General features: G+C 38.1%; 9 protein-coding genes across 18 annotated transcripts in view; 2 read left to right on the forward strand and 7 right to left on the reverse strand.

The window, feature by feature from the left end:
- Nucleotides 1–10,650: 10,650 nt before the first annotated feature.
- Nucleotides 10,651–12,829, reverse strand: LOC131358053 (transmembrane protein 271-like). Its single transcript, XM_058397546.1, has one exon. It carries the CDS (start codon nucleotides 12,144–12,146, stop codon nucleotides 11,337–11,339), a length of 810 nt encoding a protein of 269 aa, XP_058253529.1. The 5' UTR covers nucleotides 12,147–12,829; the 3' UTR covers nucleotides 10,651–11,336.
- Nucleotides 12,830–20,269: 7,440 nt separating this feature from the next.
- On the reverse strand, nucleotides 20,270–29,486 carry fnta (farnesyltransferase, CAAX box, alpha). Its single transcript, XM_058397942.1, has 9 exons — nucleotides 29,272–29,486; nucleotides 28,614–28,699; nucleotides 28,404–28,518; nucleotides 26,446–26,550; nucleotides 26,051–26,177; nucleotides 24,283–24,431; nucleotides 24,065–24,127; nucleotides 23,594–23,768; nucleotides 20,270–21,241 (listed from the first exon to the last, which is right to left on the reverse strand). The coding sequence occupies exons 1-9, from the start codon at nucleotides 29,403–29,405 to the stop codon at nucleotides 21,098–21,100; spliced, it is 1,098 nt and encodes a 365-aa protein (XP_058253925.1). The 5' UTR covers nucleotides 29,406–29,486; the 3' UTR covers nucleotides 20,270–21,097.
- A 275-nt stretch (nucleotides 29,487–29,761) lies between these two features.
- lrp2bp (LRP2 binding protein) lies at nucleotides 29,762–37,619 on the forward strand. Of its 6 annotated transcripts, none has more exons than XM_058397435.1 (8): nucleotides 29,762–30,174; nucleotides 31,320–31,420; nucleotides 31,647–31,760; nucleotides 32,945–33,078; nucleotides 33,180–33,285; nucleotides 34,260–34,483; nucleotides 35,448–35,613; nucleotides 36,226–37,619. In XM_058397435.1, the coding sequence occupies exons 1-8, from the start codon at nucleotides 30,048–30,050 to the stop codon at nucleotides 36,289–36,291; spliced, it is 1,038 nt and encodes a 345-aa protein (XP_058253418.1). In that variant the 5' UTR covers nucleotides 29,762–30,047; the 3' UTR covers nucleotides 36,292–37,619. The 6 variants fall into 6 exon arrangements, with proteins under 6 accessions (XP_058253418.1, XP_058253419.1, XP_058253420.1 ...); XM_058397436.1 differs by having other exon boundaries at nucleotides 31,323–31,420; XM_058397437.1 differs by having other exon boundaries at nucleotides 29,762–30,147.
- On the reverse strand, nucleotides 37,369–78,435 carry snx25 (sorting nexin 25). The gene is made up of 19 exons (XM_058397434.1): nucleotides 77,383–78,435; nucleotides 74,550–74,634; nucleotides 66,288–66,504; nucleotides 64,993–65,165; nucleotides 58,916–59,102; nucleotides 55,592–55,662; nucleotides 53,275–53,465; nucleotides 49,309–49,440; nucleotides 47,809–48,084; nucleotides 46,524–46,688; nucleotides 45,788–45,919; nucleotides 43,693–43,833; nucleotides 43,337–43,450; nucleotides 42,142–42,303; nucleotides 41,404–41,521; nucleotides 41,190–41,256; nucleotides 39,735–39,916; nucleotides 38,846–38,946; nucleotides 37,369–37,619 (listed from the first exon to the last, which is right to left on the reverse strand). Exons 1-19 carry the CDS (start codon nucleotides 77,695–77,697, stop codon nucleotides 37,554–37,556), a joined length of 2,895 nt encoding a protein of 964 aa, XP_058253417.1. The 5' UTR covers nucleotides 77,698–78,435; the 3' UTR covers nucleotides 37,369–37,553.
- Nucleotides 78,436–81,617: 3,182 nt separating this feature from the next.
- enpp6 (ectonucleotide pyrophosphatase/phosphodiesterase 6) lies at nucleotides 81,618–91,310 on the reverse strand. The gene is made up of 8 exons (XM_058396314.1): nucleotides 90,990–91,310; nucleotides 87,173–87,352; nucleotides 86,953–87,064; nucleotides 86,435–86,576; nucleotides 86,116–86,295; nucleotides 84,583–84,720; nucleotides 83,584–83,707; nucleotides 81,618–82,392 (listed from the first exon to the last, which is right to left on the reverse strand). Exons 1-8 carry the CDS (start codon nucleotides 91,225–91,227, stop codon nucleotides 82,181–82,183), a joined length of 1,326 nt encoding a protein of 441 aa, XP_058252297.1. The 5' UTR covers nucleotides 91,228–91,310; the 3' UTR covers nucleotides 81,618–82,180.
- A 5,803-nt stretch (nucleotides 91,311–97,113) lies between these two features.
- irf2b (interferon regulatory factor 2b) lies at nucleotides 97,114–108,450 on the reverse strand. Of its 4 annotated transcripts, none has more exons than XM_058397283.1 (9): nucleotides 108,246–108,450; nucleotides 106,104–106,196; nucleotides 105,128–105,227; nucleotides 104,762–104,938; nucleotides 104,555–104,589; nucleotides 104,264–104,375; nucleotides 103,012–103,158; nucleotides 101,618–101,661; nucleotides 97,114–99,636 (listed from the first exon to the last, which is right to left on the reverse strand). In XM_058397283.1, exons 2-9 carry the CDS (start codon nucleotides 106,188–106,190, stop codon nucleotides 99,313–99,315), a joined length of 1,026 nt encoding a protein of 341 aa, XP_058253266.1. In that variant the 5' UTR covers nucleotides 106,191–106,196; nucleotides 108,246–108,450; the 3' UTR covers nucleotides 97,114–99,312. The 4 variants fall into 4 exon arrangements, with proteins under 4 accessions (XP_058253266.1, XP_058253265.1, XP_058253264.1 ...); XM_058397282.1 differs by lacking the exon at nucleotides 108,246–108,450 and adding an exon at nucleotides 108,037–108,179; XM_058397281.1 differs by lacking the exon at nucleotides 108,246–108,450 and adding an exon at nucleotides 107,904–108,028.
- A 1,637-nt stretch (nucleotides 108,451–110,087) lies between these two features.
- Nucleotides 110,088–116,033, reverse strand: casp3b (caspase 3, apoptosis-related cysteine peptidase b). The gene is made up of 7 exons (XM_058397766.1): nucleotides 115,882–116,033; nucleotides 115,023–115,113; nucleotides 114,540–114,670; nucleotides 114,327–114,455; nucleotides 114,008–114,183; nucleotides 111,847–111,964; nucleotides 110,088–111,174 (listed from the first exon to the last, which is right to left on the reverse strand). Exons 2-7 carry the CDS (start codon nucleotides 115,094–115,096, stop codon nucleotides 110,945–110,947), a joined length of 858 nt encoding a protein of 285 aa, XP_058253749.1. The 5' UTR covers nucleotides 115,097–115,113; nucleotides 115,882–116,033; the 3' UTR covers nucleotides 110,088–110,944.
- Nucleotides 116,034–117,303: 1,270 nt separating this feature from the next.
- Nucleotides 117,304–128,717, reverse strand: cenpu (centromere protein U). The gene is made up of 12 exons (XM_058396198.1): nucleotides 128,398–128,717; nucleotides 125,776–125,878; nucleotides 125,410–125,662; nucleotides 125,238–125,298; nucleotides 124,983–125,096; nucleotides 124,071–124,188; nucleotides 120,666–120,765; nucleotides 120,456–120,534; nucleotides 120,266–120,313; nucleotides 120,066–120,127; nucleotides 119,759–119,915; nucleotides 117,304–119,484 (listed from the first exon to the last, which is right to left on the reverse strand). The coding sequence occupies exons 1-12, from the start codon at nucleotides 128,443–128,445 to the stop codon at nucleotides 119,347–119,349; spliced, it is 1,281 nt and encodes a 426-aa protein (XP_058252181.1). The 5' UTR covers nucleotides 128,446–128,717; the 3' UTR covers nucleotides 117,304–119,346.
- A 1,242-nt stretch (nucleotides 128,718–129,959) lies between these two features.
- Nucleotides 129,960–144,179, forward strand: part of slc25a51b (solute carrier family 25 member 51b) — an 18,976-nt gene continuing 4,756 nt past the window's right edge. The window contains exon 1 of one of the 2 annotated variants that reach the window (XM_058397539.1): nucleotides 129,960–130,087. The gene's annotated coding sequence lies outside the window, so the exon portion shown is untranslated. The remainder of the gene's footprint in view (nucleotides 130,088–144,179) is intronic. The other variant, XM_058397540.1, reaches the window with a different exon arrangement.

The raw sequence follows: 144,179 nt of genomic DNA on the forward strand, positions 1-144,179 counted from the left end.
ATACAGAGCTATCCATGAGCAGTATCATTGCATTACTCCATCATGGAAAATGTTGCCAGTGTTCTTGGGGTTTTTTTGGTTTTTGGGGTTTTTTTTAATCACAATATAATTTTTTGCTCATAAGCAAATGATCTGGCTGTGCTGGGAGAATGCAGATTTAAGACTTAGATGGTTGTAAGGTAAAGGTGCATATAAAGAGGAGTGTTTACAAAATGGCTGATAAGAGGTCAATCCAAACAGAGCCACCTAATCTGGACAAACCTTTTTCCAAACAGGTTTTCTTAGCCATGTCTTAAACCATTAATTTTATCGAGCACTACATGCAGCAGGAATAAACAGGTATCCCATTCAGAGTGCATTCAGGCACTGATGCTGGATGAGAAAGTCAGTTTCATCCCTAAGATTCAGGATTCTGTTCATGTTGAGCAAACTAGTGTTTATATCATGCACTACATATTTCTCTGGTTATTTCTACTAATACGAATTAAAAACATTTCTGATTATTGCACCTTGACAACAGCACATTTATACTATTGGAGATTTTCTTCACACATACCTTAGGAAGAAATCATACACTATTTTAATTAGTGTGTATAATGTATTTATTTATTTATTTTAACACACTTATTAACTGCTCACATGACTTATTTTCTTGCACATGAATATTTTTTTAAATAAATGAAGTCCATCAGAAATATTTGACTAATATATATCCTAAAGAAAAAAATGACAGATATAGATGTTACTAACCCAAAGAAATGTGTCAGGGATTTAATCAAAAAGGGATTTAAAAACCAATGTTGCTGATTATCCACAAGTCTAACAAAAGAGATTGTATTCTTTTGGGGAATAAGGTTATTTCAAGTGATGCACCAGAACGGTTTTCTGCTCAGTGTAATTGTCTCAAAGTCACTCTTCTATATGAAGTCATTTGCCTCAAGTCTTTATTGATGATGTTGTTGTTTACTGAGCAAGATTAATTCTATTAGGTGGTGATGGTGAGAATGCCTCAGAGGCACAGCTTCATTATGAGGCCACTTTATCACTTTATCTTAGGGTGTCGTTCCTGTTCAGTTGTATTTACAGACCAGATGTATTGGCACCCTTAACGAGAATTACAGAACATAAACATTATATACAATTATCTCATAATTTCCATTAAAAAACAATTGGAGAAACATCCTACCTTTCACTGACAAAAAAAATTGTCATAAGAACTTATTTATTAAACAATACACATATTTTATTGAAGATGCTTAAAAGTGTGAATAAGTATAAAGATAGATTCACAGGAGCGTTTTTGTATGGACGGGCAATTATTCAGCTTCCTTCACATGTAGCTGTATTGTCACAAACAAAAGGCGCGACAAGCAATTTATAATCTTATAGTCATATTTATTTTTCATGTCCCATCTGCATCTGAGATTCAGTAAGACAGTTTTTAGTTACTGCATCCTGTCATCATGCAGAAACATATGGAACTAGTGAAATGAATATCATTATCAGATTTTAAGCTATTTACTGTATATGGGCATTGTTTTTTATGGGTGGCATTTCTCTCCAAAACAATTTGTGGCATAGAATATTAATAGCCTACTAAAATATTTAAAATAAATTCAGACTGACAGCATTAAAAAAATATTTTAATAAATGTTCTCTGTCCCCATTGACCAAATATAACTGTTAAATAAATAAATAAATAAATATATAAATAAATAAATATTTTATGGATGGTTCTTACCCCCTCCACAAGTCAGGTAATGGGTATTAAAAAAATACATAATTCTGGACAGAATCAGGATAATATCAGTCATCTGGAAAACTATAGTGAGAATGAAAGTGAGGAAGAAAATGAAGAACTCAAAGCTCACTGTATCAGAATTTCACATTTTGATGGATTCTTTGGGCTGTCGAGTTTCAAAATTAGCTACATGCAACATCCATAACAGCAAGCTGATTGTAAGTGTCACACAAAAAGAAAGAAAGCTTTTACTGAAAGAAAATCTAAATAAAGATAAAAATAAGAACTTCTCTTAGAGAAAACTTCAATCGAACTACAATTGTAATATGTTGCTATGATTATAAGAGATCAAAACTGGGATGTTTAGTGAAAAATTAGCAGTGTATACATGAAAAAGTGTTATATTTATGATAGATCATTGATGATTTTAGGGCTGTTTTGTGGATGGTGGTTCATGTGATTAATTTCATTATGAATTCCACCGGGAATATTTTAACCCAAAAACCAGTAGCCTTTACCACAACTGGATCCTTCACCAAGGTAAACGCACCAAACATATACAGATCAACTCTGCACTGTTTGCAGGAACCTAAAATCAATGTTTAAGGATGGACATTTCTGCCTCGGGACTTGATCTCTTGTGGTCTTAAATGAAGAAGCAGTTCCGCACGAACAAACCTGAAAATGTAATAGAGCTTCAAATGTTCTGTGGTGTGGAATGTTTAAAAGTCCCTCTCCAGCCTTGCTAGACATTACAGGAGAAGGTACGAATCACTGTATTCTTTCCAGAGAAGGTATAGGGGTGCCAATAATTTTGAGACCTGTTTTTTTTTTTTTTTTTACAGAAATGTGAACAGGGAAAAGACATTTAACAACAACAAAATAACAAAATAAATATCATAACATAGCATAAAGAAAGAAAGAAAGAAAGAAAGAAAGAAAGAAAGAGTAGTCAGTCAAAGAGAGGTAGAGGGAAGAAGAAATAAGCTTTAGATTTGACATGCAGGAATTTCAAGGTTTCGTCCTTTGATGATTTGTGATGTTATGGTATTAGTCAGTTAACATTATAAAGCAGTAGCTTTGCTTCATCCACAGTAAATAAATCAATTATCTTCATTGTATGTACTTTTTCATTTTCATTGCAAAAGCATGACCATATTTCCTTCAAGACCGAAATGAGTCATGACACATTTTGTGGCGTAGCTGTAGCATCACATAAGCATCTGCATCACAAAGCTCAATAGATATGATATCATTGCGAATCCATGTCCAATTCCAAGTCAGCAATGCACATTTCACTATTTAAGTCTAGTGTTAGACGTATAAGCTTTCACTTTTTGTATGTTCTAAATATGTCATGTGAATTATCCCATCAGTATTTTGCATAAAAACGTCAGCATAACAGTGACACACTGTGACATAGAGTCACCTGCTAAGAAAAGTCTAGAGGTTAGAAATACAGAGCACTGTTACTGAGCTTATTCATATCCGACAGGGAATTGAATCTCCACTACTTTCTGACAAATGTTAATATACCAAGAATTGATATAGAAATCTCTTCTTGTTTTTTTCTTTCATTTCAGTAATCCCATAAGAAGGATTATAAATAGAAAATTCTTACATTATAAAGGAAAAGAAGTAAGGCAAGCAAATTCGCTCAAAATTCCAAAGTACTTCTGTCTATAGGACAGAAACGGCTGCTGGTAGCTAGTTTCCTAGCATGTCATCAGTCTACCAATAGATTTCATGGCTATGAGTCTGTAAACCGCTGAGAAGCCTGGAGCGTTAACACACATAGGAAACTCCACGTACAACTGTCCATCTTGTGAGTCTTACAGAAAACATGACCGGTCATGGTGTGCTTTATCCGCTGTGCACTTGATAGATGGAAATTCTCCATGATGCTGTTCTTCTTCTCGTCATTCTATTACAGTGACACTAATTACAGTGGATTTGCATAACTGCGGGCCCTGCCGTCAGAACCAGCTTCGGTCTGTATCTGTCACACAAGTCATCAGTACATGGTATGGGAGCTATTTCCTAAAAAACTGAAAGCTGTGCAAGCATTCACTGTGAAATAAGATGCTAGTTTTATATGCAGTGACATTTTCAGGAATCATATAATGCAATATAATGAGTGCTTAAAAGGTGGATTACGAATGTCTTATGAAAAATATACTATTTGCATACTTTATTATCCTTCTCTATAATGTTGTCAGTCCTGTACAGACCCTCACATCCATAATTATTGTCATCGCTCAGGGTTATAAAATAAACATTACAGAGATTCCAATTCTCCATTTTCTCTCAGCTACCCTCCAAACTTCCCTCCAACTGCCTACCTTAAATAATACCATTTTCTCTCATTAAAAAAAAAAATTGTGGCAAAAATATCAACACTCCAGAAGAACATTATGCAGAAAATAAATGCAAACCGACGTGCTTAAAAATATTTTTAAAAATTTCCTGTCTCCAGTCTGCTGCCTTTGACTAAGGATAAGGTTGCATACATGAAAAATCCTCAGTATTTAAAAACTGATATGAGAATGACACTCTGAGTCATCCACAGAGAGAAGTCTGAGGAGGTAAGAATATCAGTAAAATCAATTGAAGCTCTAGCACCGCTTTAACCTAAAATTTAAAGCTGTGCAAGCATTGGCTGTGAAATAAGCTAGTTTTAGATCCGGTGACATTTACTTTAACTGTATAATGCAATGAAATTATTCTGTGCTTTAAAGGTAGAGTAAGAATGCTTAGCAATATGCACAATATAAAATGTTATGAAAAATCATACACTGGTCTTTGTATACTGGATTTTGAGCTGAAGTAGTTAAGGCATCATGCTGATTATTAGAAACCAGAAAAAAAATGACACATTTAGATAAATAGTTGCTTTTAATCTGAGCAGATTGTGTTCAGTCTTAGTGATAGAAAAACTCTAATGAGGTCAGCCTGAGTGATTTTTGGCTGAAGTCTAAAGCACTGTCTCTGTATTTTAGCCGATTGACCATTTCAACCAGCGACCTACTTTACAATCAGGACTGTATGACAGAACTGTTAAATAAGCTATATTTGCTGTTTTATTTTACATATTTAACCTATACAGAGGGGCCCAAAATGTATACACATTTCAACTGGAATTGAATTATGGCAGCAATGTGTAGCATTATGTTTCCTCTAAAGATTGTGCGACCATTGATGGAGTTGTGAATGTCAGAAAAGAGCCCAAAAAAAATGCCGGAGACACACTTGACTTACGCAAAATCTTTTTGAAGTGGTATTGTAATTTTGAAAATGTGTGTGTTCAACGACAATGGCGACTTGTGTTTGGAACAAAACCACCAACATGACTAACAATTGCACGAATCTGTGAGAATGTTCATATAGAAGTTTGCCGACATTAATGTCTAGATGCTAATGGTGACCACTTTGAGCACCTAGTGTGATTGCATAATTCAAACATGACTTACAGCTACATGCATGTACTTTTCCTGTTGAAGTGTGTATATATTTTTTGGGCCCCTCTGTATATATTTCTGCAAATCAAACAGCGCATTATTATGACTTCAAAAGTTGATTCAACTCAACAGTCTGACTTCGGTACTACTGCTTGCCACTGTATAATGTTGGTGTCGACAACACCAGCCAAAAAGTACAGCAGATCCTCTTTCTGAGAAGGGCTTGCTGTCATCTCTAATGGTTTAGGAAGTCTACAGTGAACGAACAATCAATTCTTCCTCCACTGAAGATGCGTTTTGTCTTTAATGTCTGGGGCTTTTCCAGAAGCATCTTCTACCTGGCCACTCCACCAAGACAAATGGATCTGTACATAACGAGGAGCTTTTAGCAAAGATCAATTCGTGCTTTCCATCAATGTTGTGTCCATATTTTTAATGCCTGGGAAAGGATGTATCTTTGCCCAGAGGAGACAGAAGAGAAGAAGGACAACAAAGTGCATAGAGGCTGCATTGTGCGTTGTAAGCACTTAGTCATGATTGCTCATCAGGTCTCATGAATTAGTATCCGTCCTTAAAAGTGTAGGCAGCAGGCCCATGATCAGGTTACACTAGAAGCTCTTGTGTAATAGAATCAGTATAGTCAGTAAACGGCCAATAAAGTATAGATGTTCTTGTCAAAATGGTAGAAACCAAGGGCCATTATACCCTCAGGGACTTGAGAATATTCTTTATTACTTAATCATCTGATCAGCCATAAAAGAAAGCTTAATTGTTCCTGCCACACCAATTGATTTTTTCCCTGTCAGCATTATGAATGACATTAACAGGGTGATTACGAAGACTTGTCATTGTAAAATTGATCAATCTCTTACACATTACACCTTCTCCTCTCTCAGCCACTTTCACCATTTTCTCCCACCTAATTAAAGTTCTTTCAGATTTGTCACAATATAAAACTTTCCCATTAACTTTTAATTTATATTCCTCTCAGTTAATTTCTTTCAGCTAAAGTGTACGTTTCAGCTTGAAAAAGTGTTGTCCTCTTTATTTCTTTAAATCCTGAGAAAGAATTTAGCTAGCCCTGAGCTCATTCCTGCAGTCTTGTCAAAAGAAGGGCATCTTCAAATTAAGAAACCAGCCACAGAAAAATCTTCCTGAGGAGCAGCTTCAGGGTTTTATTATATTCTGGAGGACTGTGTTCCTCTCTCCCTCTGGCTTTTTGTTCGCTCTTCAGCTAATCTTCAATGCATGACCTGACACAAGATTTCTTTCATTCGTGTGCAACAACACACCTATGTGCTCACTATTTTTCACTCTCTAAGCAAATCTCTGAAGAATATTTTGCTTTGTTAGCCTCTGGTCCTTCAAATATCCTGGATCTATAATAAGAGTGGTGCATCCTCCTCATAAATCAAAGTTGAAAAATGAAATAGTCCAGATATACAAATTTAAACTAATTCAAAACACAGAAAGCCATTGCTTTGCTGTCCTGTAGTAATTTTACCCATTAGTTATTCCCATTTTTACAAGAATAAAAGCATATTCAGGAATACAAAACAATTTATCACAATAGAGATATCATTCTTACTGTATTTCCCCTGATAAAAAAAATATCACATGATCAAAGTATCTAAATTATAAATATATACATTTTTACAAACAATAAAGAGATCTAAAATATATTATTTGTTTGCATAAAAAAAAAAACATCCAAAGCACACATTAGGTTGTGCATAGCCATATATTTACATGCCATTTGTAACATGAAAACTGTTGTATTTAATATTTGGATATAAATAATATGCCATCGTAATATTATACCATTATTTAATTTAAAATCAGAACACAGCTGAAAGACAGATTAAAGAGAAAAACAACTGTCTTGGGACATAAACTGTGAATATCCACCAGAACAGTTTTTAATTCCCCGTGGCAGTGATTCCACAAGTCTGTGGATTTGTAGAAACCCTCTTTGGGAGGCTGTAGAAAGCCAACCTCTGTCCTCCATCCTCACCACCTACAGAGAAAAGACAGACAGCACCCTGACCAGCTGTCACACACCGTGTGGTATGTGAACTGCACAAGGGAACTGAATGAGTCTCTGACCTCAAAACCCAATAGCAGATTGTGAGAACAGCTGAAAAGGTCATTGGGGACTCTCTACCAAACAGCATTGCCTTGTTAATAACTACATCAGCAAAACCCCCAGCATTGCAAACAACCTCTCTCACCCATCTTATGGACTCTGACAGAAGGTACAGGAGCGTCAGTACCACCACCAGCAAACTTCCTTAACAGTTTCTTCCCTGAGGCAGTCAGATTACGTATGTAGCTGCGTGTACTGTACTGAGTTTCTGGAGAAATAACATTTTGTTCCAATGTATATAAGCTATATAGAGGAATGGCCATAAAAAAACAACTTGACCTACAGTTGAGACTGAACACAAGTGAGCAGTGGAGGGTTAAAAGCTTTGCTTAAGGGTCGGTGAAGCTGGGATTTAAACTCATGAAATTCTAATCAACTAGTCCGGTCACCCAGTGCCTTAACTACTGAGGTAGAACTGCCCAGCGTGGAGGAAATGAACACCATTCTTCTAAAGGATATTTCCTCCCTCCTTGCCTTTTGATTAGCTGTACAACTGTGCTGAGAATGATGACTGTGATGGTTAAATTTTCATTATTTCTTTATAACCACTGAGTGAATCATTGTGCTCTGTGTATTCAGTAGCGTCATCCTGGAAGAGAGCACTCGCATCAGGATAAAAATGTTTCATCATAGGATAAAAATAGTCATTCAGAAGAACTTTATATCCCTTTCACTCTACGAGACAAGTGGACCCTACCTATGCCAGCAAAATCCTACAGCCTAACAGAGACACCAGTTTTTCCATTAATTTGTCATGCGTCTGATGCTTTCCAAGCCCTCCTCACTGGAGCGGGACCACTGGAGAGAGACCAAACAAATGATAATGGAATGAAATGAAATGAAGCAAGGAAAAGCTTATTTATAGGATTTGGATGAGAAGAGTAATCACTTCATAAGGCCCAGCACTAAATCACCCACACCTAATTGAATTGCCGAGGAACACCAAAGTCATAAAACTAAATTGAGCAAACATGTTTCATTAAAGCTCTGATGGGAGCTAAATGAATTGAGTCTCTTAGAATAAAAACACTTCTCAGTGTTGCCTCTGATAAGGAACCCAATCACACTGAAAGGCAAAAACATTTTTTTTTCAACTGCTGCTTGTTTTAGGTCTTTCATTTGATGACGCTGTGTAGTTCTAAAGATCCTGAATTGTGTTACGTATTTAAGGATTCTTCCACATTGTACCATTTTCCCCATAAACCACACTCACTGCAGCACCCACTAATGGATACCATCTATTCCTTAGTTCCTTTCAAGCATTTCTCACTTCCTGCTCCTCCCAAGCTCTCTCTCTCTCTCTCTCTCTCTCTCTTTTTCTTTCTCTCTTTCTCTCTCTCCCTCTCATTCTCACCATCTCTCCAATGTTTCTCTGTGTCAGGTGACAGAATGCAGTAATCACAGTAGTAGAGTCCAGACCTTGGACCACATCCAGAACTGTCTGTATCACACCGAGCTCCACAGCAGAAAACCCCTCTGTCTGCCCCGGATTACAATCACACCTCTACAGTCGAACAAATAATGTGTCTCTTACCACTCTGAGAGGTAAATGCTGGAAAGAAATATGTTTAAGGGATTTGCCCACTTAATAATAAAGCATTTCATCATGCACCAGAATATAGTGACTGAAACAATTATGTATCTCTTTGACAATATACAAGAAATTATACAAAATATAGTTTAAGTACCAGCTTGTCACATACTGCAAACACATTACTGTGTCACTCTTTGTTTATGAATTTATATATGCTTTGTAACAGATGCCTGATCTCTGATGACACAGCAGATGCTTCTAGAATTTAACGTGGACTCTTGTACTGCAAATATGCAAATGAAGAGCCTGGCAAATTCATCTCAGGGTTTGACAGAGACATATTTAGGGCAATTAGCCACTTCCTACAATTGGTGAGGTTATTTGACTCATTAAAATTATAATGAATTCAACTGAGTGATTTGCATGCTAGGACTAACAAAGTAATCTCTTTGACATTTATTAAGCTGCTCAAAGCATGACCTCGAACCCTTATATGACTATTACAGTGCAAAATATGTCACTGCATCTTCTTCCATATGTCTGTCTGTGTGAGATATATAGACAGAGCCTTCACAGTTCACTGCCTGCTTTTTCTTAAACAAATAAGTGTTCAATTCTGCATTAAACAACATTAACCTTAGTATTTAATTATAGGAGAAAAACAGCCCTAGGCATATACATGCCAGTAATAAAATCAAACAGGCCTTGTAAATTTCTGTCCTGCTCACTTCAATAATAGATAAGAGAAAATAGGAAGGAAATTAGGCAGAATGCAAACTGCACTAAATTTTGTTCACATCAATTAGCTAAATTAAACCATTTTTAAAACATGGCATAAATGATTAGAAAGTCAACAAGACATTCTTCTCCTTCAGTTGCAGGGATTTTGGCACGTTCCTAAATCACTGTAGCTTGTACATGTGGCTTGTAACGTTTTCTTACAGCTGTCGAACCAGCAGTTTAAAATGCATGACAGTTATCCACCCTGTGTAGGTGCATGACAATTTACACATATAAAATAGAGTGGGTGCAATCATAGATTACACTGACTGATTATTCACCAAGACTTTTGTGCAAAAATGTTTTCAAAGATTCTTACAAAACATCTGGGACGTAGCTGTCAGAAGTTTGTGCTATTTGACCTTCACACACTAAGCTAACCTTTTACTTTCATTAGGTAACTATTGGCACTAGAGGCCAAATGCCACACTATAATGCCTTTCCCAGGCAAAATTTACATGATAATGTGTCACTAAACTATATGATGAATCGTATTTGAAGCTACTATCACAACGCCACGATGAGGACAGCCAGTGAAGTGTAATCCATCATACTTTGCTAAGCATTATGCATGGAAAGTTCAAGATTGATCTGTGATGACTTGAGCACAATCTTACCCCATTTCCGTTTAGCAACGCTAATTTATAAACTTTTTTATTTGACCATCATTTTTGCTTATATAATAACAGGTAATCTATTTGTTCTTGCTGCAGCTGCTAATAGATTTTATTCATCCTTGAACTATCAGTTCCAGTAGGAAAATGTGAATCACTATTAAGTGCACTTCTAAGGTGTTGCAGAATATTAAAAGTGATGCAGTGTTATTGTTTTTCATCCCTCCTGTTCCTCACAAGCTCATCAGCACGCTTTTATGGCAGCTGTTTATATAACAAATAAAGGCTTGAAAGCTTGGTGATTTTGCATTTCAGTGTTTACAGAGAGAAGCACAACACCACAGGTGTATAATAACATTATTCTATTTTAGTACTGCTGCAGCTTTCATTAGCCGTAATGTAGGCTGTAATTGCATCAAAGAATTGCATGGTGTTTTTCACTGTGCTCTGTGTCTCCAGTCTGCTTAGATACAAAAAAAGAAACCCAGGTGCATTTCAACGACCTGTTTGCTGCTAGCCTAATTACCTGTTGACAAAGTAGGCCAAAGAACCGCAGAGGAGCACAGGCTACCATCTTTACATGATTAATTTGTGAAATAAAAAAAAAAAGAGTTGTGCTTATTTTGACTTGATGTACGTTGCATGAAATATTTACGTCATAGAAATGTGAATACACTTTTTTTATTCATGAGCCAAACGGAGGTAATATGACAATAAAACAACGGAGTGACATCAACCAACTTACATGGGCATAAGATGTTGTGTACAATCAGAGGTTCAAAACAAACGCCTTGTTAAAAAGTCACCAGGCCTTTATATTTATAATCTGAATATATATATCTTACCATTTTAGTTCAGTTTTCCTACAGGCAGTTCACTGAGTGTAGCATGTACTTACTTGCCCACTTCCCATGAAAAAAGGGAGCAATGCGTTAACACATTCAGCTTATTATTTAGCCGAGAAAGGAGAGACGCGGGCGCGCGTGCGTCTCATGTCCAGGGCCAAATCGCCAGTGATTGTCACTGCAGATTAGAGATGTGGTTTTGCAACTTTCTCTCTGTTTTAACACTCTAACGCTTTGATCCTCCTTTCTCCCGGGAATATGTCCTCGTAGGCCGGCGGTGAGTCGTTAGCGGGCGGGTAGGAGAAACCGTACACGTGGTGGAGCTCGTTTTGGACAGGCGCGTAGCCCGGTAGTTCGATAGACGGATGGCCGCTTTTCCGTGCCTCGGCACCGTCCTCACGCGCCTGGGAACCGCACACCGCTAGGCTGATATAGGAAACCGACCGGAAGTCGTGGGCCACTGTGAGCTCGCGCTCCTCGGCAAGCAAGACCTCGCGCGCGCTGCGCCTGTGCGCTCGGCGCCTCCGGTAAAACTGCGCCGCCTGGTAGCGCTTGATGACCACCAGGTTTACAAGCCCAATGAGGCACTCGAGCGCGTTAAGCACGGTGGACGCCACCAGGCCGCGCTGGTAATCCTTGAGGCGCCCGCAAGCCGCAGGTACATCCACTGTGTCCAGACAGTAGCGCGAGTACTTCCGCTCCACGAGTGACACGGCATCACCGTCCACTACTGCGCCCGAGAACGCTGTGAGCACGCCGAGTAGAAACACAAGAAGCCCGAAGAGGAAAAAATTGCGACATCCAGCTTTGCCCCTGCAGCAGAGCAAAGCCATGGCCAGCAGTGCCTGTCCAAGTCCAAGCAGGATTCCCGAGTAAAACGCACCAGCAGCCGCGCTCAGTTGGAAGTGCGCCTTCACTTTGGCTCCCAGAGAGAGACACTCGAACCCGACCACTGCCGCGCTCACGGCGCACGCGAAGAGCAGGCTGCTGGAGACCACGGCGCACGCTCCTTTGCCACTCAACTTCATTATAATCCTCCTCTGCCTCGTCCGGCCCGTCTCCCTCCTTCATCCTCCTTGGTCCTCTTCGCCAGCTCTTCTTGAAGTGCCCTCACACTGGGACATGACTCGCCGATGGCTGCTCGCAGAACGGAGGATGTGCGGAGCCACGTGCCGTGCCGCCGTTTGCCACCGCTTCCCCAACGGATGAATAATTGATGGGCAGGGCGCGCTCCTTCTGCGGTAACAGCCGCCCAAATCCAGCTTAAAGGTAGCGATTACCTTCATGACCTTCTCCCGCCATCCACTTCCGCAGGGCTTAGTCGTGAAGACCGAGAGGAAAGACTCTCCCTCCCGCTCTTACAGCCCTCCAGCGCGCGCCGCCGTGAGCGAGCGCACATCAGTGAGACTAGCTTTCAGTCTGAGCTTTGAACTCGCTCCACTCCGACTGGCTGCAAACTCGAGAATGCGACACATAGTGATGCTTTCTTTCACTGCTTCCCCATTCTCAAACAGAATCTAGCTACAGCTTCTATTATATTCAGATGGCTTTCTCACTATAAGTCGCTTTAAGTAAAATAATGCTTTCAGTAGGAAAAGGGGTTCAGGAACAGTGATTTGGGCTATTATAGAGAAAGAAAGTGATGTAAAGTTCTGCTACGATCGTGTTAACACTTGCAAGGATGGCAACTGAAGATAAAGTCTATATCAGTGTATATGCATTATAAGACCACGTCGGGGTTTCGCAGAGCAGTATGAGCTGTCCATGGTACTAAAACACTGCCTAGTGTTTTTCAGGCGGAGCTGAGATTGGCTTTTTAGGGAGTGGCTAATGTTACTTCTGTTCTTCTGATATGATAACTACGTTCCCAGGCCTTTTGAAATATAAGCCCTGAGGTTCTGTGTGACTTTGTAATGATCAGCAATATTTTATGAACCAAAGCCTTCCGTATGCAACCCTTATTGGGCAGATTCGTTTTTAACAGCTCTCCAAAAAGACCAAAAAAATGCCATACCGGAAAATGAATGTCTTAAATGTTTCATATTTTATAATCCAGTGTCAAATGTCAAAATGTGTGCAATGGCAAAGAGTTTAATATCAGAACAGACAGAACAAGCATATTCACTTAGTTACTTTATAAAGTACATCTACAATGTGTGTGTGTGTGTGTGTGTGTGCGCGCGCAATTATGAGCAGCATCGATAGGACTGTCTGACAATTTTGACCTTGTAAAGACACTTGGCTGGACCCCACGAAGAAAAAAATATTATTAGACATAGCATTGAGCTGCATTAATAAATATGTAAATGGGGGTCCTTACAAGGACAGTAAGACAAACATGCATGTTTAAAAAAATCACACACAAAGTCTCAAATTAAAATGAGGATAATTCCTACAAGCCTTTCTGCTGTAGTGCAAGATTGTTTATATTCCTTCTGATGAACTGTTTTTATTTATCAACCCAATACATTCTCATTAAAACAGTTTAAATTATACAGAGAAGCTCTAATTTCAGCTATAGCAACCAACAATTATTCCCATGAGGGAGCTAATCACAGCAATTAAGCCAAGCTGCAGGTGTCAGCATGTCTCTGGCTTTCTTAGGTTCAGGCTTCTTAACATGCAGTAAATGTACACCGCTACAAAAGTGTTCCAACTACAGTCTTATACACACTTAAAAGATGGCACTCTTCAGGGTAATTATAGTACAGGTCTGTTTTGTTGGCACAATTACTTTTTGTCTAATGTTACAGGAAAACTCCAGAGTAAACACAATCATTACAGTTGCAAGCTGTTTTTCGTCCCACAAGAGAAGAAGCAGGGAACCAGCTGAGTGTAAACTAGGCCTTTGGTACTAACTGGAAGTGAATCATATTCAGTGAATCATCTCAGATAACTATGAGCACATACAGACAAAAAGTACACAGTGCTTTTATAATTAAATTGATGATAAATTGCTTTACAATCCACTTTTCTGAGAGTATCATCAGTGCTCGCATAATACTGACCAACTCCATTGTTGCTCTCAGTAAAAAGGATTTTTTTTTTGCCATATTGTCCAGACTTAAATTAAGTTCAGCAAAGTTTCTTAAACATGTGCCTAAACAACTGATCACCCACTATTGTGTATTTTATAAGGATTATCTCTGCAGTTACATTTACATCTAAGGGACTGTGCAACATTTTTACAAAATAATATATATGAAAATATCATCTTGGCAGACGGTTCGATCGCCCTGAGAAGACGGCAATCTTAGAACAAAGAGGCAGGTTTAACAGTTCATGCAGCAGTTGGAGTTTTGTAAGTTTGATTACAAAATACTAATACTGATACTAATAAGCCATTCAGGACAGATGTGGTAAACTATTCATAAAAATTTTGAAACAAGGTGAGCGTATAGCAAAACATCTTATTGGCAGAACAAATGGTGAGTGACAGCTTCAAAATCATCTTTGGATGCTTTAGAGAGCAGGATGAACCAATTGAAGAGTAACTTGGTCCTATAATGTCATCATATGGTGTATCAGGAGTGAGCGTTTAGCTTGATTAATAGACCCAGATTGCTGTGCCAACCGGCAGGTAAGCTTATGGTCATAATTGTGAAAGCAGATACTCTCACATAACTGTAAATAAAATAGTCTATAATGCAGCAGTAGGACAACCAAACACACACCAAGCAGTGCTGAAAAAGCTCAATTAAAAGATTTAATTATCTGACTATAAACCATATGACCCAACGATTGTGGACATCTGACCATTACACCCATATGTGCTGGTTTAAAATCCCATTTTACTCTTGTCCTGTACTCTTCTAGAAATGTTTTCCACTAGTTTTAAAGATTTTTTCAGATATGTGCTTAAACACATTAGTGAGGTCAGGTAGAAATGTTGGGTGAGGAGGCCAGGAGTGCAGACTGAGATCCAGTTCATTCCAGAGATGTTCAGTGAGGTTAGTGTCAGGGCTCTCTGCAGGATATTCAAAGATCTTCCACTCCCACCTTTGCAAACCATGTTTTAATGGACTTTGCTGTGTGCTTAGGGGCATTGCCATGCTGGACTATGTTTAGCACTCTTAGTTCCAGTGAAGAGAAACTTTAATGTTACAGTATATCAAAGCATTCTATTCAATTGTGTGCTTCAAAGTTTGTGGCAACAGTTTGAGGAAGACCCCTATATGGATTTAATGATCAGGTGTCCATTAACATTTGAGCATATGGTGTATCATTTTCTATTTTTATTATCTAATAAGTGGTGGAAGCATTTGTGAAAAGGAAACCTCCTACTGTACAATGCTACTAACCCTTTGTAAGGATTCCCCTGGGGCACGAGGCAAAGAACATTCAAAAGTGCTGGATTGAGCCCTTTTCCCTAAGAGTGTTGAGTGCTGACATTCTCTGACATTCATGCAGTAGTCTTGAGGTCTCTGGAGGAAATGTAGTAGATCTGATAACCAAGAGAGGGAAAGAGAGAGAGAGAGAGAGAGAGACAGGATTTTAAAGCATTTCTCTATTTAGAGCTTTTTATGTGCTGCAATCTTAAGTAAAACATCTCACTATGCAGAGTTATTAACTATCCAAAGAGAACCAGAAAATGTTTTGTGAATTTGTTAGTTTTCAGTAACCACTTTATCCTTCTAGGTTCTAATGGATATGGAGTTTACCCACACTATTTTACTCCTAAAAGTAATTGATCTTAGCCAATCTACCTACTAGCAGGAATCCAGACAACCCAGAGGAAATCCACATGAACACTGGGAGAACAGCCACAGAAACTCCACACACACATTAACCTTAGCTCAATGCTAATTACTGCATGAACACTCCTCATATTCCTGCAGCTGTAAATAAAATATCTCCTCACAGGAGAAACAATTATTTGATTCCATTATTCTATTTCTTTGATTGAATATGTGGACTACTAAAATCCAATCCAACCCATTTGGTGGTCTGTTTGAAAAGCTCCCTCACATATATATTGACATTATGTATTACAATCCCCTCTAAAGGTACTGGAATGGCAAGGGTAATACTTTTGCTATACACTGAAAATATTTGGGTCTGGGTTTCCTCCTCAGGAAGTAAAATGCTGGTCAGTTTGTTTAAGGTCTGGTGATTGACTTGGCCAGTCTAAAACCTTCCACTTTTTCCCAGCAGGATGAACTGCTGTGTGTTTTAAGTCATTGTCTTGCTGCATGGTGAAGTCTTAACAATGCTGCCTGTTAAGAAATTTCTCTGTAAATTGGCAGACAGAATGTTTTTGTAGACTTTGTAGGACCTTTGTGTCTCATCTCTGTATTTCTTTGCAAATTCCAATCTGGCCTTCTGATTCTTACTGCTGATGACTAGTTTGCATTTTGTGCTAAATTTCTGCTATCAAATCTTTCCTCGAAAAGTGGATTGTGAGACCTTCATCCCGGCCCTGCGGAGGTTGTTAGTAATGTCACTGACAGGTATTTTTGGGGCTTTCTTCACAGCTCTCAATACTTCTGTCTGTAACTGCTGTTGTTTCCCTTGGCCAACCTGTTTCAGTGTCTGCCTCTTAGTACACCAGTGGTTTCTTTCTTTTTCAGGACAATCCAAATTGCTGTATTGGCTATGCCCAAGGTTCTGATCGATTCTTCCTCTTTTCTCAGCTTCAAAGGGGTAGGACTGTGTATATGTAGAAGAGAAAACCTAAACAGTGCCACAGATCAAATTGGGGCCATAGCCATACTGAAGAGTTTGCTATTATTGTTCAAGAATCACCGGTGGCTGTTGACAAAGAGATAAAAGAGTAAGAAAGTGAGGTTGCTATTTGCAGAACCACACACACACACATACACACAAACACACACACACACACAAATAAAGCGTCAGGTTGCTATGGTCGGAAATGTTAGAGAAGAGAAGGCAGAGAGAGACTATCATGTTCTCTTGAGTGCATACATATCCGTGTATGACAGCTACAGCTGCTCTGAACGATTCCTGGGAGAATCACACAGGAAGCCAGAGAAGCACATTAGCTTGCTTACTTTTCCTTTGTTCTCAAAATTAGAATTTGCAAGGAGGATAGACATTCATGTGGTAATGATATTACAATAACAAATGCAGCACTTGACATGCAGGTGACGTATTTCATAGCCATAAAATCATTACATTGTCCAAATAGAGGAAAAATAGAGCATATAAAAAGCTCCTTTTCCTTATTAAATTACAATTCTCTCCTGAATAATATACAAAAAAAAAAATCAATTACAGATTTAAACGCAGGAATCTCAGAGAGGTAGATCAGAATGCAGTCTAACTTGAAAAATTAAATAACAAGAAAGATTCTGTTTTCTAATGTATCAAAATGCACTGTTATATATTTCCACAGCACCTGATAGGGGTATATAGCATGCCTACTTATCCCAATCTGACTGCTCCTTATTTTTTATTTCCTTGCTTCTAAGTACGTATTTACGTACAGACTCATGGACACATGCCTGACTGACCGTCACATTAGAATAAGGAATAAAACACTACAACTTGAAATACAGCTGAGAAGCAGAAACGTGCAGGATTTAATAAGGTTTTGAAATGAGCATGAGTAAACTCATTGGTATTCCTTCCTTGTGCTAGAAAACAGATAAGAGTTTACCTGTCCAGCGTCATGAAGAGCTACATTTGTCTCACACACACACACACACACACACGCACACAGACACGCACAGAAAGATAATCAGAGCCTAGAGACACAAGGGTGGCATAGCAACCATTGTTTCAAATATCAAAAGTTGTGAAATGCACTTAATACATTAACACAGACATTCTTCAGTAATTTAAAACTTACCCATCATCACCCACGCATAGATGATTGTGCTCTAGGTTAATTTTAAACCACGAAAGACCTCTGTGACTTGTCACGTTGTAGTTTGTGTTGGGTGATTGAGTTCTTGGCACACTCTGAAATTAATAATGGATTGGTATCACTTAGAGACAGAACATCAGAAATCATTTCTTACAGACCTCCTCTGATGAGTTTCTACCTCATTTACTTTCATGTACCTGGCATTTCCCTTGACGGCTATAAAAAGCTTACTAAGATCTTCCTCTCTCGTTTTCTGCATATAAAAACTGGTCACAGGTTCTTTATTTTTGGAAGCTGATTGAGAATTGTGAGGTCTATGAATCCAGATATGAGTTGAAAAACCAAACACCTCATAATAGTTGAATTTGCACAGCTCTGTTAATGACAGATCTAGTCACAAAGCAGCGTTATGAAAATCTAGATAAAGGTTTAGAACTCTATTGAGAAACTCAGAGGTGGAGGTAGGAAGGAAGGAAGGAAGGAAAACATCTCTAAGATGATATGCTTGAGAGGAACCAGAGTCTAAAGGAAACCCATCCTCTTCTGGGTGATGCCTGATGCCTGGGATTATAAATCTTTACTATTCTACAACTCTATAATATAAACCCAAATAATATTAAGTATGTTCAGTAAGTGGGAATGATAGTAAGGAATAAGAAAAGGACAATTTACAATTCATGACAGCATCAGTTCTTTTGTACAAATCTGCAATGTCCAGGTTTATTATCTGCAATTAATCTATACACTGAATTCCTGGGCATACCCTGTACCTGGGTAAATCTTAGGGGCATCCAGGTGCAACCACCCACCCCATCAGAAGTGTGGATGTCAAGCACGAGAATGGTTCAGGCAGGTCCTTGGGGTGATGTGTAATTGGCTAGGTCTTAAGGGCACCAGAAGGTGTGGTTATTCAGGGTACCAGTCACTAAAGGTAATCATAGGGTGTTAGGCAAACATAGGTTTCCTAATGCAGTTATCCATGAAGAACTAATGATGCAGTCAGAGGTAACTAAGGGTAAAAGATGAGGTGTGTAAAAGGGTGAAGATGATGCTACAGTATTCTCTGGCTATATCCCAGTAGTGATTATGGTTATGATGACTGAATTGCTCTAAAAACAGTATCTATATAATACTGTACATGTAATCATGTAATGATGAAGCAGGCCTAGAGAATCAGCTTCACATGATGAAACTGGCATCAGTTACACACCAGTGTACAGTCAGCTCAGTGAGGTTGTGAGTTAACTGAATCAGCTACTCCAAGCTTACAGACAATGTTTTAAGACCAGAGCTTGCAGGAAAGATTGGTTAAAGGAACAAATACCTGTGACTGTGGAAGATGGAGCAAACAAAATCAGTAGCCCACATCCATTATACTGGATTCCTGGGGTATCACACTACTAATGGAGCAGTCAGTACCGAAGGGACAAGGCTTGCAATTACTCACCAGCTCTGGACACAGCCCCTGAAGTATTGGCCAACATCACTTCTCTTCCCTGCCTGCTTCTAAAACAGAGGGCCCTGGTGAAAATGAACAGAGGACTTCTTACAATGCTGCCCGTTAAGCTGGGCGAGAGGGGTTGCAAATGAATTAAAGGGGAAATGTCTTTATTTGGTGTGTATCCAGACAGACTGCTCTGAATTCTCCTGCTCTCTCCTGCATGACCTGGGAGGCACTGGTTTGCTCCAATACAGCAGTCAATATTCCGAGCCTGTTTACAACGGAAAATGAGATGAAAATGAGATCCTCTCTTTCATACACTTGTGAATCTCGGCTGAAAGCGTGACCATGAAACACAATGTGCTAAAAGTGGGCAAAGGTAGAATACTGCAACTTTGTTTAAAAAAGTTTCAACCAAAGCAGAAGATCGGGACAGTTTCAAACAGAGATCTTAGAAAGTCACAGGTCTGAACTTTGTGCTGTTGTCTTTTCCGGTGAATTAAATGAAGGGCAAAGTAATAAGGTGAATGAAATTACTTCAGAAAGCACTTTAGGGTGCAATGGTCCTCCAGCAGCACTAATCCTACATTCATGACTTGATTAAGGTTATAATTAAGCTACATCCATATGGTTTCAGCAATAAAACATATGGATGAAGCATGAAAAAGGCAGTGGTTTTCCTGATTTTAGAACACACACACACACACACATTCTACTCTGCTATTAAATACAATAGTTTAACTTTGTGGTCTTTTTTTTTGTTGTTGTTTAAAACCCTGCTCATGAACTCTGTATATTCCCCCTCAGTGGTGCAGGCTTCAGTAGAACACATCCCAAATTTATGGGAATGGATTATGAAAATGGATTACAGACAACATAAATCAGAACAACTGTATGAATTTATTAGCTGCAGCCCTTCATGAAGGCATAATGGGGGGGAAACTGGGCTAAATTAAATATATTGCAGACACAGGGGTACCAAAAAGACAAAAATAAAACCATGGACGAGTGCTGGCTGAATTTATTTACAAGGCATCTGCTCAGCAGTAGCAGCAAAACTCCAGTCACACAGGGAAATGTGCACCTGTTCTAGATCAAATTAGTTTTCCTGCACTGATTCAAACTGTTAGTCACCGCCTTTAAAATATGCGATGAAGAAGAGATTGGGTCGAATATCATCCAAAGCAATGTAATGATGAATGAGTGATCTTTAAAGTGATCAGATTTACCCAAAGGAATTCTATACAACAAGAATAAACACTGTGTTAACCTTTTTTTTTTATTGTAAGCATACAAAAACAACCCGACACACAGGAACTTTGCTAGTGAATATTTTGGCAACAGTGGTTTGTATATATTTGCAGCTTGAGCATATATTTGTATAGCCTTATTATTTATGCTAAATTTCTTTTAGTCCTTCTGACTCTGAACTCCTGAAAAGTTCCTTTCAACTTGCTAGTAAGCTATGACTGATTCATCGCAGCCTTTAAGTCTCGGCACGTGACTACACAGTGCTTTCATATTCAACCTCTACTTGTCTTGCAGAAATTACATAATGGGCTTTACCAATATGGTAAAACCAAAAATACATAAAACAACACAGTTCAGCGAGAGATATGTAAGCTTCTAAGTAAGAGTCTTACTCCCTCTAACCAGTTATACATATCTGTGGTTTACTATCTATCTATCTCTCTCTTTCTTTCTTTCTCTCAGTTATTGCTGGGGATTTCCTGGTCTTCGATGGATGCAGCCTGGATGTCTTCTGAGCCATACTTGCTCTGAAGAGAGCGGGCCACGTAGCGCCAGTATTCTCGCCGGATAGTGTCCTTCTCTTGGGCAAGCAGCTCACAGATCTGGAAAAGAAACCGGGTGTATGCGAGGTAGAAGAGGAGAGGAGAGTGAGTAAACGGGAAAAGCTAATTAAGACCAATTACTACAAAAATATTCAAGAAAGAAATGATGCTGTAAAACCCAGTAGGCTAAGGCAGCCTGACCTGCACTTTACTGTAGAGCCGACATTTTTCACACAGGAAGAGGGATTGGTTAGTAGTATTCCTGAGGGAACAATACACCTCTCTGTGAGACACTAAAAGCCTTTTAGCTCAAGGAAAAGTGATCCTACTGTTAATGATTCTCAATATTCAGCACTTCTTGCTCTATGTGAAAAGGTCACTAGTATGGGTTTGTTTCTTCAAGACCTAAATACATTTTGTCATTCCTTAATCACTCTGCTGGAAAAAAAAAAAAAAAGCTGAGGAAATCACGCCAGGGCTACGTTTTAATTAAAGTATCTTTGTAAAAAATTTGTTTAGGTCCTTATGAAATTCTAAGCTTATTTTCACAGCAAGTGACTGCACAGACATTGTTCTGCTTTTATTACACTGTGGAGACAATTTTTTTTTTTTTTAAAGTACTAAATTAAATGATCCATCTTTGTATATCTGAATTATAATCTGATTTGTAACTTATATTGTATTATATTTTTATTATATTAAATTTATTATTATTATATTATAACTGCAGAAAACCAGGTTGTGTTTCAAGCATGCGAGCCAAGAACAGGACTCTGAGGCTACATGGAATGCAGGCTCACAGAAATATGATAGCTGAAGGTAACAACAAAATGCCGCCAGGTTTTCTGCTGCAGATGGTAGGGTCAGAATTTGGCTTCGAATTCATGGATCCAACCTGCCCTTTTTCAAGTTTAGGCTGGTGGTGGTATAATGGTGTAATGTTTTCTTGCATGGGAAATTCTCAGCATAAATGTGCAACAGGCAAATGTGTGGCAATTATGTGATTTAATGCAATCTTGTCAACGTGGATCAGAATCTCAAAGCAATTCAACACCTTATAGAATCTATGCCATGAAGATCTGAGGTTGCTCTCAGAACAAAGGGGGTCCTACCCAGTATTAGTTAAGTGTTCCTGATGGGTTTGTCCTGCCCAAAACACCCACATCACAGCAGCTGTGCATTTACCCAATACACCTTTCCACAGAAAACAATGGATTACACAAGGGTACTTTAACTAGTACCCAGGCCACTGTTCAGGAATGGATAGTTGAGACAGAAAACTGGTACTTTTGTGAAACTTCACTAGGTTTTGACTTACCACATGTGCAATTTGTTAACAGCTGTACGATTTTCCAAAAAACCACTTAAATGTCACATCTAGCCAATGCTAAACAAAATATAAAAATCGTGTTCATATTTGGCCACTGCGCTTCATTTCAATAATTAATCGATCTGGTTTCCCGGTTCCCAGAGATTCCCACCTGTTCTTCTTTTAGTACTGTGGTTAATGTTCCTAATCAATGATTCAGAAATGTAACGGTCAATATCTGTGTTCACAAAATGCACACTGCGAATTGTAATCCCCTCTGTCCAAAATGGAAATTGTACTGCATTCATACACATTCCTACACGGATCTAATAGCCTAGTGAAATGCATACAGCTACAGGAAAATTAAATGATCAAAGACAAACAAAACATGCCATTAAATTTTAAACACATAAGCATCCCGACACTTCAGTCAACCCGAGTAAACGTACCACTTTAAAGATGCGCATGCACACTCTACTACCTTAAATGCCTTTCACTCTACACATGCACGTCTTCCCCTAATGCAATTTCAGTAACTCTACCAGTATTAAGTTAGTTTTTATGCCATTAGCTCAGGTACAAATTATGATAGCTCTCTATTCATATCAGTGATTAAATTCTGTGTTCCCACTGGAGAGTGCTGGAGGAATCAAACTGAATAAGTTCCTTTACAGTTTTCTATCCAGCTGCATGGAGTTGTTAATAGTTTGTCTGATTAAATAGAGCATCTGATGTTTTTAAAAACCTATGGGACTGAATCTATAATTTAGCTGAACATTACTATCATGAAGCATTTTTAACTGTTGCCGTGTACCTAGTAATTTTGCAGAAGGACCCTCGCTATGTTCAGCCTTATTCATATCTGAATGCAATTTAAAACGAATCTGACAGCCTTAACCTAGAGTTTATTTTACCATTAGAGGGAGATGCACTGTTGAATTTTTTTACTATGCTAAGACTTGCTAAAATTCCTAATATTCAGCTTAAACTACACAGTTATGCTGTGCATTCAATAAAAAAAAATCTATAAATGAACTCAGTGTGATAATTTCTATGATCTGTACCTGTACTTGAATATTGTGTTTACGATGTTCTTTATTTACCTCTAAGGCCTTGTTGAGTGTGTCTATCTTGTTGTTACTGCTGTTAGTTTCGAGTGCGTCCTCGTAGAAATCCACTAGGAAGCCAAGCAGATGTGGTGAGCAGCATGTCTCCTGCAGTTCCAGAACTTGCTGAAGAACCCCGGGATGCGACGAGAGTCCCGTAGCCTGCAGAATCCTACCTCAATCACACACAAGAGCGACACTTTAGTTCCAAACTCGTCGCAGATACTGAACTAACAGTTAGAAATAAAATAGTCATAAATGTCTTGACAATCCAAAATAAGACAAGTTCCGTTTTGTGGTTTGTGAATGATTCCTTTTTTCCATTCAGATCAGCAAGGTGGGGAAATCTTATAGATTGAGAAACGGTGCCATCTACTGATAGCATGTGCACATAACCCTAGCAGAATATCACCAGACTTAATTAGAAAAAATATATTTTCACTGAAAAGGAGAAACACTTTCTCTTACCCTTTCAGATAGTTCCATGCACTTTCATTGTGTGGTGCTTTCTTGATTTGTTTGATGGTGTACCTTTTGCAAAAAGAAAATAAATAAAAAATAGAAGCAAACTGTTATGTTATTCAGTACCAGCGAATAAATTGAAATGAATGGTAACAGGATATTACAAGATGGAAATAAACATAGATCATGTGACAGGTTCGGCCTGGTCTATTTGCAGCACTCACTGCACTTCACGCTCTAGCACTTCTGGGGGAGAATAAGTGGTGGTGTGACTGATGACAAAATGACGCTGGTTCCATGCAGAGTTATTCCTCACATCTTCCTCTAGGAGCTCCTCTACATATTCCAGCTCACCGTCCCACAGTTTATATTCCTGTGGGACACACACACACAGAGAGAGAGAGAGAGAGGGAGAGAGAGAGGGAGGAAGGATTAGATTCTGAAGCTTTCAGCATTTACATTTATTCACATGCCAGATGCTTTGATCCTAATCAAATTCTGACTTGTACAATCCGAGCACACGGATGAAATTTGAGAGGCAAAGGAATATGTCAGCATTTTACTGCATCTGTAGAGTGGGTGAGATTACAACAATCGTTTCGCAATGATTCCCTCCAGTGAGAAAAGAACACGAAACCCTCAGTAGAAGTTAGCTTTATAATAAAGCTCTAGAAAAACAGTCCATTTCAGAAAATGGGAATGCTTTTTCCAGAGAAGGGAGAATGTGTGCTTATGAATTATCAATATACTGTAAATACAGAGGGCTCTCAGATCCCTATGATCACACGAATAAAATATTGACTGTTTATCGGGGATATTCAACAACTACCAGCTTTTGTTTACAAGTAAGCTCAGAGTAGAGAGGTTTTTCTTGGCACAGGAATACATGTCTAAATTCCCATCACTGGTAATTGAATATAAGCTACAGATACACCGATCAGGCATAACATTATGACCACCTGCCTAATATTGTGTTGGTCCCCCTTTTGCTGCCAAAACAGCCCTGACCCGTCAAAGCATGGACTCCACTAGATCCCCGAAGGTGTGCTGTGGTATCTGGCACCAAGATGTTTGCAGCAGTATTGTAAGTTGTGAGGTGGGGCTTCCATGGGACTTACAGGACTACTTTTGATAGATACTGACCACTGCAGACTGGGAACACCCCACAAGAGCTGCAGTTTTGGAGATGCTCTGATCCAGTCGTCTAGCCATCACAATTTGGCCCTTGTCAAACTCCCTCAAATCCTTACGCTTGCCCATTTTTCCTGCTTCTAACACATCAACTCTGAGGACAAAATCGTCACATGCTGCCTAATATATCCCACCCACTAACAGGTGCCATGATGAGGAGATAATCAGTGTTATTCACTTCACATGTCACTGCTCATAATGTTATGCCTGATCAGTGTATGACAGAAGTGGAAAGAAAAATGTTTTGTTTCTGGAATGTTTTTTGAAGAACACCTCATAATCAACTAACAGTGGCAGCTCTGGTACAGTACATGATTTTTATCTTCCTAAAGCTGTAGTAGCACACACTTTTTGTAGTGTCTTACACTCATAAAAGCAAACATACACTGACATATCCCCAAGCTTTTGCCTCCACAAAATTACAGCACCATACCCCATACCTACTGTAACTCAACTTAATACTGAACATTTTTTAACTTTACAGTAACAAAGGGGCATTATTTGCTCCAAAGCTACACATGTAAACAGCAGCTTCTAGTTAAGGTTGTATTAAAGACTGCTGAAAATAAATAAACGTTATTTTATCATCATGTTTTATCATTGCAGGAATTTAACATGCTTTAGTACAGGTTGCAAGAGGGATGCACAAATTACCAGCCTGGTTGCCATGTAGAAGCAAATCCCACGACTGCTTCGTTTGAGACTCGCTCTAACCATATTCACACGGTCATCTGTTAAGTAATGCTTGCAAAATATAAACAACCCTGGAAGAAAGATGTCCAAGGTTGTTTGGACTTTTACCTGAATGACCCACTGTCTGTGCTGCCATGCATGGTAGTTCTTGGCATCCTGAACGAGGATCTCAGATGTGAACTGCAGCTCTTCAGATGGATCATTAAGCCACTCAACCACCATGCGCCTGTGATGCCTTTAGCCAAGCACAAAGAGCAATGTCAAGGAAACTGGAGTGCAACAACAGTATAAGCTTCACATACGAGTGCCTGTGTGTTATGGGGACAACATTTAAAGAGAAACAGAGTTTATCAATAGGAAGATTCTGAACTGCATTAGTGTCCATGTCTAATGAATGACAAAACACAAAAAGTACATACAACAAATGCAGGGTTTTTTATTTTTGGATCTGTAATCTGGGATTACAAGTTAGTTAATTGGCAATAACATGAAAGCTGCATTACCAGACTTGGTAGTTTTTGGGTTGTTCTTCTATAATTGCAGTGATATATTTCATCTCCTTTCTCAGATCTTTCTGCAAAGCCTGCAGCAGTACTCTCCTGTAGTGCCTGTACAGTGGATTTCAGCAAGCAAAGCATTAAGAATAAAAAAAATAAAAAAAAATCATATTATCAGTAACCGTTATGTGGAGTTAGAGCAGTGATATGGCAGTGACATTTCTAAACTGACCGTCTTATTGGTTAGGTGTTTAAATAGTTTTGGTAGTCCATCTAGCTAACTGATCAAGCTCAACATATTTGCTATAACAGTTCAAGTAAAAGCAAAAGAAATGATCTTGCATTAAAGATATGAGCTTCTGTAGGATTACATTGTGGATCGTAATTGTGGTACTTAGCCAGAATAAAATGGTCACTTTCTTCTAGTTCCTACTAAAGATTCATATTTTATTTATATCACATGAAGATTTCTTATTCTTTCTGACAAAATGAGATTTAATCATTACAGATGCCATCTGGCAACATCACTTAACAGAGATATGACCAGGAAAATTATCCCAGTGTAAAAATATTATTAATACAGGTGTAATGATGCATTGTGCCAAAGTAAAAGTGTGGCATTCTGCATCATAGAAATGTTAAATTCACACAAAGGAAATCAGCATTGATCATGTACCTGATGCAATTGCAGTGTTTGCACACCAGAGGTTGCCAATCTGCACAAGCCACTGAATTAAACTATACAGAGAACATGCTGATCACATGATCACATTCTCTCATGGACAGCTTGCAGCTTTACTAGAAATCTCCTGCAACTGTGATGTAACTACCTGGATGACAATGACCGACATACTTTATAAGTAATACTGTTATGCAACCATGTTATCACAGTTTAAAGAGCTCTTCATGACACCAGCCCTGTGCCTACAATGAAGCTTTGAAAGTCAGGCCTTTTATTTACTTCGACTTTGTAACTCAATTTCTAGCTAAAATAACCAGATTCTGCTACTGAATCAATCAACCATTAAAACAAGTTATGTGCTTCTAACAATGTGCTCAATGTGTGAATATTATGAAATGTCTACATGGTGTAACGGTATTGCCAAATGTTTTGGGACACCCCTCCAAATCACTGAATTCAGGTGTTGTTTTTCAGGTGTTGGCCCCTTAGTTCCAGTGAATTAAACTCTTAATGCTTCAGGATACCAAGACATTTTAGACAATTTCATGCTCCAAATTTGTGTGAACAGTTTGGGGATGACCCCTTCCCTGTTCCAACATGACTGCACACCAGTGCACAAAGCAAGGTCCATAAAGACATGGATGAGTGAGTTTGGTGTGGAGGAACTTGACTGGCCTGCATGGAGTCCTGACCTCAACCCAACAGAACACCTTTGGGATGAATTAGAGCAGAGACTTCCCAAACTGAGACGTCTGCATTTACATGCACATTAATGTAATATGGAGTTTTCCCACTCTTTGCAGCTATAACAGCTTCACTTCAACACTTCTGGAAAGGCTTTCCACAAGGTTTAGGAGTGTGTTTATGGGACTTTTTGACCAGTCCGCTAGAAGCACATTTGTGAAGTCAGGCACTGATGCTGGACAAGAAGGTCTGGCTTGCAGTCTCCGCTCTAATTCATCCCAAAGGTGTTCTATCGGGTTGAGGTCAGGACTCTGTGAAGTTCCTCCACACCAAACTCACTCTTTCGCGTCTTTATGGACCTTGCTTTGTGCACTGGTGTACGGTCATGTTGGAACAGGAAGGGACCATCCCTAAACTGTTCCCACAAAGTTGGGAGCATAAAATTATCCAAAATGTCTTGGTATTCTGAAGCATTAAGAGTTTCTTTCACTGGAAATAAGGGGCCAAGCCCAAAACAACACCAAATTCAATTAATTGGAGGCGTGTCCCAAAACCTTTGTCAATATAGTGTACTTCTACTACACTTTACTAAACTCACCATACTGTGTAGTTTGCAGCGTTAAGGTCAATGGCTTCAGTCGTGAGCACAAGCGCTCTCTCGCTCTTCTCATCCTTCTTCAGCAAGGCTCGGAAATAATCATACACATCTGTGACTGTAAAGACACAAAGCCACCACATTTACATACTTTACCTATTTTTTTTTTTTTTTATTAAAATGTGCATGTGTGTATAGGCAAAGTTCACCCACATCTGTCTGAATATGCAATCTTTACCACAGGGTTGGGTCCATCATCCTGAGGAACAGGCTCCAGATCTGCCCAATCTTTCCTGTCCCTTTTCAACGAAAAACAGAGAGGCTTGATTTAAAAGCTTTGCCTTTACATGTGTACAATACAGCTTGTTTTTGTTTAGCCACCAAAACACAAGCTGAACTCCTCAAGCTGGACATCACCTCTGCCTGGTGGTCAGTGCTGACAGAAAGGACACGGTTTCTGAATTACTACTACAAATATTAGCCAGACGAGTTCTTTTTAAGAAAGTAGCACAAGCATTACACAGAGAATAAGACAGCCTAAAAATAGCTAACTAGCTGGTTAAGACAACTAACTAGTAGCTGGTCCGAATAAGCGCTGATCAGTGTAAAAAGACAGCTAGCTTCACAGTGCTCAATGATTCTGGTTGTAAACAGCCGGCTAGGTTGCATTGCCTGTTTCAGAAACCTTTTATGAAGCCTCAGTATGTCAGTCTCATACCGAACATTCTACTAGATAATACAGTGGCCAGTGAATTAGCCAGAGTTTAGCAGTTTAACTTTCTAAAGCTGAGTGTGTGAGTACAGAAACTACAGCATCCGGCTAGGCTAGCTAACAAGTTAGCAAACTAGCCCACCAAGCTGCAGTCTTTACCTATAAAACACATATCCGCCTCTCAGAGACTCCTCCAGATCCATATTTAGTTCTCCTTCCATGTTGTCATAGTTTGCGTTTATCTCATCTACAGCATCTGACACAGCATTAGATATTTCCTCAACGGACGCCATTTTTAATTAAAGTTAACAAAGCTAGCTCGTCTTAATGGAATGGATGAGAGGCTAAAGGAGTTTGACACTCGGATACGACTGTCGAAGACATGTCAAAATAAAAGTGCTTCTAAAGGGGTCTGCATAAATAGATGCTTTGAATAGAAAGGTATTAACGTACGGCAGTAATAAAGTGAATAAACTGACATAAAATACCTCAAGTTATTTTACTTTAAATAGCAATATTCGCTGCGGCCTGAATTTTATTTAAGACTGCTTGTAATAATAATAATAATAATAATAATAATAATAATAATAATAATAATAATAAGTAGAGCTGGAGTGCAGTGGATATTACGTTGGGGGAAAAACTCGTAACAGTGGAGCAAAAATACAAGAGCTTCAGTTTTAAGAGGAAATATAATCTTTAAGTTATAGGTCTTTAAAAATCTTAGAATGTGTCATGTCTCTTCAACGACTACTGAATGTCGTATATAAATCAGTTGCCAGGGCCAGTACCTAGCACCAGTTGTCAAGACACCCTTGTTCTCAATGGACAGCTTCTAAACTTCAGAGTAAGAGCGGCTAATCATCAGGTTTATCCACGTTCGTCTACGTTTCCATTCATCTAAGCTTTATTACTGTGTTAACATGTCGTGAGTGATGGATTCATCTGACCAGACTTCTCACAAGACCGAAAATCTGCAGAAAATCAGAGCAGGCAAAGTGCTTAAGGCTGTTCTCAGTGTTTATGAGAACCATGGTGCGTTCAAGTCCGCCGGGAATTCAGGTAGCCTTGAATACAGCATTAGCTTCATGATTGCTACTATTAGAAGCGCATTAAAATGTACATTGATTAATTTGGCTTATTATTACGTGCTGAAGGAGCTAATCTTTTAGTGTAAAACAAGTGCATTTACTTATTTGTTATACAATTACCGTTCTGTTTTAATGTAATTGAAGTCACTGAATGAATAAAAAAAAATGTAAACACTTGAACCACCATGTGATATAAGTACTTGTCACAAAATACTATGAGGGTTAATGACATCTTAGTGACACGAATTCACGTACAAAAATTCTGAAGAAAGAAAGAAACAGTAAATGTACACTGACCAGGCATAACATTATGACCACCTACCTAATATTGTGTTGGTCTCCCGTATGCTGCCAGAACAGCCCTGACCCATCATGCACTGTGTATTCTGATACCTTTCTATCAGAACCAGCAATAACATCTTCAGCAATTTGAGCAACAGTAGCTCGTCTGTTGGATCGGATCACACGGGCCAGCTTTCACTCCCCATGTGCATCAATGAGCCTTGGCCACCCATGACCCTGTCACTAGTTCACCATTGTTCCTTCCTTGGACCCATTTTGATAGATACTGACCACTGCAGACCGGGAACACCCCACAAGAGCTGCAGTTTTGGAGATGCTCTGATCCAGTCATCTAGCCATCACAATCTGGGCCTTGTCAAACTCACTCAAATCCTTACACTTGTCCATTTTTCCTGCTTCTAACGCTTCAACTTTGAGCAGAAAATGTTCACTTGCTGTCTAATATATCCCACCCACTAACAGGTGCCATGATGAGGAGATAATCAGTGTTATTCACTTCACCTCTCAGTGCTCATAATGTTATGGCTGATTGGTGTAAGTACAAAATACTGTGAGGGTTAATGACATCTTAGTGACAGACAAATTCACATACACAATTTCTAAAGAAGAAAAAAACAATAAATTTAAGTGCTTGTGCATTAGTATTGTATGCTTTTTTTTAGTGAAATTAATGTGTTACATATGTAACGTGTTACAGTCCCTCAGGAATGCTTGGGAAGACGTTTTCAGAAAGGAATAGTTGGTTTTATGTGTTTGTTTTTCATGGTTTCTCTAATCTATGGTGAAAATATCTAACGTGAATGGATTTTAAAGCAGAATGCCTGGTGAAGGAGGCTGAAAAGCTGCTGAAGAACAGGGCTGAGGCAGGAGACACACAGGCCAGCTTGCTGCTAGGACATCTCTACTATGCGGAGGTAATAATTCCATCTTTTCATGTTCCTGAGACTTAAACACAGACTGGCAGTGAGAGACTGCTTACTGAGAGGGGTGCAGTGGGAGTATGGATTGCATTAATGGATTTTTAGATCATTTGGGCGTTTTTTTTTTCAATGATAATCACAGGCTACCATAATCCAACTACCAGTCTGTGCTTAACATCATGATTTGTGCCAATGTTTGATAAATAATCATGTGTGACAGGGTCACTATTCAGAAGCAGAGGCTGTATTTGATGGGATTAAAGATAAAGAACCTCAAGCTCTCTACCAGCTGGCTGTTATGTACTATGATGGACTTGGGACTACAACAAATCCCGTGAGTTTTGTTTGAATCCAGAAGATGAGAGTTATTGCCTGTATAATCTAATCATACCATACATAAGAGATACATATGAAATCCCTGAACCTCTGAAATAAAATCATACTTTATCCTGTCCATATTAGGAGTCTATTTACTGTTATAGAAAATAATCAATTATCTCCTCAAAGATGATTCTTTCCCTATAACCGCATGTCTAAGTGACTTGTCATGTTAGGGAACATCATGTGACAAAATTTAGGTCCCTGTTATCACATACTATACTAATAGCTATAAAGTGTTATTTCCTCCCTAATGAAGTTAATAATATATATATATATATATATATATATATATATATATATATATATATATATATATAACAACAAAAAAAAACATAACTTTATATACTTTAATATGTATATATTGTATCTTTCTATATATTATAGTTTATAGTTTACACATATATATATTATTTATTTATATATTGTTTTATTTTATATTATATTTTTTTATATTATTATTACTATTATTATTATTTACATTTAATTTTCCCTATTTTTCTCTCTATATTTTTTAACTATATCCCTTTATTTTTCATGTCCACACTCTTTTCTTTCTTCAAATGTAGGACAGTTGTAAAAAGCATTTCACTACATATTGTACTGTGTATGATTTTGTATGTGATGAATAAAATTTGAATTTGATAATACTTGTATAAAAAGAAACTGTCTTCCAAAAAAGAAGTCTTCCAAAAGAAAAACTATTTAAAAAAGCCTTGACACCAGAGACTCCTTTCATAAATGTTAAACAAACATCTACACCTTATCAGTGATTATGGCATTGTAAATTGATTGGCATCCCTAAATATTGTCTATAGTGTGTGAAATGGTGTGTGTGTGTGCAATTGCGCCCTGTAATGGGTTGGCACCTCATCCAGGTTGTCCTTTGCCTTGAGCCCCAAGTCCCCTGGTATAGACTCCAGGTTCCTCATGACCCTGTGTAGGATAATTGATACAGAAATTCTATGGATTACAACATATTATGTTACAACACAAATTTAAATCTGTTTATTATTAGACTTAGATTATGTGTAGCTCCTATTAATTAAGGACGTGATAATATGTACACTAGTCCTGCCAGTAAAGCCAATAAATCTGTTATGTATTAATTTCCTTCCTGCCATCATGTTTCTCAAACAGAGCAAAGCAGTGGAGTATATGAGGAGAGTAGCTGAATGGGACAAGGGTAGTGTCAGATATGCAGCTTTGTACAACCTGGGCAGAGCCTACATGCAGGGTTATGGAGTGCAGGCCTCTAGAGAAGAGGCAGAGAAGTGAGTGCTGTCAGAGCGTTTGATGAATAATGAACAACAGATCAATCAATCAAGAAGAAATGTCTAGGTCTGAGCTGCATCATCTCTCTCTGTGCCTGCAGGTACTGGCTTATTGCAGCAGACAATGGAAATCCCAACGCCAGCATGGAAGCTCAGTCCTCTCTTGGCTTGTTCTATTCCAGTCCTGAAATACGGGATCTCAAAAGGGTAGTGAAGCATTGACTAACAATCATACTGTTAACAAAACTGAGCATTTGGTTCACCATGTTTTGCCTTGACCTGGATAACGGAAATACTTTAACCCTTTGTAGCCTTTCTCCTAAATTCCTAGACTTTCTCCAGCAGACAGCTGAGGGATTCTGAAAATAATCTATGTTGCCAAATCATTGAATTCAGGTGTTGTTTTTCAGGGGTTGGGCTTGGCCCTTAGTTCCAGTGAATGGAACTCTTAATGCTTCAGCATAACAAGACATTTTGGACAATTTCATGCTCCCAACATTGTGGGAACAGTTTAGGGATGATCCCTTCCTGTTCCAACATGACTGCACACCAGTGCACAAAGCAAGGTCCATAAAGACATGGATGAGCGAGTTTGGTGTGGAGGAACTTCACCTGAGTCCTGACCTGATAGAACACCTTTGGGATGAATTAGAGAGAAGACTGCAATTCTCGTCTAACATCAATGCCTGACCTTACAAATGCGCTTCTAGAGGAACGGTCAAAAATTCACATCAACACACTCCTGAACCTTGTGGAAAGCTTTCTCAGAAGAGCTGAAGCTGTAATAGCTGCAAAGGGTGGGGGAATTCCATATTAAATTCATGTGCATGTAAAGCCACATGAATTTAATTGGCCTGGCTCATAGTCTCTGCTCTAATTCATCCCAAAAGTCTTTATGGACCTTGCTTTGCACACTGGTGTACAGTCATGTTGGAACAGGAAGGGGCCATCCCTAAACTGTTCCCACAAAGCTCGGAGCATGAAATTGTCTGAAATGTTTTGGTATGCTGAAGCATTAAGATTTTCACTGGAACTAAGAGGTCATGTCCAACCCCTAAATTAAATGATTTGGAGGGGTGTCCCAAAACCTTTAGCAATATAGTGTAGTTTCATCAAAAGTATAATGGAAACAGTTGTCTTTTGGTCCGGTATAACAATCTGATATTGTTTGTCCATCCTAGGCATTCCACTGGCACTCTGAGGCCTGTAGTAATGGCAGCCTGGAGTCCCAGGGGGCACTGGGAATCATGTACCTATATGGATATGGTGTGTCTAAAGATCTGTCGGCAGCTTTAGACCGCCTCACGGAGGCTGCGATGAGGGGTAACGTTTATGCCCAGGGTCACCTTGTGGCTTACTACTACCAGCGCAAAGTCTACACCAGAGCAGCACTTTTGGCAAAGAGGTACTGCAAGGAAATAATCAAAGGACTAAGACATTAAGCAGGTGTAGAAATGTAGAAATATTAAGTTATACTTGCAGTACATCTTTAAAAAGGAACACTTAGATGTTCTTTACTTGGACAAATTCAGAAGTTGATTTCAACTCGGTTTCTAGTAGTAAGAGTTCCAAAATGGATTTTTTAAAAAAAATTAATCTTCACAATTTTTGGTTTCCCCATGTAAGGAATAAAACATGATGGGGCACGCTGTAAAAGGAAAATAATAACCAACCTTGGTGGTGTGATGGTATGAGGATCAACACCACCCATGACACATATTTACAAATCTGACTTTTAGTAATCATGTCAGTTTAGCTAAGAGCTGCTAGATACACAGCTATTGTTTCACACCAAAAGTTGTGTGAATGAATGGCAATTACTTTCCTTTTTTCTACATGGTCATGTACAATAACATTGCCAGTTAAATACACACCCACTCTCTGGTGGATGTGTTTGGGTGCGTCTCAGTCATCTCCATTGTTCAGTTGTCAGGGCACTGATCAGTGCGTTGGGCATTTAATGGGCTGTACAAAAACTAGGGAACACTGACGCTATGTTTCCTTACTGGAAATATATTTTCTGAAGCCTTTAATTGTTATAGCTCTAAAATTTCAGTAATTTGTAATTTTTAATTACATTAGCAATTCCTATTTTTAATTGACATTGTATATACAATTTGAGTCAAATGACTAATTTAGTTATTATTATTTTTAAAAATCCACTAGCTAGCTTATAAATATGCGTGACAGAAATGAGTGTGATTAAGCGAACAAATTTATATGACATAGAATGTCACAGGAAATTGAGTAATCAATCAGTGTCCTAATGTGTAGTGAGTCCTTACCAGTGAGCAATATAAGTTAGGACATGATAATAGGTGCTGGGAATTACTATGTTTAAAGGAACAATGAATGTTTTTGCATTGCAGGGTGGGCAAATATGAAGACATTAGTGCTATAGCCAAATTCACAGGATGCAACCCTGAGTACATTTGTAAAGGCATAGCTATAGGCCTGTTCTACTACGCCCGCTGCCTCCAGCTCGGCCGGGGAGTCGCACAGAACACAGAAAAAGCACTGCACTATTACAACAAGGTAAGGCAATGAATATACACTCGAACAGCCACTTTATTATACCTGTACACCTGCTCATTCATGCATTTATCCAATCTGTCAATTATGCAGCAGCAGCCTGGGTTAAATCGGGCAGATACAGGTCAATATACCTTTCTCAGAATGGAGAAAAATATGATCTCGGTGGTTTTACCCATGGCTTAGTTGTTGGTGCCAGAAGTGCTGGGTAAGTGTTTCTGAAATTATTGATCTGGCTTTTTTTTTTTTTTTTTTTTTTTAAAGAGTCAACACAATGGTATGGAAAAAAACCCCCCCAAAAAAACATCCACTCTTTACAGCCATGGTGAGTAGAAAAGCAGCTCAGAAAGCAAGCACAATACATCACCCCTTGAGGTTCACTCTTGATCTGGATCTGCAAGAGTTTATGGATGGGTGCCATATGATTGGCTGATTGGATAATTGCATGAATTAGCAGGTGTACATGTGTTCCTAGGCTGGTGATCACATCTAAAAGACTCTGGACACGCAGACAGTTAGATGGTCTCTGTCATAATGAAGATTTTCACTGTTATTGACAATATGGTGCTTCCTTTAGAGTGGGTGTAGTTCTCAACAGTGATTTTCTTTTCCCAGGCAGCCCTGATGAACCCGGAAGTGTTTAAGGACCTCCAGATGGACCTCACATATGGCAGGATGTAATATATGTGAGAACTTGCTGCCAAAGTAAATTGCCCCCTGGTAAAGCCAACATCCTGGACAATTCACCACAGATTCAGCTTTTGTCTGTTAGGAAACTCGAAAAGGAAGGTTTAGTTTTTCTGTTGCCTACATGATCCTGCACTTGCTTTAATCACTTCTGTTTTCTGTTTTTACCATTATGATACCTAAAAGGGGAAAAAACATTCATATGGACATACAACCATCACTTCTCTGATGTGGGGTTTGGTCTAACCTGAGGTCTGACTTCAGTGCTAATTTCTAATGCATTTAGTTTCATTCACAGCTTCTTTGAAAGTAATTACAATACAAATTACAATACCAATTTCTCTATCTGCACTAGCTGTGATGAGGTTTAGAAGCATGTTGATCTATCGATCTATCCATCCTGCTCAGCGTCAAAGTGGATCCAGACCCTAGCGCAGAAACAGCAGTTCATTTCAGGGGAGCATTCACACACCCATTCACTACCTAAATGCGTTTAGCTAAGCTGATCGACCTACTGACACTTTTGGGAGGTTCGAGAAAAACAAAGAAGCTATGCAGACAAGAAGGGACCTTATGAAATTCAGTGACAGACAGTAGGCAGTCAAATTAGTAACCCTGGCACTGCGAGGCCTACCTGCTGCATGACCATCCCACCCAAATTTATTCATCCATAATAATAATAATATGAGTGAGGACTATTCTTTTGCGATTTATTGCTTATAAATGCTTTAATCTATTTTTGGTAAAAATAAAAATCTATAATAATAATAATAATAATAATAATAATAATAATAATAATCACAAATGAAACTAGCACAATAACCTTACATGACGCATTGCACAATTAAAAGCCATCATAATGACCACAACATGTACTGTAATGTAGAGAGGTTCAAGAGGTCCAGGTTTTCATTTTCTCTTTTTAAGTATGTACAACACTCAAATCCACGACTATTCACATTTTATGACCTTGCAGTGTAACAAGATCCCACATACAATAAAAAAAAAAAGAGACAGAAACAAACAAACTTGGTTGGGTGAAATTAGATCTGGTGTGGATGGAGAGAATGGAAAAAAAAAAAAAACAAAAAAAAAAAACAATGATGTCCATCAAGTCCTGTAGTATGACACCACCAAGTCAAGCATTTTCTCAAAGTGATTCATAAATAAAACTTCCTTCCAGCGTGTTCAAGTAAAGAAAAAAAAAAAGTGGAGTCAAGGTGAAGCTTCCTTTCAACAGGTGACCGTTTGCGAGATCAGATGTGTTCCATCTCTTCATTCAGCTCAGGGCAGAGTTCTTTGAGAAACATCTCCAGTAGAATCTGAGTGGGGAAAAAAAAAAGAGAGAAAAGAACCTTTACTGACAATTGTGAAAATAGCCTTAGTATACACCGACTAGGCATAACATTATGACCTAATATTGTCTAATTTAGGTGTTGGTCCCCCTTTTGCTGCCAAAACAGCCCTGACCCATCATCCACTGTGTATTCTAACACCTTTCTATCAGAACCAGCATTAACTTCTTCAGGAATTTGAGCAACAGTAGCTCGTCTGTTGGATCGGATCACACAGTCCAGCCTTTGCTCACCATGTGCATCAATGAGCCTTGGCCACCCATGACCCTGTCACCGGTTTACAAGTGTTCTTTCCTTGGACCACTTTTGATAGATACTGACCACTACAGACTGGGAACACCGCACAAGAGCTGCAGTTTTGGAGATGTTCTGATCCAGTCGTCTAACCATCACAATTTGGCCCTTGTCAAACTTGCTCAAATCCTTACTCTTGCCCATTTTTCCTGTTTCTAACACATCAACTTTGAGGACAAAATGTTCACTTGCTGCCTAATATATCCCACCCACTAAAAGGTCCCATGATGAGGAAATAGTGTTATTCACTTCACCTCTCAGTGCTCATAATGTTATGCCTGATCAATGTAGATTATAGACAATTATCCCTGCATTGCCACTAGATGGCACTTCTCACCAAAATATTACAAAACCAACTAAGAAAACATCTAGAATTAAGAAGAGACAAGAAAGGATTTTTCTCATTACTTAATTTGTGCCCCCTTGGTTCCTTTCTAAGCTTTCCTCTCTGAACAAGCATCTTTTATTCATACCTGTTTGTTTATAATACTCTTCTAATCTAATACTCTTGTATTTGTGTTTTTTTTTATTATTGTATTATTTACTGTGGAATAGATTTCTCCACCTCTTCAAATCATTTACACATTAAAAAAGAAAAAAAAGTGCATCTTTTGGGACATTCTTAAAAAATGTTTACAATACATTCAAAAACAATTTCTGACCCTCCTCTTATGAAGTGAGGGGAAAAATGCTTATAGCTGATTCCTCAATCCAATGAAGCAATGGAAAATTCCAGACTCTAGTAGACTCCATGAATAAACATAGTGCCATAATGGCCTTTCTGTAAAGTGAAAGCACTCTAAACAAGAGAAGGAATGATAGTGGCAGGTGCAGAGGGGATAAAACTGTGCAGTAACAGGTTAAGCTGGAGTGACTGCATACAAATGATGTAGACTTACATAAAGAAGATGCTTGTTGGCACTGGATTCCTGAAGTGCATTGAAGATCTTAATGATCCCGTAACGAGCGTTCTGCTGGCCCACAAGATTCTGTAGTGCATCTAATAGACACCGATTTACAAAAAAAAACAGTGTTAACCAGACTGTCTCACATTCACTCCTGCTTTGCTTGGCTAAGATAATGAGAATGAGTGTGAATGTTGGATTCCCATTTCTGAATCCAGAGTAATAATGATACTGTTTAAATACTGTTTTGTCCGAGTTGCAAAGTGCTCATCTGGTTCCACTGAAACGGAGGACAGTGTGGCAAGAGCTTTGAAGCTGAACATTATTAAGCTCTGTGCTAAGAGGCTCAGATTTCATATGCTCTGTATGTGTCTGAAATTTACATCGAATACTACCATATGAGCTAGTAAGTATTTTCCGCCTCCCCAAAACAACGTATAATTCTACTACTATTGTAATCACCATCAGTATCCTGACTCCTTTCTGATTCCTGTACCTTTTCAGTTCAGCACATTAATTTAATTCATTCACACTTTCCATTAATTATTTTCAAAATATTCAGATCTTATCTTATGAGCTCATCTTATCAGATGAGCCTTATCTCATCTGGGTGTTGCTCTGTTAGGTGTTAAACAGCAAAGTGCTATAAAGTGTGTCTGGGTTAGTGTAATGGACATCTGTGGGTAATTAGAGCACGCCTCTTCTCAGTGAAACAGCGTTTACACTGGACCCCGGATTGCATATCATTAAAACGGTAATGGGTCATTAAAACACAGGTAATGATTACACATGATGATAACACAGTGATAGATATTTCCTTTCGGAACATGAATGCAAAAAGAAGTTGAGAGCCTGCGGGTTTCAAGAGAAAAGGTGCTCATACCAGGGATGTTGTCCAGCAGTTTCTGCTGCGCTCTCTCCTTGGTCTCACGGCGTTCCGCATCTGAGCGAGCTTTGTTATGGGGTGCCAGTTTCCCATTAGGCCAGAACGTGTCTCGGAAAATATTAATGTAGTAAACCATCATCTGCTCGCTGAAGATCCAGTTTACTGTGTCTCTGATCTGCCTATAGACGAGCAAAGGGAAACCAGACAGGAAGTCAGACAGAGGGTATTACACAACTATACTGAGCAGAAAAACATCTCGGCATGGAACATGTGGAACCTTAAGGTGGGTGAGCTACAATAGCAGGAAACCACACTGGGTTCCACTTCCTCTTCAATGTCAGCCTCTGAAGATATACAGTGAGCACAGAAGATACAGTGACTCACTGAAACTGGAAGGCTGAAAAAAATGGAAATCCGGAAGGGAAAAAAAAAAGCCAGCTCTTTAACTACTGCCTTCCTGTCAGCTCAAACCATTGTCACCATACTGTAGATGTGACATTTTGACCATTGTCCTCTCTCAACCTCATCAACACAGCATTTCTACCTGCAGAGCTACGGTTCACTGGATGCTGTTTGGGTTTTTTCCTACACCATTCTAAGGTAAACTCTTGAGACTGTAAGTGTGAAAATGGCAGGTTATCAGCAATTTCTAAAAATACTGGAGCCAGTCTGTCTGGTAACCATGCCACATTCTGCATCACTCAGATCACTTCATTTCCTCATTCTGATTTTTGATCTGTAAATAAACTGAAGGCCTAGAACTGTAGTTACACAACATTATGCAATGCATTGTACCACATGACTGGCTGATAATTTTATGAAGGAGCATCAAGTGTTCTTATTAAAATGACCAGTAAGTATTTAATAAAATGTTAAGACATTGTGAAATACCTACTTGTGACAAATATAAGCCAGTTTTCTAGCAGTTAACTAGTCAGCAAGCATCATATCATATACATCAATTTCTTCATATAGATCATGGCAGAGTAATGTGGAGTGGAGTTATATTTTTGCTGTTTAGCAGTAGCTTCTTAGACATGAACCATATTAAAACAAGTTTCAGTATTAGTATAAAATGACATGCTGAGGGGTAGCTAAGCAGCGTAATGTGCAGTTTAGGCTACGGAATCTTGACATGAACAGATAATGGCTCTCTTTCAGAAGATTGAAAACAGTGGACTGAGAGCGTGAGGCTGAAATGGAAGATTGTCCCGACCCTCCACTCAGCCTGCAGATTCTCCGTACACAGCTTCATCAGTGTGCGTTTGTCTTATTAGACATGACCACACCATGCATGAGGTCAGTACTAGGATCCTGTCATTCATGGTTCTCTTGGGCAGTGTCTGAGCAGCACACAGCAGGCGAGCTCTTTATTTTGGTCTCTTTCCTGGAGATTTGTTTAGCTGTCAGACGCTGTCAGATACCAGACACACAATGAGCAGTCTTGCTTACTTGTTTATTGTCCTTCCAAAAGTGACTTGAACTAGTGCAATTAGTGTCTTCCGAACCCACTTGAACACTGCAGAGAAAATGACATAATATTAATTTTCTTATTAAACTGTACATTAATTAAAGCAGCTTTCTAACAAACTACATTTTACACCAAAAAACACATCAAACACATCACATATCAGTGGATTAGACAGGTATGTGAGATTTCACTTACTGCCCCTGAGTTCAAACACCTCTCCGATGAGCATGAAGAAGGGCTCGGCAAGGACATCTTTCTTCCCGTCCGCCTCATCGCCGTAGTCGGAGAGATCGCTGTCATCCTCTGCCTCATCCTGTGAGAGAAAGAGAAAGCAGAGATTTCATTTAGAGATGGTGAATTAGAATGAGGAGCCAGATGGAATTACACAATTATATTGCTTAATGGTTCTATATTGTATTTTCCTGGCAAGGGGAAAGGGAGGCTGATACATAGAAAATCATGACTCGTTGACTAATACTGTTGTTATTAGTTATTTGAGTGCCTTCCTGTGTATCTCCAGCTTTTACCAAGACTGCTCACTAGTCATGAATATTCATAGTCAAGAAAAAGAAGAGGAAGAGGAGTGAGGGTGGCAAAGTTTCAGAGGTTCTACTACTTCACTGTGAAATACTGTGGAATCAGCAAGGTAACCTTAGCTTTATTTGGTAAATTAGCTAATTAGATGAATCAGAGAACTAATTGTCAATACAAGCAAACAGATGTTTTTATAGAAGTGTTTTATTATTGAATGAAAACCTTTTGAGAGAGCTGGGGATATGTACCATCATGTTTTTGGTTTAAAGGCTTTCTCTACATTGTCTCTGGTGTTTCATTTAGCTTGAAATGGGGACATGGAGCTATTTCTATTGTAACTGCTTTCTACCACTCCTGTCACTTCATATACTCTTCAGAAATTGTGTGTGTGTGTGTCACCTCTTGATGGGAGAAAAGGTCTCCTGGCAGTCTCTCCAGAAATGAGGCAAGGGAGAAAGTGGATTTTTTCTGGACGTCGATGACCTTAAGGTGCTCTGGTGAAGGGCTGAGGAATGCGTACAGAGCTTCACTCTGGCACATCCGCTCATCTGTCAGCATTTTCTAGACAAGACACACGATCATATGTATATCCTTTAGATATCATATCTGCTTCACCTTTGGAGGTGGATTTTGATGATCATTAGGTTTTAGTCTGTTTGCCAAGTCTAAATTAAAGTGATCTTTTTGGGTACAGCTGCTATTTGGATTCAAACTGCAAACAACTAAAACAAAAAGTGTGCAAAGAAGAAAAATCTTTATATAGGTTTTGAATTTATATTTCTGTGTGCTGTATCTAGCATACACTGTTTTCCTTTTGCTTGTCAATCAACGCAGCCAGAAGTGCAGCACTACAGCTCTGTCCTTTAGCCGCTTATATAATAATGACATGTTTGGTTCATTTCCAGCAGGTGGTTCAATGTAGGGTCAAATCACTTTCTGACTGCAATCAAACCACAAGTTGGATTAGAACTAGACTGAGACTCGCTCACTCGTACCGTCTCGTACCACTTTCGATTTGATTTGCACCAGAGTGTGATCGCTGTGTTCACACCTGCATAAACAAACTACTCCAAGGGGAAAAAGCTTTGTTTCGAATGCTATGTTTCAAACAGACTAGCATATGTTAAAGCATAAGCAACCTCGCAAGAGGTTTTCGGCTTTTAGCATCACAGCGAATAATAAGCTAGTTATTGACTATGCATTCAACTGGCAGGCTAATTAATCACAACACTGAGAACATCTGGCTAAAGCTGTGACTCGCCCTTAATACGTTATTGAAAGCACTTAAAGTGAATCAATAACAATATGTCTAAAACTATAAGACAGAGGAGACACGGTGTTGCTAATGTGACTTGAATATCTGATAAACATGTATCCAAATAGTAATAGAAGACAGTCATTTCTGCAGCTTTGTACTCTCTTTTGCTGGGTCATGAGAACACATTCAATCTGACTGCACAAGTCTCAACCCCCCTATCAGCTGACAGGCACAAACAGGCTACCTAGGGAGCTGAAATTGCTTCAGAAAATGGAAGTGCAGGATGAATAACCGTGGCAAATGCAGTCTGTGTCACGTAGTAACATTAAAGCTCACCTGCAAAAATGTGTTCAGTTGGTTTTTGGATTTCTCAAGGAATTTTTGGTCAATGGACTTGAATGGCAGTTTACTGAGGGAGGGCAGCTGGACCTTCTTCAAAGAGGGAAAGCACTGGTGAGAGAAACAGAAAGATGCAGGGGGCCTGTGGTGTTAGAATTTTGTCATGCGTAATTTGTATCACAATCTCAAAACATGCAACAGCTCAATGACTCATCTCGTTGCCATAGCAACTCCGTCAGGGACATGGCACAGAGTCACTGTCGACTCGGATGTCTGCGCTGAAGTGAGGATTAAATGCTCTTTGGAAGAAATACGCGTCAAGCAATCAGATGTCCCCAGGTGAGGACAGGTACCTCGGTCAGCTTCCTGTGTAGGGCCTGAAACTCGCTCAGCTTTCTCGTGACGCACCAGCTGCTGTTTTCCGAGTCCTCTCCTTCCAACAGACTCACTGCTACCGAATAACACGGCATTTGCTCGCCGTTCTCCTCGCAAGCCTGGCAGACACAATATACATATATCATTATCATATCATCATATGTCATTAATTCTGAAAGGACACACTAGGGGTGATAAATGGGAACCAGGTTGCGTTGGGTACAATCACACACACACCTGTTAAACATTTGAACACTGAATGTCTGACACTGAAAGACTGTTAATCAGATCTGTAGACAAACAGAGAAATACGCCAAAAATTATTCCCTTCCTAACATCCATGCTAATAATACATACATCGAGCATGATGTGGCAGATTAAAGTACATAAGAAATGCCTCAAGGATGCTGACTTGATTCCCTATGATGACACATTCTCTCTTGAAATTTAATATGGAAGTTAATATGAGATGTGTTGAAGGGCCACAACAAATAAGCATTAACGGTGTGCCATCTCATCTCTCACACACACACACACACACACACTCATGCATACATACAAACACATATACAGGGATATTTATCCATTATTCTGGCTGAAACACTTCCAAAGTGACTATTCCCGCATCTACAGGACACAACAGTCACTGAATGGCTTCAGTTCTCAACCCAATTCACTGTTTATCCACTGTTCATTTTGGCACGTTAGACAGCAGTGCACCATCACAATCAGATTAAGGGATTGTTGTTTTTTTTTTTTGCCATAATGGTGTTTATAATGGTGTTTATACATCCAGTGCAGTTCATATTCATTTGAATATACTTTATAATACTACAGCAGTGCAGTTCTTCTGGCATCATCCACCAGTATGTGTTTCTGTGATGTGCTGCAGATGAGGTCTCTAAGTGTTTTAGTGGCAAAAGACTTCTGCTTAAAAAAGCATGGGTACTGTACATATGAAAACTCCCCCGCTTTGCGTTCTTATAAAAAAAGAAAAAGAAAGAAAGAAATACAGCAGCTCAGAGTTTATTTTTTTAAAACCACTCAGCCACCTGACAGGTGCTGTCTCACTGCAGCCTAACCACAACTCCTTTCTTCTATATTCAATTTCTGCTGCTGCATATCACAGCTAGAAAATGCAAGCTATAAACAAGGTAACAGTGTAACAGATGTGAAGCTCAGTTGTTCTGCAGTCTTGGTGTTATGTTTCGCTCCAATTAAGTTCAATTCCATTTTTTCTTTTTGTATAGCACATTTCGGAATAGACGAAACAGCTTGACTATTAAAAGCCAGACGTAAAAGTGGCTATGAAAACTCTGAGATGACACAAGTCTGTTCAACACTGCTAAAAGGTTGTTTTTGTGATTAAATTAAATCAAGATAAATCATATCAGGAAACAAACTTAGAATAAACTAGTTGCACTTAAATCAGCTTCTGACTAATACAGCAGTCAGTCTGTTTGGATAAGAGTCTGCAGACCATAAAACAGGACAAATTACAACATTTTCTATGTTACAGTTGATTTCTCCATTTGTATATTTGTACAGAATGTCTTAATATATAACTAGACTCTTTCATACTCTGTGGCAAATTGTTGACTACATGTAAAAGTTACCCGGCCATGCACAGTAATGCATAGTGACTCGTTATTTCTAGTCCCTGCACCCCAACATTTGGACCAGTCACATGCATTCTGTCTATTTTTCAATTCAACTCAATAATCTTTAAAATCGTGTGTCAAGCACAGTCACAATGCATTACAGGGGACTGGATTGAAACTCATAAAGCGCATGTTTACACCCTCTAAGAAGCTGCTTTTAGCACCTTTCACTTCATGGTTGGTTTACAAGCTCTATTAGTGCTTCTATAGCTTTTACAGAAGACTGAAGGAAACAGTAATGTTTGAAATGATTGTAATATTTTTGTATTTACTCTTTTAAAAAAATTTAAAGAAAGAGTGTATTTTTATTTTTTTATGCATATCTATTTGTGCCTTCCACTGTAGCAGTTTAATTTTGGAGAAAATAAAATCAGTTTTTCCAAAAGCAACATAGGGCACCCAGCAGACTGACCTCAGCTGTGTTAATAACAGCTCTCCATGTGCCCAGATTCTCACACCACCAGTCTGTGCGTGAGATATGCAGCTGCAGGTCACTGTGCTCCTTCTCCATCACCCCAATCTCCTCTTTCAGGAGCGACACAATCTGCATACACAATACGCATACAGTATTCAAACACAATGAAGCTGGAAATGCAATCACAGCAGCAAATGAAGAGTCTATTTGTTTTATGGCTATAAATAAATTACTATGGCTCGATATTAATACAGAAAGAAAAGCAGCAGAACTGAATTTACAAAGATCCCTGATTGTCTGTGCTCCAGAAATGGACTTGGACAGAAAGCACATGTCTGCCTTTTCCAGGGGTGAATCTACAAGGGCACATGTCACTTCCTGGCAGCAAAGAAGAGTATAACAAGAGTGGTTCTGCTGAAGATGAATGCTAAAACTGACCTTGGGGTTAACAGGCACATATGCAACAACTGAAGGCATCATTAATAAATCAGGTCATATATTGAGGCCAAGCCATTTGTTGTTAAGGGCCAGAGGCAAGAGGATATACATTTCCAGAGAAAGAGCAATGTGGATCTATATCCTGCTTGCTAAATTTAGAACTACAATCAATCAGGAGCCTGTTTGTGTTATTTGCATGTGCAATGGATCTTCTGTCCCTTTGATAAATCTGTTTATCATTTAAAATAAAATTAATAATAAAATTTATAATAAAAAAAAAAAGTCCAATATTCACCTTTTTGTCAGGTCTGGGTGCATTCTGTATAGAGCCCAGTGCTTGGCGTTTGTACTCCAGTCTTTCGTAGAGTTGCTGGAGTTTGTTAGCAGCGTAGCTGGCCTGCTCGTTTATACCTTTACTGCCCTCGTCTAGTGTCACCTCTCCCCCCTCCATGGTCTGACACTGTGCGCACACACACACACACATACATACATACATGGGCAGAATACTGAATCAGCTCCAAAATGCATGAATATGACTAGGACAAGAACTGACAAACATGCATATAGCCATGATTTTGTTTTTTTGTTTTTAAAAAGTGCATTGATCATAACATTATTAAGCCTCATCATGCAGCAGGCAACATCACTTCATCTAAGGCCTAGTTCATATTAGGAAGCGACAATCACTGATGTTTGTCATTTGTAGCAACCTATGCATCATTCTTGGCTGTACACAGTCCAAATTTATTAAGCATACTGCATCTAAACATTATTTCTATCCATCTATTTCACACTCTTGGCACTCTAACCATAAGCCTTTAGATCACATGTTTAACACACGCCCACAATAGTACACACCCCTCTTTTGCGGTACTCCATCAGCTATTTCACCAGCTCCCACCGCCGTATTTCTGTGCTTATATAGTGTAATAATCCGGCTAGTAACATTTAATCAAAAATAGGAAAAATGCATTACCCCAAATGGCTAAATCTGCTTAGCATCATAGAGGCTTGTGTCCAATAAAACATGATTTGACAAAGAAATGTGTTCATTAAAAAAACTAAATAATAAATATACTCAGAGTATACACATTAATAGTTTCTGTTCCTTTTTTTCAGTCAAAATAATCACTATAGTTAAAGGTAAAATCTTTGCTTTATTCCAGAATAATGTTGTTCTTTTTCTCTATGTGGGGAAAAAACCCAAAACTGCATGTATAAATTAGTTATAATTTTCTAGGTAGCTATAAATAACTCTGCCATTTTATTTAATCCGAGCCAAGTGCTGCTGAACGTGAGTTGCATAGGAACATGGGTGGCTGAGTGACTAGAAACTGGTCCATGTGATTTACTGAAAGCAAAACTGGTGAAAATCTAATTTTTTTACTGTGATGCTTGTCACAGACATTAGAATTTTTGCCTCTTGGCATATTATAGGATATAATAAAGGTTGACTGTTGACTGACTAAATTGCTCAGGTTCATGAAAGCAGCATTGTGTTTAGCTAATATTAAAACTGTAAGTCATTATGCCCTTTTCCTTGAATGTCGCTACTTGTGTGTTATGATGCAGGTACTCACGCCATCATCTTTTTCCTCACTGCTGGATTGGGAGCTGCTTCTTTGCTCCTCCCGCTTAATAAGACGCTCATACAAATCGCTCACAAGGAATGATGGGTAATATCGCTCCTTCATTGTCTCATAGACGTCGCTCTGGATCTTGTGAAAGACATCTGTGCCTTTGTTCCCCACCAGAGTCTGCTGGATCTCCTTATACAGAGCTTTCTCCACTGGGATCTCCCGACTCTCTACAAAGTAGTTCTGGTAGATTTCACCTACCAGCTGTGGCACCTCACTCTGTATGGCAAAGAATTAAAATTAAAAAAAAAAAAAAAAAAAAAGTAGAAATCTGGTTCAGGAATCATTTAAATGAGCTACATGCCCAGTGGCTATGTTTATTGGTGACTAATGATAATGACTAAAATCCATTTCAAAACTAATCTGGCAACATGAGGCAATTAAAACAGTACTTTGCAGAAAATAAATACACTACATTGCCAAAAGTTTTGGGACACCCCTCCAAATCATTGAATTCAGGTGTTGTTTTTCAGGGGTTGGGATTGGCCCCTTAGTTGCAGTGAATGGAACTCTTCGTGCTTCAGCATACCAAGACATTTTGGACAATTTCATGCTCCCAACATTGTAAGAACAGTTTGGGGATGAGTCCTTCCTGTTCCAACATGACTGCACACCAGTGCACAAAGCAAGGTTCATAAAGACACTGATGAGCGAGTTTTGTGTGGAGGAACTTCAGTGTCCTGACCTCAACCTCATAGAACACCACTGGGATGAATTAGAGTGGAGACTGTGAGCCAGACCTTCTCATCCAACATCAGTGCCTGACCTCACAAATACGCGTCTAGATGAAAGGTCAAAAATTCCCATATACACACGCCTAAACCTTGTGGAAAGCCTTCCCATAAGCTTCTATAGCTGCAAAGGGCAGGCCAACTCCATATTACAGTTATGTGCATTGTAAAGGCAGACATCCCAAAACTTTTGACAATATAATTGTACAATAAACAGCATTAGAATAATTCTACTCTGACCTTCTATGGAGATCCATAAGGCCCTAAGGGTCAATGATTTTTACTCCAAACATGTCAAGTGTATGAAATACTTATACCCTGGTGCCACTTTTCAGCAACATTACCCTGCATTATTTACTTGTATAGGCCTAAGTCAAATTAGTCAAATTACAAAAATGTGGTTAGAAGCACTAAATGCAATCCTGGAGGCCAAATCTGTATGTTCTCAGCAATGCTTCAGCAGAAATTCAGTAGAGTGGAAAAAAAAAATCAAAATAGAAGTACTCTGTTCAATAGAAAATAATGCCTCCAGCACATTCAACAATGGAACCCAGGCCAACTTGTGCTCATCATATGACAGCGTTAACTAACAAAGCACAAGAGAAAAGATCTGCATTCAGAAATAAAGGCTGATCAGCTCCTGAGTTCAAACTAAAAGTAAATATTCTCCTAGTTTCGAAAGACTCAGGAAGACTGCAAGCTTTTCTCTCACCTTGTTAGCACTTTTGAGCATTTCCACCAACTCCCAAAAACTGATGAGGGCTCTCTTATCCACACGCTCCATATAAACACGGAAATGCTCCCGGAACACAGCGTTAGACATGATCTCCTCAAACTGAAGAATCTGTGTGAGAAAAGAAGAAAACAGTATGTAAGAGACAAAGATGCAGTACATGCATATGTTCATATATTTATCTGTTTTCAGATTTAAAACAGAAAATGGTCTAGTCTAAACTTAAGGTTTTTTCCTTTTAATCTGAATTTTACCACCATGCCCTTGGAACACTGAACAAAGACTCAGACCTGCTGGAAATTTAAGACATTTTTCTTTCACAAATACAACAATGAGCAGGAATTTGCAGAACATACTAATAAACTTCTCAACTAAATGCCATGTGAACCTTTTTGGCAAGCTTTCTATCTAATGTGGCAGAGTAAGCCAGAAGCATGTGAACACCTGATCGTCACATTCATATGTTGTTGTTCTTTCAGATGCTCCTTGATCATTTGGTCTGCATCTTTAGATTTGGCACAGGTTTTATGTTGGACCCCCTTCCTGACGCAACCCTCCCATTTAATCCTAGCTTGGGAACGGCACTGAGAGTTAACTCTTCAGTGGATGGATTTGCGCCCTGCCTGAGAATCGAACCCAGGCCGCAGCAATATAGGCACAGGGTCCTGCTGCTGGACCACCTTGATCTTGATCTTCACACTCGTATGTGCCTATTCCAAAACAACGCACCCCCCTTTGCTGAAATAACTGCTTCCAATCTTCTAATTAGGCTTTCGACAAGATTTTGGAGTGTGCTTATGCTATCCTATTATGCCTCTTCAGCCACACAAGCATTAGTGAGGACAGGCACTGATGTCAAACAAAAGCCCTTGCTCCAAATTAATCCCAGAGGTGTTCATTGGAGTTCAAGTAAGGGCTCAGACCACTGGAGCTATTTCACATCAACCTTGACAAACCGTGTCCTCAAGGACCTTGCTTTGTCTACAGTGGAACTGAAACAGATTTGGCACCCTTAGTTCCAGTGAAGAGAAATCCTAATACTACAACATATAGTGGACACAAAGTGTATATTCTGTCAGATATGAAAGTGGTTTGTACAGAACTATTGTAGAAATATAGTTTTATCTTGGACCTATGAAATGCAGCATGACACAGTAAAAAGTCAGGCTTTAACAGATAACAGATAATAAGCAGTCTTTAGTGTGCAGTACCGATCCTGCTGTGCTATTCCTGATGATGATCGAAGCAGACATCTCTATAAGCAACACTGAATATAGTGTGGGTCTAGACAGTTAGTGATTCTGAATTCGATTATAGTGGTATTAGTATGCAAGAAGGCTGCTGTATATCTGAATTTTGTAACTCACAAAGTTTATAGACCTTTCTGATGGCTGGTACATTGAATAAAGATTTCATTATTACCCAGCCCAGATTCTAGTACGTCTACAATTACAGTGAGTTCAAATAATGGGACAGACACTGTTAGTTGAACCTGAGAACAAGATTTCATATCTAGTGAGCCTCAAAGAGTACAATAAATTGTCAGTCTCCAACAGTCCCTAAAGTACAATGTGAATGGACAGCTATAAAATTTGGTCCTCGGAGACAAACCTGGGTGGGCTTGACAATGAATTCCCCATGTGGTTTTGATAAGAACACAATGTAATACCACTAAGTAAAGGACAAGGTTATGCTATAGTATGCTTCCTATCTTGACAAGATAGAGAAAAGAACAAAGGAGCAAAGGGATGGGTAGTGGAGAGAAACCGCGGCTAAAAACAGAGCAGCATTATTCATGGTGTGTGTTTTATTGGTTGAAGCTATTTTTGCAAAAAGAATTCAAGACAGCAAAAATCAGGCCCTGCATCACTATTCCTTTCTGTGAGTGAACATTGTTTTCATTTTTGAATGGAACAGAAAAAAAGCATAATCTCAACAAAACAGATGAAACATGAGAGCAGAATCATTTTGGAATTGTTCAGCACAATTAGCTTGAAAGCACTGTGTGTGATTCATTATGAAGCATTAGATCTGCAGATAGGTTTTTAAAACACTCCTGAAATTGTCATTTCAATTTTGTTTAGAAACAATGTGTTTGTCTGTTTTGTTTTTTTTTTAATGCTAATCTGGTAATTATTACACTTAAAGTCATAAGAAAAAGGAAGTACACCCAGTCAAAACCAAGTGGGAAAAAATTGAGGGAAAGTAAATCTTCCTAGTACACCTTCCACCTAGGGATGGTGGTGGCTCTGGGTCGTTGACCGGAAGATCAAGGTTCAAACCCCAGCCACTGTTGGGCCCTTGAGCAAGACCCTTAACCCTCTCTGCTCCAGGGGCGCTGTATCATGGCTGACCCTGCGCTCTGAACCCAACCTCCAAGGCTGGGATATGCGAAGAAAGAATTTCACTGTGCTGTAATGTATATGTGACAAATAAATAAAGGCTATAAATAAAGGCTACACCTCCCATACTTCCACAATCATTAAAAGAGTATTTATTTATCATGAAAAGAAAGTACATATGCCATGACCACAGAGAAGCGGCGACAGTTCCTGCCCATCGATCGGGATAGGGTTATAAGGCCATCTCCACACAATTTAAAACTCACCCTTATACAGTGAGAAGGACTGGTTACAAATAGAGAGCCTTTAAGACTGTTGCCACACTTCCCAGGCATGGACATCCCACAAATTCTAGACTTTTTAATGTCAAGAGAGCTCAAGAGCTACATAATATGACCTACAGGTCTCTGTAAGCACATTAAATGTTTAGGTTGATGATTATAATGGCTGTGTGGTTAGGAAAACGACAATTTGGTTTCGCTAAATTCCATCTGAACAAACCAGTTTCTGGTTTTGATGAGACCAAGATTTGGTCACAATGCATAATGCCATGCTTGGATAGAAATGACTACATAAAATCTGTTTTTATTTGTTTATAGACGTTAGTCAAGATAACACATTTATTATTTAGGCTCTGATATAAAAAAAAAAAAACAAAAAAACAAGAATTGAAGGTGGGTGTCCGTGACTGTACTGCTCTTTTGTTGTGAAGGCAAACCTTACCAGATAACAAGTCAAGTCTTGTTATTTATCAGTTTCATGCTGCTATTAAAACAAGTTTGCTAAATTCATCCATTCCCACTGAGGAATAGCTTTGCAATGTGGATAAAACTAACTCGGCATTTAATATGGGTATTGGGTGAAATGTGATATAAAGAGCCGTTGGTCATGTTTTATGTCTGATGATTGGAAACAGACCCTGGAAATGAATGTTTTTCCAAGTCTATTCCACAATAGACAATAACAATGCCAATATTTCTTTATTAATGAAAGTAAGTAAATGAATACTGTGCAAAGTGCAAAATAAATCCTCTTCAAGAAGGAATTTTGTAAAATTAACCTCAGCAACACAATAGAGCAGAATCCTAAATCACTTAATATTAACTACTTACGCTCTCTACAGAGGGGATAAAATAATGGCAATGTATATCATTTGTGTGTGTGCGTTTTATCTCTGCAGTCCTGTCATAATAAACTCATCTACATCCTCATGCACGAACAATACAGAGCAGCTTTGATGCTTTGTGTACATAACTGAATGGTGTTATTATTCACAACTTCTAAACTGCTCATTAATCTCAGTTCTTCATAATGTGTGCATTGTGGAAACAGACATCACAATAACAGTAAAAGTTTAATTCATTATACAGCCTACTGAGGAAACACAGCAGCGCCACTGCACATTTTAAAGTAAAAAGAAATATGCCTAGTTACATTTCAATATTCTTTTCTTAATCGTGCCACTTGGCAACATTAGTACCCTATAGAGAAACTCTGCCTACTTTCATAGATTGTAAAATGAGCATGTTTAGACCTGGGATTGAATTTGTTGGAATGGTGATGAGCTGTGCTGATAGATATTTTTCCACTATCTTCTCCTCACCTTCTGGCTCTGAGGCCCGTCTCCTTCATCTTGGTTCCCGTCTTCCTGCTGCTCATAGTTTGGACCCCCCAGCAACCGGATCCTCTTTTCACACTGCTTCTTAGCCACCGTGAGCTGGTTAATATAGCGCTTCATATTCCTAGCTCGAAGCAAGTCCGCTTTCATGGCAGCCGTCTCCTTCCCTTTACTGTCTGTAGGAAGAGTTGGGAGAGAGAAACCAAATAATGAAAGAAGCAGACACAAAAGTGGGGGAAAACAAGAATCCTGGCAGGATATCTGGAAGAAGATGAAAGGGGAAAACATAATTGTAGGCCATATAAAAGGCAGTAGCTGACACTGTAGTACATTTCTCACATTAGGAAAGGCTCTTAGTCTTCCTAGAACATATGAAAAGCCTTCAAAATGGTGAAACAAATTTTTATAATAAAATCCTAACCACATTAAGACACCCACCCACATTAAGGACCAGTGATGGGCTGGGAGTGACTCACTGAGTCATTAATAAAATTCCAAATAATTTTCAAATATTGTGGTAATGAACACTCGATGCGTATGAGTACTGTGATCAGAAAAGCAATATATGGTCCGTCATCTTGCGTTTTGTTTCGGAAATGCAGTTGCAAAAAGCCAGCTATAAAGCAGTGATAATCCTGAAAGCACTGGCACTGGAAAAATGAGCAGTCACTGAGTACAGACATCATGTCAGCATGCTCTGCTGGGCATTGGAGACAAAGGCAAAGTAGGAGGAGAAAAAAAAGAGAGGGGAGAAAGGAGAAAGGGGAATTCATTTTCACTCTGCATGCTTCTTCAACAGAAGGGCAACACTCTGACAGCCCTGTATGAGCAGTTATTGATTGGCCCATTACTGATGTCTGGAGCTGACAGGAAAGCAGGAAAAAAAAAAAAAAAAAAAAGAGACAAGTTCATGTGAGGAACCAAAAAACCTTGGTACAATTCAGGCTTGCTCATTCATTACATTGCTCATTTATTTCATTATGAGGAATAGAATTTTTACAAAAAGATGAGTAATGTAGAATCATTTCACAGTGATGAACTCTTTTTGGATTATTGACACAGTGCTCTCTGTATTTGGTGAGCTTCCTAATGAGTCTTTGTGTTATGAAAGACTGCTTACATTTTAAAAACCAAGTTATATTACACATTATAAGCTATATCGAATCTCAATCTGGCGGCACAAATACAATATATAGAGCTAGATATTTCATATAAATATTGTATCATTAAAACTCATTTTCACAACCTTTAGGATTTCACTATCTATATCTTTCTTATTCAGTATTCCATAAAGGTTAAATACATCCAAAATAGCAAAAAAAAAAAAAAAGAAAGAAAAAGAAAAACCTCAAATAGCCAAGTTATATATATATATAACCAAGCTACTCGTCAAAACACAAAAGTAAGCCTGTCAGAGCATGACATTTAGCTGTAGAGCAGTTACTCCTTTTTTCTGGTCTACAGAATAATTGGAAGAGCATGCATTAAATGTCATCTCTATCTGATTACATTTAATGAACCAGCTACAATTACTGACATTGCCTGAATGACGTGTAAAGCCTTCGCTATAGCGACTGGTGCTACGCAGGCATCATGTTTACTTGTGTTAAGGTCACGTTCATCAGACATGGCCTAAATATCTCAATTATCACAAAAAATAAAAACAATCAAGAGTTGAAATAAATTTGAGCTCTTTTAATATACGTAAAATCTCCTTTTGGAAGCAACGGACCTGGAGTGGAACTGATACAATTACTATGAGTTTTGGAGGACTGAAAAGAACAGTAAACTTAAAGGGTATGCAATACATGTGGCACCCAAAGAAAACCCATGATCTATTATAAACCCAAATTATCTATTATATTGGACACTTTACAGAGGCATTGTCAAATGGAAATGTGTTTGCATGTACCTCAACCAGAAATTTACAGTACATAGTCTTGCATTTTCAAGTCCATTACCCTGAAAAGTTTCGTAACTTTTAAATTCATTCCAATTTCACCGAGACTGAACGCTGATTGTCTAAAAGCATTATTTTAATATGCGATAATTTACATATACACATTAGAATATAATTACTATTTAATGTTTTACATGTTAAACAACTTACCAAATAACTAAGAGTTTACGATAGGAAAAAAAGCCGTCAGTTTAAATATCAGCATCATCCATATTAGTCAATGTGTCATCTGAGATAAAAGTCACTCACACAGCACACAGAGGTTTACAGTTAACATTTTGAGAACATTCTCACTCTTGTCTTTAAAACAATAACAATCTACATTATCTTTCATAAACATACCTTTCTGCTTCTTGAGCTGGGGAATGCTGCTGATAGTGGTGGCCTGAATAATCTCCACAACTATCTGATACCTGGTAGGGTTCAAAGAAATGCAAGTTAGTGCTACCAAACAACAATGTATTATTTTAAACACTGCTGTACTAAGCAGCCTTAACTAACCAATCAGCTGTAAAGAGAAATCAAAACCTCCAAATCAATTAACGGAATGGGTTATTACTGTCTTAAATTCATCTTATGATTTGTTGAGTATTCCTTTAAGGAATTAGTACGGATCTTGTACTGAACAATACTGTTGACTTATTCCATATACACTGACCAGGCATAACATTATGACCACCTGCCTAATATTGTGTCGGTCCCCCTTTTGCTGCCAAAATGGCCCTGACTTGCCATGCACTGTGTATTCTGACACCTTTCTATCAGAACCAGCATTAACTTCTTCAGCAATTTGGAGCAACAGTAGCTCGTCTGTTGGATCGGATCACACGGGCCAGCCTTCTCTCCCCACATGCATCAGTGAGCCTTGGCCACCCATGACCCTGTCGCCAGTTCACCACTGTTCCTTCCTTGGACCACTTTTGATAGATACTGACCACTGCAGACCGGGAACACCCCACAAGAGCTGCAGTTTTGGCCCAATTAGGCCCTTGTCAAACTCACTCAAATCCTTACTTCTTGCCCATTTTTCCTGCTTCTAACACATCAACTTTGAGGACAAAATGTTCACTTGCTGTCTAATATATCCCACCCACTAACAGGTGCCAAGATAAGGAGATAATCGGTCTTATTCACTTCACTTGTCAGTGGTCACAATGTTACGCCTGATCGGTGTAGATGATTTATACAACAGTTGCTTCTGGTCCACTAATTTGTTTCGTTTTGCAGCATTCCAAAAGTGCTTATATTTAGTATAACTGCACTGGGACATTTCACTGTTTCTATCACTCCACTCATCTGTGTTCGCCACATAAAATCCCAATAGCTAGTTCAGTAGTTTTAGTGACATCAGCAGGCATCATAAACAATACTTTATAATGTTGATCATACAGTGTGTGTAGCTACACGAGGATCTGTTACTGCTAGGGAAGCAAAAATATAACCAAAACATTATCCAAAATGTCAGTTACTCAATATTAATGTTTTTGCTTAACTGTTGTATAGAAGCAATATTACACTCTCAATCATGTGATATCGCTTAATTCGCTCTAGACAGGGAAAGCAAGAGGGAGAGAAGATGTGCTGAATGAAATAAGCTCAGTGAATGTCCTACTGAAGTACTTTAAATGAGACATCTACTGTAGCAGAATTGCCACGGACAATTTCTTCCTGATGCTCAATGCTCGAACCAATGATTAACAAAAAAAATAAAAAATAGGGTTGAGGGTGCAAAAACTTCCACAAATATCGTCTAAAGAAGAAATTTTAAGGGCATAAAGACAGGATTTTACAGTATGCGGGTTCGAAGGGGGTTACTGTAAACTAACACTCCAGTTTCTATGGCAACGGCTTATAAAGCTGTTTAAAGGCAGCTGTCAGGCATTACAGATTCACATGGGAGCAAAGGGTTTGCGGTTTCTTTGGGGACGGAAAAGAAAAGGGATAACTTCTAGCAGCTTATGCTGATGTTAAGATGCACATCTGATTACTTCGGAAAATTATTTTAAAAAAATACCTATATTTATTGCAATTTACTGTTTAACCCTAAAGAAATCACTCATACTACTTTGTATTGAAACTGCTGAAGACTGAAGAATGAGAGAAAGGATGCACCTCTACACATTTCAGTGAATCTTGGATTTTGTTTAATTTTTATGAACTACAATGCAGAGAGCTACACAATAGCTTTCATGACTGAAATCAGAGTGGTTTGGTCAGTTGTTGGAAGAGTTGGACACGAGTACTGATGAGAACTAATAGTTGCTGTAACAAGAACATATGGACATCGATCCTGGATGTCCTACCAAGGAAAAGTGCAGTCAGACTACTGTGTCACTATGGTTTGTTCAACGTAAGCAAATAATTTAGCAGTTACGATTTTTTTATTGTATAATACATTCGGTTATATATTTAACCGTGAGATAAGTGAATTTTACCATCAAGTGACTATGGTAACTCACTAAGCCATATGGTAAGGCTTAATCTTTTCTATCATCTCTAATCTCTCTCTAAATATCTAACCACCATCACACCTTTTTCACATAGGTTTTCATAAGGCTAATGTTTACCTGTGTCGCCTAATAACCAGCTCATTAATGCCCACCATAGCAGCCTCTGGTGTGAATCAATAAGCTGGCTAGGGGAGGATAATCACAGTTCTGCCTTTATATCTTAATAAATCACCACATTAGAACTACTCTGCTTTTTTTTTTTTTTTTCCATCACAGCACAAAGTTCGCCTTTCAGGCAAAGACATCAGAGAATTAATTATCAGGCTGTAACAGAAAGCCTGCTTCATACTATTGTACAAGATCCTTCTTAGAAAATCTTTAAAAGTGGCTTTTCCACACACTGAGCTTGATTCAATTCATCACAAAAGATTCACAGCGATTTAAAATGAAAATGAAAAAAGTGAATAGTTAAAATGTCATGGAAACTGGTCCATTAGGTGAAAAGCTCATTACCTTTGCAATAAACTACAAAATATAATATTTATAATAAATTATAAAATATTAAATATAATATTTATTTCTAATTTATTATTATTAATAATAATAATAACAATAATAATAACAAAAATGTAAAATCTGAATTGTTGTCTTTTTACGATGTGATTGCACGTTTCACTTCCATGAAAAATGCCAAGTCTATCTATCACTGGTGCAGATCAATAATTCGGAAACTTTCTGCTGAGTGTTCAAATGCCATTTATGACTCACAGCGACAAACTCATTTGCGTTCCGGCACTTCAGCCTTTCAAATAGCACAACTATATTTCAGTATGACACAGGAAAAAAAATAAATTAAATTATTAAAATAAACCCTGCAGTGCATATGCAGTACTTCAGAACAGTATGATGGGTAGCTTAGTGGTTAAGATTGTTGGACTTCTGATCGGAAGGTTGTAAGTTTGAATCCCAGGTCCACCACGCTGCGCTGCTGGGCCCCTGAGCAAGGCCCTTAACCCTCCATTGCTCAGTTGTATAAAATGAGATAAATTGTAAGTCAGTCTAGATAAGGGCATCTACAACAATGCCAGAAATGTATCTTGTACTGCATGTCAACTTGGGTTCGGAGTATAACGATGCTTCCAAGTAGCACAAAAGAATGAACGGTGCAAGGCAAGGCTTATGTGCATGTGTCTTAACATTGAACAGAACAGGTCACCTGAGCTGTTTGAGGAAGTCAATGTCAGAGCTACTACTGATGAGTTTGATGAAATCTTCGTAGGATGGCGCATACGTGTACGCTTTCTTATGGTGCTCGTTCACTTGCTCCCGATGTTCTAGCTGAGCCAACAGCATCTGGTTAATGTAGTCTGGATCGCTTAGCACCTCCACCAATGGCTTCAACACTGACAGAGAAAGGGAGGGGGAGTGTAAAAATGCCGTCTAGATACATTTATATTCCAAAGAGTGTTTTACTCTTACAAACACAACAAAAACCAAATCATACATACATACTGGATCACATGTAGACAGTTTTCACTATTATTCCTGCTAGAACATGAAGCTAGTGCAAACATCGGAATACCTTAATTTCAAAAAGACTAACAGTTGAAATAAATAAATTAACAGACACCAGAGCTAACTGCAGACTTAAAAAAAATTTGGCAATATTCAGGGCATGCTGTGAGATTTTTACAAAGAGACAAAAGATAATAAAATGAAATAAGCTATAAAAGACAGAGTCAGAATTTTAAAATAATTTTTCCACCCAAAAATACAGAGCCATGCAAACCTTTGCATTCATTTTCGTACTTTGCTTAGGGGCAGCTTTAAAAAATAATTAAAATCCATTTATCAGTTTAAGATGATTCAATAATTGTGTCAAATCTGCAGTATCTGTCCCGGGGAACCTATTAATTTTACACATGGCCCTGAAACAAGAGGCCTTTACAGATTTTAAGAATTAAAAAATGGCAGAAACACCCAATTATCAGAAGCAACAATAGTTCTAAACAAATTTTAACATTATGTACTGAATACTAAAGTCCCACTAAGATTAAACCAAGCTGTGTGAAATGAATGAATGGGGCAAATGTGTCAGGGCAGTGTGCATTGTCTCACTTGAAGCCTTGAGTCAGGCTTCTTATTTCACTTCTGCCATTTATTCATGGCTTAACTTCAGCAGAACTGAAACATACTGTAAGCAAAGGGTTAATTATTTAACCAGTTGTGTGCACTGCTGGTTTCCTTTAAATGTGAAGAAGACAATGTGATCTTAGCGCTCTAATATAATTGAGGTTTTAAAATATATAGATCTGAAATGTTGCAGCACAGATTCAGTCATTCACAATGCAGTGCTATCGCCATTGTATGTTAAGATAAGATTATAATAACTTTTCTTTTCCGAACAGAATTTCTATTTCATCAAGAATCACCAAGCAACTCTAATTCAAGTGTAAAGAGATTAACACTGACATCTCCTCTACCCTATAAATACTCCAATTAGACTCTACCACTCTTTTCTATATAAATGCAATAATCTGAAAATGTTAAAAAAAAAAAAAAAAAAAAGCTGGCCAGGGCTGTTGTCCTAAATTGTAGAAGGGGCAAAAGAAACAAAAAAGAATTAACATTAATGTTCAACAGACGGCCCAAGGCCTTGACTTTAATAGGAGGACATAGTGCTGGATGGCTGAAGCTCCACTCTGCAAATTAGTGCCAGGCTGCCAAGCAGAGAGCAAATAAAGGCCTGTCCATGCCCTGACAAGTGCCCTTTACTGCTCATATGGAGACAGAAACAATATGCCTGGAACATTTAAAGTCTGGCTGCAAGATCTAATAATAGCAGAAAGGAATTGTAGACGTGATAAAAAGAAGAAGGAGTAAGCTAAGTTCAGAATAGAATGAGAAATTTGTAGGGATGCACTGATGCCCATAATGGTATCCGGTATTGGTCTGATACAGTGCTCATTCATTCATTTACCTTTAATAATATAAGAAGCTCTGATACCATGTGGAACTACATTACTTACCAGTTTACATGGTCTCACTAATGACAAATGACGAATAGCAGAAACAAACTACAAACTGTGCTAGAAACCGGACATGTTTATAAGGCTTAATAATTTTCAGCCTTAGCAGAGCTGCATCAGTGAGCATGGTCATTTAAAAAGACTGCAAGTTGCCAGGAATCGTGTGTGCACGAGGATATTCCTGGATATGAAGCAGTGAAGTGAGCATGCAGAGAAACTGTCAGATGCTACAGCACTTCAGTTCGGCGAGCACTGAGACACACACACTTGACTTGGCCCTCACTCACCAGGGTCTACACTTCAGCTTGCTCATTAGTCAAGGAGCAATACATAGCACCTTGCACTCATTTTTCATGACCATGCCCACTCATACCGCTCCGTGCACTCAGGTCAGCCGTTCTAGAGCTCTCTATTAAAGATATTGTTTAAACATCAAAACATAAAACTCAGCACGAGGAGCATTACTCAAACTCATTACTTGCAGCAACCACCATAAAACAGAGCTAAATAAAATGTTATACGACTCCTCTTATTGCTTAATACTAAGTAAGGCTTATTCTGGTATCAGTACAATCACTGAATGACTTCTAACAAGTAATTAATATATTTGTGTGTGTGTAGGCTATAAAAAGGTATCACAATGGAATGAATGAAAAATATGTGCAGTGGTGAAACTTTAATTTTAAGAAATTTATAACAAACACAGCTCTGCCACTCAGGGTATTCATGGATTAATCAAATTAAGGAATAAAAGATCTCTATTTACAGTTTCCTAAACATAACCGTTAATTGTTTCTCTTTAGGGACAACAGAGGAATACAGGCATGGTCTCTTTTAAAGATAGTGAAATAGTGGTTTCATGGCAATCTGCAGACAGATTAAGTCTGCGATTTGATTAGGTGTATGATTCAAGACGAAGTCAGGGGTACAAACAGAATAAAACTATGGCCAGACTTTGGATCAGCTCATGGAGCAGTTCCAGAGTCCATTATGGCTCTCTGAAAGAGCACTACATCCCTCAAATAAAATTACGGACAGATCAAATGAAATTGGTTGGGATGTCTGCACTCAGGCAGAAAGCAAGTTTGAAAATCAAATCAACAGGTTTTAAAGTAGCACATTCTTATCTGTGACAGATGAGGCAACCTGCTTTAGATAGACAGATGCCAGGACAAAGGGGAACAGCTTTCGATGAGTAAAGTCACTAATACTCTCATGATGATGCACAAACAATAAACAAATCTAAAAGTACAGAGTTGCAGTGCCAGCAATGGCCACTGACAGATGTTGTTGCTTAGTAACAGAGATTACAGAGGGGGAAAAAAAAAAAAAAAAGTCGTTGTCAAATTAGGCCCTGTGCATTTCCATCACCTTGTTCTTTTCATCAAATCCGTGAGTCAAAATGCTTACCACACTGTTTGCACAAAAGTGGGTCATCATCGACACACATCAACCCATCAGCTAGACTATAAAAACAACCAAACTCGCATACTGAATGGTTTTAGAGCAACATAATTAAATCCTGGCATGTTTCTAACACTCTATTTTTTTTTCTACTCTCACTGGATCAATGCAAACTGGTTTGGGAGCCATGTGGGTGGACAAATCAGTAATCAAACAGTCAGGGGCTTCCTGCTAATTACTGGTGCTTATAAATTACGGTGCCATTTACCAAGTGTGACACACTTCTTAACTGCTAACAGCTGTACAACTGAATACAGGCTTCATCTCTGGTGATTACGTTTACAAATAAACACAGCTTTAAAAATTCTTGCATCTCATGACCTCATTACCTTGAAACCTCCCACTTTACATCTGAGTGAATTTCTCACAATCCTCACACTACAAGTATGCAGTGTTTGGTTGATACCCAGATGATCTACTGAAACTTCTGCACCCAGCAGTCTGTGCAGTGGAATAGGTGGAGCAAACAGATGGCTTTTGCTGAAATGCAGACTCTGAGGAGGAACGTTACATTGTGCAGCAAATTGAATTACCCCTGCTGAGTTTGTTTTGGCACGCTGACATGAGGTTCGGTGCCATACGTATCAAATCGTTTGTGTGTACTAGAAAAAGCTGGTGCGTTATTTAGGATATTACCCTACAGAAAAAAGCACTACGCACTTAGGTACACTGTGTACAGGGGTTGGACAATGAAACTGAAACACTGGTCAATTTAGTGTTGGAGGATTCATGGCTAAATTTGACCAGCCTGGTGGCCAATCTTCATTGATCGCACATTCCACCAGTAAGAGCAGAGTGTGAAGGTTTAATTAGCAGAGTAATAGCACAGTTTTGCTTAAAATATTGCAATGCACACAACATTATGGGTGACATATCAGAGTTCAAAAGAGGACAAATTGTTGGTGCACGTCTCGCTGGCGCATCTGTGACTAAGACAGCAAGTCTTTGTGATGTATCAAGAGCCACGGTATCCAGGGTAATGTCAGCATACCACCAAGAAGGACGAACCACATCCAACAGGAGTAACTGTGGACGCAAGAGGAAGCTGTCTGAAAGGGATGTCCGGGTGCTAACCCGGATTGCATCCAAAAAACATAAAACCACAGCTGCCCAACTCACTGCAGAATTAAACGTGCACCTCAACTCTCCCGTTTCCACCAAAACTGTCCGTCGGGAGCTCCACAGGGTCAATGTACATGGCCGGGCTGCTATAGCCAAATCTTTGGTCACTCGTGCCAATGCCAAACGTCGGTTTCAATGGTGCCAGCAGAGAAAATCTTGGGCTGTGGACAATGTGAAACATGTATTGTTCTCTGATGAGTCCACCTTCACTGTCTTTCCCACATCCGGGAGAGTTACGGTGTGGAGAAGCCCCAAAGAAGCGTACCACCCAGACTGTTGCATGCCCAGAGTGAAGCATGGGGGTGGATCAGTGATGGTTCGGGCTGCAATATCATGGCATTCCCTAGGCCCAATACTTGTGCTAGAGGGGCACGTCACTGCCAAGGACTACCGAACCATTCTGGAGGACCATGTGCACCCAATGGTTCAAACATTGTATCCTGAAGGCGGTGCCGTGTATCATGATGATAATGCACCAATACACACAGCAAGACTGGTGACAGAGTGGTTTGATGAACATGAAAGTGAAGTTGAACATCTCCCATGGCCTGCACAGTCACCAGATCTAAATATTATTGAGCCACTTTGGGGTGTTTTGGAGGAGCGTGTCAAGAAATGTTTTCCTCCACCAGCATCACGTAGTGACCTGGCCACTATTCTGCAAGAAGAATGACTCAAAATCCCTCTGGCCACTGTGCAGGACTTGTATCTGTCATTCCCAAGATGAATTGATGCTGTATTGGCCGCAAAAGGAGGCCCTACACCATACTAATGAATTATTGTGGTCTAAAACCAGGTGTTTCAGTTTCATTGTCCAACCCCTGTGTGTGTGTGTGTGTGTATATATATATATATATATATATATATATATATACACACACACACATACATACATACATACACACACACACACCTACCATGCACTTTATTAGAAACACCTCTAAACCTCTATAAACACCTCTAAACACCTCTAAACCTAATAATCTAAGCATGCAGATACGAGGCAGCAGCTTCGGGTATTATTCACATATACCATCAGGTATATCTCTGCGATTTTGACAGTGGCATGGTTGTGGGTGCCAGAAAGTCTAGTTTGACTTCTATAATATAGTTTAACTTCTATAATAACTGATCTCTTGGGATTTTCACACAAGTTTTTAGAAATTACTATGATGCAATAAAGAAAAAAAAAGATCCAGTAAGCACCCATTCTGAGGACAGAAATGCCTTGTTGATGAGAGAAGTCAGTGGAGAATGGCTGGACTGGTTCAAGCTGACAAAAATGCTACCACTCTGTACAACAGAAAAGCATGTCAGAACACGTCAAATCTTGAGGTGGATGGTCTACAACAGTAGAAAATCCTATTCATTTTCCATCAGTTTGAGAGAAAATGATTGATCACACTGACACACTGACTCCACTGAGTCAAACATGGAAGAGCTTCAACTATTTGGTTTGGTTAAATTAATCCTGGCTTCAATAAAACTACCAGTAAAAAATGCTGAATGATGAAGGAAAAAAAGGTTACTGCTTATGGAAATATGTGAGCCAGGACTAAGTAATATAAAAGTGGCACTTTAAGTACTGTGTAAAAAGACGCTGCACTTTAATGCATCATTATCATGAAGAGAAAGCAGAAAAGTGAACAGATGTGTAGTTGAGTAAGAAATAAGTCACCTTTAGTAGCGATAACCTCAACCAGGACGAGCCGGAGACTGCGGGAGCGAGAGTCACGCAAAGGCAGCAAGCAAAGAACGAGTAGACGTGAACAGCAGCGCAGGAAACGCATCTCCTCCTTGGGACTGCACAGACAAGGATGAAGCGGGAAGGCCCTGGGTAACTCTTCCTGCCTGCAGAGGGTTTGGGAAAGATGACAAGGAGACGAGGGGTGGGGGTGGGGGTGGGGGGTGAAATTAAAGAAGAGATAAAGGAAGGGATAGAGGGAATGAAAGAAATAAAGCCAGAAGGGAGGCAAAAAGAAATATGAACACAGTGGGGGGGGGAAGAAAAGAGTAAGTCAGTGAGTAAGTGAGAGAAACTGCCTAATACAGATTTTGCGTTAGACTTCTACTCAGCTAATGAGCTCTGCTGATCGATCACTTCAAGACAGAGAACAATAAAGACATGATGGGCAGTTTGACTAATTGCAGCCTTCTGAGGTGAGTGTACGTGCAGAAGCAGCAGTCCTGAATGACTAAGCCCAGAACAACCCATAACAGTTTATTCCTTAGAGACTGTCATTAGGGATCTGTTTAAGGGCACGAGTGTGTTGTGTATAGTAGGATCAGGAGAAAGAAAGACAATAAACAGCAAGCAGGCATTGCTTCTAAAAAGCACTAAAATGGTATAACATTATACATATGAAAAATAATTCCAGCTAGATATTTGTTTGCTCATTTAGCTGACGCTTCAATTCTAAGCAACAGTTGAGAGAAGATGAAACAGTTGACAGTAAAGGGATCTTGCTCACAGACGTATAATGGCAATGAAGAGATTTGAACTCACAACCTTCTGAGCACCAGTGCAAAGCTGTTACCACTGAGCCACCATTTCCCAATTGATAAAACAGTAGTTTCAACTGATCGAATGTTATAATCTACAATAATATAATCAAGTAATAAATGATCAAAACCATTAGTCATTAGTAAGCAAAATCAATCTGAGTAACTATGTGAAATTATGCTGAATTGCAAGACCAGCTTAACCACCCCGTCATCCTTGGGGTCAAATTTGACCTGTTTTCAAATGTTTTTTATATCAGAAATACGGTTTTATTTTACATAAATATGAGGTTTATTGACCATAAATGACAAATAAAATTGTACATTTCGTTATAATATGTGTAAATGATCATTTTCATTACATGCTTTAAACCACACCAGGTCAATATTGAACCAAGAGGACAAAAGTTGCATGGTCAATGGGGAAAACAATACAGAGGTTACTAAAAAAAAAAGACTAAAGGTTCATACCTGGTGTTAGAGGCCTTGAGGTCACAGAAATGGGCATGGAGGCTCTTAACCATGTTGTTACAAACGACATTGACCACATCCACTTCAGAAAAGCGAGTCCTCAGCTGTTTTATCATTTCCCAGAAATCTTCAGACAGCATCTGATACAGCTGGCCTTCATCTCTGCTCAGAGGCACATACCATGACAGGATGTAGTCTCTATAGCTGTAGTCAAACACTAAAAAGGAAAGAAGATAGGATGTCATTTTTAAAGCCGCATCTCGGTTCAGTAAATCCCTTTTAAATGTCGATTCAAATGATATGGTAAGACTCACAGGTTCAATAAACACTGATTCTTCACCGAAGTAACCTCTACCAAATGTACAGAAGGCATGTGGCACAGTTTGTATTCAATTCTGAGTAATTCCTAAAAACCAGTACATCACCACAAAAGGAGATTGAACAACTGGACAAAATGACTCTAGCGTTTGTCCAAACATGGCATTTGAGCTGCTCTGACAAGTAGTGCTTTCAGCCCCATTGGCTTCAGCTTTAGAGCTGCATTAAGTAGAGAAATGGCCCTGTAAGAGAGGCACAAACAGCTCTGCAAAGACTATCTGAATAAGACAAAGGGACCTGGTTCCAAGTAGCAGATGGCTTTAGGTTGGTACTACTGCCAAGAGAATACTGACAATTGCAAACAACTGCAGCTCTGAAGCCACTTTATTCCTGTCTGCAAAAGAATTAACTCTAGTTATAACAGCCCATTTGTAATAAGCTGAGCCAACCACATTTTGTGACAATCTTCTCTGCTGCAGCTCGGCAATAAGAGCGTGAAACATCGCTCTGATTTTAAACACAATGGCCAAAGAATGAAGGTTTTACTCATTTTAAACAACAAAAACCTGATGGCACAGCTCCGGGTCCGCAGTTCAATCCTGCGATTGGGTTACTGTCTAAGTGCAGTTTAGCCTGTTCTCTCTATGTCCTTCTAGTTCTTTGGTTTTCTCTCACCTCCCAAAAGCATGCTGGGAGGTTAATTGGTTGGGTTAAACGGCCTCCCCTTTTCTCAGTGTTTTTCTGAAAGATTCCAAATCCGCTGTTACCATGACCAAGATGAGTGAATAAATAACCGAACGAATGAATGCATGTATGACAGACACTTGAATAAGATTTTTAACAGGGTTATTCACCCAATGACTAGCTTAAGGGCCTCATTAAGTTCATTCCTAGCTGTAACATTATTCACATACAAGACTCAAAATGAAATTAAATCATAGCAATGACAGCAAAGAACCGAGCAAGGCAAGCTCTGGATATTTACTGCTGCCTTTTTAGCAGCCTCGTTGTGAGCGGTCTTCTCTTTCACTGTGAGTGAGTCATGCTGGCATTGCTTCCACTCTGTTTAACTAAGCCTGTAAGGCATGCCTCAAGACATATCTCAGAGAGATAGAGAGAGAGAGAGAGAGAAAGAGAGAGAGAGAGAGAGGAATATATAGTGTGATAAATATAGAGCTAAACACACAGACATACAGCTGAGACACAATCACTCCCAGACATACTCATATCAACTCTCTGTTAATGACTGGTGGGTGTCATTGCGAGTAAACATGCAGTTAGAAAAAGGTCAGACACTGGCGAATGGGTTTATTCTGGATCACAGGAGCAGCAGTACTTCATGGCACTCTACTTGGCAAACCCGCATGATATCATCTGTCTAGCAGATTGCAAAATACCATATGTGCAAGGCCAACGAAAATGAAAAGAACATGCTGACCTGAAAGTGCAAGCATGCACGGCCGAGTGCTTGGCCAGACTAATTCTCATTACATTTCAGAAAACCTCAGTGTTAGCATCCACACATATCGCCAGAGCAAAACACAGTTGGTCTTTATTAGTTTAAGCAAAGCTGTCTCACTGGAATAACAACATTAAATTTCCATTAGGACATTATACACAAACAAACAGAGAATTTGACTAGACAAAAACATGTAATTAGACCCTGGAAATAAAATTCAGATCTTAGTTGTGCCTTGATAGCCTCACCTCTTTGTATCACTTCCTTTTCCAATAAATGCAAATACAAACACATGATAGTATAAACAGGCCAGCCTTATCACTATGTATGAGCCACCAACTGCCCACGCTGTTACTGTTGGACAAATATGAGCGGGGAAAATCCAGGTTTTTTTACTGATCTGATTAAATCTATTTTTTTAGGGAACCAAATTCAATGTAGTGAAATGCTTTTTACAACTGTCCTACATTGAAGAAAGAAAAGAGTAAAAATTAAAAAGTGTGTGGACATGAAAATTAAAGGGATATAGTTAAAAAATATACAGAGAAAAATAGGGAAAATTAAATAATGGTAGAAATTAAAGACAAAATAATTGTGAAAAACCAATAGTTATCGGATATGCATATGCAAATATATATATATATATATATATATATATATATATATATATATATATATATATATATATATATATATATATAAATAAAAGATATATACGTATATAAATATAAATAAATATGAATATATAATATAAATATACACAATAAATAATAATAATAATATATAACAAAATAAAAATATAAAATATAAAATAATAATAAACTAAAAGATCGACTAAAACATTGTTACATCAGTGTAACAGTATTTTTTACTTAACTACTTAAGGCTGTATTGAACAACGCCATGATGTGAAGAAATGACTAATGTACTCAATCAGTGCTTCTCCACTGATCAGCCTTTAAGGGCACAAGACAATTCATAAAATAATAAACACTGCATAAGGAAATGTGTGCACTGAATTATTAAAAGAAGAGTTCTCGTCTTGTGGAACTGCAAGCCACAAAATCGAAGATGTTTAGAACCTGAAACAAGTATCATAATTCACCATGTTGTAATAATAATAAGAAAAAGAAAAAGAAGGATATAATATTCATATAGTTTGCCATTTTATTTTCATTTGAGAGATCTGAAGCTACCGCATGTCATTTTATTGTCTTTTAGGCTCAAGCACTTACCCTGCAGCTCGGCTTTTAGTGAAGGAACCGATGGAAGAGGTAAGAGGAGACTCGTTTAAGAAATCAGCCCATTTCTGTTCATCTCATTTCAAATCACACAGGAATTTCCCCATGTCCTCATTTAGGAAACCTGCTCTGATGTACATCACCAAATCTGCACCATCTCTCAGACTGATATGTTCCTGCTTGCTTACTGCTTTTCCAAAATTTACTTGGCAAATCGTAGTTCTTTTTAAACAGTGTCTGTCTCTCAAACAGTGTCTGTCATCCAATTTCTGTAATTTGATTTTCTACTGTATAAATGTATTTCATATTCATAACAACAGTGTGTGTTTAATAAGAAGCTGTAGCTTGAACACTAGTTTTTATGCAACACTGATGAATAAGCAATATTGTGTGCTGACTCGACAATCCATCTTACCCTGGACTTCCTTTTCCTGTTTATCAATCGTTTCACAATATGAACCTAGGGTATGATCAGACATTCATCTTTCCCTGTGTCGTCCCTCTCTTGTGCTTACAACATGTGTATAATCACCATCTGCCTTGTTATTGTGTTATGCTGATACGTTAACCAGCCTTCACTTCCAGTCCTCTTCTCCCCACTCACACAATCTTTCGCTGAACATTGTACTTTCCATGTTGCCTTTCTGAACAGACTTCCTGTTATGGCATCAAGTGAAAAAATAGTTTCCCTGAATTAAAAAAAAAATGTTTACAGACGCAAACAGTTCTATACCACAGCAGCAGTAACTGAAACAGGCTACAAAACTAGATTACCACCACTAGAACCAGACATTTGTTCCAATTTGAACAGAGTCATCAAAATAATATGTTATTAATAAGTACTGGGAGATACAGAATATTAACACAATTCACTGTAAAACAAAATGATTTATGTGAATACTACAGGTAATGCCAGTGCTTTTCTAAACCAGTAAAAGCTAATGGGGTGGATGATCTTTGAATCTTTGTAGAGAATTATTTCTTGTGTTTAACTATTTTATTTAATATCTATTCATCTTCAGACTTCAGTACTCTCTAATGCTTTTGCTAGTATTTTGCTAGCAAGCTTAAACATTATGATACATACTGAGTCTCTTTTTATATTGCCCACCAGTGTGATCATGAATAACCATAATACTCTGAAAGTATCAAGCATCATAAATACAGATTTTTTTTGGATTTTATTATACTGAAGAGGATTGTGCAAGTGAGCAAAGTCTATATATTCAACCAGAGTCATCTGTGCTGCTTGACTCATTGGCTCAACATACATAGGCCTGTATGTTTGACAAGGTTTGAATGAATGCCCAGTAATGCAAGAGCTTCTCCATTTTCAGATACAACCACAAACCATGTGTAAGCCAGCTCAGTCCAATAATCCTAAAGCTCACTGTTCCAGTCTCTATTATGTTGCAGTGCCAAATTCTAATTAGTCAAGTATACTACTAGTAATTGATAGTATTAGCATATTACTTCATTATACTAATGACCACATCTAATGGCCAGCACTTTAATCATTTTAATGAACAGTAATATATTATTTGCCAACCAGTATTTTAACAATACTTACAATCAGTAGTTTTTTGATTAGTTTTTAATACATCTATTGATCAGACCTTCTAATAAACAGTACATTTATCTGAATATAATCATGAAGCACTCCTAAACAAAAATTATTTCATTACCTCAGTACATCTACACTGATCAGGCATAACATTATGCCTAATATTGTGTCGGTACCCCTTTTGCTGCCAAAACAGCCCTGACCAGTCGTGCACTGTGTATTCTGACACCTTTCTATCAGAACATTTTCAGCAATTTGAGCAACAGAAGCTCGTCTGTTAGATCGGATCACACGGGCCAGCTTTCGCTACCCACGTGCATCAGTGAGCCTTGGTCGCCCATGACCCTGTCACCGGTTCATCACTGTTCCTTCCTTGGACCACTTTTGATAGATACTGACCACTGCAGACTGGGAACACCCCACAAGAGCTGCAGTTTTGGAGATGCTCTGATCCAGTCATCCAGCCATCACAATTTGGCCCTTCGTCAAAATCACTCAAATCCTTACGCTTGCCCATTTTTCCTGTTTCTAACACATCAACTTTGAGGACAAAATGTTCACTTGCTGCCTAATATATCCCACCCACTAACAGGTGCCATGATGAGGAGATCATCAGTGTTATTCATTTTACCAGTCACTGCTCATAATGTTATGCCTGATCGGTGTACGTACTTCTAAAGACCAGTCCAGACAAATGACCATTCATATCATATTGTTAAACTGCACAATAACACATGGATCAGATGTAGCCAAGTGTGATAAAAAGTGATCTCAAAAAGTCAATATGCTGTTTTTCTAAACAAAACAAACCCTGATCAGTGTTTATGCCATTCATCATCTCGTTTAGCTTGTGGTGCTCACATACTAATTGACATGTATGCACAGAAACAAACCACAAAAGCAAAAACAAGTTCTATATAAAAATGAAAGAGAGAGAGACTGCCATTCATATATGGGATAAATTGTATGACAGGCACAGATAACCAGTGGCATGTTTTGTAAGGAATTGTGCATTATTAAAAAAAAAATCTAAAACTAATGGATAGGCACACTCGATTTTTCAAGTACTGCACCACAGCTGAGTGAGCTACAGAACAAAGTGACTCATAACTGCAATAAGCAGACTGTTTCCAACAACCTAAAGCAATTTTCTTAGAGTGTCAGCCTACGTGCTTTCTTCCTCAAGCACTTATGTCACTGTGCTGAACTGGGCACAAAGGGCGTGATGAGATGTCACAAATATAAATAGAGAACTTCACAGACGTGGACGCTCTCGGAGCATTTCAGTGGATTATATGTGAATGCAGGAATGGAGGAATGAGAGAGGAAGTCTTGAGGCAGAGGGCAAAAGTTGACAAGACCTTTAGGAGATGTCTGTGTCTGTGTAATCATGCATGGTTTGTTTTAGGACAACCTACATCTGCATGAGCTAAAATATCCATTAGGATTCTTCTCACTATAATGAAGTCATAATTAATTATATTATAACAAGTACTTACACACTGACCAGGCATAACATTATGACCACCTGCCTAATATTGTGTTGGCCCCCCTTTTGCTGCCAAAACAGCCCTGACCCATCATGCACTGTGTATTCTGACACCTTTCTATCAGAACCAGCATTAACTTCTTCAGCAATTTGAGCAACAGTAGCTCGTCTGTTGGATCGGATCACACGGGCCAGCTTTCGCTCTTCACGCACATCAGTGAGCCTTAGCCACCTATGACCCTGTCGCTGGTTCATCACTGTTCCTTCCTTGGACCACTTGACAGATACTGACCACTGCAGACCGGGAACACCCCACAAGAGCTGCAGTTTTGGAGATGCTCCGATTCAGTAATCTAAGCCATCACAATTTGGCCCTTGTCAAATCCTCACGCTTGCCCATTTTTCCTGCTTCCAACACATCAACTTTGAGGACAAAATGTTCACTTGCTGTCTAATATATCCCACCCACTAACAGGTGCCATGATGTTACGCCTGATCTGTATTTGCTTTAGGAATATTTCATTGCATTTCATCAGCAGAAAACAGATATTCTATCAGAGAGAATATTGTTGGTCTGTATTCTGTCGACTTTAAAATGCTAAATATTAAAAACATTACATGGTAGTTGAATTAAAGAAAAGACAACAGCAATGTAACGTATGAATAATACAAGTACAAATACTATAATGTGGACTCCACATCACATTGACAAGAAGACAGTGTGCAAGTATGACACTGCAAAAGAAAAGCTATACTGGAAATATTTTGAGGCAGACAGCTGCACTAACTTGGTGTGGACTGAAAAAGTCTCTATGGCAAGCGTTTTTTACTTTCATACAGGTAGGAGCAAGCCTTCAGGTACAGATCCCATGTGATGCAAAAAAAAAAGAGAGTTCATCCTATCATCAGGATATTGCGAGTTCAATGCTGATGATTCTAGAAGAATTGTAGAGAGCTAAATCGCCCCTGCTGCTTTGGATGTGGAAGAAGGCACTGCAACTCCACCCTGGTGTGTTCATAAGCGCACTGGTAAGCAAGTTTTTAAAAAAGACACAGTATCTCAGAGGAAGCACCTGCTAGCCCTTACCATCCCCAGTTGGTAGCTCTCAAGCGATAAGGAACTAAGTTTTGGATGGAAATTAGCAAATATTATACACATTACATACCTTAGGTTTGCACGGTCACTCTACAATGCTTGATTTTACACCTGGATTATTTCACTTTCCTGTGCAGCATTTACTTGCTTACTAAATCTAATGTGCACATGCCTGTGCTAATCTTTAGATTATTGAGAACATGCATTGCCACGGTGATCACAAAGTTTGTTAATCCAATGAGACGTTCATTCCTCTCACTCACATATGCTCTCTGTTAGAACATTTATGAAGCTGGAATTTCATCTGGCATCAGAGTGGCTGCAGTGCAGTGCATAAAATCATGCAGCTTCAGGTAATGTTCACATCAACCAGCAGAATGAGGAAAAATGTGATCTTGACTGTGGCATGATTGTTGGTGCCAGATGGACTGGTGTAAGTAGTTCTATTACTGCTTATCTCCGGGGATTTACACACAAACCGGTGACTAGAAATTACTCAGAAATGGAAAAAAGCAGTCCTGCAAAGGGTAACATCTTGTTGAGAGAGAAGGCAACAGAGATGACAGAAAGGCTACAGTATCTCAGATAACCACTCTGTACAACAGTGTTGAGCAAAAAAAGCATCTCAGAATGCAGAACACATAAAACCCTGAGGCAGTAGTGCTTTCAGATGAGCATCACTCAGACACATGACTCTGTCCTCCTCCCCTCTGCCTCTGTGCAATAACAACAGCAAACAGTTCAGCTTGCCCTCATCCATCACATCAGGTTTAGAGAGTTTGACATGAAATTTGTTCACACCTATTTTCCAGGCTTTCTAGCTGTATATAGATTTGCTTTGATACTCCTTTTCACTCCAAAAGGAAGAATGACTTTTTTTTTTTTTTTTTTACACTGCACATAAATTATGATCCATATGACCTCTTCTTAGGGCTATCTGTTCATCAAATTCATTGTAATCAAGTGAGAGTTTAACGTGAGAATTGCTGATGGAATTTTCCTGGTAGAGCCACATCGGTGCCAGACGTTCTACAACGGACCGAGCAACATTATTTGAGTTGCTTGCATTCCTGTCGTTATTACTGTTCTACTCACCCTCTTTTAGGGCTTTGTCCACATTGTGCGACACCACTACTCGTCTGGTCTGTGCTGAGTCTAGAAGTGGTACTGTAAACCGCCCCTGTGAAACAAAAAAACAGAGACAGGCAGAAAGAATTTAAGCACAGAATGATATAAATCACTATATGTCACTACTGGACTGAAGTAAGTTCACTGGAAAGCATAAACCTTGAATCACAACCACTGCAAAACACACTGTGTGTAACAAGAACAAGCAGGCATCCTGTGTGGTCATGACCCAGGGCTTCACCACTCCTTGATATTTAGGTCAATTCATTGTGACTCACAGGAAAGCTATTTTTAATGCACTTTAGCAACTTTCTAAAAAATAATATTTACAATTGCCATTACTTATTTGCTATTACATACCACAAATCTACATAAAATTGCCTGATTGCCTTGATTGAAGTAGGGAGAAACCACTATAGTTGAAGTAACAAATCAGAGATGCAACCAAGAGATGAAGGATAACACTCAATATAATGCCTCCACCACCATGCTTCACTGTAATGGTGATGGGATGTTATTGTTAGGGGATAAGAAATACATAGCACTTCGTGCCAAAGCCAAAAGGTTCAATAGGTACAGAGAAACTATGTCCAAGTCTCATACATTTCTCTACACTGGCAAACTCTAACTGGGATTAGATATAGCTTGCCACTGTTCCATAAAGCCTAGTGCTATGCCATGATCCTAATGGGAACAGCTTCTCCCATCTGAACTGTGGATCTCTCCAGATACTTTGGTTGCATCTCTGACTAATGTCTGTTACCCAGTCACTGATTTTTGGTTTTCTAGGCAGAGTGATGGATGGTTCCACATTTGCAAGCTAAATTATCATTACCTCCACTTTAATATTATAGACAATTCTGAGTAGATTCATGAAATAAATCCCAAATTTCCCCTAATGGAAGAATAAAGTCCATCCATCCATCCGTCGGTCTATCTCAAGTCAAGTCGCTTTTATTCTCATTTAAACCATATATAGCTGACAGTATATAGTGAAACGAGACAACGTTTCTCCAGGTCCCTGCAGAGCTAAGGACAGAAAGTATCTCAGCTACAGGTTGTAACGCTACAAAATACGGGAAAGCTCTTTGTCTTTGACACAATCCAATCCTGCAGCATGGAGCGTGGAGCCAGATGTAGACAGTGTTGTCCAGTACAATGCAGCGTTACCCTTAGAAACAACCTTGGTCAACCTTTGGTGGGGGATATGAAAAAAAACTGAAAAATAAAGGGCTTCAATTACACCAGCTAGCCAGTATTACATTCATGCTGGCTACACTGGAAACAGCTGGCTGCTTTAATATTGCCATTTTAACAAGCTATTATAGTATATAGTATTATTGTTTATAGCTAGCTAGCTAGCTGGTATAATCTTAACAGAATTACTGAATGGTCCACGGTTATCGGATTTTATTTAACCCTGTAAGCCTCTGTTTTGTCTACTTAATATTGCATGCTTAATTTAATGACTGTATATTCACCTAATACGATGCAAAGCCAAAAGCCCCCAAGCCTACTTAATGACAGATAAAACACTGAAGTGCTGCAAAATCCATTACAAATCAGATTCTATCACCAAAAACCTACGGCAGGCCCAACTATCACACCATTAAAGATGTAATCCCCCCTCCAGTGTTGTAATACATTTAAGTGAAGATAAATAGAAAAAAACTGTTTACTGATCTCACAGATGTAGGATAATGAGTTATTTAGGCACATTCAAGTGTGATTCATAGGTACACAATTATAAATAGATGATCCAACGACAACTGTAGATTTTCTGAATGACCAATCTCAACACACAGTGACCCTGACATGGTAGTGGCATCTTAGCAAGTGTTGCACTAATATGAGAGTATCACACATGGTCAGCAACAGACTGGACATTTTCACCAGCGCAGGTGATCTATTTCTAAACACAACGCTGCAGTTAGCTGGATTTTGCGTTGGAGGCCAGTTCTTAGCTCAGCAGTGGCATCCCAACAATACTCTTATTCCGAATACACCTGATCTCAAACTGTGTACAGGAATACAGCAAGGTTTGTAAATGTATATCTATTATGCGCACCCATACAGTAGGTTTACCTTATAAAATGACTGATGCATGTAGGTGCCACAGTGATACAGGAAGCAGTGATGCTGCCTTGTGCTACTTTACAGTAACAAAAACAGAGACTATCCATTTTTACTGAGGGCTGGTTACGTTCAGCGACATAAGCGAAAAGCAAATCGATGGGTGTGGGTCCAAAGACTCAACAAAGTTTATGCAAATATAGAGCAACATGATGCAACAACTGCCATTATGAGTGAAGACAGTAGAACACGTGATCTGTGGTTAAGAGCATACTGCTTCTCCTTCGTCTTGTAGGATATGATGCATATATACACACACAGCTGTATTTTTCTATACAAAAGCTCTCCTACTGACTTCATAATACAGTAACATGTGTGAGCATAGCTTTACATCTCCTCTGTCACAGGTTCAGTCCTAGGCACAGGCTACCTGCATGGATTTTCTATGCTCGTTTACCCTGTTATTACATGGGTTCTCTAGTTTCCTCCAACAAAACCTTCCAGGTTGATTTCCTTCACTAACATGGCCCTAGATATGAAAGTGTGTATAACTTGTTCATGTATGGTGTCCAGAGATCGGCGGTCATCTCAACCAGGGTTTAATCCTGCATCACACCCAGACTGAGGATCTTGGATACACCAGTTACTGAAGATGGATGGATGGATGGATAATTGAATTTAAGGGGGGAAAAAACAAGTGATTAGATATTAATGTGTATCTGCTTACCATTAATTTGTTGAATAAATCCTGCAGCTTGTGCGACTCCCTCTTGAAAAGATCAAATGGGATGATCTTTGGAGGACTCTTCTTGACAATCGAGCCCAAACTGCCCAGCAGGAAGCAGAACAGGACGAAGGAGACGTAAATGAAGAGCTTGAGGAAAAACGAGGTTACAGTGAGTCCTCCGTAGCCGGACTGAAAGAGCACCGCGGCCGCCGCGATACCCAGAGTGAACGCGGGCAGGAGGCGGCATGAGGGGCTGGGCATGAGGGCATCGCCGCCACTACTACTGCTGCTGCTGCTGCTGCCATTAACATGCATGCTGCTGGAAATGACATGGCCTCACAGCCGCGAACAGGACAGACTTTATGCCCTTCGAGTTCGCCCAGCTTTCATTCATTAGCCACCTTGTATCTGCTTGGATTAAAGAGGCTCGACTGCTACTCAACGCCGAAAAGCCAAAAGAAATGGACAGCTCTGCTAACTAGCATCTTACTTTTGTTACCTCAGCGTTTTCGAAGCCATGTGAACTGCAGGGCATAAAAGCAGCGCGAGCCAGTCTGCTACAGAGACCACGCACGAGCTAGCTATCTCGTCTTAAAAAAAGCCAGCCAAGTTATTTATATAGTCTTCGAGTCGACTGAGCAAGTGCAAAAAAAAAAAAATTAATTAAAGCCACCGCTATCTGAACTAAATCCAAGCAGTGCACTAACCCCTAATGTCTACACCGAATAAATACAAAATACCAAACAGGCAATTATCAAGTTTGTTTTTGGCTAATTAGGACACCGGTGTTTTAGGAGCTAACGGCTACACTGACATCAATTTACGTAGCTGTGCGCGAGCGCTCAAGTTTCCAACCCCGCAAATAAAAAATAAAAAAAACAACAACGGAGAAAATGCAATCAAATCCTCGCATTCCTGATATATGAAATCCACTATAAATCCAGAGCTGACGGCGCTGAGTCCAAAATAACATCAAAATCCAAATAGCTTTGGATTGTGTTTAGGTTACGAGGACTTTCGTCATTACAGCCGTTCAGCGGAGGAAACGCGTCTCCATGGCACACGTGAGCCTGAACGACCAATCAGCGATCAGAGCGAACTGCTCACCACACCTAATGGATCAGTCAATCAGATTGGTTTAATGTGTTGTTTTAAATGATGAAGAAAGATTTAGGTTTACTAGATAATAATGGAAGTGAAACCTCTGTGCAAACCTAAATTTATGTCCAGGTTTGTATGGTTTCTGTTTCAGTTCAAAATTCGGTCTGTGCATTACATAACAATCCACAAACGTGTAATACAAGAAGGTGAAACAGGATCACTGTAAAACTGGATCACACTTAAGGATGCCAATCCATCTTAGGGTATAATAGCACAGACACTCACGACAGACAATTTAGAGATGCCAAGCAGCCTACAACATACACTATATTGCCAAAAGATTTGGGACACCCCTCCAAATCATTAAATACAGGTGTTGGTTTTCAGGAGTTGGGCTTGGCCCCTTAGTTCTAGTGAAAGGAACTTTTAATGCTTTAGCATGCCAAGACATTTTGGACAATTTCATGCTTCCAACTTTGTGGGGACAGTTTGGAGATGACCCCTTCCTGTTCCAAAATGACTGTACCAGGGCACAAAGCAAGGTCCATAAAGACGTGGATGAGTGAGTTTGGTGTGGAGGAACTTCACAGAGTCCTGACCTCAACCTGATAGAACACCTTTGGGATGAATCAGAGCAGAGAATGTGAGCCATTCCAAGCCATTTGCTCGTACACACCACTTTGGAGATGAAACCCCAAAGTGGTGTGCATGAACAAACGTGGCACCTCTACGCCACCCTATATAAATAACAATAAATAATTTTAGTAGTAAAACTAATTAACAAACTGATAAAGGGGTGTTGTACTGAATTATGCACTATTTCACATTACTTCAAATTCAAATTTTTATTGGTCACATACGAAATCATACACAGTACGACATGTACTTCTGAAAGAAATGGAGTACTAGTGTTCATAGTAATATAGCCTAACTCAGATGGAATTAAATTTAAGGCACAAAGTGACCATGTATTCTCTGTCATAGAGGCCAGATCCGTGAAAAGCCAAAGACATTGCTGACGTCTGAAAAAGGTTCTCCAATTTCTGCCAGCAGACATTGCAACTCCTGTCATACAGTTCTGACAATTACCCTTTTTGTCCATGTGCTCGATCAGGAAGGACGCCCTGATCTTGTTAGTGTCTGGCTTGCAGGATATTTTTTTCACATTGTTATAATGGATTTCACCTTGCTACTAGGAAGGTTCAAGGCAATCATTCTCCAGCTTTTGTCCTCCTATCAACTTCATCTAAAAGTTTCATGAGTAGTTCTTTGGAATGCTTACTTGGGCACCCACGATTGCATAGAATGTCATTGTATTCCTTAGCATACATTGAACACTGGAACTAAGTAGCTGAACCCAAACCTGTTCCAGTATGACAATGCCTCTTTGGGATGAACTGGGACATCAGCTTCATATCCTGCTTTCTTGTCAGATATCACTGCCCAACCTTTTGTAATCTTGTTGCTGAATGAACAAATCCCTATAGCCGTGGTTCAAAATCTAGTGGAAAGCCTTCTCAAAAGAGTGGACACTGTTGTAACAGTAAATGAGAGACCAACTTCATATTAATGGTCTTATAATGGATGTTCAGTGGTCAGGCATCCACACACTTTAAGTACTTTTAACAACATAAAAGAGAAATAGTCATTTAGGGTGAATACTATCTAGAGTCACTGTACAGATGTGGATTTAGACTATATAGGAAAAAGTCAGCACTTAGAAATTTAATTACTAATCAAACAATGGCAGGCAAGTCAATAAAACAGAGTGACTTGCTAAATGACAACCAGAGAACAATAGTGGTTTGTTCTTTGTTAATATTTTCACACTTCACAGTCTTTCATTCCTGATTTGTGAAAAAAAAATAGTGTTACGTTCATACACTGTTATGAGGTGTAAAAAGGATAAGAGGAGAGATCAGGGAATGTTGTAATGGTATGAGAAATAAACTTCACATTATTGTGTGTACATTTCAATAGCACTGAACTGAAATGACACACAACAAACACATGGGAAAATGTAATATGCTGACAGCTTAATACAATATTGACTATAATATGAGCTGTTAATGTGTGTGTGTACAAATATAAATAATTTAATGTAGTTTCTTCTTGATAAACAAGAAGATAATTACTTCTAATTAATTCTATAAACTGTCAAATGTAAAAGAACTAGCAAATGCAACAGTATATTTTGGTTTGTGTGCCTGGAATAAAATAACCTGTGTTTTTGCGACACCTGCTGTTTAGTTGTTGAACATAAAAAATAGCTTCTTTTAATGTGAATTATTGTGCCTAGATTTTCCATTTAAACTAGGCTGTGCCTCAAGTATTTTATTTAACACATTTTATGAGTTGTCAGTTTATTGATGTGCATACTTATGAAAATATACTGTTTTTTTTTTTCAGGCACACCACTATATTTACAGTAAATACACACAAGTATATTTACTGCTGGTGCGGTTTTTCTGGCACTCTTTATCCCATTTATTAATAGAAATAGATTGGTCAGTATGGTTAATGGATCATTACCAGCACAGCACCTACACTGACAACATAATAGCATAGTAATAGCATAGCATAGTATACTATGTATGTTACTGAAAGGTTGGTACTGGGGACAGCCACTTCATTATCACAGCATTGATCCATTTTAAAGAACATTAAATGACCCATTATTTTCAGAGGATGAACACAGATTGTTCAAAGGTGCATAAATGCAAGTAATAAAGCAATAAATAAGATTAATGTGACAAAATCCCTTACCGTGTTACGTCCTATTGTCAGAGGCTTAAGATGATCTAGAAAATATTAATATACTTGTACTCCCTGTACAGGTCTTTTGTTCTACTGAGTAAGCATGGCTTACTGGATATTAAGCCTTTAAGGATAGTTTTATTTCTTTCATTTAGTACTAAATAAAGTTTCATTTATACCCTACAGTATTAGTCATTTTAGCTTTCCTAATGACCTATAAATAAGCCTTTGTCATTTCAGGCAAACCATGGCTTCAATTCCCTGTTAGCATTTCCCTGTGAGGTAAAATATGACTAGCAGAATTAGATCGTTTTTTCCAACCTCTATTAAAGCAAAAAAGTGTAAAAACAACTGAGATGCAACACAGTGTTCTTGATAAAATAGGCCAAAAAAACACTGTCCTTTATTTAAAAAAAATTACATGATTACTAAAACTCACATACAATCTTATTCAGTTTCAATTTCTGGAAAATTAAAACAACATATTCCTTTATATTCAGTAAAGTGCAGTAATTTAGAGAAATAAAATCATCACAGATTCTTACTACTACTAGAAATAGACTGGATACAAAACCATCCTCAATATTAAATGCACAGTAAAAAAAAAAAAAAGTGTAATAGAATTAAAAGCATCTGTCATAGTGTCATAGTGTAGCAAGTCATAAAAACAAGCAGGTATCAGATCCTTTAATTCATTGTGTATGTGCCAATAGTTGGATCATTATTTATTAAACTACACAGCCTACAGAGCTATACGTATGTACAGATTTAACTGAGGTTTCTAGTTACTGTATCCCACATTATCTGATATATTGTACTGAAATGTAAGAATTATTATATATGTAAATCAGAGATCATCAGTTGACCATCAAATGGCCTTTACACAGCACTGATTAAAGCCCTACTACAGTTCTGCAGAAGGAAGACGTGTGTGTTGTTTCTAAATCCGAGCAGACAGTAGCATCACCAGGATTGCCAGCACACAGCTGTAAAGCAGCATGGGCTGCACAGTATCAGCAAAGCCTGTCAGCATAAACTCCACTCGAGACCAGGAGCCATTGTTGGGAAGAGGATGGATGGAAAGGGTGTTGCACATCAAATTATACACATCCACCGATCTGATTGGCCCTGCTTGGAAATTCCTCTTGAAGGCTAATATGCAGAGAAAGAACAAGGCATTAATGTACATTTATAGTGTAGTTCAGATTGCACATAAGTATGGTATAAAGAAGGGTGGTATGACAATATGTTACAAAAATATAGAATACAGGAGTACAAGTTTACATTCATGCACTTTAAGCTCACTAGGCTGTACATGGTCAGGATTTGTATCTCTCTTGATTTACATACACATATATAGTGTATATATAAGCGCACAAGAATATAAATTGAATAAAAACTGATACCCCTTTTTAAAATCCAGTATAAAATGCTTGATAAAAATGTATTCTGCGCCTACTTTAAGTAATAAAACATATGTTTACAGTTACATTGGGACAGCCAGAATAGCAATAGTTCCCTTACCAAGCTCTTTCTTTATTCTCTCTTCTGTATTCTCTCAAGATAACGTGAAGAAAATGCATGTTACTGATAAATAGTAAAGCTCAAAGTCCTCCTCTTTGAAAACTTGCCATGCCATCAAAGTTAAAGGAGCAGCTTTAGCTCTTATTGTCACAAATAGCTGACACAAAAGACCCCTAATTAAAAATTCTGCTTACAGAAAGCCTTACATTCTATATTAATGAATATGCACTTTTTTCTTTGTAAAATAATAACAAATACTATTAGGATTTTAGCAATTATTTGTCTGCCATACAAACCCTTGTGATATGGTTACTAATAGGCTTTAGGGAATGTGATGTTATGACACTGTGTTTTAATATATACGGAACTTAAGCCATGTTTCTCTGATTTGCCTTTATAAATGAGAAAAAACAAAAATCACTTAAAGCTCTTGTAGTGTGTATGAACAGCTTTAGACCAGCTAAACAAAGCTAAAGAAAGCAGCACTTGTTCTGTGTATGCCAAGATGCTTTTCTGTGCACCGTGGTTGTACAGAGTAATTATTTGAGTGTTTCTTTCCTGGCAGCTCAAACCAAACTGGCCATTTACCTCTGATGTCTCTTATCAAGTTTTGTCCACCCACAGAACTGACACTCACTAAATGTTTATTGTTTTTTGCACCATTCTGTATAAACTTTAGAAACGATTTTGTGGATAATTGTATGTATGTTCAGGTGTACAGGTGTTCCTAATAAAGAGGATGATATATTCTTGCATATTCTTGTCATATCACCCACCTCGAGAATAACAGACAGGTATAATGTTTTATATTGTGTTTACCTGGTCCCTTAGCCAGAAGAAAGCCTCTCATATCCAGGAACTCATTGTCATAGCCATGCCAACCATTTTGCCAGCCCCGAGGTTCTCCTGTATCATTCTTCCAATAAGGCAGCTTAGCTTTGTTCTGCAAGCAGAATCACGTCATATTAGTGATATAGGTTCGGTCCTTCACAGCAATGAAAGATTGCTCTGTAATGACTGGATTTGTTTTTTAGATATTGGTTATAAGGGACTTGGGAGGTTTTCTGCACTAAATGCTATAAAGTAAATGTAAGTCTTAAACGAATCTCCAGTGTAAATGATCATTTATTACAAAATGGTCTTTATTGTTTAGGCTTAAAATACTAAAACCTTCATTCAGTGTTAATTTTGTTGATGGCTACAAATGATAACTAAATAAATCAGTCTTTTGCTCAGAAATATATGATGAAATGGGTTAACATTATCCTCAACAATCAAAATGAGACAAAAATGAAGGAGGACATTGGAGGACAAGGATGATCATTCCTTTTAAGATGGAATTTGAGATGCTTTTATATAAACCTCAAAAAGTTTCCAAACATTCTAAAATTAATTTTATAGAATAAATTAAAAATATTTTGAGGAAAAAAAAACATTTTTTATCGACTAAAACTGACTAAAAAGTTTAAAATTCAGACCAAAATTGCTGTAGTTCCACAAAACTATAACAAAATCTAATTTAAACTAACTTTTTTTACTGAACTTAAACTCCCAGTAAAATGTTACTAGAATATAAATAAAACTATTGTGTATTTCTAAGCAAATAAAAATGTTTAAACTAAATTAAAATTAGCTGTCAAAATCTTTTTTCTCTTACTAGCATTTTTTTTTTTTTTGCTTTTAAGTGCTATTGCAAAACTAAAGACACGAACTATGAACATTAACATTATCTAAATGTATCTGCGATTAAAATAAATAAATAAATAAAAATATTTCACTCTAACAATTCATTTTATGACATTTAGACTAGAGACTAACCTCAGTGATGAACCATCCAGGGTCAGCAACAAGTGTTAATGGTGAGACAAATTTTCCACTCTTATAGTGATAGCGATCCGGGATCTCGGGTGTCCGATACACCTTCATGTTTTTTGCTGCCTGCAATGCTGTATATATCTGAAAAGAATTACAGAAAAGTGTATTCTATATACATTTTGCACTGTTGACAGTAAAATCAGTAAAACTCATCATAGCACATATATCCAGAACATTTAAATAAAAACAAACGTTAATACGAAATACAATGCTAAGCATAGGAATTCACATCCTTTGAACATTTCCATATTATTTAGTGTTACAAACTGTATCTAGAATGGACTTAATTAGGGTTGCATGTCTAAGCTCAAATTTAACAATTTAGCCTTGGAAAATCAATATAGTTTGCATAATCATTTATTTATGAAATAATTATAATAGTTAAAATCCCTAATAGTTAAAATTAAAATGATTGCATTAGTATTCACCCTTAATTGCTCTGAAACCTGCAAAATTAATTCTGGTGCCATTCACCTGTGTGTAATTCGAGTGTCGCATGATCTCAATATAAATAAACCTATTCCTGGACAGTCCAAGAGTTAGTTAGAAGGCATGCCTGAACATATAGTATCATGCAGATCATGATAGAAGTCTCTGGAAAAGAATCAATCAACGTTTTGATATCAAAAAAAAAAAAATGTTGACTATCCTGAGGAGTGCATTAATGAAAGAAGCAACCAAAAGCCAGTACACAGCTCAAAAGGGAGAATGGCAACTGTAGTCTGGACACTCCACAAAGCTGAGCTTTATGAAACAGTGATGAGAAGAAGAAGAAAAAAACCATGAGTTTACAGAAAGGCAGATTAGAGACTAATAAGACACGTGGAAGAGGATTTTCTGGTCCGATGAGCCTAAAATAGCATTTTGCTGGCTTTAGCATAAAGCATTATGCAAAAACTCAATACAACTCATTATCCTGAGAACACTATCCCCACAGTGAAGCATGCTGGTAGGAGCACCATTTATCAAGATGTTTTTTTCAACAGCAGGGATTAGGAAATTGGTCAGGGTTAAGGGCAAAATGGATGGAGCCGAATACTATATAGGCTCATTTTAGAAGAAAACCTGTTCCAGTCTGCACAACATTTGAGACTAGGTTGGAGGTTCATCTTTGGAAAGGAACATGACCCTAAAGATACTGCTGAAATATACTGGAGTGGATCTGAAAACCAAATGCTAAAAATCCCAATATATTCCATTTCAATACCAGATTATAACATTACAAAATGTAGAAAAGTTCAAAGGGTGAATTCTTTTGCTAGTCACTTTAAGTAATAAAGTGTTGTCCTTCACAAGGTTCATTAGGTTCTTTAGAGGCCTTCAAGTTTACTGACACAGGCAAAACACATTTATTCTGATTACAAGGCATAATCTATAACAAGCACAGAACAAAGTCTAACTCTTAATCAAAGACTTGCCACACTTGTACAATATCTTCTTGCTTGAGTTGTAATACAATTACTACACTAAGCTTACCTTTTCAAGCATTTCTGGTTTAGGCCACAGACTGACAACTGGGCCTCTGTCCATCATCTTTATGATATCGGACATGTTTATGAGAGCATCCAACTCAATAACTCTATCCATCCACTTGATTTCAGTCATCCCATGGTCAGAGAACAAGATGACATTCAACTCATCTTCCATGTCTTTCTCCTGAAATGCACAACTGCAGTCTCAGAGGTATTCTATATAAATTATTCCTATGTGCCTGTATAAATGGAAAGCAGTTAAACAGTGTTTATTTAGAGTTTATTGCATTACACACAAATTTACTACTTTACTTATCTTTGACCTTGATCTTGCGGTTTAAAATCTGAATTGCCATGTCCAGTGAGCGGACAGCAGTCCGCACTTGCTCCGACCTGGGGCCAAAGTGGTGGCCCTCTACATCGATGTTCTCGTAGTACACAGCTGCCATGTCTGCCATATCGTTACTGGTGAGAACAAATCACAGAATAAGAAAATAAACAGTATAAACCTCACAATTAACATTCATGAGCATGTTTTTAAATGCTGAATGCGTTTTGAATGTAGTTTGGAAACTTAACTTTCATCATTCGAATCTTAACAAGTCACCTGACCCATTTATTATTTTTTAAGTATATATTTTTATTCTTTACTGACTCATTGTTATAAGGAAGCTCAGCCAGTTTTGTTTTTATTACATAACAGTAACACACTGTATTACACTGCATTGTTTATACAGTGTGAAAACATTTTGTCCTAGATCTTGCTTTTGAAATCAATTCTGCTTATACTGATGGTCTGGTGGTGTGCATTTTTGTCTACAGAGGTCTGTGTTAGACTTACTTTAGCACATTGAGACCATTCTCTATGGCATCACTTAGATTCTTCAGAGAAGGACTGGAAACATATTTCTCACAGAATGTGGGATTTACACCAAGAATCTGCACTTCACAACCTGCCCATAAATGGTTTACATTTTAATGCAAAAGTTTGCTGGGTAAAAATGCAAATTATAAATATATAAAGTACAGCAAACACACACACACATATAACCATCACTGACCTGGCCAGTAGTACATGTAGACTCTCTTTCCTAGTTTCTGCAGGGTTACCCAGATAGGTTCGGAGCCGTCCCACCACATTGGTAAGAGGCTGCCTGGATTGCTTCCAATTAAAAATTCCTCTGATGAGTTTTGATCCCACATAAAATTCCCTGTCATTTGGTGCACATCGCAATGTCGACCTGGTATATCAAAGAAATGTTTTAAAAGACACCAACAGTGTGGGCTGTATAGATTACATGAGACTGAACAACGTTGATTATGTGAAAAATATTTAAACAGTTAAACTCATAACAGATAAACTCATCTTTACTCTTCATAAACACAAATTCAGTGGATGGGATGTCAGTCCATCACAGGGCACCATACACAAACACACACACACACACACATCGACACAGAGCAGCTTTTATTTTGTCACATATAATGTACAGCACAATAACCCGTAACCTTCTGACCAGTAACCCATATCTGACCTTAACCATATATCATGTGGAACTTCATACAGCCATCAGACTGGGAGCTGCAGAGCTGTTAGGTAGCAATGTTATTTGCTTTCCTTACTATCTTATACTGTATATCATATTACAAAACACGGTGTCAGCCCTTCCCTACACTGTATAGCTCATATTAGAGTTGTTTGGCATTAAAACATTTTTTATGTTAGTTTTATTTCTAAAAATACATTTTAATTACAGTAATCCTGTAAATACATTTTAATTTAATCAAGTGAACACTGTGTTTAAAAAAATCTTCTTTACCACCAATAAAATTATGTATTTCTATGTATATTCTTGTAATCAAAATGCTACGTTCCAGTTCTAAACCAAACAAACAGATAGATAGAAGGTTGGATGTCAAGTTGAAACCATTTAGCTAAGTAACAAAAAGTATATTAAATTAAACAAAACGTAACCCTTTAAAAACAACTCTGTTTAGAGGGGTACTCTGTGCATTATGTATGCAGGAATATAGCTTAAACCCCAAACCAGACCATAAAATACTGAATACTTATTTCACATTCACATAAACTCTTTCATTCATTCATTTTAGAAGAAAAAAAAAGCATTTTGCCTAATTTCAGTCTGCTTTCGGGGTAGTGGGACGAGCGGGCTTTCTTTATAGTCAGGCTTTGACTTCATTGTTCGCTTTCTTTGCCTGGGTGTGATTATTCGGACAGAGTCGAGCCTAGGCCGAGGGGGAAATGCTTAAGCCTAATCAAAACAACCACCATCAACAAATCATCCCTACACAGCTGCACTGTGACTCTGTGTGAAGGTTTAGTGAGGAGACCCAGAGAAAGAAAGCTTTCTGTAATAAGCTGAGCCTTCTAGCAAGTATATTATAAAATATGTGTAAAAAATTTATAGCAAAGAAATGCACCAAACACGATACTGAGGTAACTGAAATAATACCTGGTACATGTGTTCATATAGTCATAAAATGATTTAAATCTTTAGCTCTTTAGTGATCTTTCTTGCATAAATATATAGACACCTATGTTCAGCTTTAATGTTTCTGCAGTTGCCATTTTATCCTAATAAACACAATGTTCTTGGTGATAACCAATATTCCACTTTGGAGACATACTTATCTATCTTATCATATACAGGCACGTTACACGGCCTTGTATTTGGTGAAATATTACTAGGATTAAAGCAGAGGTTAAAAAAGGATCAGCCAACAGTTCATTCTTGACATACACTACTGACAGAGGATAAGCACATGGATCCTGTCCATAAAATCCATTTGCAAAATAAAAGGACAAATATCATATGCAATTTTTTAGTTTTTACTTTGGAGACATCAGTATATAGCCTATCATGAACTCCATGGATTTATATTCGGTTAAAGATTAGCAGGGTGCTATCTAGAGCTGTAGCAGTCTGAGCAATTAATATTACAATATCTCCAGTTTACAACCTGGTATCAAAGTTTATAACAGCTTAATATAACACTATTTATAACAGTACAGTTGCTAAGATTTTACAACTGCCAAAGACATAAAAAAAATTCCATATTAACTGATATGTTAGGGAAGGCTTAAAGAAGAAGCCTCAGCCTTTTAAATGTGTATGCTAGGTTTTTTTTTTAATAAACTGTTTATATTCCACAACATATACCTAATTCTAACTTGTCATTGCATGAAATAGCAAATGGTCCTATTCTACACTGTACTGAAATGATCACTTCATTCACTTAAAGTGATCTGACATTTGAAACAAATAAAATCACACAGCTATGTTATTATTATGGAGAGTTTTGTTGAAAGATAAGCCATTAGCTGTGCTCATAGTCAATGGTACCATTCAGCCATGGCAATATCTACATTCCACTACAAAGCATCTACACTGTCATAACAATATGACTTTGATTTATAGCGCTTTGATACCTCGCTGTACTTTGTTCCAATTTGAAGTTACTGCCAAAAGCCACATATACACTTTGAAAACCTCAGAAAAAAAAACATCTGATACAATATCACATGCAGAATTAAATAAGATGAATTCTCTTTATTTCTTTTGTGGTGGAGTTAGTGGAGCTTCTTTTGCTATTTTTTGTTTTCTGTTTCTGAGGGTCCATTTTAGGGACTGTATGGCACTAGGCCAGACTGGCCATTCTCTCTAGCTGTGTACATCAGAGCACTTATTCCTAGTGGTTCTGGCATGGATTCTCCATGATCGTGACCAGTTCCTCACAATGACAGAATAAATAAATGAGTGAATGAATGAATGGATAAATGGAAGTATATTTCTTCAGGTTTGCTACATTTGAAAAGTCTTTTACTAGGTGTGATAAGTTTAATATGGTTTCTGCTCTCCTTCACATCCTGGTCTAGGCCTCTACATGTATTAGTTGCTTCTGATATAAATCACAAGGAGGACACTTTGTGTTGTTTTGATTGTCTTCTATTATATTTATTTCTTAGGGGCATTGTCTGATTTGTACATATCAGATTACCTTAATGCCTCTAAAGGGATAGCTGTACACTGTTCATGTTTTTCATTGCTTTGCTGTTCACAATTACATGACAACTATTCACAAATGCCAACAGAAATAAGACTTAACTTTCCCTAGTCAAAATTCTTTATTAAATTATATGTAAGAAAAGGCTTAAAGAAGTTTTGCAGGCTTATGGCAGTTTTTTAATAAACAGGATTTAATGTTTTTATTTCATAACATTTAGCAAATGATTCTATTCTACACTGTACTGAAATGTCATAAAAATAGTTTCAAGTGTCCTGACATAATAAATAACTAAAATAACACTTATTATGTTATTATTTTGAAGACTTTTGTCAACATCTAGTCATATGCTCACCAGTCACTTTATTAGGAGAACATTTCCACTTAAACATTCATCAGCTAATCATGTGGCAGCAGCACAATGCCAACAATTATACAGATACTGGTCAGGGGCTTTTAATGCTCATGTCATACTTCACAACAGGGGAAATGTGATCTGGGACATGACATTCTGTTCCAGTCCAGAAATCTGAGGCTACAGTGGACATCGGCTGATTGAAACTGGACAGTCGAAGATTGAAAAAAGGTCATCTCACATGACCAAATGCATGGTATGCCAAACACTAAGATTCTGATATGCAAGTGGATATATGAGTACCATGGTGTGATAGAGTATCATGTATGCTGAAACTGCATATGTCGCACCTGCTCCATTGGATATATGACAGTTATACATTACATATTGCATAACCTTCATTGCTTAACAGATACATAATAAACTTTTGCAGTACCAGAGACGGTGAACATTGTAAGGTTTTAAGGACCTGAGAGCCAGAAAAATGTAAATCTCACCGGTCATGAGGGAGTAATAATTCGGATAGGACAGACTCGGAAAGTCTGGAGTCATGTAGTCCACTTTGACACCGTTGTCCACAATTTCTCTAAACCCTGGCAGGGTCTGTAGATCGTCCATGTAGTCATACCGAAAGCCGTCGATGAGAAAGACCAAAAGTTTATCCTCGCACAGGCATCCGGATACAAGCAGAAAAGCGACAATGACAGAACACGATGAGAGCACGGTACTCGGCATGGTGCTTCAAATGAGGAGCAAACTGAGCCGAGTGAGCATGAGGAACCAAGTGTGGAGTGAACAAGGACACACTCACAAATGAGAAAGGAATGAGGGCGACATGCTCCATGGGGCGGAGAGAGGAACAGAGGACCCTGTAGGAATAATAAACGGGAGTCAGTGAAACGAGATTTCCATTAAAAAAACGATATCAGCAATATTGTTGTGCTATATCACGCTCTATACCGTATACAGTATTGATATACAGTGATTACAGTCCTACAAACAAATATAAGTTTTCATCAATTGACTATTTCTTTACAGGTCCTAGACATTCAGCATCCCCTTACAAGTAGCACTAGGCCTTAGCATGAGCAACGCTACATTAATATTATATATCGCGATATTCTGTTACCTCAGGCAAACTGTAACACAATTTTTTTTATGTTAAAATTTGTAACTCAGTCTGCTCTATAGAGGTAACATGACTTGAATCCATTTGCTGTCATGTAAGGGGGTGTAATAAACAGCAGAGATTAATATGCACTGATCAGGCATAACATTATGACCATTATGGCAATATTGTGTCGGTCTCCGTTTTGCTGCTGCCAGAGCAGCCCTGACCCATCATGCACTGTGTATTCTGACCCCTTTCTATCAGAACCAGCATTAACTTCTTCAGCAATTTGAGCAACAGTAGCTCGTCTGTTGGATCGGATCACACGGTTCAGCCTTCGCTCCTCACGCACATCAATGAGCCTTGGCCGCTGATCACTGACCACTGCAGACCGGGAACACCCCACAAGAGCTGCAGTTTTGGAGATGCTCTGATCCAGTCGTCTAACCATCACAACTTGGCCCTTGTCAAACTCATTAAAATCCTCACACTTGCCCATTTTTCCTGCTTCCAACACATCAACTTTGAGGACAAAATGTTCACTTGCTGCCTAATATATCCCACCCACTAACAGGTGCCATGATGAGGAGATAATCAGTGTTATTCACTTCACCTGTCAGTGCTCATAAAGTTAGGCCTGATCGGTGTATTTAGGGATATGGCGTCAAAAATGAACTTCCACTAGATCTACTTCTATTTTGCATTCTTTTCTAATTGATTACATCAAACTATATTGTTGACAACATCTTGTGTAAAAACTATTAATCAATTTACATGAATTTAAGACTTTTCTTAGTATTACATACTCTACCAGTCAAAAGTTTGGACACATCTTCTAATCCCATGGTCTTTCCTGATGTTTATTTCTTTCTAAATTGTAAAACAATGCTGAAGGCGGCCAAAATACACAATAATGTCCTTTGAACAGTTGATATTGAGATATGTCTGCTACTGATGCTCTGTAAAACCTTCATAACGGCTCTAATCTGAGGTGCTGTTAATTGGTGATTTCTGAGGCTGGCAACTCTAAATGAACTTCTCCTCTGCAGCAGAGGTAAGTTTTGGAAAAACTGGGATGGTCTTCATGTGAGCCAGTTTCATCACGGTGCTTGAAGGGTTTTGCAAATGCACTTGACAATACTGTTCTTGCAAGAACTATTCCAGAACACCTGACCTTTTCTTAAAATAACAACTGACTATTGTTTTTTGTTGTCATTACATATGGATTACATAAATCCATGGGTGTTATTTCATAGTTTTGAAATCTCCAGTATTGTTCTAGAATGTAGAAAATAAGTCACTAAACAAAAAACATTGAATTAGAAGGTGTGTCCAAACGTTTGACTGGTAGTGTATGTCCCATTTTTGCTGTAAAATCTTTTGTACAAAGCAGTTAACATGGACAATCTATCCCATTTGCTTACCTTTAAAAAGGGACGTTCTTAGGGATTCTTGAATCTTACTGTAAATATTAGATCATTATTCTAAAAAAAACATTCTGAATTTCAAAGTGATTTCTGACAAAGTGACCCCACTGTATATTATAAATACATTCATGTATATATATTGTATAGATGTGCGGTAACAAAATGAGCATAAAGGTACACTATATGGATAAAATAATGAAGATAATGTTGGAAGCACACAAGTGTCTAGAATGCCCGTGTTTCTTGTAATATTATGATTTCTTTCACTGGAACTAAGGGGTTAAGCCAATATGTGTTCCAATGTAACAATGCACCTGTGCACAAAGCATAGTCTATAAAGCCATGGTTTGCCAAGACTGATGTGGAAGAAAATTAGCTTGTCATAGTAGCAAATATGGGAACAGGATGTTTAAAACAGTGGATAAATTGTGGGAGTAAGCTGATTCTGGACTGTCCAGATTTAAATGAGGAATGTGGGTCAAAGATGTGTTTATATTCTACTGGTTTTGTACTCTGCTGTGTGCAACATACCAAAGCTATCTTGGCTGCCCAAAAGGTCACTCTCCATTCAGCTAATAGTACTTATCACACCTTCAGTTCTGGGGGTCTTGTTTTTACAGGACAAACTAGAACCCTGGGTGATTAAGTCAGGCCATATCTCACCCTGTTGTAAAATGTCAAAAGATGTGTCCTGCTTCATGAACTAGTCATTGTAAAGAGGTGCATGGGGTATTGCAGTGTGAGAGAAAAAAAAAGATGTTAGATGGAAGATCCTGGAAACAAACTAATTGCAAGAGACAATCTAAGGACTGATCTCTCTCTCTGATGCAGTTACCTGCATCATATGGTGACCAACACAGGGCCATTCATTTAGTTGATTCTGTAAGTGTTCACATTTTTTTTTGTTCTTCTGTTTTTAGATAAATAAAATCCTTTGTATCTGTGTTAATCTTAAAAAATAGTCTTAAAATAGTCCCTCCAGGTTTTCACAATTTTGTGATATCACAGAAATGAACGCAAAATCAAGCAACATCTACCATATATTAAAGGAGCTTGCAATCTTTTAAAATGACTTGTTCACAGATTTCTTGCATTTCCTTTCCACAAATTTGGGCCAAGACTCATCATGTGATGTCATCACAAATCACGTTCAGCTAAAGCGCTCTTTGTTTCATGTGTGTTTAACATGAATACAGCTATCATAAACAGTAATTACATATCTGCTTTCACTGGTAGTAGTTTAAAAGAGTAATCCTGTACTTGCAGTTTCACCAATTCAAGACTCGCCACAAGTTGCATCATAAATTAATAATAATAATAAAAAATAAAACGCTGCATTTTTGCCCACAACAATCATAAGAAAGCTTATGCAAAAGCCTGGAGGGACAGTTTAAAGTATTCAGCAGTTCTACATTTCTCAGCAGTATTAAATGGTTCTGTGTTACATAAATGTTATATAATTACTATATAACATATAATTGAATGCTGAGATTCTACTATTATAATACTAGATAATAATAATAAAAAAATATTATAGTTGGCAATCAGTTACATAAAGTAAACCCAGTAATTATTCGAGTCAGATTTTTAAGTGAATTAAATATTTGAGTTATCCCCCTACTGGCAGTTTCCTGCAAGACCACCAGAAGGCACTATTCTTCATAGTTGTAAAGTGTAAGGTGGGGCCTTCATGGATCACACTTTTTTGTCCAGCACATCCTACAGATGCTTGATCAGATTGACATCAGTGGTACTTGGAGGCCAAGTGAATATAATGAACTGCTTGTCATGTTTTCAATTGTACCTGAACAGTTTTTATAGTATGACAGGGTGAAGAAAACACTGCCATTAGGAAATACTGTTCCCATCAAGGAGAATACATGGTCTGCAACAATGTTTAGGTAGGTGACATTGTCAAAAACATCCACATAAATGCCAGGACACAAGGAACCTTGCCCAGAGCATCACAATGCCTCCACAAGTTTGCCTTCTTCCCTTAATGAATCCTGGTATTATCTTTTCACCAGGTAAGTGACACACAAATACCCTCCACATGATGTAAAAGAAAACGTGGTTCATTAGACCAGGCTCTCTGGTTCAGTTGTGTAGTTGCTTTTGGTGCACAGGGGTCAACATGGGCACTGACCGGTCTGTGGCCACACAGCCCCATACACAGCAATCAGTGATGTACTGTGTTCCTACACCTTTCTATCATAGCCAACATTACCATTTACAGCAGTCAGTGCTACAGTAGCTCTTCTGTGGAATCAGACCAGACAGGTTAGCCTTCAGTCCCTACACGCATTAATGAGCCTTGGATGCACATGACCCTGCTTCCGGTTCCCTTTGTGTCCATCCTTGGACCTCTTATGGTAGATATTAATCAAAGCATACCAGGAACACCTCATCAGACCTGTCTTTCTGGAGCTGCTCTGTCCTTGTCATTTAGCCATCACAATGTGTTCAATGTCACTTAGATCCTTACCATTTGTCCTCTATCTATCACATCAACATTCAGAACTGAGTGTTCACTTGCTGCCTAATCTATCGTACAATCACACACATGCTCACACACTACAGACAATTTACACAAAGCCACAGTGCGTGTCTTTGGACTGGTGGAGGAATCTGGAGTACCCAGGGGAAACCCCAAAGCACTAGAAGAACACACAAACTCTGTGCATACAGAACAGAAGTGGGAAGCAAACCCCAACCTTAAAGGTGCAAGGTAAATATGCTAATGACAAAGCCACCACGACGCAGCCCCCACTATTAATAATTTATTTTCTCTGCAAACTTGTCATTTTCCTAACACCCACCTGTGTGCACTTTTACTCTTAAGACACTAGATGGTGCAAAAACCGGATTTAAAGGTGAATGGGGCCACCAATTACAGGCCTCATAAACTACATCAATTAAAATTGTAATCATAATAATATATTCTGTAGCATTTATATATAGCTCAACAAGAGACCCTTTCTAATATCAACCTGAATATATTCAGATGAATAATACAAACATTTAAAGCAACAGGAAAAGAAGTAAAGGGAGACCAGAGGAAGGAAGGAAGTAAACCACTTTTATAATAAACTTTGTGCTTACTTATGGATTATATAATTAACTGCCATGCAGTTGCCATGGTGACCTAGGTGTCAATAAGGCTGTGTGCATGGGTCACCAGCTAGCACATTCTCAGCCCAAGAACAGCAACCGAAACCAAAAGGTGAGGAGCTGGCCACTTCTTTCCTTTTTATCTACAAACAGACGCACCCTATACACACACACACCCAGAGGTCAGATCATATTTCACTAGCTTCTGCCACTGTCTCTGATATGCAAACACACACAGAATGAGATTGTACGGAAACAACGAACATGCCATTATAGAACTCAGTAAGGAATGCAGACTGCTTTTCCACAAAGGATTTGAACGGTTACAACAGACCTATCTAAAAAATACTTCCAGCCCATGAAATATGTCTATAAAATATTCTTATTAGTTATCAAGTCATTAAGATGTCACAGATTTCAGTAACAGCTGCAAATGCTGAAGAACTGTTAGACAGTTTCTCTTTTACCAAGATGTGAAACTGCACCAGGAAACAACCTTGAAATGTCTTCCAGTTTCACACAGAATAATGCTATTTGTTCTGAAACTGTTAACTCTTTCTTTTACCATAACAGTCAGAAACCCTTTTCCATTTCACTAAGATTTTTTTTCTCTTAATCTTTTTTTCTCTTCGTTCGTGCCCACCCTTGTCCTTGGATTTGCAAAACATTTACCTATATAAGGTATAAGGGAAATAAACGTGTTACAATTAACTCTCGACTTCCAACTTCCACGTTTTCCATGCTTCCTGTTAAAGCCGAATCTTTGGAAGCCATTTTGTGACATGTTTGGGACACCCTGCAGTGAGGAGTGAAGGCATAGGACCAAAAGGGGAAATGAGGCATTTAATAAGCACATGTGAGTCTGTTGGTCAGGTGTCCACATACTTATGGTCTAACAGATATTGCAAGTGTAGTATCTGATCTGTAGGTACAAAATGAGCATGTAATATAATTAAAATCCAGAAACAGTGATTCTTTTTTATATATATTTATTATCAAGAAATTCTTATTTTACATAACATAATCTTAGCATATAATTAGGTATTCACTGATCCACAGGATTGAGAAGCCCATAAATGTGTATAGAGACACATTTGGTTAGATGAACACACTTCCATACACAGTCACACTCAAGGGCAGTAATATGAACAAGTTTTTGCCGCCTGTCTGATTTTCTGCACTTCACACTGAATTATAAATGATATAGTTTTGTTTTCTTTGACACCTTAGCACCTTGAAATGTCATTTTTGGTGTGCTGCATAACTCATAGATAATGAATGTATGAGGATTATAAGAGACTTTGGCATAGAGGTTCCTCATGTTATATACGTAAGAGTGTGGCTCAGCTGGCTCTCTGTCAAAGGCCTGCTAATACTATTGTGGGACAGTAGTAAAGCTGTGAGCCTGTCTTGCAAAAACCATCCACAAAATTACTAAATATAATTAAAAAAATCCTCAAATCTTCCTGATTAATAAGGTACTGGCTGAAAACCAGTTCAGTTTGCCCAAAAGCACTTAGATGATTTGCAAGATACATAAAAGTGTGAACTATGGAAAGATGATTAAAGTCTTCTCCTGGTTAGTATCAATGAATTTTTATAGTGACCATAAAACCTACTAGTGCAGTGTAGAACGCTGTGTCCTGACATGAAATAAAATACAACAACCGAAACACAGGTAGTTATTCATTTGAATGGTCCACAAGGAAATGTAAAAATATATAAAGTATAAAACACCTGTAAAAAAATGATTTGATGATGGCCTAGACCTAAACCAGTGACCTGAGCTGAGGCATGTTAATATGAAGGAAAATGCATAGGATTTCTCTTAAGCATTGAAAATCCTAACAGGATTTTGATTTTGCATTTATTGCTGGTGAAAGTGGGAGTAACAGATGTTGAGTATGGATCCTATTACTTTTTCCAGACAGTCCTGTGTGTTGCAAAAAACTACACATTTATAGTGTATATATAGTGTATATTACAGGTGAGGATGTGATTTGGCCCAGGCCTGCACTGTAAAGAAGGGAAAAAACTAAAGGGGTAATAGCTGATGTAGGACACCTGAACCTTGCTTCTTGGGATGTGTGTGCGTGTGTTTTCTGTACTTGAAAACATATGTACATAGAGATCAGTGGATCACAAGCACGTGTAAAGGGCCGCCTAAAGGAGGGGTGATGAAATCCGGCATTCTGTGGACATGTGCTTCACATGTTCCCTGTCCTATTTGTTCCCAAGAACTCTTATGAGGTTGTGGAAAGCTAGCACTCCTCTGGACTAACTGACTCCAGTTGACTCTCCACTGTCTGGAGGTGACCAGTCCAAAGCACATCCCTACTTCCTACAACTCTTGAAGGCTTGATTCTTAAAACACTATATTCTGAATTCCGGATTTCTTCTAATATATGTAAAAAATGCAGAAAACCATTTCAGGGGGCAAATGCTTTTTCACAGCACTGTATAATTCAATTTGTTTATATGTACATGTATACGTACACACATACAGTAGAAAGCAAAAAAATAAAAATATCAATGTATTTAAAAAAAATAAGTGCCATTTTGTCATTCACAAAAACATCTATGAATCAAAATCGATTATACTGGGCAAAAATGTAAATATCCACCTTTTAAAAATCCCTTAAGACACAGCAATATATCGGACAATGTCAGATTTTGAGATACAAAAAGGCTACCTTTAAAAGTGCTTTCTTCGATGGATATGAGACCCAAACTAACAAATCCTTTCAGAGAAGTGTGTATCCACAGTCATGGTGCTATAGAGACAGAAAGAAGGCCACAGATAATCTCATTCAGTGCTTTTTTTTCTATAAGGTGCTAAAGCTAATGCCTATGATTAGACATTATGACTCTCCTGTATATACACATCTGAAACAATGGCAGTGTTGACATCTGTCACTGTATTAGACCGCTCCCTGAAATAAAAACCTTGGCCTGCACCGAATCCTGCATTTGCCCTGCATCATGTCTTATCTCACCCACGGTGTAGATGAACTATTTAGCGAGCCAGACATCACCATCATCATCATCATCAGTTTTGCTAGCTGTGAGATCATCAATAGGAGGCCACAGAGTGCTGCTTAGGGTCTTTGCTCCATGCTAAATTTCAGTACAGCCTTCAATAAAGCCAGGTTCAAGAAGTGGTGATTTTCCTCAGTAACTCTTGACAGATTTTGATACGTCTGAGGTTTTCATGATGACACTGGCCCGTTTTTCGTGGACAGGAGGTTTGCTGGAAGCTGCTGGGGGTTGTGATGGAGGATGAGGCGTGGTCAAGAGGCTCCACTGTCCACCACTGTTGTAGGGACCAGGAAAGGCAGTGGGCAGTCCAGTATCCTGAACAGTTGTAATCCTGAAGTTGGGCTTAGCCTGAGTGATGAAAGTGGACATGCTGGGTAAAGATGTCCTCATTGTGGTGCTGTCCGAGACTGGTTTTGCCTCCACACGATTAGAGCCCCATACAAGTTCTTGCATGTGCTGTAGAAAAGAAAATAATGCAGGTTCATAATGAATCGATACAAACAAATGTTTTTGTGACCTTATTGATCCTTGACCCACTGATCCATCTACTCACTAGGTATTAAACCATGCATAAATACATCAATATAAATCTTTAAATTATATAATATACAGTAGAGTCAAGACAAATGGCAGTAATTCATTCTATAAACATGTTTTAGATCTTTTAGAAATTTATTGCTATTTTCCTCTTCTTAGTAGATCTGATGAATGCGACAGCAAAAAATACTATGGTCTGTCTCTCTCCGATATGCCCCAACAATAAATCACCAAGTCACTGAGAAAACCATCACACACACACAATAGCTTGGTTCCTTTACAGTACTTCAATCCCTTAAACAATAGCCCATATGGTAAACAAACCATATTCGCTGGTGATAAAAATGTAACAGTCATTAATTCTCAGCACAATTACTGACCACAAAAGTTAAGACACGCTACATTTACACTAAAAGAAAGCTTGTTGAAGTTGAGATTTTACTTTTTGCCACGTTGGAGCTCTGCATGATTCATCTGAGCAATGGAATGCAGAGAAACCCCACACTACCGCCTGTCCATCCTTACACACCCACACACTCTCACACACACAGCACACATGCAGAGATATGCAAACATTCATTCACACATAAAAACACCCAGACCATACATGCATGCACTTTAACACATAACCCCTTCAGTTACAGTTACTCTGCTATGTCTGCACACATATACTCATAGAGTCTTTACAGAGCAGCATACTAAATGACAAACTGCCCGGTGTGACTCAAGCTTCCATTTAAACTTGCAAAATGGAGCAACGAACAAAATAGAGCTCCGAGTCCACTTTAACTCTTCCGCTATTAATCACAGCTCCAGTTGTTTTTGCTGTAAATATTATCACCACCATGTCGCTATCTCCACACTGCAGCTAACTGCAAAAGTAAACCTGCTTCCTGAATGCTTGTAAATCCTCCCTGAAATGACTGTAAGACAAAGCTGATAACTCCCATTCAGCTTCACTCCATTGGTTAGTGTGTGTGCACCACAAAAGGGGAATTACACTTCTTTTTTAAACAGTAAAAGTGATACTTGACACAAAATAACATGCAACCTGAGGCTGTAGTTTCCAAACCCCACATCTGCCAAACCAAAACTACACTCAAACTAGAAATCTGAATCATGCTCCTTTCCAAAGTTTAAACACAAGATGCTCCATTTACACATTTACACCAGGCAATAGTGATTAACAGTTACAGGTAGGGCTTAAATATTTTGTACCTGCAATAAAAAAAAACAACTTCTCTTTGTAAATCCTAAAGAATTCAAGCATATGTATGCTCGTTTTTAAACCTGCTATGACTTCCCCCCCCCTCTTCTTCTTTACTTTTCAGCTTTGCATGACAGGAACTGAAAATACAGGTTGGGCCACAGCCTGAACACGCTGCTCTCCACAGACACTCCAGAAACTCCACTGTGTGGTCTAACTTCCTAAACACTATAAAGGGAAGTGTAAATATACATCCCTATTAATGAGAAATACAGACACAAAGCAGCCCATTTTGCTTCGAATCATTCGAGCTGATAAGAAACAGCAGCAACTATGATAACAAAAAGGGCACAGCCTGACAAAATTCAGGCCTGAACCATGCCACAAAGACTGATATGCCTTTTTGGACTGATCCTGGATCAGCTCCATTGAGTGTACCAGTGTTTTTCACTGACGCAAACACGTGCCTGCAAGCATTACAGGAAGCAGACATTAGGGAGGGAGCAGATTCTGGGCAATGCTCTGACGTCATGTTAAAGAGGCAGTGCTATATTTACTTGGTTGCAAAAACTATTCCCATCAGTATGATTCGTTTTTATTGGATTGATGCCACTACTACAGTCTTGAAAAAAAAAAAAAACCAAGCTCAACAGTAACCTGCTTTGCGCTATGAAATACTAGTCTTGCACATACCTCTTTGGAGTCCTCTTCACTTTGTACACTGTCAGTGTCGCTCTCTGTACACAAAAAGAGAAAAGCAGAGAGAATAGGCACTGATTACTCAGGGTTTTCCTGAAAGACAGGTTGCTGCAGCCAAACAGGCACTACAGAACAACAAAAGCACTTCCGTGTCTTCTGACATATAAAGGACTTAAAAATTTCCACACTAGGTAGGGAGATAAGCTTAGTCATGTTCTGTTGAAAATGAGCCAAAATCAACCCTCAAGTAATCACTCTCACTGCTAAAAAAAAGAAAAAAAGAAAAAAAGATGTAAAGGCATCCCTAATATAATAAGTCCTTTTTAGTGTCTATGGAGCAGACGCTTCCATAGGTTAAAGGTTAAATCACTAGTCAGTAAATCAGCTTTGTTTACATCATTTAAATTGAAATCATGAATGCATCTAATTGCATATCAATCTTTATAAAGGGTAACATGGAAAGCAGAAATAAGTTAGCTCCATGAATCAAGGGTAAATAAGGAAACATTTTTGCATGCTTTGCGCTGTCGGTTAAGGTGTGTTTGGCACACAGAACTCTTGTGGGCGTGGCATGAAACAGATAAAAAAAACCTGTTTGAAGTAATCATGAATATTGTAGCCACAGTGTGTCTGAATAAGCTGCCTGGCACACAAGCCCCACCTTCTAACCTTTGTGGTTTCTGAGATGAGAAATTCATTGGAAATACACACACACCTCTATGGTTGTTGTGTTGAGTTTAATATTACAGCCATGTCTCTCCGATATTCCAATAATATCTATGACTGTGACGCAATGATGTTAAGTTGCTGCAGCAGAGAAAAAGTGCCACCAACACAAGTGACATGGGGAGAGTGGATTATAAATTAACTCTATTATGCCAAGGGTCGGCAGCAATAAGCAAAGAACCAGTGACCTTGGTTAGAGTACAGCCAGGTAGAAAGCTGTTGAATAAAAATGCAGAGCAGAGCAGGGAGTAAAGTAAGGTAGAGTCTCTTAGGAATCTGAAATTTCATAATCGCAGTGGCTTGGGGTTTTATTCTTTATTTTACACAATGCAAAATTGCCATGTTCATTCCCTCGCCTTAATACACAGTGTTTCACTTGGCCTTTTGTACTGTTCTAACCATAAATCTATTATTATTATCGGTGCTTTTACTATTATTATTAGTAGTAGTAGTACTTCTATTAGCTATTTTCAAAAGCCTACACCTAAAGCAAATTTAAAAAAACATGCCACTAAAATAGTGGTAGTGGCTTATTCCTAAAAAGTTCAAAAATATGAAGTCCCAATTTAAAATAGTTTTTGATTTCTGAGCACTTTTCAGAGCTTTGAGCTGTGCTCCAGCAGTAGACTATAGCAGAGAGACAGAGAGGAAGAGTGTGAAACCTCCGTATGAAGACATTGGAGAGATCTGAAGGGGGTAGGAGTGGCTGGAGCTCACGGCCTGCTCCTCGTTCTCTGTCACCACCTCGATGGTCTGACACACGTCCGGGATTATCAGATGGTCTTCGGAAGGACTGCGGCTTCCAGCTTCTGTGGAAGAGAAACAAGGAAGAGAGACTAAATATGAAGAACAGGCAAGGGGGAACTGATGATGCACATGTGCGCATGTTTGTATTTGTGTATGTGGGGGAGTGAGGAGACCATCTTGGAGGAAGTGTAGGGCAACTGACAGACACCCCTGTTCTGGATGCTAAAGAGTTAATGGAATGAAAGCTGGATAGCATGGATAATTAAATTGGCATTTCCTTGTAAATAAGGCAAAGGCAAACAGGCACAGAGTCTGCTCTAATGATTCTGATTTCACTAACTTGGACTCTGACCCTGTAGGTCTATCTGATGTGGAGCTGAGCTGGACTGATAGGAAAACATTAATCAAAACAGAAATTATAAACATATGAAGGATATTACAAAGTACACTGGAGCCGAAGACATAAAAGTATAGGGCTAGATTCTTTGATGCTCAAAAGGAACAGATTTGAACCAGATTTGCAAAACACTCCCTTTATGCAAATGTCAAACTTTGTTCAAATCAAGGTTTAAAGCAAAGCAATGGTGCCGGTTTGCTATAAGAAAAAAGGTGTGTTCATTCATGTTCAGTGTAAACAGGATAAAATATATTAAAGGCAAGTCCCTGTGTAAAAAAAAAGAATGGAAAAAAGGAAAGAATAATGGTTTCAGATTTTCATCGGTCTGGGAACCTTGAACCAAAGTGTGAGTCACACTACTGAAAACAAGCCTAAAATAACACGTGTTAGGGTTTGGAGCAGCAACAAAGTGGTCAGTCATGTTGTTCTGCCCCCTCTTTTGTAACAAGGTCTATCAGCAATTAGTTGTAAATGTCCCAATTAAATAAAATTAACTTTTTAATTAAATAATTGAACCTTGAGAGATTTATCCTTGAGAGCCTTGAGGTTTATCCAAAACAGTCATTCCTTCGGGATCAATAAAGTATCTATCTATCTATCTATCTATCTATCTATCTATCTATCTATCTATCTATCTATCTATCTATCTATCTATCTATCATATCACTAGTAAAAAGCACAGTAGAGATCAAGCTCAAATAAATCTAATAGGAGAAAAATGGTAGGTGATGCAATGTGTAGGTATACATTTGTGTGTATGTTTTGTTTACCTGTTTCTGTGACAGTGTGATCTGCTTCCTGTTTAACTGTTAGTGCTGCTGCATTTCTTGTGGAGCCATTGGTACTCTCCCAGGCAGAGGAAACAGGGCACTGCTGCTCCTCCTGCCACACACGCACACACACACACACGCACACACACATGCACACACACACGCACACACACACACACAAACAAACAAATATTTAATCGGACACAGCAAATACCTCTGTTTATCAATAGTAATACAACTGTAAGATAATATATAACATATATATATATATATATATATATATGAATATACCTTTACTTTTATGTCTTTATCTGGTCTCTTTTTACCTATTAGACAAGGAAATCATTAATAATTTATGCCATTCTATTTACACCATCATTTTATTTCTTGCAACAAACATAATATGGTAAGTAAACACTATTTTAAGGACAGATTATCCATTTGCACAATAGGCTCTATGAATGTGCACTAGTGTTAAAGCCTGGAACAGATACTAACCTCTCTTGGACTGTCTTTCTGTTGCGGACAGCATCTTATAAACCCTAAAGGCATTTGTTCCTTTTTTGATGCTTTTATCTTTCACCTCCTCAATGTCAGGCAGAGAGTTCATAGCACAGCGAAAGTTTGCCTTCCATGTTTTGGGGTCAGGCTTGTCAACTCCAGGTTGGTATTTGCCTGAATAATAAAACAATATTGTGCACACAATAATAAACACAATGCATTTTTAATATGGGCGAGATGATTGATGTTCATGTCTTTTAAACAATGGGTGAGGATTTTATTGTGGGAGTTGGTTCAGTAAGTCAGTCAGTAATGGTACTTGCGTGGGTGATGGAGTTTTTGTGCGTATACTTGCACACATACCTGTGTGTATGGCCCAGTTTCGAAACAGAGGTGCATCTTTTTCCACATCCCAGCCATGTCGTGCTGCATGCATCCAAGGAATCTGAAAAATTTTCTTTTCCTACAAGTGTGGGCATTCCCAAAAAAAAAAAAATCATTGCAAACATTATGACATGATATGTTTGTGTGTGTGCGTGTGTCTGTCTGTCTGTGTGCTCATGTGTAGGTGTATTGAGCAAATATCAGATGCATGCAAGGTAAACAATCATAGACGTATTTATTACAGATACACATATCAGGAAGTAACTGTTCATATTCATAGTTTAAAAGTATGACACATTTACAGCAAAAAAAAGCTGACAGGTTCATCTTGCTCAATAGGGCCAATAGGGTTATGTGGCAATATGATATTATGGTAAACTCGTGTCACAATACACTTTTCTGAGATGTGCTCAGTAAGTATAGCCAGTTGTGGACTCTTGGTTCAGGATTTGAACTTCTAACTAATTTCACAAAAATAGGGAGAGCTCTTTTGGCCAGTTAGGAAACAGATTTGTTATATACATACATCTATATCTATAGACATATACATATATATATATATATATGTTTATGTGTACATTTTCCTTTCAGACAAACTGATTGCAACCAATTGCTAATATCTGAAATGCTTTTCTAATAAAAAATAGATTCCTTCCGTTCAATTAGATATTTAAGTCTTTTACTAAAAAACTATCAAGGTAAAAACAATATTTATCCTTTTTTTTTACTTAAGTATCATTAAATTGTTTTTTAATGCAGCTCTTCTGCAGGCTGACATGAAATTTCTCCATAAGCCTATATGTTGTACATAGTGAGTCTCGTAGAAATTCATCAAGAATCATGATATTTTTGTCATATTACCGACCCCATTACTCCATTACCCTATTACATTACATTATTTAAGAATGATGAAAAGGTATTTTCACAAATTTTAAAGGAACAGCATTGTACCTACCCTATTAACCCATTTAAGTCCTGGTATTTTACATGAGTTTATCTGTTCCTCCAGCCATGGTCGCATACGCATTCTCTCCACGGGCATAGTGGCCTATGGACAGAGGTAGAGAGAGAGACAGGGAGAGAGAGAGAGAGAGAGAGAGAGAGAGAGAGAGAGACCAAAAATGTTATCTGGATTGTGTCATCCTTAGATAACCACACTTCTACTACAGGCTTACATTTTTTTTTATTTCTGTGCAGGAAACAAAGCCAGGAAAAAGTCAGAAAAAAAAATCAGCCTGATGTATTAAAATGCTGACCCTTTTTCCAGTTATAAAGCAGATTACTGCACTTATCCAAGTGGTTTGTTGGAAAACAACTGTCTTGAATTGTCTGAGTTTCCTAACTTGTGCAATGCACTCATATATCTTGAAACTCTGGAACACAGCAAGAGAAACATGTGAAGGTGATACTTATCTATTGAGTATCTCAAAATCACAGGATGCCTTAGGCTAATTCATGCTTTGCTTTTCATGCAAATCACATAGCCTGTCTTTGTGCTTTTTGTGAAGATATGGGGCGAAATGAAAACAAAATAGACATAGAAAGCAATACTGCATAAAAGCCGTCCTTTTATTTCCATCTTGAAGTAAGACGTGACAAATAAGCTATAAAAACACTTGGACTATTTTCTTTTCTGTACTCATTTGAATATTAAGGGTATGCCCTTCGCTGCACAGACTTGCTGAATTTCAGTGATCTCTTTCCCAGAAGTGCATCCCATATCTGCACAAGGGCCAAACTTTTAGAACTAAAACTTCAAAAATTAACTACTGTATTTTATTTTATTTTTTTAAAGCAAGTCACAGCCGGTAATAGCAATAGTGCAGCAACAGTGTACAACTTGTCCTTGTGCTCAAATTTTATAGAAAGTAAATGGTTTAGCTTCCATGACATCTAACCCTATGTGTTGTATTGATTGTTGAAACATAAATAGCTTAAAAGAAAGCATTTGTACAGCTGTAATGACTGTTTTAAAACTTTCTGCCTGTCATGTAGTTTGCATGTCACTCAATATGCACATCTTCAAACCTCATGACTGATCTCTGATGCTCCTCCTTCAGTTCAGGCTTAAGAATAGGTAACTGAAGCAGCACACTCAGTGCAAAACATCAATATGATTTGACAAATATCTATACGTATACTTCTGGTTGTGTCCTGAAACTATGTACATATCCATAAATCTGAAAATCTATTCATTTTTTTAGCACTTCAGAAAGATGCATTTCTCAACAGCTCATTTTACACAACATAAGGTGAGGGTTTATCCTCCTCTCCCTTTACTTCTCAAAGTTCTAGCTTATTATTTGTGGGATTTCAGGGAACTGGATTTTCCTCATCCCAGAGTTTCCAAATTATGCAAAGTATGCAAAATTTACACCCAACATATCCAGGCTACTACAACCGGATAGAACATGTAAAATGTCGCGCACAAAGAACTCGTATTCAAACAGATTACTCACTGACCAGAACAAGCGTCACTCTAATGAGAGGTCAGAAATCAATGAACAAATAAAAAAACAAATGTTTACAGACATTAATGATCGTAATGAAACAATAATATTTAGGGTTAATATGTAATAATAATAATAATAATAATAAAACAGTTTAGCGCCGTCATGGAGAGAGAGAGAGAGAGAGAGAGAATCAATGTAAGAAAAAACAACAACAAACAAACAAACAAACCCGTATATTCAATACTACACCACAAACAAACCGACTGTTTCAGGAAATCTCTAGAAATGCTATTGTGACTTACAGTGCCATCGCTAAGCAGCATTCTCACAGCAATAATGTAAATTTTCTCTCTCTCTCTCTCTCCTTATCTCTCTCTCTCTCTCTCTCTCTCTCTCCCGCCTCAATTCTCTTTGGCCATGAACTGTCAAACTGACCCTCGAGTGCAAGTTCACCGTCCACCAATCCCTTTTAGAGCGTCAAGTCATTTCAAAAGTGAAAATAAGCATTCCCAGATCCCGCTGGATGAAAACACTCCAGCACTTTCGATTCTTTGCCTCTCCACAGCGGTGCGCGGCAAAGGCTACATGAAGCTAGCGCACTGAATAATCGGCCCCATAAATAAGAAAGGCGGAAATGCTTTTACCTGCAATTCGAGATTAAATCCGACTCGGAACAAGTCCGCAAAATGTGGCCGCAAATGCAGACGGACTGTTTTTAATTCGTGTTGAGAGGAAAAACGAAAATTGTAAGCAAATTCAGAGTCCAGAACGAAAGCAAAACAAGTTAAGGAAACGGTGCTTCGTGGAAATCCCCTCCCGAGCTCGTCTATGTGTGTGTGTGTATATGTGTGTGTATGTGTGCGCGCGCGCGTGTAGTTGCAGCGCGAGAGGGCGCTGAGCTGTGCGTCGGGGCGCGCGCCTCATTTTCATTTTCACTTCCCCGCTTTTCTGTAGAGCCTTAAAGCGAAATCAGCCGGAATAGAAACTTAGTACAAAATGACTAATAACGTTAAAACAGACTTTTTTTAACCGAAAATTATCACTAAATAAAAACTGTTGTTTGACAGAAGAAATTTAAAAAAAAAAAAGGTCCCGCTTTCCTGCCATCTATATTTAGGACATTAGTCTATTTCTGGCGCAGACTTGCAGGGAGTTGATCTCGAAATAAGTTTTTTATTTATGGGTTATTATTGAAGCTGTTTAATTTGTGTTTGTGTGTGTGTGTGTGTGAATTATTAGTATTATTACATTTCATTGGCAGACAACCTTATCCACAGCGACTTACAATTTATGTCATGTTATACAACTGAGGGTTAAGGGCCTTGCTCAAGGGCCCAGCATTTTAGTGGATCTGGAATTCAAACACACAACCTTTCAATCTGTAGTCCAACATCTTATCCACTAAGCTACCACCTCTATTATTGTTACTATTATTAGAAGACAGCTGTGGACAGAGCCACTTTCTATCACACTATCACATCGCCTCAGATCTGCCGTTACATCTGTCAGCTTGCAACAGCAAGGAATTAGTGTCCATAATGAACTCAGAAACACTACACTGACCTGATAGTTCCTCATAAGCCCTTGGTTGCTGTTGTAGAAAGGACATTATTTAGTTACATTTACAATATTTACTGTCTAGTGTCACCCAGATGAGGATGAGGTTCCCTGGTTCCTCTCAAGGTTTCTTCTTCATATCATCTCAGGGAGTTTTTCCTTGCCACCGTTGCCATTTTATGCCTAATGAGGCTTGCTCATTAGGGATAAAATAGTTATTTTTACTTTAAACTTTATAATTCTTTTTCTTCTTTTTTTCTATACTTCTGTAAAACTGCTTTGAGACAATGCCCATTGTTAAGTCCTATACAAATGAATTCAGTTATAATTGAATTATTATTATTATTATTATTATTATTATTATTATTATTATTATTAAAGCCTCCTTCGTGAGAAAGCTTCACCCAAGTTGCATTTCTTAAAATTGCCAAAAAAAAACAAAAAAAAACGCTGAGATTAATGAGACCTACTAGTTTAGGATCAACCATTTCAATTTAATTAAAAAACCTTCTATACAACAACTACAAGCAAAACAACTTATTAAAGCAATTTTGCTGCAGAAGTAAATTCGTACATTTATATTTATTTTAGAATCAAACTCCAGCCATAAGCTTTAAGCAAAATGTCATTATTTTTCCCAAAGCATTGACTTAAATGATCTATCATAATGATATAATCCAAACAACTGGCAGTATAACCACATACTTATTAAATTCATTAGTCCATCATATTAGTTAGTGAACAGTTCATAAAACATAATATGCTGTAAAATCAATAATGGAATAAAATAATTGGTATATTTGGAGGATTAACTTAACTTTCACACCACAGAATAGACCACTAACATACTGACTTTGGATATAATGTATACATATAAACACTGTTAAACTGAGTAACAAGCAACTGTAAAACATTGTCTGTACAACATACACATATCCATTATTTATTACACCTTACTTGTTTATTTTTACACCATTTAGGCAGTGAAACAGGCACACTGGTACTTGTTTTGCAGAAACGGAAAATAATGTGATGTTGAACATGAAATGAATTTGAATCTCATATGTTATGTTGTAGTTCTGCTTTCCATTCTGCATTAAAAAATCGCTGTGCTCAATGGCACAATGAGGTTGTGTAAAGAATATGAAACTTGATTATGAAATTTGGCCATGAAAGTGGAAATGAAAAAAAAACCCAGAGTAATTACTGTGCAATAGACATACACAGTTGCATACGTTTAACTACTGATATACTCACACCATTTAATAAACTGATGAATAGTATAGACATAGATGTTGTATTTTAGCAGCAGTGGCATGATTTAGAAAGTCACAAATTGACAACAAATCTAACAAATCAATGGCACAATTTGATCAGAGTTTGGTTTCAACATAGGAAACGGATAAAGTTCACATATTTCCCTTATTTGAATGGGGAAAAGTCCACAATATCAACAAGAATCTAAACATTAATACCTGATCTTATATACACTTTTATCTCTGCCACTCTTAGTCCAGTGTATTCATGTAAAGGTAGTATATTTAAACAAAGTTATGATTTTTACTCCTCCATGCCTATATTGCCAGTGTAAACATCCCTGTTATTTAAGTATGACATGTTACATGGTGCAGGACACCATTTAGCAAATTTCTACTGATTACAAAAGAAAATATGAACTGTTGTGATCATATTATGTTGCTGCAGACTGCTGTGCAGTGTGCCATACAATCATATTACTCTACAACCAAACTCCTAAATGAAACTTTATTGATTTTATTTCATATGATCACTTTGGAAAATACAGCTCTTTGGTCAGCATGGACACAATGCATGGTATTTGTTTCTTGTCATTATAACCAGGAACATTAGAGCAAGACTGGAACTCCAACGCCACCTTGCGGTTGACACGTGTCATAAGTTGCATAATCTCCAGCTCACGGCCATACTTAGTCAGCATTTCACATAGACTGGAGATGAACCAAGAGCCGTTGGCTGTGTTTCTCCAAGCGTAATAACCTGTGGGAGGGGTAGAAGAATTCAGACACACCTCTGAATGTATAAACCATTTTGAAAAAATTAAAGTGATGTTCACATTCAAATAAATTTTTTACGTGCAGTAAAACATCAAGCAGAAATAGTGAACCAAATACATTACAAAAAACTAACACTTCAGGATTTTTTTTTTTTATATATAAATTATGCGCCCACTGTGAGAACCTCATTCTGAGCTTTAAATTAGGATGTCACAGGAGGAAAAAAAAAACACCAAACAGTCCAATGATTTTAGAGAACAAAATAACAAATATGTCACTTCATTCCTCATTAACACTCACTACAACACATGATCACATGACTATGGCCCCATAGGCTTCCCCTAGCTATTGTGTTGTTCCAGTTTGTTACGCTTGCTTTAACTTAGTTGGTTTTGTTTGTCTCTAAACTTGTATCTGTTTCCACCAGTGCTATGTGACATCTCGTGACATTGGTGACAACCATTTTTTACAGGAGCAGTTAATTACACCATTCTTCTTAGTTAGCTGGACACAAAAGTGAGGAAAAAAAATGAAAAGATTTTGATCTTGACAGCAATCATCCACTACTGAAATCTCTACTGTACATTACTAGACTTGTAACTGCCATCGGGCTACCATGAAGCTTCATACATCTGAGAATAAAACTGTGTCTTACCTGGAGCAGTGGAGTATGCGTACAAGAAGTCTGCTTCGACAGGAATCCTCTGTGTGCTTTCTGAATCACAAACACTGTCAGTCTCGATGCCAGGATCCAAATCTGTTCCACGACAAGCCTGAAGAAATAACAGGAATGTACAGATGTGGAAAAATTCGTTGGTATCCTTACAGCTCAGTGAAACACTGTGTCATTTCTCCTGAGTCATGTGTTCCTCCATGCCTTTCGTATGCCATAGAGTAAAGCAAAGTCATTAGGTAAAGAAATGAATTGTTGCTTTTTCTACTTTCTAAAGTAGACTCGACCTAGGCAGATTTGTTGGTACCTCTTAAAAATATATAAATAATATGATTATATTGAAATGTTTTCTTCAGGTATCACACGTCATTCATTCTATTTAAATGGTGGAAAATAGTCACTCTGCTGTTTGGTATCATTGTGTGTACCACACTGAAAACAGACCAGAGACAGCAAAGGTGAGACGTGTCTGAAAGAAACTAATATACAAAAATCTTTATGGTAAGGGTTACAAGAACATCTCCAAACACCTTGATCTTCCTGTGATTACAGGTGCAAATATTATTAAGAACGTTTAATGCCTATGGGACTGTATCAAACCTCACTGGATGTGGCCAGAAGAGGAAATTGAACAGGAGGATAGTGCAAATGGCAGAAAAGAGCCAAAAAAGCCAGACAGAAAAATGCATATTGACAAGCAACACTGCTTTTTAGATAATGTGCTCTATGTCTATATCTATTGTGAAGGTGATTTTATTGAATATTGGATAAATAATGATGGATGCCAATTCATTTTGTCAAGTTCAAGTTATTTTACAGAATATTGTGGGTTCTTTTTTCCTGGAAGGGTACAAACAAATTTATCCATGTCTGTACACAGCAAGTGTAGCACTATAAGTCAGTTTCACAATCGTAAAATATGTCTCCTAATAACTAAAATGACACAAGGCTTCATGGAGCCTATTTCTGCTTAATGTGAGCACTACTGTAGCTCAAGGCATAAATCTTGAAGTGATGTAAACACCATTACTGGGGAATTTATTTATGTCTAGTACCATGTTTAGGCTTGCTGGGCAAGAAATACAGCGACAGACCCACTGACAGCAAATGTTAAATGTTGACACCCTGAGGCACTTTTTGCTTTGTAAACTCATCAAACTGCTATCACATATCTGGAACAAATAGTAGGGAATTAATAAAATGACATTTTTATTTTGTTTTGTTATAAAAAAATGTGTTTTCTTTTCTTTAGTGACCCGCTTGCTGGAGAACAAATAAAGAACCAGCAACTTAATTTATTTTTCCATTCATTCATCTTTAGTAAGTCCTTTATTCTGGTCAGGATCGATATGGATCCACAGTCTACCCCAGGAACACTGGGCAGAGGCAGAAACACACACAGCTCTGAGATCAGGATTAAAACCGGGGAACCTGAAGCTGTGACGCAGTAACACTCCTCTTCAAAATATACCACTCTCAATAATCGCTTACTTCAGCTGAAATTTTAAATGAATGATGTGCTGAAATGCTTTTACGCATAGACTACTGATTCAAATTTACATTTTTAAGGAAAGAAAATGTTTTTTTAATACTGACTAAAGCAAATCGCTCAAATAAGCTCAAAATGGATGCCATGATGTAACTCAACAGCTATCCGAATTCTTTACTTCTTAAATTTAAAACAATGAGTCTGTATTTCCCTCTGTCTCTCTGGGTATCGTCTAGGTTCTAAGGTTTCCATCCACCTGCCAAAACATTGCAGTAGGTGGAGCATCTATGTCAGATTGCCACTAAATGTGAATCACATCTAAATATTTTAATATGTGTGTTCATAGTGTTCTGTGATGGACTGGTGCCCCCAAATAGGGTACCTGTATTGTGACCAGTGTTCACAGGCTTTGGAGCCACTGCAACCCTGACAAGGACATAGTGTATAGTAAAATGAATGAATGCAAGAACACTTTCAGAACAGATTTCAGGTGCTAAATTTGGATCATGAAATATCAATGTGTCTATTATATCTTTTCTATAATACCAGAATAAGTGGTCCTATATCTTGGCAAAATAAGATTTTCTATCATCCTCAAATCTATTTAGCATATACAGTATTTGTGTATTGTTGCATAATTATTTAAATTCAGACCTGAATGATAAAGAGTTTCGGTTTGCCAACTAACGAGAGACACTGATCTCCTCTGAAGAGTCTGGTCAGCTCAGTCAGCTGTATGACTTCATCCGTGCCGTAGATCACTCCTTCATCCCCATGACTTAAGATCACACACACAAACATGGCTGACTTGCTGTGGTCCTCTTGGGATACTTAAAGAAAATAAACAGAACAATTAAATGGCCATAAACATGTTCTAAAACCGATGGTAGGTCTTAAGATGTTTTTAGGATTCATCTGTGTTTTAGGTTTAAAATGATGTTGATTAATATATGTGGAATATTAGTCCATAAACCTGATTTTAAAATCTGTTTCATTTGTGAAACACTTAGGTCATTTTGGATCACAGTTTTGAAGCCCAGCTGGCAGAAGACTTTCATTATGTTTGCAGCATCAACGTCAGTTCCATTGCGCTCAGCCATGCCTCCAAAGAAAAGGAAAATCATTTCAGACACTTATCATACGGAGCAAATAAGAAACGAATGTTGCCTCATTCAAATTTTTTTACCAGTGTTTTTGGCAAAATTCTTGTTGTTGATGATGAGACATTTTCCAAGGTTGGGGTAGTCCATGCGGTATGCATCTGAATAATCTGGCGTGTAGCCTTTGGCATGAGCAGATACACCATGAGCAGTCACCCTAAAGGACGTGAACACACATGTGAAAGTAGACAAAGAGAGTGAATCAGACTAGATATTTTAGGTCAAGTTTTACAACAGCAAGACAAGGTAATTTTTTCCTTTACATTTTTGCACTGTTCAGCTACATATAACAAAATCTACAGCTAAAAAGGCAAAAGAAAGAAAGCTAAAAAGAAGTAACTAAGGACTAAAATAACAGTTTATATTTTTTAAATGCGTTAAACAAAAATCATTTGTAACTCAGATAGTTCTGAAATATTCTACAAGACTACAGAAAGTAATGTTAAATCAGATTATCGCTTATACTGCTTCATAAGTAGTACATGTCATTTTAAAAAAGAATGTTTTACGTTGAGGAGTCCATCTTCTTGGCGTCCACATGGTCTCCTCCACCTGCTCTGCCACCATTATTCATATCAGACATGGTCTCTAGAAGAACAACTGACGTTCAGAAAACACTGGTTAGTGCAGTATTCTCCCAGTGCTGGATTGAAACTCTGCCCCATGTCTGACTCAACATCTACAGGTATGAATCACTTTTACAATAACATTTCTTTCTTTCTTTCTTTCTTTCTTTACTGATACTCGAATCATACATGAAAATCCTTGTGCTGATTGTCTTAATCCCCACTAGCTTTTTGCCAGTTCATGCTTTGCTACTTACAGAAAGTCCCTAGAGATATTATGGATTACTGATTACTATGTAGAATAATGTTTACAACATCTCTTCCCCTTTTCACTGGACTAACAGCTATCGCTTTCTGTTCAGACACTTTTCAGTTTCACTGCTGATCTGCTGTGAGTCAAAGTCAACTTTGAGTCAAAGTTCAATTTCTTTCCTGTGCCTAAACAAGAGTACTCTTTAAAATGCTAAGTCATGTTAGGCGTTATTTACCGCTCTTTACTTAAGTATGTTATGTATGTTAAACTTTTTTGATTACACTACTTTACTTTATTTTAACTGTTTTTTTTTCTTTTACATTTTTTTTTTTTTTTGTGGAAGTTCTGAAAAAGGGAATATTACATAGATTTATAGAAACAGGAATATATTTACAGTACACATGTCTAAACATTTCCTTATCAGTAACACGCACTTTGATTATTCTCACTAGGGCTAGAAAACTTTTTAAAAAAGGGACTGAGAACAAAAACTTACTCAAAGCCTAACACAACACAGCGTTAAGAAAAAATAGCAATTAGTCAACTTACAAGGTGTTGTCCGAAGTGAAAGAATATTAACGCAAAATCTTCCCTCGTACTGCAGCCGCACCTCTGCACCAAGCCTTAAGTTAAAAACTATAGCTCCGCCCACTCCTGTCCCACAGCCGGGCTGTCAAGCGCGCGTCATCAAAATAATGACCGACATGAGCTGCGGCATTTTTACACGTCCAGACGGCAAATACAATTGAGACGTTATTACATTATAACATAATGTATAACATATTAATAATGTATAACATCTATCTATCTATCTAAAAAAATAAAATAAATTTCCCATTGGGATGAATAAAGTATCTATCTATCCATGGGCGTCGCTATAGGCCATTTTAGTGGGGCTTTAGTCGAGGATCAGAGGACTGTGTGTGTGTGTGTGTGTGTGTGTCAGGAAGACTCGTATTTGACTTGTTCAGTACTCAAATTCTATACAAATTCCTCATCTATCCAATACCGTGGAATGTTGCAATACGTTTACCATCCTATCCTGTTAGTCAAACGTTTATTTTATTTTATTGTTATTTTTTTACTATTATACCCTCATTGGGTATCTATCTATCTATCTATCTATCTATCTATCTATCTATCTATCTATCTATCTATCTATCATATTTTTGAGTGGTCCCGCTGCCACCAAAACTCTGCACGTAAATAACTAGCGCCAATGTTTACAACAATTATTACTTATTAGTTACTACAATTTTATTACAACGCATTGCTGTATTCTTATGTATTATGTACTGTATTAGCAGTAATAAAAGTGTATTGTAGTGAAAAGAATCTGTTGACCATGAGGAATTTTTTTTTTTTATTTTTTTGTAAATGCTGGACATTACTATAAAAAGAATAAATGCCAAGTACAAGTCTCTCAGAAAGAAGCGGAGGCTCAAGGGAACAAATATCGATAATGCCTGTGAAAGCAACAATGTGAGAATTTAATTATTCAGAAATCCCCAGTGGAAAGTCTGGTATTAGAGCACAGGTCACGTCCTCACCGTACCACAGGACACAAGACTGGTGTGCAGTCATGTTGGAACAGGAAGGGGCCATCCCTAAACTGTTCCTACAAAACTGGGAGCATGAAATTGTCTAAAATGTCTTGGCATGCTGAAGCATTAAGAGTTCCTTTTACTGGACCTAAGGGGCTGAGCCCAACCCCTGAAAAACCACACCTGAATTCATTAATTTGGAGGAGTGTCCCAAAACGTTTGGCAATTTTGCACGGAGCTGCAGCAGCTATTAATTGAACAGCCTAAACCAAAAAGTTCTAAAGTTTTGTTTAAAATGATTTGATTTCACTTCAGAAATTTGTTCATAAGTGAAACTAGCAAAAATAAAAACTATACTATAAAAACTATTAAGTCACCTATATAGTTATAGAACAGCCCAATCCAAAACAGTTTACACAACATAATATAATATTTAATTATTTAATTATACAAAATAGCAATGACACTATAAAAACTAATCTATATACACTATATTGCCAAAAGTATTCGCTCACCCATCCAAATAATCAGAATCAGGTGTTCCAATCACTTCCATGGCCACAGGTGTATAAAATCAAGCACATAGACATGCAGACTGTTTTTACAAACATTTCTGAAAGAATGGGTCGCTCTCAGGCGCTCAGTGAATTCCAGCGTGGAACTGTGATAGGATGCCACCTGTGTAACAAATCCAGTCGTGAAATTTCCTCGCTCCTAAATATTCCACAGTCAACTGTCAGCTGTATTATAAGAACGTGGAAGTGTTTGGGAACGACAGCAACTCAGCCACGAAGTGGTAGGCCACGTAAACTGACGGAGCGGGGTCAGCGGATGCTGAGGCGCATAGTGCGAAGAGGTCGCCAACTTTCTGCAGAGTCAATCGCTACAGACCTCCAAACTTCATGTGGCCTTCAGATTAGCTCAAGAACAGTGCGCAGAGAGCTTCATGGAATGGGTTTCCATGGCCGAGCAGCTGCATCCAAGCCATACATCACCAAGTGCAATGCAAAGCGTCTGATGCAGTGGTGTAAAGCACGCCGCCACTGGACTCTAGAGCAGTGGAGACGCGTTCTCTGGAGTGACGAATCGCGCTTCTCCATCTGGCAATCTGATGGACGAGTCTGGGTTTGGCGGTTGCCAGGAGAATGGTACTTGTCTGACTGCATTGTGCCAAAGTTTGGTGGAGGGGGGATTATGGTGTGGGGTTGTTTTTCAGGAGCTGGGCTTGGCCCCTTAGTTCCAGTGAAAGGAACTCTGAATGCTTCAGCATACCAAGACATTTTGGACAATTCCATGCTCCCAACTTTGTGGGAACAGTTTGGAGCTGGCCCCTTCCTCTTCCAACATGACTGTGCACCAGTGCACAAAGCAAGGTCCATAAAGACATGGATGACAGAGTCTGGTGTGGATGAACTTGACTGGCCTGCACAGAGTCCTGACCTCAACCCGATAGAACAGCTTTGGGATGAATTATAGCGGAGACTGAGAGCCAGGCCTTCTTGTCCAACATCAGTGTGTGACCTCACAAATGCACTTCTGGAAGAATGGTCAAAAATTCCCATAAACACACTCCTAAACCTTGTGGACAGCCTTCCCAGAAGAGTTGAAGCTGTTATAGCTGCAAAGGGTGGACCGACGTCATATTGAACCCTATGGATTAGGAATGGGATGTCACTTAAGTTCATATGCGAGTCAAGGCAGGTGAGCGAATACTTTTGGCAATATAGTGTACATATATTAGCCATTCCACACACTAATCATGAACAGACTTTCTCTTTTTGTACATATAGTTTATAGAACAACTGAGACAGAAACAAAGAAATACACATAACGTGTGCTGAATAACAAACTATACAAACTGCATTGTAATTTTAGCATTCACTGATTAAATATGCAAAACAGTAGGGTTTACCGTCTCTGGTAGTTGGTTTTGCCCACTAACCACATTTAGCTCAGTTTAAGTAGGTCAAACCATAGGGGTTTTCTACTCAAAAGAAACTGCAACACATGCAAGTTAAAAAAAATATGAAAATATACTCACTATCTATTTTAATAGAAACACTTGTACAATTGCTTATTTATGTTACCATACAGGTCAATACAGGTCAAACATTTTGATCTCTTTGACATTAACCATGGCAAGATTGTTGTTTCAGGCTCTCTCTCTTCTTTTTTTTTTTAAGATACTGAGTGAGAGATCATTTTAAGCACAGGCTCATGTTCATGCTCACAGCTGATATTATTAATATGCCCTACCCTAATCTACTTAAACATGACCTGGTGGAAATGCTCGATTTCCTGTCTTCTTTTTAGGCCATTGTTTCTAGATGATGTAATATTTTGTAATATATAATAATACAATAACAAACAAGGCTTATGTATATTTGAAATATATTTTATATATAATGATGAACTGATTTCTGGTGAAAAAATAAAACAATTAAAATTCTGAAATTCACTGATTTGTGATTCATTGCATGCACTGTTCTTTGTGAGCAGTTTCCTCCAAGACTTGCTGTAGCTTGTCATTGATGTTCTTCAACTGTTGTTCTGTCCCTGTGATGCTCCTCGCCTCCAGCAGCATAGCTGGCATGCAGCATGGTCCATACTATCAGGCATGGGAAAACAAACATAAAATTTTGTAGAGAATACTAACAAATTGAACAAAATTAAATAAAATGCAGATTTTTTTTTTTAAAGCTAAAAACCTGTAAGAACATTTTATATTAATGTCTAGATCTTCCAACACTACCAGTCACCAAAGACTGTGCTTTTTTGAAGCACTTAAAGACTAGCTAAATGTCATCAAAGACTGAGTTGGAGACCTTTGACAATGAAAAATTCTCGTTGTATAACAAGTTGAGCTGGTTATAATTTCTCACCGTTTCTGGTTCTTCTGTATGAGCACTTCGGTGTTGCAGATATCTCATGTTCAGTGCTTTCAGGTTGTTAAGCAATGCAGTGCCCTGTTTTAAAGCCGTGAGTCTCCGCTCCAGCTCACTGTGCTCTTTCTCAAGCTTCCTCAGCTCAGCCTTGCTCCTGACGGAGTCACAGTAAAGACAAAAACCCAGGCTTAGTCATTTAGGAAAATGTTTACTTAGTTTGTGTGCATATGTGAAGCTAAAGCTTTCAAAACTGTGTTATTAAACACTCCAACAGGAAAATCCAATTTTAGCATGTATTGCTTACTTGATGAGTTCATTCTTGGCCTCCAAAAGTCTAGTCTTCTTCTGGTTTAGGGTTTTATTAACCTGAGGCATTCAAAAAACAGAAAAGAGGTGCATCCATTTCTAGGAAATATATTTGATGAGTTTTCTTTCTTATGAGAATGACTGTGTGGAAATAATACAACAGGACACAACTGAGTATGATGGGGCAAGTATAATTACCTTTACAGCTTCACGCTTTACGCTGTTGAACTCCTTAGCTGCAGTGATCTGGAAAAGAGACATCTGTTAGCATTAGTCTAGAGCTTTGCATACCACCTTGCTCTTACAGAATATGCCATCTCTGCATCAACTACTATTTCAGATACATAAATGTATATATAGAAATAGATAAATATTCAGATTGCCTCACCTTCTCAGTGAGCTCTTCCTCAAATGAGCGGGAAAGTGCATTTATGGCTTTTTTAACAACCTCAGAGTTCACCGTCTCCCTGCGCAAAATCATCGACTTAATATTAAAAATATCAGTTCATTGTTATAGTAATAAACACTGTATTTAAAACACCATAATCAGTTATAAAAGTAATTCTTAAATAAATGTACATTAAAAATATCATCTTACTTATACTGCGTGACAAACTCCTGGAACGCTTCAAGAATGACATCGAGAGCAATTGGATTTCTCCCAACAGGTTTCTGCTTCTTGCTGGGATTGCCATTGTCTGTACCAGAAAGGAAGGATGTAACGCTCAAAATAAGCTAAACGACATATCCCCTCATGTCCTGACACTCAGTACGGGTGTGTTCTTTATTCACTAACAGATGCACCATTCAACTCGGACAAGATTAAAAAAAAAACATCCTGATGATGTCACCGTTATACTGGACTCATTTCAGATAATCGGTCAATAGCGACAGGAAATATGTACTGTAGCTGTGCTGTAACACCAGAATCCAATAACCATCACAGACATTTGTAAAAGTCTATAAGCACGCATTGGGAAAGTCATTTAAATAGGACTTGATCTTCAGTCTTGCTGTGAAGATGCCACAACAAAGACTCTCCATTTCCTCAGACTAAAGAGGTACAGAAAAAAGCGGCTAAATCTGTCCATTGGGATTGGGCGATATGAAAATATAATCAATACTATGGTTGATATTACGGAAGCCCAGAGAGGCCATGTGATGATATTTTTTTGTTTTCTCGTGATCACGACAATCAGAAACGCGGTGAAGTTAATTTGATATTCGGACATTAGACAGACATTCGGAAGCGCTAGTTTAGTCTAGTCGACAAATTTCTGTACGACTGAAATGTGGTACTTGTTACATAACTGACTACGTTCCCCACTCATTCTAATTTCTTCTTAAATATACATGACATGTGGCATTGAAAACAGCAATTGTTTATTCATAAATTAAAATTTAATTAATTGATAGTATTAATTATGTATCATGTGAATTAATTTGCTATTATTAATTAATTTTTTAATTAAAAAAAAAACCCAATTTCTTCAATAGCTTCTAGGTCATGTGACCCTGTGACCCAAAACTAGTTACTAAAATGATGTACTTGGACACCTCCACAGGGTACACCTCTTTGTTATTCCAAAAATGTCTTCTTTTATTTTTATTTAAAAAAAAAAAAAAAAAAAAACACTAATAAAAATTAAAATAAAAGAAGAGATTCTTTGGGATACAAAGAGGTGTACCTTGTGGAGGTGTCCAAGTAGATCATTTTAGTACTAGTTTTGGGTCACAGGGTCACAAGAAATAGTTTTTTTTAAATTAAAAAATAAATTAATGATAGCAAATTAATTCACGATACATAATACTTAACATAGTCAGTTAAGTAACAAGTACCACATTTCAGTCGTACAGAAATTTGTCGACGGTCCCTAAACTAACACTTCCGAATGTCTGTCTAATGTCCGAATATCAAATTAACTTCACCGCGGTTCTGATTATGTCGTGATCACGAGAAAACAACTTTTGTTATCTCGAGATCACGAGAAAATTAAGTCGAGATCATGAGAAAACAACTTCTGTTATCTCGAGATCACGAGAAAACAAAAGCAAAAAAAATAATATCACATGGCCTCTCTGGGCTTCCGTATGATATAGATGGTACCACTTAGAAACCTTGATGATGGCTTTAAACTGCAATCTTGCACTCAAGTCAACAGTTGAAAACTTCAACAAGACATCATAACTAGAATGAATTTCCTGGTTATGCAATTTACCAGTTTATTGTTTCAAAACCTGTTTCTTTGGGATGCTGGGTATTTTTTTGTTTTTTGACCTAGAATTTTTTAAAGCCAAGTCATTTACATAGTAGTCTCATGGGATCAGATGAGGTCTCTAAGGACATACACACACACACACGACACAAGTGCATACAGACAACGTGACCAAAAAAAAATACACTCTACTACACTGAACAAAAGCAAAATATCCACATAGTGTAAGAGGAGAAGAAATAAGTATTACACTAAAGTTAATGTAAAGTATCCATGAATAAAGTGACCAAGTGGCAGTAACAGGTATGGCAATTGGAATGTGCAAGAGCTATCTACAGGAGGTTTAGGAGCCTGATAGTCTGCAGTTAAAAACTGTTAGGAACAATAAACTCATATATGGAAAGCAGAATACGTGAAGTAACCTTTTATACAATAAAAACTGATTTTGAAAATCCAACCTGCTTGAGCAGTAGACTTTCAGACTACAGAAAGTTAAAGTGAATCTTAGAGGGGGAAATCCTGTGGAAGTAGAGTTGCTTGCACCTGTTTTCACTAATAAGATTTTGAAATTTCCATGGTAAAATAAGGCAATCTAAAAATATCCTGGTACTGATCAACTGGTGAAAATGCCAGGAAATTTGAATATTATGAAATATTTAAACAATACCCTAATTGTAGATTTTCCGTTTCATTTATCCTACACTGGGTCATGGGGTCTTGGGAGGGGACACCTCAGATGGGGTGCCAATCCACTGCAAGGCATAATCGTGCACACACACTCACACACCCATTCTACACACAGTTAGAAATGCCAATCAGCCTAGAACATATTATGACTCCGAGAGGAAACCTGGAGGTGAATTTCCTGGAAGTGCTGTTATTCAGTCCATAGTACAGCCGAGGTACAAGTTTGACCTGGTTATTTGACCTCCAAATGATTAAACCTTACACCAAGCACTTGTAATAAAGAATCAATACTGTACTGAAATGAGGGCTATGTAGTAGGCATGGAATTTTTAGCGTGATGACAAATCACATCCTCTAAACATTACTCAACAGTCTATGTCTGGAAATCTTATCAGCAAAGGGACTGTTTATTCAGTTGAATTTTGCTTTCAATATTCATGTGTGGCTTGACTGGATTGAAAACCTGCTCCCACATTTGCCCTTCCAGATAGCACTAGACACTGGAAATCTGGTGGAAAGGATTTCCAGACACACATCATTACTGTTAAGTAATACACAAGAAGAGAGGAGATGCTTTGTCATCACACTAAAAATTCCATACCTACTAAATATCCCTCATTTTAATACAATACTTATTATAAAGTGCTTGATGTAGGACTTTTCATTAGTATGTCACATAACCATAACATGTCTGTACTAGGAAATTACCTGGAATTAACTTAACTGAAACCACTGGGAGTCTCAGTTCTCGGACAAGCCCTTTACAAACCCCTTTATACTTTATTCTTCTGCATTTTAAGCTCAGGCAACAACAGAAAAGACCACTTCCTGGAGTGGCTTTATACTGAAGAAAAAACACAAACCTCTCACACAATCTTACTTACATGAATATATTTCTGAGAACTACTATTTCCCGAAAAAAAATGTTTTTTTTAGTATTTCTCTTTTGATTTATTATAAATATAGAGTGGCTGGGAGAAAACATTCTGACTATAACAACCCTACTCTCGACACTTATTTCTTATTAGAGATGATAATGAGCCTAGTCAATCCCTGACCTCCACTTCAGTTGTGAGAGTTGTGGGGTTAAGTCATTTTACCTGAGGATCCACTTGAAGATTTCCTCTTCTGTTTCTGACCTTTCTGTGGCTGATTGGACGATGACCTTTGTCTTGGGAGACTCGTGCGGGATGCTGTAGGTCTCTGGCTGCTTGGGTGCTGCAATCAAAAAGCTGAGTCAAAAATAATCATGCATAAATGGTTTAAATTTTAATAAAAGGAAGGAACACCACTGATTTAATGCTCAAAGCAAAGCTCATATTTCTATTCTAAAATTTTCCTAAAGCAATACTTTGTGGATTTGAGTCAAATTCAACTGCTAAGTTAGATATGTATGCTGTAATTGTATTTCTCTTGAAAATCTACATAATCTGAAACAAATTAAATGGGAAAACATATTTACATGTTGCCTTTCCACATATTCCTTTATGCATAAAAGTGGTTATCATGGTGTAGGAATAGAAATATTAGAAGAGTAAATGAAATACTGGCTGTAATCTGAGCACAAGTTAAACAGTGGCAATTGTCAATGTCAAATAAACTTTGCATCTGAATCTGAACAAAGTCTTTCAAATGCAGCTACACCTATCACATATACAGACTTGTTTTAAATAACAAGCAAAAGGGCTGCCTTTAGCAGCAAGTGGAACATTTTATACACATTACTAGATCTGAATGTCATTAAAAATGAAAGGTTAAGTCCAACCTTATCCGCATGTGACTGGCGTGAGTGCAGGTTTTCATTCAGACAAACAGAAACCCCACCTTATTCCATTTGTTTAATCAGTTATTCCTGGCTTTCAGTAGACTTGGATGTGGCTTCTGCTTGGTTGGAATTTAAACCTGCACCCACACGTTCCCTTCCAGATAAGACCGGAAAACCCTGGGCTATGTTGTGTCTGTATTTAAAGAGAGGAATTATACCAAATTTAGTTGCAAATAGCTGAACTCACAAAGCTCTCGTCCTCATCAGTCAATTCCTCCGAGGACAAAGATGGCCGCCTCTGGCGTTTGGTGCGAGTGACATCAGGTGACATGTCAGTGGCTGGACTTCCACTACCTGGTCTCTGGGGAGACACAAGAACATTTCTTGATATCTTTTCATGCTGACGGACACAGTTGATAGACTAAAGGAATGACAACAAAACAAAAACATACACGGACATACAAGAGGCTAAAGTAACATCAGATATTGTTGAATCAGAGACCTTAGACTGTGCTCTTTTCTTGCCTTCATTCTTTCTGCTTTCTGAAATGGTCTGCAAACGTCTGAGGATAAAGAACACACTATACAATGAATAAATTGATTATGACTGAAAACCAAACTGATCTTAGCTGGTGAGGCCAAGAATAAACAAAATAAAAACATTTTTTAAATACTGAGATTTTGGTGCATGGTCTGTCTGCGCTGCTGGCTTTTGATTTCCTCTAGATTTGGAGCTTTTCTTCTGTGCCTGCACATCGCTTTCCTGTGGTGCTTTCATATTTTGGGCAGGTCTCTTAGGAGTCTCTGTCATGCCTTGGACTTCATTCCCTCTTCCTTTACCAGCCTGTTTGCCTGCTGTGGCCTTGTGTCGATGATCAGATTCGGGTCTGCTCTCATCTTCCAGAGCAGTACTGTGTAGAGGATTACCTGAACAAACCAAACACAAACAGGAAAAGAAAGCAGAGATGATTTGACTAACAAAGCTTTGTCTAGCTGTAACTAGTGAGCTTTTATGGACTAGTGTATTTTTACACACATACCATAGGAAGAATACTCCTCTCCTTCAAGGAAGCTGGCTTTCTCTATTGAGGACATGTCCAGAGTTTCTGTCGATGGCAAATCATTCTGTTTCTCACTTCCACTCTGGAAATGTGCAGGATATAAGCATGTTAGGCAAGCCAGATAATAGAAAAGTAACTAAACCAACAAGATCAGACATCAATAGCTACCTGTACTCATTTGTATCTGTTTGAATGCGAAAGCTCAAATTACACTATTTTACAGTACGGTTAGTAAGAATTTGAGGTGTGATGTTACAGGAAAATAATCAATGACAGGATGGTGTGATCCAGCCTGACCTGAGGCAGAGTAACTGTTATCACAGTAAATACACATCACAAAATGTTACACCACAGTGATTTGCAAATGTGTTATTTACTAATGAACAACACTGTATGCTTTTTAATCATTTAGTGACAAGTTAGTTCTGTGTGTGTGTGTTAAAGCAGGTAATATGCTCTAAATGTGCAGTACAGAGGATTATGTTCCTGCTCTATCACCAGGCTTCTGTTTTACTTCTTCTCAAGCAATTAAGACAAAAAAAATTTACCGAACACAAATTCCCTTTGCTTTGAGGTCTGTATTTACATATTAAGAGGTCAAAAATGTCTACTTTGTTTTTAGATTCCTGACAAGACGTTTCTTTTAACATGACCGCAAAATGACCACTTGAATCTTCTCAACTGGTGTAAGCATTACATTAATTAACATTAACCGCCAATTTTGTTTCGACCCCAACTCGTGTCAGGGTTTACCGAAAAGCTCTGAAGTAGCGGTGGTATTTCAGAGTGACACGATTCTATCGATTTTGTTCAAGATTTCTTCGCACTTTTCCGTGCGTTTCATCATTACACCAGTAGGAGGCGCCAGTGAGTCTTTTTTTTTTTTTTTTTTTTTAAATGCAAGTCGTTGTTTTATTCGCTCAGTACAGTACATTCATTTAAAACACCATGTTTTCAAGAGACAAGTTTTAGTATCATGATGTCCAACAGGTCTAATCCACAGAGAGGTCTGATAAATTTAATTTTCAAGAAAGACATTTCAGTGAGTTCAGGTTAGTTTTTACTTTTTTTTTAATCACAAATTTTTATTTAGTACTTTTCCATGCTACACTAATTTATAAAGAAGTTATTTTAATACATTTATGTATAATGTATTATGCTATGAACATGACAACAATACATAAGGCTTGTCTTTAAGTGCTAAACACTTTTCAATACTTTTACACTGTACCCCCCTCTCTTTCCTTCCCTCACTTTAAATATTTTGAACCACACTTTAACTATTTTAACTAAAATAAGTATTTCTCCTGCGATCACTCCCTGTCCCTAACCCTGTTTTTTTGCACACAGTCAGCGTTATGTGTCTTGTTTGTCTGCACCGTCTCGCCATCCTCTGCACTTATGTCGTATGTTTAGTTTAAAAAAATTCTACACCTTGGAAGTATAGTTTAGTTCTACGTTTGTCCGCGTCACCCTGTATTTTTTGTTTTTGTTCTGTGTAGCACCTCTGATCCAGGAGGAATGTTGTTTCATTTCACTTTGTACTGCATCAGCTATATATGGTCGAAGTGACAATAAAGCTTCTTTGACTTTGACTCTCTCTTGTTGAAAAGGTGACCAGATAGCAGAACCTTGTTCATTCACCTAGTTCGTGAACAACAATTAAGTTGTTTTTATTTGTCACATTACTGCACAGTGAAAATCTTTCTTTGCATATCCCATCCTTGAGGGTTGGGGTGAGAGCACAGGGTCAGCCATGATGCAAGCACGGGGGCCTTGCTCAAAGGCCCAACGGTGTCAGCTTGGCAGTGCTATGGCTTGAACCCTGATCTTCCGGTCCTTGTGCTATGGCTTGAACCCTGATCTTCTGGTCCTTGTGCTATGGCTTGAACCCTGATCTTCCGGTCCTGGACCCAGAGCCTTGTGCTACCACAACCCCAAACAGCACGCCTCCCTTAATGAGAATCGAACCTGGGCCTGAGCTCTGAATCCTAGCCACTAGACCACCAGGGAGACATCATCAATTGACAGTTATCAATACTGCAAGTACTAGATCAGTCCGAATCAGTAGGTCCAACACTCTCCAGACTAAAAGTAAGGGGCGTGTTCGTTCAACCAAAGACATGCTCCATCACAGACCTCACTCTAATGCAGTCTTAAGCATGGAGGAAGGAAAAAGCAGAAATGTTCCGAATTTAGTGAACGATCAATACGAGTCAGGACATGGAAGTGAAACAGATCGATTCATTTAAAAGCACAAATTCGTTCGAGATCATTCCTACGACAGAAACTTTACCTTTAGACTGTTACAAAGCAGTGCTCCGCCCATTTAGATTAAAAACGTCTCCGCCCATTTAGATTAAAAACGTCTCTCTACAGAGACACTTTATCAACCATTACATATATAAACATGGCATTTCTTACATGTTGTTTATTACAGAATGTAAACAGAGAGCATTCCGCTTACAGCATCAGGCGTGTTGTTAAAACAGAAACGATTAAATCAGTGTTAGAAGTGAACGCTTCTGTTCGACTAAAATAAAGATATCAGGTCATTTCGTTGCTTAGTTTCGACACATTATTCAATTAAAATCGATTAACCTGGGCTTCATTTTGAAGAGATTTCAACAATCTTGTCACTCGACTCATCTTCACAGCGGGATCAGAGGCAAATGTTGTGAACTTTATCCGTTAGCCATTAGCACTGCTCCATGACTTCCGCGCATATTTCCCGCGATGTGTTTATACTAGTTTTGTCAATATGACGATTGTATGGAGGGGAGATGTAAAAAAAAACTAATTGAGTAAAACGTCTTATTCAAAATACATTCCCGTGTAGATATATACAAACATATATTTATTACACAAACAGGCATGAAAAAATTCTGTATGTGAAAATTAGGTTATTAAAATATTTTTAAAAAAGCGACACGATAAAGACAGTCTACCCTATTTAAAAAATGGACCGCGCCAGTATTGCTTGTGATTGCTGCGCAGAACTACACACAGTTAACTGTTGCCACCTGCTGGTGTACAAAGGTAAAGCACGCTGACAAAAACACAACACATTCTAAATCATTTCATGTGAACTATTTCAGCTCACAATAAAGGCTGTTTTTGTTGCTTATTATATATGACATTAAAGTATGAGAGTGAAACGTGCCTTTATAACAGTGATCCTTTTTAATATTTAAACTGTCCTGTGCATACTGCATGAGTAAAACATAGATATTGTAGGCGCATTATGCCATGATTTTGTAATGAAGCATCACAACTACTGCCACTACTACTATAGATGGATTAGGTTTTACTGCATGCATGTATGTGAATAGACATACTGTACTGTTGGCATTAATAGCAAACTGACCTGGATTGAGAGTCAAAGACACTAGCCAAGAGTTTATAAACACCTAAACCATCAAACTCATAGGTGAATCGCATCTTGATCCACATTCCAGATGTAGTCCATCTTCCACTTTTCATTCAGCCACAAATCAGATCTTGACTGGCCTGCACAGAGTCCTGACCTCAACCTGATAAAACACCTTTGGGATGAATTAGAGCATAGACTGTGAGCCATTCCAAAACTGGGACGTCTGCTTTTACATGCACATGAATTTAATATGGATTTAATATGACTTTGCAGCTATAACAGCTTCAAGTCTTCTGAGAAGGCTTTCCACAAGGTTTAGGAGTGTGCTGATGGGAATTTTTGACCATTCCTCTAGAAGCACGTTTGTGAGGTCAGGCACTGATGTTAGATGAGAAGGTCTGGCTCGCAGTCTCTGCTCTAATTCATCCCAAAGGTGTTCTATCAGGTGGAGGTCAGGACTCTGTAAAGGTCCTCCACACCAAACTCACTCATCCATGCCTCTATGGACCTTGCTTTGTGCCCTGGTGTGCAGTCATGTTGGAACAGGAAGGGGTCATCCCCAAACCGTTCCCACAAAGTTGGGAGCATGAAATTGTCTAAAATGTCTAGGTATGTTGAAGCATTAAGAGTTCCTTTCACTGGAACTAAGGGTCCACAAACAACCCCTGAAAAACAACACCAGAATTCAATGATTTGGAGGGTTGTCCCAAAACTTTTGGCAACAGGGTGTAGATATAGAGGTATAAATGAGGGCCATAAACAGAGTGTAATTAGCACCAGTGTCCGCTAGGTGGCAGTAACAGCGCCTTCTGTGTAAAGTTGTATGTATAAAAGAAGAAGAAGTCGCAGTGCGATCTGTCAAGCGATGGTTTTTCCTGGGTCACTCCCTCCAAGGTGTGTGTGCTCTTGTCAGTCAAGGTAAAGAATCGCTTCTGCTGTACATACTGTTTATGTGTTAAAGGATCAAAAGTAGCATTTTAAACGTCATGTTTAAAAGGACACAGACAAACCCTGACACGTCCCAGGCCTGCATATGCAGCTTGTCGTAGGGTTACACCGCTAGCTCGTTAGCTAACTAGCATCTCAGCTGCCAGATCTGCAGTGATCTTTGTTTAAGGACGTGTGTTCGGTTACTAAATCAAGAGGACTAGCTGTTATTTACTCCTGTGTAATATATATATTTCCTGTGCAAATGGATTTGTTAGCTAAGTTTCCCGATTGTTGTTTTAACTTGGTGTGATCTGAGTCATCCGATCTGTCGGTCTGATTTGATTATAAGATTAACGAGTAACTAAATCTTATAAGGAGCTTGTACACCGCTCTCTTGATGCGCCGACATCTTCCCCTGATTCACAATCTGGTGACAATCTGGAGGTGAGATCAAATGCTTAGCAATGTTCTGCTGGCTAACTATATGATCTGAGAGAAGGACACGCCCCATCTACACTCCATTACACTCCATTACAGGCAATACTCTATAATACTATATAATACACTGCACTACACTCCATTACACTCCACTACAGGCAATACTCTATAATACTGTACAATACAATACAATACATTACACTCCACTACAGGCAATAAACTACAATACCACACAATACACTGCACTACACTACACTACAATACACTCCACTACAATACCACACAATACACTGCACTACACTACAATACACTCCACTACAATACCACACAATACACTGCACTACACTACACTACACTACAATACACTCCACTACAATACCACACAATACACTGCACTACACTACACTACACTACAATACACTCCACTACAATACCACACAATACACTGCACTACACTACACTACAATACACTCCACTACAATACCACACAATACACTGCACTGCACTACACTACACTACACTACAATACACTCCACTACAGGCAATACACTACAATACCACACAATACACTGCAATACACTCCACTACAGGCAATACACTACAATACCACACAATACACTGCACTACACTACACTACACTACACTACACTACAATACACTCCACTACAGGCAATACACTACAATACCACACAATACACTGCAATACACTCCACTACAGGCAATACACTACAATACCACACAATACACTGCACTACACTACACTACAATACACTCCACTACAGGCAATACACTACAATACCACACAATACACTGCACTGCACTACACTACACTACACTACAATACACTCCACTACAGGCAATACACTACAATACCACACAATACACTGCAATACACTCCACTACAGGCAATACACTACAATACCACACAATACACTGCAATACACTCCACTACAGGCAATACACTACAATACCACACAATACACTGCACTGCACTACACTACACTACACTACACTACAATACACTCCACTACAGGCAATACACTACAATACCACACAATACACTGCAATACACTCCACTACAGGCAATACACTACAATACCACACAATACACTGCACTACACTACACTACAATACACTCCACTACAGGCAATACACTACAATACCACACAATACACTGCACTGCACTACACTACACTACAATACTATACAATACACTACAATACAATCCACTACAGGCAATACACTACAATACTATACAATACACTCAACTACAGGCAATACACTACAATACTATACAATACACTGCACTACACTACACTACAATACTATACAATACACTACAATCCACTCCACTACAGGCAATACACTACAATCCACTCCACTACAGGCAATACACTACAATACAATCCACTCCACTACAGGCAATACACTACAATACTATACAATACAATACAATCCACTCCACTACAGGCAATACACTACAATACCACACAATACACTGCACTACACTACACTACAATACTATACAATACACTACAATACAATCCACTACAGGCAATACACTACAATACTATACAATACACTCAACTACAGGCAATACACTACAATACTATACAATACACTACAATCCACTCCACTACAGGCAATACACTACAATCCACTCCACTACAGGCAATACACTACAATACAATCCGCTCCACTACAGGCAATACACTACAATACTATACAATACACTACAATCCACTCCACTACAGGCAATACACTACAATACAATCCGCTCCACTACAGGCAATACACTACAATACTATACAATACAATACAATCCACTCCACTACAGGCAATACACTACAATACACTACAATACTATACAATACAATACAATCCACTCCACTACAGGCAATACACTACAATACTATACAATACAATACAATCCACTACAGGCAATACACTACAATACACTACAATACTATACAATACACTACAATACACTCAACTACAGGCAATACACTACAATCCACTCCACTACAGGCAATACACTACAATACAATCCACTCCACTACAGGCAATACACTACAATACTATACAATACACTACAATCCACTCCACTACAGGCAATACACTACAATACAATCCACTACAGGCAATACACTACAATACTATACAATACACTCAACTACAGGCAATCCACTCCACTACAGGCAATACACTACAATACTATACAATACACTACAATACAATCCACTACAGGCAATACACTACAATACACTACAATACTATACAATACACTATAATACACTCCACTACAGGCAATACACTACAATACAATCCACTCCACTACAGGCAATACACTACAATACAATCCACTCCACTACAGGCAATACACTACAATACTATACAATCCACTCCACTACAGGCAATACACTACAATACACTCAACTACAGGCAATACACTACAATACAATACAATCCACTCCACTACAGGCAATACACTACAATACACTCAACTACAGGCAATACACTACAATACAATACAATCCACTCCACTACAGGCAATACACTACAATACTATACAATACACTACAATACACTCAACTACAGGCAATACACTACAATACAATACAATACAATCCACTCCACTACAGGCAATACACTACAATACAATACAATCCACTCCACTACAGGCAATACACTACAATACTATACAATACACTACAATCCACTCCACTACAGGCAATACACTACAATACTATACAATACACTACAATCCACTCCACTACAGGCAATACACTACAATACTATACAATACACTCAACTACAGGCAATACACTACAATACTATACAATACACTACAATCCACTCCACTACAGGCAATACACTACAATACTATACAATACAATACACTACAATCCACTCCACTACAGGCAATACACTACAATACTATACAATACACTCAACTACAGGCAATACACTACAATACTATACAATCCACTCCACTACAGGCAATACACTACAATACTATACAATACACTCAACTACAGGCAATACACTACAATACTATACAATACAATACAATCCACTCCACTACAGGCAATACACTACAATACTATACAATACACTACAATACACTCAACTACAGGCAATACACTACAATACTATACAATCCACTCCACTACAGGCAATACACTACAATACTATACAATACACTCAACTACAGGCAATACACTACAATACTATACAATACACTACAATACAATACACTACAATACACTCAACTACAGGCAATACACTACAATACTATACAATACAATACAATCCACTCCACTACAGGCAATACACTACAATACTATACAATACACTACAATACACTCAACTACAGGCAATACACTACAATACTATACAATCCACTCCACTACAGGCAATACACTACAATACACTACAATACAATACACTACAATACACTCAACTACAGGCAATACACTACAATACTATACAATACACTACAATACACTCAACTACAGGCAATACACTACAATACAATACAATCCACTCCACTACAGGCAATACACTACAATACTATACAATACACTCAACTACAGGCAATACACTACAATGCAATACACTACAATACAATCCACTACAGGCAATACACTACAATACTATACAATACACTACAATACAATCCACTACAGGCAATACACTACAATACACTCAACTACAGGCAATACAATACAATCCACTCCACTACAGGCAATACACTACAATACTATACAATACACTACAATCCACTCCACTACAGGCAATACACTACAATCCACTCCACTACAGGCAATACACTACAATACAATCCACTCCACTACAGGCAATACACTACAATACAATCCACTACAGGCAATACACTACAATACTATACAATACACTCAATTACAGGCAATACACTACAATACAATCCACTACAGGCAATACACTACAATACTATACAATACACTACAATACACTCAACTACAGGCAATACACTACAATACAATCCACTACAGGCAATACACTACAATACTATACAATACACTACAATACACTCAACTACAGGCAATACACTACACTACAATACAATCCACTCCACTACAGGCAATACACTACAATACTATACAATACACTACAATACACTCAACTACAGGCAATACACTACACTACAATACAATCCACTCCACTACAGGCAATACACTACAATCCACTCCACTACAGGCAATACACTACAATACTATACAATCCACTCCACTACAGGCAATACACTACAATCCACTCCACTACAGGCAATACACTACAATACTATACAATACACTACAATACACTCAACTACAGGCAATACACTACAATACAATCCACTACAGGCAATACACTACAATACTATACAATACACTACAATACACTCAACTACAGGCAATACACTACAATACTATACAATCCACTCCACTACAGGCAATACACTACAATACAATCCACTCCACTACAGGCAATACACTACAATACTATACAATACACTACAATACACTCAACTACAGGCAATACACTACAATACTATACAATACACTCAACTACAGGCAATACACTACAATACAATCCACTCCACTACAGGCAATACACTACAATACTATACAATACACTACAATACAATCCACTACAGGCAATACACTACAATACACTACAATACTATACAATACACTATAATACACTCCACTACAGGCAATACACTACAATACAATCCACTCCACTACAGGCAATACACTACAATACAATCCACTCCACTACAGGCAATACACTACAATACACTCAACTACAGGCAATACACTACAATACAATACAATCCACTCCACTACAGGCAATACACTACAATACACTCAACTACAGGCAATACACTACAATACAATACAATCCACTCCACTACAGGCAATACACTACAATACACTCAACTACAGGCAATACACTACAATACAATACAATACACTCAACTACAGGCAATACACTACAATACAATCCACTCCACTACAGGCAATACACTACAATACTATACAATACACTACAATACAATCCACTACAGGCAATACACTACAATACACTACAATACTATACAATACACTATAATCCACTCCACTACAGGCAATACACTACAATACAATCCACTCCACTACAGGCAATACACTACAATACACTCAACTACAGGCAATACACTACAATACAATACAATCCACTCCACTACAGGCAATACACTACAATACACTCAACTACAGGCAATACACTACAATACAATACAATACACTCAACTACAGGCAATACACTACAATACAATCCACTCCACTACAGGCAATACACTACAATACTATACAATACACTACAATACAATCCACTACAGGCAATACACTACAATACACTACAATACTATACAATACACTATAATACACTCCACTACAGGCAATACACTACAATACAATCCACTCCACTACAGGCAATACACTACAATACAATCCACTCCACTACAGGCAATACACTACAATACACTCAACTACAGGCAATACACTACAATACAATACAATCCACTCCACTACAGGCAATACACTACAATACAATCCACTACAGGCAATACACTACAATACTATACAATACACTCAATTACAGGCAATACACTACAATACAATCCACTACAGGCAATACACTACAATACTATACAATCCACTCCACTACAGGCAATACACTACAATACTATACAATACACTACAATACACTCAACTACAGGCAATACACTACAATACAATCCACTACAGGCAATACACTACAATACTATACAATACACTACAATGCACTCAACTACAGGCAATACACTACAATGCACTCCACTACAGGCAATACACTACAATCCACTCCACTACAGGCAATACACTACAATCCACTCCACTACAGGCAATACACTACAATCCACTCCACTACAGGCAATACACTACAATCCACTCCACTACAGGCAATACACTACAATACAATCCACTACAGGCAATACACTACAATACACTCAACTACAGGCAATACACTACAATACTATACAATACACTCAACTACAGGCAATACACTACAATACAATCCACTACAGGCAATACACTACAATACACTCAACTACAGGCAATACACTACAATACTATACAATACACTCAACTACAGGCAATACACTACAATACAATACACTCAACTACAGGCAATACACTACAATACAATACACTCAACTACAGGCAATACACTACAATACAATCCACTCCACTACAGGCAATACACTACAATCCACTCCACTACAGGCAATACACTACAATACACTCAACTACAGGCAATACACTACAATACAATCCACTCCACTACAGGCAATACACTCCACTCCAATACACTCCACTCCAATCCACTCCACTCCACTACAGGCAATACACTACAGGAGACTAATTTTTTAAACAGATATCAAAATGACTATTTTCCAGTTGACTGTTCATTTTCCTACATCATATTTTCTATTGGAATATTTCCAAAAAATGTACTTTTCTTTATTCAAATGTGATATCATCCACAAAATTAATAATACAAAAAAATCAACTTGGTGTATTTTAGACATTAAATGTTTTTTCACAACACAGAGGTGGACATGTGTGTGGAGTTTACTTGTTTTCCTTGTGCAGTTGTAGTAGTAATAATAATAATAATAATAATAATAATAATAATAATAATAATAATAATAAAAAACCTTGTGTTTAATACACTGATCAGGCATAACATTATGACCGCCTACCTAATATGGTGTTGGTCCCCCTTTTGCTGCCAAAACAGCCCTGACCCATCATGCACTGTGTATTAAAGTATATACCTTTCTGTCAGAACCAGCATTAACTTCAGCAATTTGAGCAACAGCAGCTCGTCTGTTGGATCGGATCACACGGGCCAGCCTTCGCTCCCCAGTTGCATCAAGGCCACCCATGACCCAGTCGCCGGTTCACCACTGTTCCTTCCTTGGAACACTTTTGATAGAAACTGACCACTGCAGACCGGGAACACCCCACAAGAGCTGCAGTTTTGGAGATGCTCTGATCCAGTCATCTAGCCATCACAATTTGGCCCTTGTGAACCTCGCTCAAATCCTTACTCTTGCCAATTTTTCCTGCTTCTAACACACCAACTTTGGGGACAAAATGTTCACTTGCTGTCTAATATATCCCACCCACTAACAGGTGCCATGATGAGGAGATAATCAGTGTTATTCACTTCACCTCTCAGTAGTCATAATGTTATGCCTGATCGGTGTATATCCAACATGATGTGTTTGTGAAATGGACAGAACTTTAACCCTTCTTTGGAGTTGAAGTTTCAGGTAATACACACAGAGTAGAGAAAAGCAGTGAAAAGATATTTATTATTAATACATTTTAAGAAGACTTGCTACAAAAACACCTAGAGTGGATTTACCTGTGATTGAACAACAGGAAGATGTCATTAAAGTGACTCATCTATGAGTCAGGTGAAAATTTATTGTTAGCAGTCTGTTTACTGCATGATTGCATGGCATGGGTGTGTTGTTTGTGGATGTTGGGAATATTATGGCTGTATGATACAGCTTAATCAACAAGAACACCTTACTGGTACTTGGGTTATGAAATGCACTTCCTTATAAGATCTTACACGATTCAATCCACTAGCTGAGGAGTGTTCACTAGTTGCTCATGCCTTTGTATGTGTGTAATAATTAATAATTCAATAGACGATTGTTTCCTCAAGCAAGAAGGAAGACAGCCCAAGGATATGACCCGTAGTGGTCTTTAGCTGCAGCTGTCTCCGCCACATTCTGTCCTCTCTATTTTTGACAGACGCTGCCGCACGTGCACAGCTTCATAATTCCACTCATTTCCATAAGTTTGCATGCTGTTAAAGGTGTGTGTACAGGCAACAGGTTTCTCATGTTAAAGGTGAGATTTGCTTTTTTACAGTCTAACAGGACTTCTAATAGAGTACTCTAGTGCTCAGTCTTCGATATTGACTTGATGTGCATTTAATATCTTAATAGCTGATAGCAATGGTTTTGCTTCTGCCTACTCCTCTCATGATCTTTGAATGGAAATGTTTCCTGTAGATATCTACAAAAAATATCCAAGTTGCCTTGTATTTATTTGTTAATTTGTTTGCTCTATCCTGGATGAGGCCTCAATAGAATCCAGAACCTATTACAGGGACACTGTGTGTTCACAAGTGGATGGGATGCTTTCCATCACAGCAGGCCATACACTCACACATTTGCACACTCATTCATAGTTACTGTCCAATAGATCACCAGTCCACCTACTGACCAGTTTTTGAGAGGTGGGAAGAAACTAAAGAGTTTGTAGAACAACCAAACATACACAGGAAATGATACAGAACTCAGCACACAAGTAACTTGAGCTCAGGATTGAACTGGAGACCCTGGTGCTGTGAGGCAGCTGTGAGGTTTTACTACTGTAGTAGGTTTTATGGAAGTTGGAACACAGTTGTCTCGAATCTCATTGTATGTTGCAGCATTACAATTTCCAGTGAAGGGGAAGGGGTCATCCCCAAACTGTTCCCATGAAGCTGAGAGCATGAAATGGTCCAAAATGTCTTAAGCATTAAGAGTTCCTTTCACTGGAACTAAGGGGTCAAGCCCAACCCCTGAAAAGCAACACCTGAATTCAATGGTTTGGAGGGGTGTCCCAAAACTTTTGGCAATATAGTGTATAAGATGAGCTTATTAACGAAGGTTTTTGTGAGTGGACTTTTTGAAGGCAGTTTTAAGTTTAGCAGTCTGCATGTACTCATATAGAGAGGCCTTCAGGCACTCTAACACAAGAGGGAGAGCCCATGTTTAGCTATTGAGGGCAAGTAGGGATTGTAATAAGCTACAGGATGCTATCTATGATGCTATGCTGTGCTGCAGTATTTGCCATATAAACCTTTAGCAAAGATAGACACTCAGCCAGACAGTATACATCTCTGTATGTGACGTTTGGGGTCTAACTAGAGATTAATGATACACTTCTGAAAATCTTAGTTCCAGCAACCCCAAGGAATTCACCACTGTAGCCCCAAGTCACATTCTGAACAGGAGCTAGTATATCACACAGTGAGGGGATGGCACACATTCTCAACTCCTCAATCTCGCATCAAGGAAATGTGTTGCAGCATATTTTCTTCACTGAGTCCACTATGATTCCAAGCCCCTCACGTGACTGGGAAAATATTTTAAAGAGCCTTGCTTCATGGTTGGGTTACACAGGAGCTGACAGTCCAGTTGATCCAATTACCTGATGCTTCAGTAGCATTAAGGAAAATAACCCTCAATAGCATTTGGGTTCTGGGATGATGGAAATGTAAAGATGAATCATGTGGTTCCATTAACATTAACCAGTCATGTGCTTGCAAGGCATGAAATATATATCTTGTACCATTAGTATTGGAAGAGAAAAAGCTTTTGGGGGGAAAATTTATTCTTGTCAAGTTTACAGACAGAATCCAGGATCCTTCTTTCAAACAAAAATATGATAAACATATGATGATATTCTTGACAGTTACCCTGTTTACTGCATGGTGAGTGATGGTTTTGATTGATAGCCAACTAATTAATGGACTCCGAGATCAGAAGAGTCTAAAGCCAGTTTTAGAGAGAAGGATACACGTAGCTCTGACTGCCATCACAAGCTGTTCTGCAGAGAAGCTTCATTAGGTGTAGCTGAGGAAATCCTGATGTGTATAAGATGTTTAAGATCTTAATAGTATGTGTGTAATTTTGACCTGTTTGAGTGGAATAATATTTCATAAATGTAACAAATTTCTTGGTGTGGCATGCATTTGACAGGAATAATATCCAGAAATAATGAACAGATGTATATTAATCCCACAGCAACATCTTTGCTGAACGTCACCTAAATAACATTTACACATTCTGACATATGTTAAGACTTTTTAGGGGTGAAAATCTAATTGGCACTAGCTATTTGAATACTTACTGTATGCACAACCCTATTACATAGTTAGTTGTTATTATTATTATTATTATTATTATTATTATTATTATTATTATTATTATTATTATTATTATTACTACAGTCCATTATTCTATGCCAGGGGTGTTTAGTCTAATAAGCAAAGCACTGGTGTTGGTTCAGGTTTTCATTTCAGTCAACCAGAAACCACCCCTGATTCCACCAGTTGATCTTGGTTGGAATGAAAACCCACACCAGCCCTTTCTGATAAGATTGTACACCCCTGTTTTTATGAGTTACATTTCCATTAAATTATAGCACCGGAGCTCTCAAACCCTTCACTGCGGGCAGTCAAGTTACACGGCGTAATCAGAAAAGCAGCTGCCGCAAGACCTAAAACTGAAATTATTGACCTTTCACAGAGCTGGAGAAGGGTATAAAAAGATATCTGTTCAGGGATACCATTACCAGCAGTGAAAAACGACACCACCAAAGAGCGGAACCAAAAAAAAAAACAGTGAAACTGGAAAAAAGGCAAAGAGCACGAGACTAGGGTGGAAAAAAAACTTTGGCAAGTAGAATATAAATATACATATTCGTATAACATTTTTAAATATATAATGGAAGAAGCCAAATGTGCAATTAAAAAAAAAAAAAAGTTCAGAAGGCTTTTAATACAAATTCAGTTTGTAACCATTGCGTTAGACGTGAGTCAGGAAAAGTCTGGTTACTTTCCTCATCCCTGTCTGGACTGTAGAGTCACCCTGGAGTTATGTAACCACTCTTATCACCAAAGTTGGAGCAAGCCTATGTATTTTAAACAGGTGCTGCCAGACCTGGTCTCTCCATTGTACACAAAGTGAACCTCATGTTGGTTAAGCGTTATTTGCTTCTTTTTTTTTCTTTTTTTTTTATTGTGCACTCAAGGACAGTTGCACAGATACAGGTGTTCAGTCTGTTTGATCAATTGTGAAAGCCCATTTTGGAGCCAGGTACAAGTTCAAAAAAAAAAAGTGATTCGACATTTGCCGTAACAGTGCAATCCATGATGACTCTCTACTACTTCAGAGTTGAAGTGGAGTTCTATTCGGTAGAGAAAGCCCTAATGCGCTCTGCAGAGGAGACTGCAATATGAGATTATAAAATATAAGAAGATTGAGATTAAATTTCACCCCGTGATAACCGTCCACAAAGTAAAGAATTTTTTTTTTTTTTATTAATGAAATTACGTGACCCATTTCCTACATTACCCACAATGCCATTTGTTTACCAGCTGTTAATGGTGCTGATGGGAATGACCCCTTTCCTCATTTCTATCTAAAGAGACCAGCACAGCAGTGCTGTCCAGATGTCCCTTTAGTCTATCCAGATGTCTCGGCTGCTCACCTCCTCATCTGTACACAAACAGATAAGGTTACAAACAGTCAACTTTCACACACGTTTTTCATCTTGTAGATCACTAATAGTCCACAGTGAAGTGGTTGTTAACCACACGCCCACCTTTGCTTAACTGTATTGTCCAGTTTTTGTTCTTTATCCTCAATTTGATGTAATATGTTGTTTAACAAAGGTGACTAAGAAGGAAATATTGTTTTTAGGCTTTATAGGCATTATAAATAGGTTATAGAGACTTGAAAGAAATAGAATAAAGTTGCTGAGAGGATAACTAAGGAAATACTGCACCATGTGACATGCATATTAAACTGAAGTCCACATAATAAAGTTGTATGTAAGGCATTTATTGGTTAAAAAAAAAAAAAATTGAAAACATGAGTAAGGCAGATTCAAGATCAGCAAGTCTAGCATACAGTGTTGTTCTGCAGTGTAATGATTTATTACACCAGCATGCAGGAGGACAGGTCACTGTACTGCCACCAACCTTAACCATTTAACCACGTTACACTAAACCGGAATGATTCTTAATACAAATCAAATGCACATACAAAATACACGATTTTTTTTAAATAAAGAGATTATTTTGAAATTAAATATTGTTTATTGCTACTGTTATTCCATTAGAAGGTATGTAAACAAACATTTCAGGTTTAAGGCCATTGCTGCACATGAAACACACAGACCTACATACAGTTCAAGAAATTTCTGGTTAGAAGGTTTCGGAAATTTGACGAGACTGTAAATCTCAGTACACATGCATGGAATTTTAAAGATGGGAATATGTATTGAATATGAGGAATGTGAGGTTTTAATTTTGATTAGAATTTTGCTGTTGTATGTGTCCCCTATGTTTCAGAGTAGATGTTCTTTAAATAAACTTGAGTTAAAATAAAGGCATGTAGCATTTTATTGTTGTTTACATACAGCAGTGGTGAAATATGAAATCGCACAGTCAGTCCATAATTTTGAAGGAAATGAATAACACAACCTCCAGCATCACACAACCCATCACTTCTACCCCAAAAAAGCCCTTACAAGGCCTGTCACTTTTGCGTTCGAACGAATTGCGTCACACTTGAAATATTTTATATATATATATATAAATATTATATATAATACCCCGCCTCAAAAATGCCACTGCAAAACAAACATTTTTTCAGTATTTTATTAACGCTCTGTATAACATCAAACTTGTAGGCTTATAATTTAATAAGTCTGCTAGACTGTACAATAGCCCTGTGATGAAAACACCTTCCTAAATTGAACACGTAAAGTTACAGACAGCAGGAAGGAGAGCCTCCATCTGAACCAAAAAATCAAAATCAGCAAATAAAGTGGCAGCAGCTTTTATAACAAATGGACTGCATCAGGGTCTACGCATCCCAGATCACAGTTCAATTTTTACTGCAGAGGCAAATGCTCTGCTTATGGCTTTGAAGTTTGTTGAATCCACATCGCAAAAGAACTACCTAATAATAACGGACTCAAAATCATGTCTCGAAGCACTAGAAAATTTAAAAACGGATCATCCAGTGATTTTGTGGAAGTCCTAATCAAGCTATCATTTTTAGAATCAGAAAATTTTAACATAATCTTCTGTTGGATACCTGGACACTCAGGAATCCCAGGTAATGAGCAAGCAGACAAAACTGCCAAAGAAGCATTAACTAAAATACCATGCAAATGCTGTATACCTTTCATAGATCTGAAACCAATTTTAAATGTATACATCAAAAATAAATGGCAATCAGAATGGAACCAATGTTTAAATAACAAGCTGCATGAAATAAATCCAAACATTGGAACAAAACATACATTTCCTTTTAATAACCGTTGGGATCAAGTCGTATATACAAGATGCAGAATAGGACACTCAAAAGCGACACACCAATTTTTACTATCAAGAGAAAATCCACCACAATGTCCATCATGTAAAACCCTTCTGTCCAAACATATTTTGTTCGAATGTAACACTTTTACCCCTAGAAGAAAACTGTTTTATTCTGTTGACACTTTTTTGAAAGTTTTTAAACAAGTAAACCCATCTTCGGTTTTAAAGTTCCTAAAAAAAAGTTAATCTTAAACATCTTTATAGTTTTAATATTGAATAACAAAAACTGTCTCTCACCATGAATATAGCCATAGAAGCTGGCATGGTGTAAAGAAAGAAAGAACCAAAAAAAAACATTACAGAGAACCAACTCTGATATTGTTAGCTAGAAAAATCAGTTCATCAGTAT

The sequence above is a fragment of the Hemibagrus wyckioides genome, linkage group LG08 (assembly GCF_019097595.1).
Source record: "Hemibagrus wyckioides isolate EC202008001 linkage group LG08, SWU_Hwy_1.0, whole genome shotgun sequence".
In the NCBI taxonomy this organism is placed as follows: Eukaryota; Metazoa; Chordata; class Actinopteri; order Siluriformes; family Bagridae; genus Hemibagrus; species Hemibagrus wyckioides.

What these genes read in the sequence shown, in the direction of transcription:
- cenpu (XM_058396198.1), bottom strand. Translation starts at nt 128,445, where the DNA reads ATGAGTCGAGTGACAAGATTGTTGAAATCTCTTCAAAATGAAGCCCAG. An exon ending in GCCAAGAATGAACTCATCAA is followed by an intron (nt 119,916 to 120,065) that starts GTAAGCAATACA and finishes TGACTCCGTCAG; the next exon opens with GAGCAAGGCTGAGCTGAGGA. An exon ending in ATACAGAAGAACCAGAAACG is followed by an intron (nt 119,485 to 119,758) that starts GTGAGAAATTAT and finishes CATGCCTGATAG; the next exon opens with TATGGACCATGCTGCATGCC.
- enpp6 (XM_058396314.1), bottom strand. Translation starts at nt 91,227, where the DNA reads ATGCCGAGTACCGTGCTCTCATCGTGTTCTGTCATTGTCGCTTTTCTG. An exon ending in CTACATGTACTACTGGCCAG is followed by an intron (nt 87,065 to 87,172) that starts GTCAGTGATGGT and finishes ATTTATGGGCAG; the next exon opens with GTTGTGAAGTGCAGATTCTT. An exon ending in TCTTCTGGCTAAGGGACCAG is followed by an intron (nt 82,393 to 83,583) that starts GTAAACACAATA and finishes TCTGCATATTAG; the next exon opens with CCTTCAAGAGGAATTTCCAA.
- lrp2bp (XM_058397435.1), top strand. Translation starts at nt 30,048, where the DNA reads ATGGATTCATCTGACCAGACTTCTCACAAGACCGAAAATCTGCAGAAA. An exon ending in CAAGTCCGCCGGGAATTCAG is followed by an intron (nt 30,175 to 31,319) that starts GTAGCCTTGAAT and finishes TGGATTTTAAAG; the next exon opens with CAGAATGCCTGGTGAAGGAG. An exon ending in AAATACGGGATCTCAAAAGG is followed by an intron (nt 33,286 to 34,259) that starts GTAGTGAAGCAT and finishes TGTCCATCCTAG; the next exon opens with GCATTCCACTGGCACTCTGA.
- LOC131358053 (XM_058397546.1), bottom strand. Translation starts at nt 12,146, where the DNA reads ATGAAGTTGAGTGGCAAAGGAGCGTGCGCCGTGGTCTCCAGCAGCCTG.
- snx25 (XM_058397434.1), bottom strand. Translation starts at nt 77,697, where the DNA reads ATGCATGTTAATGGCAGCAGCAGCAGCAGCAGTAGTAGTGGCGGCGAT. An exon ending in GGACAAAGCCCTAAAAGAGG is followed by an intron (nt 66,505 to 74,549) that starts GTGAGTAGAACA and finishes TTTCCTTTTTAG; the next exon opens with TGTTTGACTACAGCTATAGA. An exon ending in ACCTTTTCTCCCATCAAGAG is followed by an intron (nt 41,522 to 42,141) that starts GTGACACACACA and finishes TTTCTCTCACAG; the next exon opens with GATGAGGCAGAGGATGACAG.
- fnta (XM_058397942.1), bottom strand. Translation starts at nt 29,405, where the DNA reads ATGGCGTCCGTTGAGGAAATATCTAATGCTGTGTCAGATGCTGTAGAT. An exon ending in GGCGGATATGTGTTTTATAG is followed by an intron (nt 28,700 to 29,271) that starts GTAAAGACTGCA and finishes TTCGTTGAAAAG; the next exon opens with GGACAGGAAAGATTGGGCAG. An exon ending in GCATGGAACTATCTGAAAGG is followed by an intron (nt 23,769 to 24,064) that starts GTAAGAGAAAGT and finishes TGATTGAGGTAG; the next exon opens with GATTCTGCAGGCTACGGGAC.
- irf2b (XM_058397281.1), bottom strand. Translation starts at nt 107,924, where the DNA reads ATGCTGCTTAGCGATGGCACT. An exon ending in TCCAATGTCTTCATACGGAG is followed by an intron (nt 101,662 to 103,011) that starts GTTTCACACTCT and finishes TTTTGTGTACAG; the next exon opens with AGAGCGACACTGACAGTGTA. An exon ending in GTGAAGAGGACTCCAAAGAG is followed by an intron (nt 99,637 to 101,617) that starts GTATGTGCAAGA and finishes TCTTTTCTACAG; the next exon opens with CACATGCAAGAACTTGTATG.
- casp3b (XM_058397766.1), bottom strand. Translation starts at nt 115,096, where the DNA reads ATGTCTGATATGAATAATGGTGGCAGAGCAGGTGGAGGAGACCATGTG. An exon ending in AAGAAGATGGACTCCTCAAC is followed by an intron (nt 114,671 to 115,022) that starts GTAAAACATTCT and finishes CACGTCCTTTAG; the next exon opens with GGTGACTGCTCATGGTGTAT. An exon ending in CGAAACTCTTTATCATTCAG is followed by an intron (nt 111,965 to 114,007) that starts GTCTGAATTTAA and finishes TTATTTCTTCAG; the next exon opens with GCTTGTCGTGGAACAGATTT.